This window comes from Trichosurus vulpecula, chromosome 1 (genome assembly GCF_011100635.1).
Source record: "Trichosurus vulpecula isolate mTriVul1 chromosome 1, mTriVul1.pri, whole genome shotgun sequence".
NCBI classification, from domain to species: domain Eukaryota; kingdom Metazoa; phylum Chordata; class Mammalia; order Diprotodontia; family Phalangeridae; genus Trichosurus; species Trichosurus vulpecula.
The window spans coordinates 254,135,568-254,279,746 of NC_050573.1; the positions used below are offsets into that span (position 1 = coordinate 254,135,568).

Sequence of the window (144,179 nt, forward strand, 5' to 3'; positions counted from 1 at the left end):
TTGCCGTTGATTAGTCATGTGATTTTGTTAATTTAAGAGTCAATCTGTTTTATCATCAGTTCCTTCATCTATAAAATGATGGTAATAATCCTTATATTAGTTACCTTCCAGGATTGCTGTGTGAGGTAATCACTTTTTAAATTATAAAATCCCACATTGCTATGAGTTATTATTATTTATTATTATCATATCTTATCACTTGAAGTATTAATCCTTCAGAAATTTCAATAATGGACTAATAAGGGAATTTATCTCATTTTATTAGACCAAAATAAACTAACTCGATTTTATTCAGTTTCATTCACAGTATTTGTTTGGACAGTTTCATTTTTCTCCAGGCTGCGCTCCAGATTTCTTCTACCAATCCCCTCACCTCCTTTTTCCAGTATGGGATCTCGAGGCATATCGTATCTCTCCCCCTCCAATTCAGTTTCCTTTTATGTGTTGTCCTCCCTCTGTCTTTGAGGACAGACGCTGACTTTCTTTCTACTTGGATTTTGTATTCCTAGTGCTTAGCACAATACTTGACACATAGTAAGCTCTTAAGAAATGTTGCTTGACTCAATGACTGTCACTCTGAAAAAGTGGTAGAAACTATTAAAAAGCCGAATCCTAGTTTTCTGAGGCTATAAAGTTATATAGCTACATCAATCAAACAATAGTAAATTTCACAGATCCTTCTAAAGGCAAATCAGTTGCACCTGAAGAAATATCACATCAGAGAAGATATGGCCAAAAAGTCCATTATAAAAGGTATCAAGTAGGAGTCCCTTCCCTCCCTTACATGTCAAATGGGCAATTTTCCCAATCTGTATCTATAATGATCAGCCAACAAGAATTTAAGTACTTTGTGCTAAGCACTGGGGATACAGAGAAAGGCAAAAGAAAGTTCCTGTCCTCAAGAAGTTCACATTCTAAGTGGGAAAGACTACATGTAAATAACTATATACAAAATTTATATAGGGTACATGATTAGTAATATAAGAGGGGAAGGCACTGGAGGTAAGGGAAGGAGACTGGGAAAAACCTCCTGAAGAAGGTGGGATATTTTTCTTTTTCAAATTCTTATTTTTTCTTTTATTTCTTATTTTTATTTTTAAAATTTTATTAATTTTATTCTCAACTTAAGAAATAAACAAGCATTTCCATAACATAGTAGAATAAGGGGAAAAGTTGATTTTGGACATGAAACTGTAAATCTATTATGTACATTGCTATTCCTTTAAAATATATAATAAAGTCATCATGTAACTTTTTTCCTTTTTTTCTTCCCTCTCCCCCACCCTAGAGATGGCTACTATTAGACACAAATGTGTGTGTGTGTGTAAAACTCCTCTTTACATGCTTCTATTTATCAGTTCTTTCTCTGGATGCAGATAGTGTCTTCCTTCATGTGTCCTTTGTAGTTAATTTGGGTACTTATAATAGTGAAAATGACTTAGTTGCTCAAAGTTGTTCTTAAAACAATATTGCCATATGCAACATTCTCTTGGTTCCGCTTATTTTGCTCTTCATTATTTTTTGCCAATCTCTCCATTGTTTCTCTAAAATCATCAAGCTTATCCCTTCTTATAACATGGTAGTATTCCATCATTATTATACACCACAAGTTGTTCAGCCATTCCCCAATAGATGGACACCCCCAATTTCCAATAATTTGCCACCATAAAGAGAGCTGCTATAAACATTTTAGAACATGTAGGTTCTTTTCCTTTTTCCCTGATCATTTTGGGAAACAGACCTAGTAATGTTATTGCTGGGTCAAAGAGTATAGGGGGTTTAATAACTTTTGGGGCAGGAAGGTGGGATTTAAACTGAAGAATACAGGGAAGCAGAGGGGGGGATAGGGAACATTCCAGGTATATGGGACCATGACCCATTAAGAACTAATTTTGTACATAATTGATTTCCCTGCTAGAAGTAAAGGTTAAAAGGCTTTGGAAATGGATCTATATTCTCTAGTTTATTGAAATAACGAAGTGTTCTTAGAAATAATATAAGAACACTTCAAGACAAAAACAGAGAAAAAGAACATGGAGAGGCAGGCTAGAATCCAATCCTATGGTGGAAGGTAGAGAGTAAAGGAAGATGACACAGAGAAGGAAGAGAAGAAAGAAAAAAAAGGACCACTGAGATTGTGTAAGAGGTTTGAGGACCTTTCGATAGAAAGCAGAAATGAGGAAGCAAATTCCCCATTGTTTGCCGAATGATCATGGGGATATTCTCCAGAAGAGTGAATGTTTGGTATAGGCCATAGGAAGAAGAGACAAATCCTGGAAATTGGTGGCTACCTGCTGAGTGGTTCCAACACAGCCATGTGACCTAGCATGAAAATTAAAAGGTATCTTATTTTCCTGGAGATGTCAAAATATAATAGAGGCAACCAAACTTTGTCAAACTTGTCAGGCCCTAACTAATTCTGAGAATTCATGTGGGGGAGATAGATGATACTGCTAGAAGAAATTTCAAAAATATTTCAAGGGATTATAATGGACATTTTCATCCCTGCTGCCAACTGAAAGTTATCTATCATGTTAAGAACTAGGTTAAAAAGACGGTGTTTTAAAACACAATTTGGATTTTCTAGACTACAGGTTAAAACAAAAAAATTTTGGATTATTGGTCAAGGAATAATTGTACAACAAATTAGGGCTGGTAAAAATGCATTTTCCAGGAATATTGCAAAACTACTCTAAACTGTTTGTAAGGCCAATCTGTAAGTGAAAGATCTTTCTGACCCCCTCAATAGACCTCAGGTGGGGCCAACAAAGGAGGCCTGATTAGAGGCAGGCCCATACCCTTTCACTAACTAGGTGTGAGGCCCCATGCCCCATACCTTTTTAGTAAGTAAGCTCCAATCCCTCAGGACCCTAAACAGGGTATAAGAGCTCTGAAGTTGCTGTTTTGCCTTTGGGGACACACTCATTGGAAGAGTGTTGGTGATTTGGTGAGATAAGACCCTAGATAGCTGTTGGAGCCTTTGAAAACCCAGATGTTGGTGCCTCTCTCTGTGGTAACTATGTAATTCCCTGGTCAGACAGATAGAGGCCTGTCTGTTGATTTCTGTGTGTGTTTGCTCTGTTTATGTAATGTATGCTTGTGATTTCTGTTTGTATTTGCTCTGAAGTTCAGGGTGCTGGCTTTTTCCCTTGAACTAAGTGAATGATATATATGTTCGATTAAATTGAGATTGTAAACCCCTTAAAGTTGCTTTCCTTAGAAAAGCAGATCAAAGAACATGTGCTAGCAGCCCTTCTGTGTGCTGGTGTTACTGGTCTTACACAGCCACAGTAGTAGCAAGCAGCATTGCTGTTACACAGCTTTAAATTTAAAATGGAGTTGGAGGCAGAGGGAACTGTTCATGTGCAAATACTAAGCTAGTGAGCAAAAGGTCTAACACAAGGAGAAGAAAAGCAGTGGAGACACCCAAAAATCCAAAGGAGATCTAGGACAAGGGGCAGCACTTATAGCCTTAGGTATCTATATACAAATGTGAGAAGTATTAGCACTAATGAAAATGAACTGGAGATGTTAATGCAGTAAATTTTATGTCCAGGATCACTGAGACTTAATGGTGTGTGACTCACAACTGAAATATAGGAATGCAAATGTCTATCTTATTCACTTTCTAGTCAGGAGCTGATTAGATGAAGTAGTGATAAAGTAGCATGGCTTATCAAGAAGATATGTTCCAGTGTGGAAATCCATAAACCAGAAAAGGAAGGAAAGGAAGTGAATATTGGAATGGGAACAGAGGGAAACCTAAGCAATACTGTAGAAGGAGTAGATTTCAGATTGCCTGGTAAGAAGGAAAAAGATGGATGATGACTTCTAGAAGCAGATGATAAAGCTTGAAATGACACAAGATAGAGTGAGTAGTGATGAGGGAATTTCACCAATAAGGACATCTGCTAGGTGGTTTTTTTCCTCTGCTAAAACAGTAACTAAGAAATTGTTATCTCGTCTTTCTGATAATTATATACTCCAGAAGGTGAAGGAAGAAATTAAGGGAACTGCTATTCTTGGTCTCATTCTAATCCACAAGGGGAAAATGGTTGCAATTGTAAAACTGACAAGAGTGTCAGGAGAAAGCAGCTGCAATTCAATTTGAGCAAAAGACTACAAATGTTTTTGCACATCTCCTACATGCAAGGGTCTAGCTTCTGGAGATACAAAGATGGAAAAAAAGATGAACAAATGACATAATTCTGGTCCATGTTGTCATTGAGTCGTTTCAGTCCTGTCCAACTTTTCATGACCTTATTTGGGATTTTCTTGGCAAAGACATTAGAGTACTTTGCCATTTCCTTCTCCAGCTCGTTTTATAAATGACAAACTGAGGCAAAAAGGATTAAGTGATTTGCCCAGACTCAAGTGACTTGCTCAGGGTCTTCCTTTCTACAGAAGGAGATAAATGTGCTTAGGCATCTTGACACTCATAACAACTCTCTGAGGTACATAATACAGTCCTTAAAATCTCCCTTTTTACTAATGAGGAAACTGAGAGTTACAGCAGTTTAAAATCTTGCTCTCATGGTCACCCAGCTAGTAAGTTTCTGAAAAGGGAACTGAAACCAGATCTTCCTGACTCCAAGCCTAACACTCTCCTTTCAACAACGCAGCCTCTGACTTTCTGTAAAATAGTCTCCTAGACTTTCAAAATATTTTTATCTCCTTTCTGAATACCTTTTACAGGGTGGGTTGGGTGGAGTTTCTTTATGGGTTAGGAGTCACAGAATTTAGAATCTTAAGGAATCTTAAATGTCATCTGGTCCAACTCCCTTATTGCACAAATGAATAAATTGAGAACCAAAGAAATTGAATGATTCATCCAAAATTACGTAGTATAGATACTAAGGGGCAGAAGGACATTTGAACCTAGGTCCTTCGACTCCAAATTCAAAACTCTTTCCAATGTCCCAAAATACTTCTTTTGCATTGCTTACTAATCTCCATAAATAATATTCTGTGTGCAAAATACCATACAGGCAGTCTTTTAAAGGATAATCAGACTTACAGAGTGTTTTTTATTAAACATTACTCAATTGCTTGATTTCTTAGGATTGAGTCCTAACACTACCTAGGAATAATACTTTAGAAAAATTAAGCCCTATTTAAATCTATTTTGCATTATTTTCTTCTTTTTTATGAAATAATGCCGCATTGTCTCCTGTTCTTACTTTTTCTCTAATTACATCCCTGTTTCCTGATTCATATTCAAAAGAATGGTGCTATAGCTTCCTTATCTCCTGGCTTTACATCCCCTTCCTGTCAGTATCTCATTAAATCCTTTAAGTTGCTCCTGAAAACATATATAAAGGTCACCCCCAAAAATCATTCTTTTACAATTTTCTTGCTTTTTATTCACCGTTCGGAATTCAGGAAGTAAGGAAGTAGGAATTGCTTTACATTGAAATGCTGCCAAGAAGAGATGGGGTGGATCTATGACCCTACATAATACTGAAAAAGTAGGAGTAAAAACTCGATTCCATGAGCATAGGTTATTGTGCTGTTCGAGGTTAATGGTGTTTGGATCCCATGCAGTTTATTAATCATTGAGATTAAGTCCATCATGAATATAATGTTCCCCAGTGAAATGTTTTATTACATTAGGTGGGGTGGCAGATGCTGTGGAAAGGATATAGAAAACTGAGCCATTCATTAGCATTTGAAATGTGTGCATCTAGAGGTAGAAATTAGTTGCCCGGTTACAGCATTATTAGCTGATTTCAGCACCTCTTAGCAGAATGGGGTAGGGAGACAGTGAATCGGAAAGAGTGTTGTTTTTAAATGTATCTAGTATTATATTTCTAAAACTTTCATCTGAGGCTGTCTAAGAATATCATGCGTCAGTTACACTCCACAAAACTGGATTGTTTTGTTACCTTGATACACCTAGTCATAATTGCCCCCTGAACTCCCACTTCATCAACTACCCCACCAGCCTTTCTTCTCTTGGTTATTCCATAAGCATCTCAAATTCAACATTTCAGACAACAGTCAACTAGAAGTTATTAAGCACCTACTATGTATCAAGAACTGTGCTAAACACGCCCACCCTTCAAAACTCCTCTTTTCTTTCTCTCACTCTCTCAAGTTTATAATCCTGGAGCCATTCTTAGCTCTTCCTTCTCCATTACTGCCCCCTCCCACCCCCAAGCCAATCAGCCACCAAATCATTTCTTTTACCTCTTCAACATCTCTTGTATCTGTTCTCTTCTTTCCACTGACATAATAAAATATAAATCTACATATTTAAACTCATCCTATTTAATTTCCAATTTTTACATTCTTATTTACAAAATGTTTATCTTAATTTCTGATTGGTCTATCACTGACTGTAGCTCCTAATGATAGCTCTACTACTATCTAATAATAGTTCTCTCTGTCAAATGATCTGTAAATAAAAACTTAAATGTAACTCCTATTTTAAGGATGTCTGATGAATACTTTTATAATGTAAATAATCACCTTCTAATTTATCTACTTAAGAAGGCTGGATTTTGATAAGTTGATTTTCTTTGAGCGAATACCATATGTACTCTGTAATGGTATCTCCAGTAATAACTTCTCTAACCTTCAGAGAGATAGTTTTTCACTAGCTCTCTGTTCATTTAAAAATTAACTCATTAAAATCACTTCGGCTAATTTATTGGTCATTAGCGATGTTCTCAGAAGCACTATGCAAGAGTCCGGACTGGAACCCAGACTGGAAGCTGTTCACTTCTAGAACCCTGATGCTTCAGCTTCTGGCTCCTTCTTGGGAAGAGGATGGCTCAAAAATGGGGGTCTTGCAGACAAAGCCTGCCCAGCTCCCCTCTCTCCTCAGCCATGGAACTCTCCCTTCTTCCTGGGTCCCTGGATCCCATCTTCTCTCCAGCTGTGGGCTCAGGAAGAAGCTGAGGGGCTGGTGGTGGGAGCCTCGAGTCTGTGGGCATCAAAGCCTCTAGACGGGAGTAAGAGGTCAGGTAGTTGGGGCCCCTGTGCTCCCAAACATAGGTTTGGTTCCCATGATTGCTAGGAAGGGTGATAGTGAAAAAAATGACTGATCTAGAGTCCAAAATTTGCCAACAAATAGAATACTATTTTGATGATTTAAACCTCCCACAAGATAAATTTTTTAAAGGAAGAGATCAAAATAGATGATCAAATTCAACAGATTAAGCAAACTGACAAAGATTGTGATAGGATAAGAAGTATTCTAAAGAAATCAAAGGCAGAACTCATGGAAGTTAGTAGAGATAAAACTAAAATCAGAAGATGGCCAAGCAAACTCCTCCCTGAAGTAACAGAAGAAGATAAAAATGAAGTAAAAAAAAAGACAGATTGATCGATGTTAAAGGTTTTCCAACAGATGCAACGCTTGATGATGTAAAAGAATGGTTAGAAGGTAAAGGTCATATACAAAATATTCAAATAAGGAGAACATTGCGTAAAACATTTGCTGTGTTTGATGGTGTTGAATCTGCCAAGAGGTTTATAGAAACCCCTGGAGAAAAATACAAAGATATGGAGTTGCTGATACTCTTTAAGAAACATAACTTTGCAAAAAAAGAAAAGGAAGGAAGCAAAAAAAAAAAAAGTAGAAGCTGAAGTAAATGCAAAACAAGAGCAAAAAGCAAAAGATATTGAATCGAAATCCCTGGATGAAAAGATTGGATGCTTACTAAAATTCTCTGGTGATGTAGATGATCAAACCTATAGAAAAGATTTTTACACACTTTTCTCTAATCATGGAGAACTAAAGTAAATAGACTTCATCAGAGGAGCAAAAGAAGGAACAATCCTATTTAAAGAAAAGCCAAAAGAAGCACTTGAGAAAGCTAATGCAGCAAATAATGGAAACAAAATTAAGAAATAAAGATGTAACATGGGAATTGTTAGAAGAAGAGACAAAGAAAGAAGCTTTGGGGAAAAAAGCATTGAGGATTCACAGGACTCCCTAAATAAGTTGAATCTAAAAGGTCAAAATTTTAAAGAAAAAGGAAGAAGTAATAAAATTGCCCAGGGTATGCCCAGTAAAGGAAAACTACAATTCATGGGCAGCTAAATGGCACAGTGGATAGAGCTCTAGGCCTGAAGTCAGGAAGACTCATCTTCCTGAGTTCAAATCTGGCCTCAGACACTTAGTAGCTGTGTGACCCTGGGCAAATCACTTAATTCTGTTTGCCTCAATTTCCTCATCCATAAAATGAGTCAGAGAAGGAAGCAGCAAACCACTTTAATATCTTTGCCAAGGAAACTCCAAATAGAGTCAGAAGGAACTGGACATGTCTGAAAATGACTAAACAACAACAAACAATTTGAGGGAAAGAAAACAAAATATGATACTGATGAAGAACAGGAAAATAGTGTTGCTGGAGGATCCCTTAAAAGGGCATGAGAAGAACCTGAAAAAGAAGAACCTGCACTAAAGCAGCTGAAAACAGAAAATGGAACTGGAAATCAGGTTCTTGACACAAAATTTTTTGCTCATTATAAATAAGTTTTAAGCTGTTTCAGATTGCAAGGTGGAGAAGGGGAGTGTCTTTAAAAAGAAAACCAAAATAAATCCACTTTAATGTATACCTGTAATAGCAGGGAAGACTATTTTTGTTTAACTTGCTTTTTTTGTCCAGGTAGCCTTACTCAATCTGGATGGTTCTTTTTATAAGTATACTTTTTTCAGGATATCAAATGTTGGCATTTCAGACATCAATTTTAACATCAACAGAAAGCTTCTTCCAGTGAAACATGACTCTTTTGGAAATATCGACAAATAAATAAATATGTTCTACGGAAATAAATAGAATGTGTTCTACATAAAAGGGAAGAAATAAAGTGCAATGCAATAGTACCTTGAAACTCATTTTACTGGTTCTCATTAAGAGGAGTATTCCTTTCAAAGCTGTGGCTCAGACCTCTTGCATACCTCCTCTGGGTTGATTCTTGTCACTGTGGGTTAAGACAATCAGTAAATGAGAAGATCCTTCCCACCCATTTGAATAAGCTTAAGGTGGGGCACCAGGTGGGGCCAAAGAAGGGAGGTCTGATCATATTGTGACTCCCAAGTAAGCCCAAAACCCTTACCTATTAGGTGCTAAGGCGATGTGGGCATGAAGCCCCCAGGGTCCTAAGGGGAGGTGCTAAGACCAGAGCCAACAGTAGCCACCTAAATTCTGGTCACTCAGATGATGCTCTAGTCAATTGGAAGATGGTCTAATGACTGTATAAAAAGAGAACACACCTTGGAGATTGAGACTTGGTGAAGGCAAGAGAAGGAGAAGCAGCAGAAGCAGCAGCAGCAGCAGAAGATGAAGCAGAAGCAGCAGATGTTGAAGCAGCAGGCACTACTGAGAGCAGGACTGACCTGCGTGCAGACTGGAGAGTGCTGAGCAAGGGTTTGAGACCAGTGGGTAACCTTCTTACTGGAGGGCCCTAGCATGGGGGAGAGGGAGGAGCACGAATATGATTTGGCTTACTGTCATAATGTTTTTCTGTAACCTCCTGGTTATTTTTGTGAGGCAGACTTATTGGGCCTGGAAGCTTTTGGCCAGGATATTGTTGTAACAATTCGGCTAGCAGCTGCCGTGGAGGTAAAAAACCAACAACAACCAGCTCACAGAACCCTGTAAGCCCAGATTCTTTTGATGTGCCTTACTAAGGAAAGCAACGTTAAGGGGTTAACAATCTTACTTTAATCCGGCATACAAATATCATTCACTTATAAGTGTTCAGGGGAAAAAGCCAGCACTCTGAACTTCAGAGCAGATACAAACCAATTACAAACATACATTTATAAACAGACCAGATACAATTCATAGTTACCTACATCTGAGTTCAGCCAGGAGCTCGACAAGGGCTGGCCTAGAGTCACTCAATACTCCTGCTGTGGGTCAGAGCTCCAAAAAATAGAAAGCCAACCTCTGATTTTATATCTTTTTCAGGGTCAAGGGTGAGTCACACATGCGACTCACCCACGTGACCTAAAATCATCACAAAAATGCGACTTAAACCCACGTGGTCTAAAAGCCTCTGATGTCACAAACATGTCACTCAAACTCATGTAAACTAGACTTTCCCTTGAGGCAAGGAGGTCATCAAGGACTCCTAATTTAATCAAGGAAATAAAGGCCAAACTCTTCAAGGGCACTTGGTTGAATTAAGTGCTAAGAGCCCATTTTGATTGCCAATACAGATATCAAATTGGGGACACTGGTCTGTGGGTCTGCTACTTTGGAGCTTGAATAAATGCTTTAATTCCTCTTCCTTCTACTTATAGAATTCCTTATATCCTACAGTTCTGAACCATTCAGGCATATTTATGATTTTCTTTGAAATCATGAATTCTGCCTTTATGTTATAGTGTGCTCCCATGAGTCCTTCATTATCCTGGGGTGTCCTGAATTTAAGAGGATGAGCTCAGAGGCTTGCTCAATCTTTCCTGTTCATTTCCTAACATTTAGCAGGTGATAATGCTCTTTAAACCAGTGGTTAGGTGGCAAGTGTTCCTACTTTACCATTAAAAAAAAAATGAAAGCAAGACCCAGTGCATCTCTTATCAATTCAAATGGAATTTGTTAAAGGACATAGCCCAGCCATCCATATCCCAAAATAATGGAGAAAGGTACTTTCTTGTTAGATCTCAAATTGAGGGAAAATAGATAAGCAGTGAACTTTCAGCAACCTTGATCTCTGGGAGGAGTTCATCTTCCAAAGAGTATGGCTTGAGGGTGACTTACTTTTGCTTATATGGAGAAAAATCCTTGCTTCAGACATTGCTTAGTAAATTCTCAACTAAATCTGGCCTTGAGGGTTTAGGGAGGGTCAATTGGCCAGGGTACACAGGGCTAAAATTTTGGACAGTCTTTTTGAATTCATGGTAAGACATTTGGAAAACTTGGCTTTGATATACTTTCAATACCTTCAGTGGCCTTAGACAAAAGTGACTGTTATTTGGATAGGAGGCATGTAATAGATATTCATAATTTCCATAAGGATGACACATATTGAATAACCTTGGATGGACAGCCTGCCCAATGAAGTTACTAACAATTACCTTAAGAATGACCTTGGAAGAAATTTCCATTTTCTTAGAGGGGGACAGGGGCCAAAATCCAGTAAAGTTGCTTGCAAATTTGCAAAGGGAATATCACAGTTCAAAGAAAATTGTTAACTTTTAATATACAGGTACAACAGATAATAATACACTATTTTTAAAATGGCTTTTTAGGAAAGGACTTAGGAAGGGATTCTCCAAAAATAGGGTTTACACTGATAGCTTCAATATGTAATAAGCAATAAATATATTCAATCTTACCTAAAGGCATGAGCTATCACTTAGCTTTACTTGTAGAGAAAAAAAAATTCATATATCGATGATAATTACAATTGCAAGGTAGGAAGCAGTCACATAAAGCAGTAATGAAGAAGATCAACCAGAACATAAGGAAACCTAGCACAACCAAGCAAAGAGTTAATCAGAATTTTAGGTCTTCACCATGGGTTACAACAGAGCATTGAGACTGTCCATCCCTCTATCTTGCTATATGACCATCCCATGCCCTTTATTTGGTCATATATCTCTTTGATGATGTCCTTTACATCATTCTGCCCATTTAATTAATATCTCACAGAAGTAGAAATCAAGGCCCACAGAAGGGGGCGACAGAATAAACAAGTGACTTAACCAAGTTGACACAGTTAATTAATAGAAAAAGCAGGAATCTTTGTTGGTAACATAGTCTATTCACATTCACTGGGCCTTTTCAGTAGCTGTCCCTCATGTCCTCCTCACTTCCACCTCCTGGTTTCCCCAGTTTCTTTAAGACTCAGCTCAAATTCCATTTATGTCCTCTATTCCCTCCCTCTGAGATTATATCTTCTATCACTGAATGGGCATTACCTCACTCTGAGCGAGTACGTGAAAAGGCCTTAGCCTCAAAGGGCCAGGGTCTCCCACTGCATCCTGGGCTATCTTTAGTCATTCTGATGAACATCCAGTCACTGAATCCAGATGGCTCTGGAGGAGAAAGTGAGGCTGGTGACCTTGCACAGCCCTCTCTCACTCAAATCAAAGTCAACCCCAAGTCACGTCATCATTTCCCTGATGGTGCTCTTCAAAAACAAAGGACAAACACAACAATACCTTCTATGTACAGCTATGTATTTGTTGTCTTCCCCCAATAGAATGTGAATTCTGTGAGGGCAGGGATTGTATTTTTTGGCTTCTTTCATATCCTTAGAAATTAGTAACACGTTCTATTCATTATACACATCATCGCTTGCTCCCTGGTCTGAGCTCTGCAAGTTCCTGATCTGGGTCTGCTTCTGAGCAATCAGATTCTGCCCTGGATCATACCACTTGGGGACCACTAAAAGCTTGCAGATCTCCAGCCAGAACTGTTTCTGAGATCCTAGAATAAACACAACACTCAATATCCTAAGAAAGCAATGAAAGGATTAGCCCAGACTTTCCCTCCAGATGAGGCACAGATCCCGGCCTTAACATCAGTTTCAGGGTCAGGAAGGAATCTAGAAGAATAAGGAAACACCAACAAGAAAAAAGAATTTCACCATACAAAACTACAATGTACAAAAATATTTATAGCTCTTTTTGAGGTGACAAAGAATGAGAATCTGAGGGGGTCCTATAAATTGAGGAAGGATTGAACAAACTATGGCACATGTATGTGATGGAATATTATTGTGCTATAAGACATGATGATGGGGAAAGCTTCAAAGGGAAACCTTATAATGAACTCCTGAAATATGATGTAAACAGAACAAGAACAATTTATATAGTGTAAGCAACATGGTAAAGATAAACAACTTTAATAAAAAAATTAAGGTCTCTGATCAGTATAATGACCATAGATGATTCCAGAGGACTAATGATGAAACATGATACCTTTGCCCTGATGAAAGGTGAAAGACTCAGTGTAAAATGAGGCAGATATCTTTTGGACAAGGCCAACGCGTCAATTTGTTTTGTTTGTATCTGGGGTTTTGTTTTTCTTTCATTATCACTTGGTAAGGAAAGAGCTGGGGTAGGAGGGAGAGAAGGCAAATTTTGGCTAATTTATAAAAATAAAATTTAAGGTTAAACAGAAAAAGATTCTCCCTGATCTGGCCTGGGAAAATGGGTACTCAATTAGCTGTGGTACAAGACCGTGGAGAAGAGAGCAGGAAGGAGAAGAGTGAAGTGAGGGGAGCAGGTCAAAGGGAGGAGGAAACACCATTTAATCCTTCCCCCACATATCCACTTTGAGGAGCAAGGAACAAAGAGTAATGGGCCAATCAGGGTCTGAGGTAGGATTCAAAATTTGGTCTTATTGAGTCCAAGTCCAAAATTGGAATCCTAACATAGTGTCTGGTACATTGTAGGCTCTTCATTAATGCTTGTTGAATTTGTTGTTGTTCAGTCATTCAGTCATGCCTGACTCTTCATGACCCCCATGTACCATAGTATATCAGGCCTTTCTATCCTACACTCATATTCATTGCTTCTATGGCAATATCTATCCATCTCATCCTCTGCTGTCCTCTTCTCCTTTTGCCTTCAATCTTTCCCAACATCAGAGTCTCTTCCAATGAGTCCTGTCTTCTCGTTATGTGGACAAAGTATTTAAGCTTCAGCATCAATATTTGTTCTTCCAATGAATGGTCTGGATTAAGTTCTTTAAGCATTGACTGATTTGATCTCCTTGCTGTCCAAGGGACTCTCAAAAGTTTTCTCCAGCACCGTAATTCAAAAGCATTGATTCTACAAAACTCAGCTTTTCTTACAATCCAACTCTCCCAGACATACATTGCTACTGGAAAAATGATATCTTTGACTTTTTGGACCTTGGTCAGCAAGGTGATATCTCTGCTTTTTAGTATGCTATCAAGATTTGTCATAACTTTCCTTCCAAAAAGCAAGCATCTTTTAATATCTCAGCTGCAGTCACTATCTGCCATGATCTTTGAGCCCAAGAATATTAAATCTGACACTGCTTCCATTTCTTTTCCCTTTATTTGCCAAGAAGTGATGGGACCAATGTTTTTTTTTATGTTAAGCTTCAAACCAATTTTTGTTGAACTACTTTCTCATCTATATAAAACTTTTATTAGACTAAGTTATTCATATATTGAAAACATTTTTAAAGATATTAAAGAACATAAGCAGACTTTTGCAAGTGATTTTAATAATAATAGTACCTACTATCTTCCAGGCTTTATTTCATTTGATCCTCACAAGAACCCTGAGAAGGAGGTGCTATTATTATCCTCATTTTATAGATAAGGAAACTTAGACAAAAGAGGTTAAGTGACTTGCCCAAAGTCACACAGCTAGTTCATGTCTGCAGCCAAGTTTGAATTCAGGCCTTCCAGATTCTAGGTCCAGTGTTTTACGCACTATGCCACCTACTTGCCTCAGATCATATGTTTGCTATCAATCACAGAATTGACTAAAAAATGTAGAGACTAAAACATCTTATTTTTACTCTTGTTCATAAAAGCACATTTGGTTTGGTAGGAAAAAAAATGCTCTATTGCAGAGGGCTTTAAGGATCTCCTAGGATAAGACGTCGCCCATGTATCTATAAAAATGATATAAGATTCCTTTAAAGATATGACAGAAACTGTATTTGATAATCCTCTGACTATTAATATCAGTAAGGAATAAAATAGGAAAACATATGCCCACCAAAGTTCACCACCTCCATGGAAGAGACTCAGTATAGAGTATGAGTTGGAGAAGGATTCCTTGTTGATGGTCAGGTCCTCCAGATGTTCCTGGGTAAAGAGGACTTTGGGGCTATTTGAATCTAACTCTAGAACACTTCAGAGTCATCTAAAGCAAGGGTACTTAATCTTTATTTGTGTGTCATGGATCCCTTTGTCAGTCTGGTGAAACCTATGGACTCCTCAGAATAATGTTTTTAAATGCATAAAATAAAATACAATGAACTACAGTGGAAACCAATTCTATTGAAATACAGCTAATACAATAATTTTAAAAACAAGTTCATGGACCTCAGGTTAAAAACTCCCAAAAAAGAAATCCATAGTCTTTTAGAGATTGGTTTAACTATTCACAAAGGAAAATCCAGGTAGATGAAGAGTGCCTATAATTCAGGCAATGATATTAAATTGGGGTCACTCTTTACAGCCGTGTTTTCTAGGTTGGTTGTTATATTGGTGGCAATGGCCTCTCCAAAAGAATTTTTATGTAGTGTGACTCAATATCTGCTCTAGGGGGAAAAAGCCTATTTACAAGACAATGTGTCCAAAAGAGATTTGGAAAGCAATTTGGAACTGTGCCCAAAAATTTACTAAAATGTGAATAATCTTTGACCCCTAGGCCTGTGCCTCAAAGAGAACAAAGAAAGAGGAAAAGGGCCCATGGATACAAAAATATTTATAATAACTGCTTTTGTAGTGGGAAAGAACTGAAATCAAGGGAATACCCATTAGCTGTAAAATGCTCAACTATTGGTATATGAATGTAATGGACTTTTATTGTGCTGTGAAATGAAGAAAGGGATAGTTTCAACGAAACCTGGGAAGACTTAAGAATTGTTGCAGCATGAAGTGTACAGAACCAACACTGTAAATTTGTTTTAGTTAACTGTGTATATTTGTTACGAAGGTTTTGTTTTTCTTTTTTTTTAATGGAAGTGGAAAGGAGGAGGGAGAGAAAATAGATTTTTAATTGAAATAAATTGGTTGGTTGGTTGGTTGTTGTCCTACATTCTTGAACATGACCAAAATGACATCATTACACTAAAGTCAAGTTTCAATGTGTCAGACTGTGGCTGATCAGACCAATATGAGCAAGGAATGCTCTACCACAGGTCGGGCACAAATACTCCATGTGAATATTTGAGGTGGATATTCTAAATTTGTGCATCCTGTGTTTCCTTTGAACTGTTTCAATTCTGCTTTGCTCATAGAGCACAGCACCTTCTTTGATGTGGGCATGCCATGCTGAGTGGTCCCGTGCCAATGTCTCCCATGTCACATAATCAATTCCAAAATTCTCGAGAGAGACCTTGAGAGTGTCCTTGTATCACTTCTTCTGACCACCATGTGAACGCTTGTCCTTTGTGAGTTCTCCATAAAATAATCTTTTTGGCAAGCATATGTTTTGCATTCGAACAACATGGCCAGTCCACTGGAGTTGCACTCTCTGAAGCAAAGTTTGAATGCTTGGCAGTTTAGTTTGAGTAAGAACCTCAGGTTCTAGTACCTCATCCTGCTAGGTGATCCTCAGAATCTTCCTAAGACAATTCAAATGGAAGTGATTCAGTTTTCTGGCATGGCACTGGTAGACTGTCCAAGTTTCACAATGAGGTCACCACAACAGCATGGTAGACCTTCAGTTTGGTAATCCGTCTAATACCTCTTCTCTCCCATACTGTCCTTTGGAGCCTCCCAAACACTGAGTTAGCTCTGGCAATGCATGTATCAACCTCATTATCAATGTGTACATCCCTGGAAAATAAACTACCAAGGTAAGTGAACTTATCCCCCTAAAAATTGTCTGCTTTCCCAACCCTGGCCTGATTACTGTGGCAGGTGGGAAATCCTGCTCTGCAGTTGAAACACAAAAAAAGGTACAAAAACATCTGCAAAGATGATTCCACTCACCATTGGCACATGGAATGTGTTCACACTTATAGACAACACGAAATCCAGTAGACCTGAAAGATGAACAGCTCTTGTTGCAAGAGAATTCACTAGATGTCGCATCCAAAAAGCAACCCTGAGTGAAACAAGGCTGGCAAATGAAGGCCAGCTTACTGAAGTCTGAGCTGGATACACCTTTCTCTGGAGTGGCTGCAGTGAAGGGGAGGTTGTGAAGCTGGGGTAGGTATTGCAATCAAAACTAATCTAGTCAACAAGCTTGTATGCCTGCCAAAAGGAGTGAACTACTGACTCATGAGAATATGATTGCCACTTGCAGGAAAATGTCACGCCACCATCATCAGTGCCTATGCTCCCACCATGACGAACCTTGATGAGGTCAAAAAAATTTTTTTGTGATGACCTGGAGACCCTTATCATCAATGTGGCAAAAGAGGACAAGTTTATAACTCTGGGTGACTTTAATGTTAGAGTAGGATCAGACTACCAGACTTGGCAGGGAATTGAAATAAATTAAATTAAAACTAAATAAATAGCCTGATCAAGGACCAAAAGATGATCTATGCACAAACTACAGTAATGATGTTACCTAAAGCAAGGGTCACAGGTCTCTGATGGAAGTGCTAATAATTTTTTTTCCTTTGTATTCTACAGATGAATGATAGCCCAGATTCTGTAAGGGGAGGAGAGGATAAACCTCTAATGTTCAAAGATCTTAACAATGGGGGAAAGGTATTAGTTATTAATTTAGCTAGGTATAAATGTGTCCATTCTTGAGTATATTATCTACCAATTAATATAATTTCATTTCTATTCTCCAGAGGAAAGATGGAACTTTCAGTTATACATTTCTAAAAAGCAAATACATTATAGAAAATCATAAACCAGGTATTATAAAATGAATTGCAGCAGCCATAGTTTAATGTACCCTACTATAGATTTGTAGTTGGAAAGACATTGGATTGGCCACATCCATCAGAATACACACATACAGAAAGATATATACGTGTACTTGAATATGTATATATCTTTGCCAGACACTGCAAATGAATAAGCTGGGCCCAGGACTGAACAAGAGAAGAGGAAACTGAATCAACTTTGGGAAACTGCAAAGATTTTTTAATAATCCCAAGCATCTCCTTTGAAAAAAAGTTCCATCTTTTAAACACCACTATTCTTCCAGTGATATTCCAGAGTTGTGAGTCATGGAATATTAGAACTTCTAAAGAATTCCATTTGAGTATCACCCAAAAAGATAATGGGGAGGTGTGTGGTGGGTGTGAGCAAGCTGCAACACATTACTACCAAAGGATTTGAAGGACAAGCAACATTAAATATGTCAACAGAGAAATGTAGGATTCTTTTTTTAATATTTTGAAAAATGTTCAAATTGAGTTGAAGACTGAAAAAGATGGTCTAGCCATATGTTGAAAGTGGGGCACAACCAACTGAGGACCACAGGCTCCAGTATTATCCTTGATATGTCAAGGGACCTGAAGGATGGCTCCTAGCAAGTTAGACTGACCCCTTGTGGTGAATTTATGGAAGGAAATGTACAAAAGTCATAGTCTGGATGGCAAGAATGGAGGGAGTGTAATCTGCTATACTGGAGGGGAATATTCATACTAGTGAGATCACATAATTCATTTGGGTATTTTATTTAAGATCTCAAGCAGGCTTATTAGCATAGTTTATACATAGGCCCCCCCAAGGCTACAGGCATTATTACCAGCTCTCTTCTTGGAGGATGGATAGTCTATGTGGTATCTCCACCTCTGTGGTCCTGGAGCTCTACCTTTTCTCTCTCTCAGTGACTTCATCGATTCCCATGGTTTTCATTAACATCTCTATGCATATGACTTACAGATTTATACATCCTATACCAGTCTTTCTCCGAGTTCCAGTCCCATATCACTAACTTCCTCCTGAACATTTCAAACTGGATATGCCAAAGACATCTCAGCCTCAAATGTCCCAAACTGAAATCATTATCTTCCCACCTACCCTAAACTTACCCTTCTACCATTCTTCCCTATTTCTGTTGAGGGAACCACCCTCCTTCTAGTGTCCCAAGTTCATGACTTCAGCGTTATCATCTGTGTCTCACTCCCCTTCCTTCTCAAGTAAATAATCAATGGCCAACTCTTAGCATTTCTACCTCTACAACACCTATTGTATCCATCCTCTCCTCCTTGCTCACTCTGTCACCACCTTAGTTCCAGTCCTCATCATCTCTGGACTCCTAATTGGTTTCTTTGGCTTAAATCTCTCTACAATCTTCAGTTTGCTGCCAAGCTAAGTCACTCACTCACTCAATCAATAAGCATTGATTAAGGTTTTACTAGGCAAGAGGCACTGTACTAAGTAAAGGGGACATGAAGAAAAGCAGAGACAGGAAGAACAACCAGAAGTAGAAAAACTGAACTGGTTGAGGAGTGAGGTGACGAAGGCCTGCAGCAGGGTGGTGGTAGAGTCAGAGGAGGTAGAGAAGGGGTTGTATTCCAGATACTGCAAAGGCAGAATTGACAAAACTTGGCAACAAATTAAATATGGAAAGAATGAAAGAGTGAGAAGTTGACACCTATGGTTCCTGGAAGGAAGATGGTGCTGTTGACAGTAATAGAGAACTTTGGACAAGGAGAAAGTTTGGGGGGAGACATGAGTCCAGTTTTGGACATATTGAATCTAAGACATCTGTGGAACATTCAGTTCAAGACATCCAAGAGTGAGCTGGATACTCCTCTAGCGGCTCCCTATTGCCTCTAGGGTAAAATATGAACTTCTCTGTTTTGCCTGTAAAGTCCTTCAGAACCTGGTCCAAACCGAACTTTCAGGCTTCATTATACATTGCTCCACTTCCCACTCTCTACTCTAGCCAAACTGGCCTTCTTGCATTTCATTTTGTCTCCATGTCTTTGCACTGGTCATCCCCTTTGCCTGGAAAGCACTCCCTTCTTCCTGTCACTTCAATGAAACCCTCACTTCCTTCAAGACTAAGCATTTTACAGGTTCCTCCTCCAATTACAAGCACCCTCCATACCTCACTAGCTTGTACTTAACTACCTTGCATTTATTTTTGTATGTATGGGCTACAAAATTTTTTATCCTGCATATACCTGTACATATACATATATATAATGTGTGTATACATATATATTATATAAATGTTGTTTCATCTAAGTTCCTTGAGGCCAAGAATTGTTAAATATATCTATAAATACACACACACATATACGTCAATATACATATATACACACATACACAGACACATGTACACATATATTTGCACGTCTATGTCTTTGTATCCCTAGTATCTAACACAATGCCTGCCACATAGTAGGTGCTTAACAAATGCTCATTGTTGGGTTTGGCAGATGTACATGGATAGTTTTATTTCATCTCATTCTCAGTTTAAAGCCTAGCTAACTATATTCAATGGCCTCAAGGCAATTTTTTTTCTCATTGGCTGCCATTATGCATTCTTCACCTATGCCCAAGAGCCCATCGTTCCTATATTCTAAACCATGGCACAGAAATCCGAAGTTTATTCTCAGATGCCATTTTTTTTGTACTTGGTTGATCACATCTCCAATTCAACCTTCACCTCTGAGGTCCCTTCCTTTCGATCAGAAGCAATGATGAAAACACCACCTTGCAACTAAGAGCTCTTGTTTCTTAGCCAGGCATTCATAATTCCAAGCAATATTTCTAGAAGATTTCTTCTTTAGATCGTAGCACTTGTATTCACGAGTCATCAGGGAAGGGGTTGTTAGGTTTGATAATCATTGGGAAGCTGGAAACTGGAGAATCTCTTGGGATTCTCAAGACTGGAAATTCCCAAGATTGGGAATTAATCTTGGGAAACTTTTGCAATGTAGTGTGGTAGCAGGTACACTGGATCTGGAATCAGAAGATCTAGATTTGTGATACGTATTAGCTGGGTGATCTTGGCCAAGTTAAATTCTTTAGGCCTCTAAAAAAAACCAAATGCAGAATTTAGACTAGGTCAGAGGTATCAAATAACCTGGGCTGCTTGGTACCAGCAACACTCCCTAGTGCCTCCTGAACCAGATTAAAATGTAATTAGGAAATATAAAAATACAAAAGAACATGGATAAATGTTAATATGTGATTTTCTAAGTCAATATGCAGTGTCAGAGATTCCTTATGTAAGGTTAGTGGCCTAGATAACTACAAAGGCTCTTTTCCCATTCTAAATCCTAAGGTAAGAACTAGATTCATACCCTAGAAAAACATTGCTCCCCTATGCCTTAAGTCAGGTTGACTTTTGACGGTCTTTCTTGCCCTTATGGCAACATTACCATCCACCATTATCTCATTCTCTGACTAGTAGAAGATGCCCTCTTTCCTGTTGGCATCTGTGAATCCACATATTCATTCCTGGAAGTCCAATAATAATTTAGGGTTATGTTAAAACACCATCCCCCAAATATCATAAAAAATTCACTCTACCAACGTAACCTTAAAGCTCTACCAAAACAGATTATGATTATGAGTAGCAAAACTATATATGTATACATACGCATATACATGTGTCTTCGTGTACATAGACACACACGCATACATATATATCCTACAAGATAATCTGGATATATAAAAGTGATGATATTTGAGAATGGGGACGACAGTGGTTTGGGAGAAGATAACAGTATACTGGAGAGTCTTAGGTCCAGTGGAAATATATTTGAGGAAGACATAGCTCTGTGAGTGTGAACAAGCCATTTGACTTCTCTAAATATTAATTTCTTCACTTATAAAATGGGGATAATAATACTGGCACTCCCCATGTCATGGGGTACTATGTAAACATTAAATGCTATAAAATGTAATAATTATTATCTAGTACATAAATCATTTATGTCTCTAGACATTACAAGGACTGTCACATAGTTCAGACTCAAAGCTTGTCACAAATTACCAATGAAAAAAAATACAATGAAGGGTTCTTGGTGTTTAAATGATCCCTTAAATATTTATACTGCTTTTCATGTGAAAGCCAAGAAGTAAATCTAAGACAATTTGATTTACCAAAGTTTACAAGAAGATAAAGACACATTAGGACTGAACACGTGGGCAAGACACAACCTCTCAATAGCCCCTAGACAATTCTCTTAAGATTGTTAAATTGTAGAGCAGGTAGCGGCCTGCCCTAGTGCAGAAAGTTTTCACTGGGATTTATCTATACCAATGAAATCAGGAGGGGAGGGGAAGGGAAGGAGGAAAAGGGAGGGGAAGGAAGGGGAGGGGAAGGAAGGAAGGCACCAGACAGAACTAAGAACAATGGAGCAGAAGTTGAAGGAAGACAGATTTAGGCTTTAGATAAAGAAAAACTTCCTAAGAATCAGAGCTATACTAATGTGGACTAGCCTGCTTCAGAAGGTAGATAGTTCCCCTCAAGACTGACAAGCAAAGGCTGGATGACCACTTTTAAGGAGTGTCATAGAAGCGGTTGTTTTCCACATGCAAGTTTGACTAGTTGACCTCTGAGGTCCCTTCCAACTGTGAGATTTGTGATCATATGTCTCTTTAGAGATATATAATCAAGATGAGCTCTTTCCACTTATCTAATTAAAACTACAGGAGCAAAGAGCTATATAGCCCACATTTGTTTTTGTTAATATTTTATGTCAATCAGACCATGCACAGAAAAGTTCATCTGGAGCTTTAAATATGAGAATAAATCATACTGATAACCCAACACAAAGCATCTGTGAGAAAAAAATTAAATCACACAAAATCTTTAGAACATTATATTTCATAAAAGACAATGATAAAAAAGTACAAACATTTTCATGAAGAGCAAAATAAAAATCAGAACATGATAGTACACAGTAAGTTCCCAGCATTTCAGTGCATTTTTGTAAAAGCCTTTCACGCCTTTATAAATAAAAGTCTTAAGTACACTTTCTCTTGATATATACCATTGCATCCTTTTTATTTTTCATCACTAGCACACTCATGATTCCACTGCAACAAGACTAGTAGTCTATCCCTTAGTTGAGAAAGAGAAAAATGAAATATAATGCAGACCAGTAAAGGTCAAATAAAATGAGAAACATTTTGCATTCACTTGTTCAGAATATCCTCCTCCCCAAAAAGGGAGGAAGCTCTATTGATTTTTTTTTCCATTTTGGCTTAAAATGGAAACGAACGATTTGACTAGGAGAGCAGTAAAGACGGTCTTTCAATAAGCAATCACTTTTCCATGCAAACTGAGTGGATAAGGTACAATCATTAATCCCCCCACCCTGCCAAATATAAGAAAGAACTTGAAAACTAGATTTTTCAAGTTCATTATATCCTATATTTGGCATGGGTTTATTTTCCTATTTCTGTCAAGTGTAGAAGCCAGAAAAGATGGAATTTTATACTTAAATTGTGAATTAGAAAGAACTTCAGCAGCAGACAGACCACGTGTACAAAACTTTGCTCACAAGTATGCACACCAGTCCTTCCACTTCCTTTCTGTAAAAGGCACTATGTTTACTCCTGCTATAGTGCAGTGGGTACTAAGGACAATTTAAAATCATACCCTCAAGGTAGTCTTTTTAAAAAATCCTGGATTGGTATTTAGAGTGTAAGTTATTGAACAATATCCTTTATATTCTTTTAATAAGACAAACATAACTTAAGCCTAAGCAAAACTGACTCAACTGATTTAAAAACATGTTGTTGTACATGAGTACATTTATATACTATTTTAATTTCTCTGGAGTAAATTAGGGTATATTTAACTATAATTAAGCAACTGGGCAAAGTTTGATCCACTAATACTGAACCACATCCATGTTCACTGTTTTAACTATAAAACTGATTATCTAGACTTTTTACAAAAAGGTACATACAATTTCCAACTACATGTACACCTGAATGTTTCCAAACATCCAATTTCAAAACTGAAAAAAATGAATCATGTCAAAAAATATACATAGGCCAAATGAACATGGTAGGCACCTTATAGTATTATATTCTCCTTAATACTGCTGCAGATGCATTTAAATCAAAAGACCAAAATGTGGGCAACTCTCAATTTTAAATGTTTAAAATAAAAACCTATAAGATTTGTACCTGCTTAAAACATTCTAAGAAAAAAAATGTTTTTTAATGAGAAATAGGAGCCTGTATTAATTCTTCTTTCCATCTGCAACCTCATCCCACAATTGTTAGTGTAATATTTACTAATTAGGCTTACTTTGTTCCCAAAAAACAAAAACAAAAGACTTAGCACATTGTAGGTCTTGATAAATGCTATTTTTCTATCACAGCTTCTTTCATTTTATAGAAGAAAAATGGTCAGAGAATTAAATTCTCAAAACACTTCAACCAACCATTTAAAAAGTTTGGCTGACACTTATTTATGCCACAGAAGGAAGTGAAAAAGAAATATATTAAAAATAAAAAACATTTCCAAGCAAATAAATTTATCTCATCTCCTAACTTTATGCCAAACAACTTTTTGTTTTCTCAAAGTTACAGGCAACCTAATGATTTTTAAGATTTGGGTTATGATGCTTTGTGCTGTCAAGGTTGCCAGAGCAAAAATTATTTTAAAATTACACTCACAACCTGAGACGACCCAATGATAGATCTTTTCAGAGGAATCCATGAAGCAAATATTCAGGTGTAAATAAGGTTGCATGTTTTCTAATTCTGCAACTACCTATTTTGTTTGACATTCATCATAACATTTAGGGATTAAAAAAAAATCTTTGGTTCAAGAAACACTAAATGACTATGATTGATAGCTGTCAAAAAAGGTAGCATGTTGGTATAATTTGCTTCAACATTAAAAAGTTCACTTAAAATTTAAACTAAATATATCATGTTTCTAAATAAAGTGAAACCTTTTTATTACCCTAGTGTTAGAGATTTGACTAACACCTACTTATGAACTGTTTTATATCAGGCATTTTCTAAATGTAGCTATGGGGGAAGGGGGAATGACATAATTTGACTCATCTCTAGATCAATTTCATAACAAGCTCTTTTGTAACAGGGTTCTGTACATGAATGCTTTTTGTTGGCAAACGTAATCAGCAATAACACATGAGTGATCCTTAAAGTGAATAATACGGAAGAGGCAGTATGGTACGGTGACACGAGGACTGGACCAACAGGAGACCAGGATTCTGATCTTGATTCTGCCCCTAGCTATATGATCTTGGGCAAGTCAATTTATCTCCACCTCAGTGTCCTCATCTGTAAGATGAGGATGTTGGATTAGATGATCTCTTAGGTCCCTTTCCAGCTATAATTTTCTGAGTATATAAAATGTAGACTGAATCAAACTTTAAAAATATGATAGTTCCTTCTAATATTTATCTCCACAAAATAGAAAGTTTAATTCTTTATTTAAACCCCCAAATTGATCAGCATAACACAAGCACTGCAAGGTTTCCCATAATTCATTCTTTAGAAACAGCAACAACAACAAAACTATAGTGAGTGGTGGTTTTTCTTTGAAATGAAGACTTTTTTGGCTCTTTTGATTTGGGAGTAAAAGTGCTGTTCACTAGTAATAATAAAAAAAATACTACAGTGTACAAACACCCAGGAACTTGAGAACATTGTTTTAGGCACAGAATCCCTGACACTAACACTAGTGGCACATGTGAAGACGCTTAAAATAAGAGGTCCTTTATATAACCATATATAAGAACTTGTAAGATTTTCTTGGTATTACACATGCAATATGCATAAACAATATGGTTGTGATTCAGCAAAACTAGATGAGAAAGTGAACAAGGAAATCAGATAACCCTAGCAGGAAGGGAACTACTTAATTTCTTTCCCTTTACCATTAACATCTGATGAAAGCTATGAATCTGTCCGATAAAAAAGGCTGGAGGCCTAAAGCTCAAAACTAGTATAACAGTTTACTATCATAGCTGGCCATCAATTATTGACAGTTCCTTCATTTCACACAAGGGTTAACCTCTGTTTGGTTACAAATGTACATCGATTCTTCCATGCAAATTAAAAAAAATTCCTACAAAAAAACAAATAAGGGCATGCAGAATTTCAACACATTATTCTATTTAAAAGTTATTTGACCACATAAATTTACATCACATATATTTACAAAACATTTTTAAAAGGAAATAAAGCATTCACTTAAATTAAAATCATAGTTTTTAGTATAAAATTTTTTCTGGTAGAAGAAAGCTCTCGCTCCTAAGCAATGGTATCTGTTTTCTGCAGTGCTATCCATGTATATAACTGAGTGGTTTCTTAACACAGAGAATACAATGAAAGAAGGCTTGACTGTTAATAGTTCCATGCTGTAAACATTGAGTATTGGCTGCTGGCATTTCTTCTTTTCAGCATACAGTGCACTATTATACATTTTACTTATTTTCACACATCTCTCAATAGCCAAAAAGCTCCTATAAATATTTCCCACCAGTGCACACCAAGCTTCTAGTCCAGTAGTCCAGTTAGTCTTGCAATATGATCCATTTCTTTCAATAGTCTTGAACAGGAGCTAAATCTGGAGTGAGGTTTACAGTGATGTTTTTATACAGCCTACTGATCAGTATTTTAGGAGTATATATTAAATTGTTCAACCCGTCAACGTATTGACGCTCTCTTGAATACCGTAGCAACTTATATCTGCAGAATGAGAAAGTACAAAAAATATGGTGAGATACTTAGAAAGAAATACAACAAAGAGTATCTTTGGATCCATTTTATATCGAAAATTTGATGAGATGTCTTTGACATATTTAAAAATAATTAAAAATTCATAAATACTTCTTCTAAGCCCAAATCTTGCCTTTATAACTACAAACATGTTGCATTTTCAAAAGTTAAAAAAACACAACCAAAAAAGTTGCCCTTTTGCAATGTACTAACCCTAGGTAATTAAATGACTACCATTCTAACTCATGCCATTAATTTTATCAGATTTACACAGAACCTATAAAGGAAAATAAGTTTTATGTTTACACCTTTGCCTTTGATTGAGATTCATGTGTTCCTTAACATTCAATACCAGATTGTCTTTTTATTTAGAAACTGTGTTAGTGTCACACAGACCTAAAACCAAAGGAACAGAAATTGGGAGCTTTCTCCAATCCTGATTTACAATCTAGTCTATTGAATGACGTATAATTTACTTCACACATTCTTAAAAAATGAGGATACAAGATCAAGTGTAGAAAGAAAATAAAAACCGATGAAGCACTGTGAATTTTTCTAGATATGTTGAGGAATCATCATTTTTACTACAAGTAAATTGAAGTCTTTAATAACTATGTAGGTTTTTTTGTTATAATGGGATGTCATTTTTCATTGTATAAAGAACGGTCATCTTAAAATATTTAAGCAAAATCTTTTTTGAGGATTTTATCACCATACAAATAACTCTTTTAAAATGCTTCATATAGAGTTATGACCAACTGGTTGGGAACATTTCATATTTAGATTTCTAAATGTGAACTTACCGTCCTAAAAACTGGACTTCCCCTCGATGATGATGAGGAATGGACTTGTATTTTCCTAAGTCTCCCTCAGGTCTTGTTACATTATATCCAGCATAATGAACTCTACAGTTCAATACATGTGAAGAGAGGAAAACATAAGGAAGGCAAACTTTACACATGAAAATCAGTACTGTGTTTTCAATTTAAATACGCAAAGCAATTCTGAGGAATCTACTTGTATTCCTGTGAGTTACACTAGACTACACCAGACTAGAGTTATACTGTATTATGGTCCCCTCTCCTTTTTTTAAAGGCCCAGGAGGCAGAAAGAGAAAGGCAATTATAGAATAAGAGTTAGGAATCATTTCATGGCAAAACATTTCTGAACAACAGCCACCCATAGAACAGATTCAGAAATACTGGAAGTCTGTCCAACAGATATTAGGAGACAAAAGGTATAACAGTCTATTGCATTCAATTCAACAAATATTTTTATCAGAACACTGTAATGTTATGAACAATTTGGTCCATTCTAGCAATGGTCTAATCTGGCTTACTTTTACATCTCTTTTGTGCTTTCTGTAGGCCATGGACAAGTCTGAAGAGAACAGAAATTCACCACTTGTCTTTCTACCACCTAAAGAATGATTACAGTAAATCTCTGCTTAATACAAATTCCCTTTATGGAGCCTAGACCTATGACTTTATAGGCATAGGAAACTCCTGGTAAGGAAGTTTCATCTACCAATGTAGGTGAACATTTTTCCCTGCAATGAATAGTCTTAGAGAGTTACCTAGAGAACTCTAAGAGTTTAAAGTGACTTTCCTTTCACCCTTTCCCTCCTCAAAAGTGTTTGTTTCTTCCCCTAATCTGCCCTCCCTTCTATCACCAATCTCCGCCCCCCCCCCACTTTCCTGTAGGGTAAGACAGATTTCCATACCCAATTGAGTGTGTATGTTATTCCCTCCTTAAGCCAATTCCGATGAGAATAAGGTTCACTTATCTCACATCCCCCCTCTTCCCCTAAATTGTAAAAGCTTTTTCTTGTCTCTTTTACGTGAGATAATTATCCCCATCCTACCTCTCCCTTTCTCCTTCTCCCAGTACATTCTTCTTTCACCCCTTAATTTTATTTTTAGATATCATCCCTTCATATTTAACTCACCCTGTGCCCTCTGACTATATATTTGCTCCAACGGTACAACTCAGCTGTGTTGCTGAGAATAGCTAAGTCATTCACAGCTGATCATCCTACAATATGGCTGTTACTTTGTACCCATTACATTTCACTTTGCATCAACCTATATAAGTCTTTCTAGGTTTTTCTGAGAGCATCTTGCTCATCATTTCTTATAGTACAATAGTATTCCATCACAATTACATACCACAACTTATTCAGCCATTCCCCAATTGATATGCATCCCCTCAATTTCCAATTCTTTGCCTCCAGAAAAGAGCTGCTATAAATATTTTTTGTACATACAGGTCCTTTTCCTTTTTTGTTTTTTTTTTTAATCTCTTTTGGGATACAGACCTAGCAGTTGTACTGCTATGTCAAAGGGTATGCATGGTTTTATAGCTTTTTGGGCATAGTTCCAAATTGCTCTATAGAATGGTTTAATCAATTCACAACTCCGACTACAGTACATTAATATCTCATTTTTCCCCACATCCCCTCCAACATTTGTCATTTACCTTTTGTATTCTATTATCTAATAGGTATGAGGTAGTACCTCAGATCTGTTTTAACTTGCATTTTTCCAATCAATAGTGCATTAAAATATTTTTTCACATAGCTATAGATAGCTTTAGTTACTTCCTCTGAAAACTGATTATTTCTTTTAATCATTTATCAATTGAGGAATGGCTCTTATTTTTATAAATTTGACACGGTTCTCTATATGTTAGAGAAATGAGGCCTTTATCAGAGAAGCTTGCTTCAAAAATTTGTTTTTTCACAATTACTATTGCTAACTATTTCCCTCCATCCTATTTCTGCTACCCCTGTTTATTCTATTCTCTCTCTTCTTTCGCCCTGTACCTCTTCAAAAATGTTTCACTTCTGGTTACCCCTTCCCCCATTCTGCCCTCTCTTCTATCATCCCCCCCCCCACTTCCCTTATCCCCTTCTCTATTTTCCTATTGGGTTAGATAGATTTCTATACCCCATTGCCTGTGTATCTTATTCAGTTACATGTAAAAACAATTTTTAACATCTGTTTTTATAACTTTGAGTTCCAAATTCTCACCCTTCCTCCCTCCCTACCCACCCTCATTGAGAAGGCAAGCAATTCAATATAGATTATACATGTGTAGTCATGCAAAACACTTCCATAATAGACACATTTGCTTTCACCCTGCCCCTCCTCAAAAGTGTTTGTTTCTGATTACCCCCTCCCCTAATCTGCCCTCCCTTCTATCATCAACCCCACCCCCCATCCCCTTTCCCACTACGTTCCTGTAGGGTAAGATAGATTTCCACACCCAATTAAGTGTGTATGTTATTCCCTCCTTAAGCCAATTCTGATGAGAATAAGGTTCACTTACTTTCACATCCCCCTCTTCCCCTCCACTGTAAAAGCTTTTTCTTGCCTCTTTTATGTGAGATAACTTACCCCATTCTACCTCTCCCTTTCTCCTCCCAGCACATTCCTCTCTCACCCCTTAATTTTATTTTTTAGATATCATCCCTTTATATTTAACTCACCCTGTGCCTTCTGTCTATATATTTGCTCCAACCACCCTAATAATGAGAAAGGTCTCATGAGTTACAAATCTCTTTCCATGTAGGAATGTAAATAGTTCAAGTTCAATGATTTCTCTTTCCTGTTTACCTTTTCATGATTCTCTTGAGTCTTGTATTTGAAAGTCAAATTTTCTATTTAGCTCTATTTTTCTCAAGAATGCATTAAATTCCTCTACATGACTGAATATCAAATTTTTCCCTCCATTGATTACACTCAGTTTTGCTAGGTAGGTGATTCTTGGTTTTAATCCTAGCTGCTCTGACCTCCAGGAATATCAAATTCAAAGCCCTCCAATCCCTTAATGTAGAAGCTGCTAAATCTTGTGTTATCCTGAGTGTGGTTCCACAATACTTGACTTATGTCTTTCTGGCTGCTTTCTCCTTCACCTGAGAACTCTGGAATTTGGCTATGCTAGTCCTTGGAGTTTTCCTTTCGGGATCTCTTTCAGGAGGTGATTAGTGGATTCCTTTAATTTCTATTTTACCCTCTGGTTCTAGAACATCAGGGCGGTTATCCTTGATAATTTCTTGATAGAAGATGTCTAGGTTCTTTTTTATTCATCATGGTCTTCAGGTAGTCTAATAATTTTTAAATTATGTCTCCTGGATCTATTTTCCAGGTCAGTTTTTTTTCTGATGAAATATTTCACAGTCTTCTTTTTTTTCATTCTTTTGGTTCTGTTTTATAATTTCTTGGTTTCTCATAGAGTTAATAGCTTCCATTTGCTCCATTCGGATTTTTAAGTAATTGTTTTCTTCAGTGGTCTTTTGGACCTCCTTTTCCATTTAGCCAATTCTGCTTTTCAAGGCATTCTTCTCCTCACTGGCTTTTTGGACCTTTTTTTCCATCTGGGTTAGTCTATTTTTTAGGCGTTATTTTCTTCAGTATTTTGGGGGGTGTCTCCTTTACCAAGCTGTTGACTTGTTTTTCATGATTTTCTTGAGTCACTCTCATTTCTCTTCACAATTTTTCCTCTACTTCTCTTACTTTATTTTCAGACTCCTTTTTGAGCTCTCACGGCCTGAGACAAATTCATATTTTTCTTGGAGGCTTTGGATGTAGGATTTTTGACCTTGTTGTCTTCCTGCCTGTCACCAAAGTAAGATCCAAAGTCTGGGTTTTTTTTTCTGTTGTTTGCTCATTTTCCCGGCCTATTCCTTGACTTTTTAACTCTTTGTTAAGGCAGGGCTCTGCTTTTAGTATGGAGGGTGTACTGTCCCAAGATTCAGGGATTTTGTGCAACTATTTTCAGAGACTTTTAGGGACCATCTGTGGGCTGAGAGTTCTGGAAACAGTTGCTGCTGCCAGCACTGCCACCATCGATTCAGTCACTCCCCAGGCCTGCTCCTGGTTTGATGGGGCCAGGACTGTGTTGGAGCCAGGGCTAGACAGTATTCCTCTCTCACTCAGGTCCAACAGCCCTTTCCTATTGACCTTCTATATTGTTTTTGGCATTTATAGGTTGAGAAGTCTAGAAACTGCCACAGCTGCCAGTGATTCAGTCCCCTGAGGCCTGCTACACGTTTGCTGGGGCTCAGTTTTTGCTGGCACAGCCTGCTCTGGACTGCACTCCTCTCTCAGCCTGGTGCAACAGGCCTTTCCTGTCAACCTTTCAGGTTGTCTTGGGCTGGAGATTTGTTTCACTCTGTCTTTTTGTAGGTTCTACTGCTCTAGAATTTTTTTAGAGTCACTTTTACAGGTATTTTGAGGGGTTTGGGTGACAGCTCTGATTTTACTCAGCCATCTTGGCTCAGTCCCCTCCTCCTCATAACTTTCCAAATCAAAATGTCTCTCCCTGGACACCTTTTTCCTATGTGTTGTCTCTCCCATATTTTTGCTCCTAAAATATTTAAAGCAGTTCTTTTTGTAGTGGCAAAGAACTAGAAGCTAAAGAGGTGCCATCATTTGGGGAATGGCTAAAAAATTATGGTATATGAATGCAATGGAAAGCTATTGTGCCATAAGAAAGAACAAAAGGGACAGTTTCATGGAAACCTTAGGAAGAGTCATACGAACTCAGGCAGAATTATGTGAACAGAACCAGGAGAACAAGCTATACAACTTTGAAAGACTTAAAAACTCTGATTGATGCAATGACCAACATTGGTATTGCTGATAAACTATTCTACTCACCTCCTTAAAAAGAGGTGATGGATTTAAGATATAAAAAATGAAACATATATTCATGGTGGGAGGGGAATAATTAGAGAGATATGTTTATTTCACTATGCATATTTGTTACAAGGATTTTGTTTTTCTTTTTTTTCTTCTAAATGGGGAATGGTTAGAGGGAAAGAAAATAAGCGCTCGTTAACTGACTAATAAAATGAAATTTTAAGAAAAGTTATATTCCTTGATGGCAGAGACTAGTTTCACTTTTACATTTGCATTCTCAGCACTTAGCAAAGTGCTCAACACAGTAAATGCTTAAAACTGCTTTTCCCCCCATTCATTCAGATCATTCTCCCTGACTTCTCTGTAGTCTTTGTACTGCCATCTTATTTCATATGAAAATGCCATAAAGAATTGTACAATTGTTACTAAGAGATACCAAAAAGAAAGGCTGGTAAATGCAAGAGATTGGAAAAAAGAAATTCCATCTTTTTTACTCTCTCTTTACCTCTTCCCTTTCCTTAAATACAGAAAAGAGGCAAGAAAATTATTACCTTGAAATAAAAGTAAGATGTGTTGAAGTGGTTTGAAGTTGATGAAAATTTAGCCAATTTACTAAAACTTTTGGGACTACTCCCTCCATGGTGGAAATGGTAAACTGGGTAGCATAAAGTAGACAATCATAATGCCAGTTTAAAAAAATAGCATTTGCTGATGGGTTTTGAATACAACATGGTATCATTATTAAGGCTGATTATCTCCTGTTTTGATAGTTCATCCCTCCTTCCTGCCATCTTTAAATATAACTTTGAGAATCTGGGCTCTACTAACTTTATCTCTAGGTCTTGAGTTTTTTCGTATGTAAAATAAGAGAATTGGACAAATTTTCACCTTTGGAGTATGTTCCAGTTGTATCTATGATTCTAACATTTTTTTAAAGATGTTAGTTTATGATATTTAGGAGGCCAATATTTTTCAAAGAATGGCGATTCAACTTTATAAAAGACAATTTACATAACCTAAAATTCCCTTTCTAGAAAATTTTATTGAACCATTTATATTTCATTAAACAAGGAATTGCTATTGACGTGGATACAAACAGTGCCCTAAGGGTTAAAAATAATATTAAGGTTGCTTTTCCAGTACTTTGTGAAGCCTCTAGTTTATTCTGTAACCTGAAGGTGCCCTAAAGTCCTCTTCCCCCTTATCTTGAACCTGTACCAAAAGAACTGCTTTTGTCTTCCTTATGCTGTGTTCCCCAGGTCCTTTAATTTTTAATCTGTATCTTCCTGCTCTGTCCTTAAATCCTTAAACCATAAAACTTCCCCCTTATCTTGGACCACAAAATTCCTTGTCTCCTTCATCCTGGGTCATAAATTTTCCTGTCTCCCTTATTCTGTCCTAATGAAAACAAGCTCCTGTCCCTCTGTAAATGGCTAATCCTTCTTCCAGGGCTAGCCCGTTGCTTTTGCCTCAATAAAGCTCTCAAAAGCTACAGAGAAGGTCTAAGTGAGTTCTTTCACACCTGAACCAGCTCTAACAACTCTAAACTTCATCGCTATAAGAATCACAAAGATAATCCTTCCTTTTTCTTTCATTTCCCCATTAGTTTGATAGTGAAAAGAAATTTGGACCCTTGCATGAAATGAAGAACTTATACAGTCAAACAACATACCTATTCCAGAGATCATCATCTTCTCCTCCCCATCCCCAGAAGGCATTAGGAAATCCATTGATCTTTTTAAACTGTTCCACTGTCAGTCCACTCACACCACCAAAAAATTCATTATATGGAAGACTGAAAAAGAAAGAAGATAAAATTTCTTCTAAGCAATAAAATTTACTGTAAGGGCAAGCAAAGTGGGACTTTTTGCTGTTTTTTCTTTTGGAGTGCTTCTCAGCACTAAGGTAATTAAGTGCCTTTTACTGAGTTTTGCCTTTGTTTGAATCAAGAGTCTTTGATTGAATCAAGAGTCTCTGATGACCTGCTTAAGTCATAAGAAGGCCTAAGTCACCTGAGTTTGAGTCACATGGTTGTGATGCCCTCTGAAGAAGTTCATATATACTCTGAGGTTAGCATTTTGCTTCGGGCTCACTCATTAGAAGAGCGTTCATGTGATTTGGCCAGACAAGACTCTGGGTAGCCATTAAGGAGCTCTCCCGCCCTGGCTTAGAAAATCAGATGTTAGTGCTTTTCTCTTTCTCTCTCTCTCTCAACTATGTATGTATTGCTATGGTCAGACAGTTGGAAGCCCACGTTACTTTCTCTGTTTGTAATTTCTATTTGTATTTGCTCTGAAGTTCAGGATGCTTTTTCCCCTGAACTAAGTGAATGATATATGTATGTTTAATTAAAGTGAGATTTCAAATCCCTTAAAAGCAGATCAAAACCTGTGCTAGCAGCCCTCCTGTGTGCTGGTGTTATTGGTCTTACACCTCCACAGCAGCTGCTAGTAACATTATTGTTACATTTACCTGGCAATTTTACATACAAATCAGAGTTTTTAGTTTATAAGTGTGGAAGTATAAGTGGAGGGGAGAGAGGAATAACTTTATTTTCATGATGAAAGAAAATATCAATCTTCATGATATTTACTCTAGAATAAAAGAGTTTTAAAAATGCTCAGAAGACCTGTTATTATTTTTCCAACCTACAAAAGCTTTGGCATTAAAAATATATAAACCTATAACTAAAAATTATCAATAAACAGAATATTTTTGTGCTACAGTGAGAGAAGAAAAATGCCCTTCAGATTGTAATCATAATTTTAAAATTGTAATTGTATTTATGTAATTTTATTTTTAATTTATGTAATAAAGCATTTCTATAACATAGTATAATAAAAAAGATAATTGCACATGAAACTGCAGACCTATTATGTACAACTTGATATTCCTTTTAAATATATAATAAAGTTATCCTGTAAATTTCTTTTTTACCTTTTTTCCCTCCCCATTTCCCTAGACACAAATAGGTGTATGTATATAAAATCATTCTATGCATACTTCTATATTTATCAGTTCTTTCTCTGGATGCAGATAGCATCTTCCTTCATAAGTCCTTTGTAGTTAATTTGGGCATTTATAATAGTCAAAATTACTTATTCATTCAAAGTTGTTCTTAAAACAATATGGCTGCTACTGCATATAACATTCTTTTGGTTCTGTTCATTTTGCTCTTCATTATTTCATGTAAGTCCATCCATGTTTTTCTAAGATCACTGAGCTCATCCTTTCTTATAGCACAACAGTATTCAAGTAATTGTAATATTGTTATTTTTCCAGACTTGAATACTCATAGTGTTCAAAGTATCTACTTGGTTTTTTAATGCTAAAATTAAATGGTTATCAAGTCTATCAACAATTATGTCTAAGTTTCTAAACACCTGTTAATATCACAGTTCTGTTAAAAGGTATACTTTCTGAGAACAGGAATTGTTTAGTTTTTGTCTTTATATCCTCAGCTTAAAGCACAGTACCTGACGCACAGCAGGTGTTTAATAAATGTTTATTTGATCAGTTAGTTGATTACATTGATAAAATATAGAAACATTATTTAATTGAAAATCTAATTTGCTGCCTAGAATGTGAAAAATCAAAATGAAGATGAATAACTATAGATTTATTTAGCCCAGCTGCTTATTCCTATACTACTCCTGAAAATAGGTCATAAATCAAATATTTTACTGGTGCTGAAATGGGAACTATTCCAAGAGCACAGATAAATGGTCACAGACATTTTGAGGTGTAGCCTCTTTGAAAAATACAGCATGACCTAGAGAAAGCTTCCAGAAATGTAGAAGCCATTGCATGGGAGCAGGAGGAAGAAGGATGGATTTTTCCTTCCAAATAATAATATTAGGAGTTGATATATAATTATTTATATACCATATCTCATTTGATTCTCACAAGCATGGAGGTGACACTCATGTCCCCATTTAATAGATAAAGAAACTGAAATTTAGAAAGGTTAAGTGGCTCTTTCCCAACTACTAATCAATCAGCATTTATTAAGTTCTTACTACATGCTAGGCATTGTGCTAAGGGTCTGAGACAGGATCTAACCTATGTTTGGAGTCTTCCTGACTCTAAGTCCAGCACTTTTCCCATTATGCCATTTTGTCTCTACACAAACTTTAGTTGGTTCTTATTTATTTTGAAAAAGGAATTTAGGAAACAATGGCAGTGTATATTTTTAGTGCACTTTACAGCCTCCAGGAAAGTTCTTCCCTGATTCCTCATTATGGCATAAAGGGGTTCTTCAATTCAACAAATATTTATCAAAGGCCTACTATGTACAAGACACTAAGGATACAGACACCCCACCCCCACCTCAAAAAGGTCCCTGCCCTCAGGAAGCAGACATTCTACTAGGCAGTGCCTAGATGGGAACAAACACTAACAGATTCTACCAAAATGAAAAAGCAACAGACCAGCAACAAAAGGCATGGATATATTTTTTAAACTAAGGCTTTTTCCTGTTTTTTATTCCCCTCTGATGAGGAATTACAGTAGGACTTTAGTGGAGATTCTGTGTGCAGAGTAAATGTTTGTGAAATTAAAATTCCTGGCCTTACTTTTCTAAGTTTTTCTTTCCCCAGTAGAAACAATTTGTTATATATTCTATCCAGCTGCTATGCACATAAGTCTTTTACCTCACTTTTCATCATTTTTTTTTTATCTTCTTTTATTCCTCCAGGTAAATCAATGAAGGGCTCTGGGGTACTACATATTTGTTATACCTGGGAATTACAGTGACAAGGCTGAAGTCAGAGTTATTTGAATTATCAGGCCAGGCACTTGACTCCTTTTAAATCATCCACCATCTTCGCAGAGGGAGTAAATGGAAACCACTTCATGAAGTGAATAGCCTATTTTGTTTACACAATAATCGTGCATGGTATATTAAGTTTAAAAGCATGGCTTATTGAAGCAGTAATTCCAGTGACTAAACAAATTTACCTTTGAATATTTTTGTTGCTTTCAGACGTTTTTCAGTTTTGTCCAACTCTTTGTGACCCCATTTGAGGTTCTCTTGGCAAACGGTGGAGCAGTTTGCTATTTCCTTCTCCAGCTCATTTTACAGATGAGGAAACTAAGGCAAACAGGGTTAAGTGACTTGCCCAGGGTTACACAGTAAGTGTCTAAGGTCACATTTGAACTCAGGTCCTCCTGACTCTAGGGCTGGCACTCTATCCACTGTGCCACCTAGCTGCCCTTTGAATGTTTAATTTTTGTTATGTTGTACCAGAAACAAGCAAGACACACCACAGAGTATAAGTTTTAAGTAGAGAATTTATTAGCCGGCGGCCATCAGGGTACGGCACCACAAATCAATGGCAAATGTGTTGGGGTGATGGCTTGGCTTATATAGGATATGGGGGTACAGAGTGGGGGAAGAAACAGGAACAAAGGTCCTGGATGATCAAAAGATTCAGTCAGGTTATCGTACTAATGGGATAATCTCATTTACATTCCTTGGTGGAGTCACGGAGTCCCAGGGATATCTCCCAGGAAGGGTCTGTCAAGTTATCTCTCAGTGGGATGGTCCTATCTATTGACATTCCTTGGAGCAGCCACAGAGTCCCAGGGGGTTTGCTAAATACCAAAGATATCTGAGTCCATTCTTTCTGGGGGTGCTTGTCAGTAGCTAGGGGTTTCTCAGGGGTTCCTAATTTTCCTTGTATTACAGTTAGAAAGGGAGCTACTCACTGTTCAACTTCAATAATAGGAATAGGTCACATTTGTATACAGCTTTAAGGTTTCACAAAGTACTTTCCTCAAAAGAACACCATGAAGTAGGTAAAGAATCATTATCTCCATTTTATTGGGAAGAAAACTGAGGTTCACAGAGGCTATTAAGTAGCAGAGCTGGAACTTGAACAGGTTTCTTGGCTCTGAGGTCAGCACTCTTTTCACTACATACCAACTTGCAATGTTAAAACTTATAAACCTTACTGAGACCCTCATATATCTGTATTAAGATCACCAAAAACTGCAAGGGACCTTAGATACTCTTCCAATCCAACTCCCTCATTTTATAGAACTGAGACCCAGAAAGATTGAGTGATTTGTCCAATCTCATACAAGTATCTAGGGCAGGATTTGAATTCAAGTCCTTTAATGCAGAACCAGTGCTCTTCCATCTCCCATCGAGTGACCATGTAACAAGATAGAGAACTGTGCCCTACTAAAGTATTTTTGGTTCAGTCGAAAAATGTCTGCTCTGTACCGGCTACCTTGAGAAGCCCTAGATCTAGAATGTTAGGTACAACAAAGACCCAACTCTCAAGGAGTTTACAACCTAATGGGGAGCCTATATGTATGTGTGTGTGTGTGTGTGTGTGTGTGTGTGTGTGTACATATACACACACACACACATATATACGTGTATATATATATATGTATACACACACACACACACACACACACACACACAAAGAACTACACTAAAAGGAAAAATACAATTATGCGCAAAGTAGTAGTCCAGGCAAAATTCAATGAGACATTTACATAGGGAGGGAGTTTTCACTTCCAGCTTCAGAGATAGGGCCCATGGTCACACACAGGACTTAAACCCAATTCTGCCTCCAAATCACTGCTCTTTCCAGTTGCCTACTTCATTTACTTGGTTAGTAGCTGAGCATGTTACTTATTGGTTTTTTATAAATAGGAATAACAAGACCCATGACCTCCATACTCAATACTATATTTTATGCTGGTCAGACTTGATTACATTAGTACTTATATCCCAAATAATTGGGAGTTCACAATTTTAAAAGAATAAGACAACCTTGGACAGAATACAGAAAACCCTCAGGGAGGAAATGATCAGAATCTATAAAGAAATAGTAAAGAAGCTGGGACTCTTTAACCCCAAAATAATGAAGTTAAATGAATAGATGATGTGTGGCTGATAGGTAACCAGCTCTTCTTCAAAAAAGAGAAACAAGCGGGGAATGTTTAAAAGTACAGAAAAAAGATCTAAATTAGATATGAGGAAGAACCTTCTTCCTCAGAAGGAGATTTGCAGGGCCACTAAAAGAGGCTCAATTTAATTCAACCTTTATTGAGCTGCTAATGTGTGCTATTCAAAAGGCAAAAGAAAATTGTCCCTGCCCTGAAGGACACTGCATTCTACTAGAGGGAAACAACAGAAAAAGTTACCAAGCTACACAAAGTCATTCACATGGGAGCAAGATTGTGCACTTGCAAAGGGATTGGAGAGAGAGATCAGGATAGGTTTTCTCTAAGAAGCGGCACTTGAACTGAGCTTTGAATTCTAGGATGTAGCAGGAGGGCATTCCAGGCATGGGGGAGAGCTTATGCAAGGGCTCAAAGATGGGGGATGAAATGTCATGTACAGATAGCAGCAAGCAGTTGGTTTGCTGGAGCGTAGAAGAGAAGAAGAATAGGGTACAGGAAACCTAGAAATGTAGACTGGAAGCAGACTATGAAAGAGTATAAATCCCAAGCAGAAGAGCTTATATTTTAGACTGGAGGCAACTGGAGTTTATTGAGTAAGGAGGATGATGTGATACTTTAGGAATATCAATTTGGCAGATCGACAGAGGAGCAATGATGAGGAGAGACAAAAATAATAACAGCTAGCATTTACACGGTGCTTTAAGGTTCACAGAGTATGTCACAATTGTGGACTCATTTATAGCTAGGTGACACTTCGAGTGCTGGACTCCTATCTCAGAAACTTACTAGTGGTCTGACTTTGGACAAATCAGACTTTATGTACTTCAGTTTCCTCATCGGTATAAGGATAGTAATAGCACCTACCCTCACAAAGTTGTTGCAGTATGTGACACTGCTGATCACCTTAAACTCTGAGTAAGCTTTTCCTCTTTGGGTTTTTATAACATAGCTCTTTCTTCCTTTCCCTCCAATCTGTCTGGCAGCTTCTTTGATGGATCATGCATGTCACATCCATATAACATCCACATAATGAATGTGTAATAAAATATAATGCATGCATAACAAATAACACATTGTACATGTGTGATACATTATCTAATATGTTCTGGTTTTCTAACTCATTAGATTGTCCAGTCCAATCACTAATGTTCAATGCCCTTATCAAGGTTTACACCAAATATATCATATTGGGGAAGGGGGAAGTGTGTGCAGAGGAGAGCACACTTATTTTTTCAGTAAGCATGGAAAGAACCCAAAACATTATCACACTTATTCTTCCTACTATATTACAGAGTTCAGGAGGATGGGATCATGTATTACTCGTCTTTTTATTTCCTCCAGTGTGTAACACAGTATACTGCATGTAATAAATTTTTAATATTTACTGAATTGAATGCTCCCCGGAGAATAGCGGTGCTCTTTAGGGCAGATAATATTTTTAAGAAGAGTAACTCTGGATCTTTTTACCGAGAAGGTACTACCTATTCACCTCTTGGAATCCCTGGTTTCCCTCAAGAATTCTTGTATTACCTTCAAATTGTGACTTTTTCTCTTAATTGATGATAAAGGGAATTTAGAATTTCTGGTGTACTTTTGTTTTGGGGATTCCATTCTGCATTATTATTTGTTACCTTTAATCAAGTTTTATGGCATTCAGGTTTTCCATTATCTCTACCAGCTACAGATATTGATATCATCTTCCAACACTTGTCCACAGAACTTTAATAGCTTTCTCAATTCAACATGGCTGCCAAAGTGGTATGTTTCTACAACAGTGGTCTGATGATGTCACTCCCCTGCTAAAGAAGCTCTTGTGGCTCTCTATTGCCTTTAGGATAAAACTCTTCTGTCTTTCTTTAAAGCCCTTTACCATCCGGACCTGGGGCTTCTAGATGTCACAGTGATTAGAGCAGGGCCTGGAGTCAGGAGGACCTGAGTTCAAATCTGACCTCAGATACTTACTAACTATATGACATTGGGGCAAGTCACTTAACCCTGTTTGCCTCAGTTTCCTCATCTGTAAAATGAACTGGAGAAGGAAATGGCAAACTACTCTAGTATCTTTGCCAAGAAAACCCCAAATGGGTTCATGAAGAGTCAGACAAGACTGAAATGACTCAATAACCATTTTGATCTAACCTACCTTTCTAGGCTTAATATCTATTACTCTTGTTCACTCACATATACTATATTCCAGTCAAATTAGCCTGTTTGCTGCCCCATTGCCCAATTTCTCACACATTATATACCTTGTACTTAATTTGTGTGTGCATCTATATACATATATATGGATATAAACAGTATATACACACATACACAAATACATACAATCCACACTATGTTACACGTATATATGCATAATATACAGTACGTACACAAGCACACACAAAAACATGCTCGTATACAAATACATACAATCCACCATACTATGCTATAGTATGTAGGCATATACACAGTAAACACACGCACACACAGAGACACTCTCAGACACAAATATATACAATCCACCTCACTGTTATATCCACACACACACTCCTACACAAATACATACAATCTGTCACACTATGTTATACATATATATGCATAATATACAGTACGTACACATACACACACAAAAACATGCTCATATACAAATACATATAATCCACCATACTATGCTATAGTATATAGGCATATATACAGTAAACACACACACACACACACTCTCAGACACAAATATATACAATCCACCTCACTGTTATATGTACATATGCACATATACAGCACATACACACACAAACACACTCCTACACAAATACACACAATCTGCCACATTATGCCATCAGGTAGATTCCTGTTCTGAGAGAGGGGGCTGGTGTAGATAAGCTCTAAGGTCCTCTCCAATTCTAAGATGCACTGTCTCTCCTCCATGCCTGAACTACTATCCCTCCTCACTGAAGCCTCTTAGAATCCGGGGCTTCTTCAAAATTCAGCTCTAGCCCAACTTTCTTGGGGAGGCCTTTCTTATCCCCCACCCTCGGCTGCTACCTGTATGAATTTCGTAGGTACCTATTTACTGTCTACTCCCCTCAGAATGTAAGCTTCCTGAGGGCGGGAATCAGATTGCCTTTTTTCTACATTCTCGGCACTTAGCACACAGTAAGCATTTAATAAATGCTTGTTTATTTATTTATTAGAGACTTAGCTCAAGCATCACCTTCTGCATGAGGTACATACCTCTTCTACTGCAGCTGCTAGTGCCTTTCCCCCAAAGGCTTCTGCTTTGTATATGTGTTGTATACACCCACATCTCTAGAGTGTCCCAAAAATCTTAGTATAATTTAAAGCTTTACTAGGTTAATGAATTTCTGAAGATATAATTGTAGGGCCTGGAATTCTAGTCCCTAGTAGTTGCCTGCTGATTCATCTCATAGATTCAAGGCTCCTGCATATGCAAAGTGCTGAATAAAAGTCCTGGGTGAATGCTAAGTTTTAATGTCAGACACCTTATATATGTGAATGTTGTCTCTCCCATTAGAATATATGCTCCTTGAGGGCAACACTTGTTTCACCTCTGTATTCATAACACTTAATACTCAGCACAGTTTCTCCTAGCACATTATAGGCACTTAATAAATCCTTGTTTAATGTTTGTTAAGAGATGGGGATGCTATGGAACTGATAGTCAGAGGGGTATATGGATGCTACAAATCTGAAGTATGGCAGTTCGGTTTCTCATAGAGATCATACTGCTGGAAGAACAGCTAACAATGAATTGGTTGATTTCAGGAACGACTGCTTCTCTGTGAGTGTTTGGTAGAGTTTGAAACTAGCCATTATTTGGGATGAAGGATGTTCAGTGAGGAGTGTGTTACTGGGCATGGAAAGAACAGTTTGTGTGAGTTGGGGAAGAGATGACAGCTGGGAATTATAGGGCAGCTGTGATATTACCCATAATGTTGGTCTTTGGTATCCTTCTTTATGTCATCATTATTAATGGGGGGAAGAGAGGAACTCCCAGAGGGAGGAGTCTCAGGTGTTAGCAATAGTCTGGTGGTATCTTGTGATACTACTGAGCAGTCTCCAGTAGCACAGACTGTAACAACAACGAGGCTAGCAGCTACTGTGGCTGTATAAGACCAATAACACCAGCACACAGACGGGCTGCCAGCACAGATTCTTTGATCTGCTTATCCAAGGAAAGCAACTTTAAGGGGTTAACAATCTCACTTTAATCAAACATACATATATCATTCACTTAGGTCAGGGGAAAAGCCAGCACCCTGAACTTCAGAGCAAATACAAACAGAAATTACAAACAGAGACAATATAAAGAGATCAACATTTCTGTTTAACCAAATCACAACATACATAGTTACCAGAGAAGCACCAATATCTGGGGTTTCCAAAGCCGGGGGGCTCTTAACAACGGCTGCCCAGAGTCTCATCTAGTCAAATCGCACAACACTCTTCCAGTGAGCAAGAGCCCCAAACAAAACCTAACCTCTGAGTTTATATACCCTTCTTAGGGTGCCCCCCCAAGGCTTCATATCTAATCAGCAAAAGGGTGTGGGCCTGGGGCTTTGCACCTAGTAAGACTTAATGAAAGGCACTTGATTACTTTAGCATTCTAAAAGAGAAAACAGTAAAAAAAGTCCCACTGTAATTAATATTACACAGACCAGTGTCAAGTACAAGACCTTCTGAAGCTATGATTTCAGTAGTCTAATATTGCCTTTCCAAATTTTATCAGTGAAGCCTGTTGCAGTTCTCATTCCTAGAAAAATGTACTGACAATACTAATTGATTTACATAACTTATCTGTCAATTTTTTAGATCCCAGGAGTTCATATCTATGAATAAAGAGCTTCCTGGAAAAACCAAAAGGGCCCATTCAGTTTGTTCATGGCCTGAATTTCTGGCTTAACTTTTCTGAGCCAGTCTTTACCCTTTAAAGCAGGGGCTTTTAACCTGGGTTCCATGGAATCAAGGGGTCTACAAATTTAAATGGGAAAATAATTGCATCTTTATTTCAATATGATTGATTTCCTTTGTGGTCCTATGGTTCTATAATGTGGTAAAGAATTTTATATGACAGAGAAGAAAGCTAAGAACCAGTCTGGCAAAGGGTTCAGAAGAAGATAGGGTAGGAGGAACTCATGCCCTAAAATCCTACAGGACTAAGCAAACCAAGGAAGGATAGAAGTTACCAAGTATGAACTTCTGAAGGCACAACTGTACAGTCTAATCTAGTCCACAGTAGATGCCTTCTGATTCATCCCATAGAAGCAAGACTTGTCAATGTGTAAAGTGCAGAACAAAAGTCCTTCATGAATGTTAAGTTCTTTATGCTTATACCTACAGACTGCTTTTTAAAGCAAGTGTTCTTAACTTTTTTGGGATTGTGGACCTATTTGGCAGTATGGTGAATCTTATGGACTACTCAGAAAAAGAATTTTATATGCATAAAATAAAATCCATAGAACCACAAAGGAAACCGATTATATTAAAATAAAGATGTAATTATTTCCCATCCAAATTCACAGATCCCTGGATGAACTGACCATAGTTCACTTCTAGGAACACTGACTAGAAGTCACATTAGATGAGAATCAGCTGAAGGAACTGGAGATGTTTAGTCTGAAGAAAAGAAGGCTCACAGGGAACATGATAGTGGTTTTTCAAGTCTGAAAGGCTACCGTGAGAAAGAGAGATGGGTTTCATTTGGTTTAGTCCCAGAAGAAAAAACTAAGAGCAATGAAAAGAAGTTGCAAAGACACAAAATTAAGGTTAATGTAAAGAAAAATTTCCTAACATTAAGAGCTATATAAAAATGGAATAGGCTGCTTTAGAGGGTTTTCTCCTCACTGGAGATCTTTGAGGAAGGGTTAAATGACCATTTTGTCACAGAAGTAAGTTGTCACATAAGGGGAAATTCTCTCCTTTGTTAGCTAGGTGGGACAGAGGATAGAGTGTTGGACTAGAAGTCAGAAAGTCCTGGGTTCAAAACCTCTTTCAGATAATTCTAGTTGTGTGACCCTGGGCAAGGCACTTACTTATCCTCTCTCAGCCTCAGTTTCTTAATCTGTAAAATGGGGATAATAATAGCACCTATTTCACTGAGTTGTCATGAGGACCAAATGAGATAATATATGTAAAGCTTTTAAAAATTTTTAAAGAGCATTATAAATGCCAGCTTCCTTTTTTTTCATGTAACAATTGGACTACATGCCCACTAATTATTTTCCAACTCTGAAATTCTTCGACTGTGATTTGAGCCATATGATGCTATTCAGTTATTATTGCTATTTTAAAAATACATTTTCCCAAGGAAATTATACATTACTCACATGTACATGTATTTGTCCAGCTTTGCTGCAAAATGACGGGGCATTTCTCCACATCCATAATAGTTTCGGTCATTTTCTGGTAAATGATCCACATCATGAAAAATTATACAATCCCACATCATATCTTTCATAGCTTCTTTAAATCCCACATTAAAGAGCATTGCACGATTAAAAGGTTGGGTGCCAGTCTTCAAGGAGAGAAACCAAACAGAAGTCAAATTTTAAGAACAAGAAAAATAGACAAGTCTTATCATACTACAGAGGAAACAAATTTATTACAAAACTTCAAGTCCAAAATGTTTGTTATACTCATTTCTTTGTAAAACTCATCAGTGAAATGATACTAAAAGGCAAAAAATTAAAATAGATACCACCATGTGATTGAGTGGTGTATAAAAATAACGAACACTTCTGAGTATCAACATTCAAGTACTAGTCAAAATTAACCTATACGATACTTGGGTACGTTGATAACACCAAATGAAACTGAATAAAAGTATTTCTGCTGTGTCTGAACAATTAGCTGATACTAAGTATTTCTTAATTAAGTTACCACTTGGTTCTAATAAATCAAAATAGAGGACTTTATTTTCCCACCAAATTTTCCAAACTATCTATTCAACAACAGAAACCTTTATTTTTGACTTGAAAATGTAGCTAGAAATTAAAAGTAGAACCCTTTTATATTAAAGGCACAGAGATTTTACATTTATTATTTGCTATCAATGATAATAAAAGCCAAGAGTACTACTTTCTATAATTATAATGATATATGTTATATAATATATTTATTATATATTATATATAATTATTTTATATAAATATAATATATATAAAAATTATAAACTATATTATAAAGATATTTTAAAGTCAGTTGATGAGCATTTATTAAGTGTCTACTATATTAAAGGTGCTATGTTAAGCACTAGGGATACAAAGAAAGGCAAAAAAACAGGCCCTGCTGTTAAGGAGCAAACATTCTCATTTACAACATGTAAATATCTAAGTCCATGTAAGATATAAACAAAACATATGAAAGTAACTTGAAAGAAGTCTCAAGCAAAAGCTAAGATTTATGTTGATCTTGAAGGAATCATAGGAAATTAAGAGGCAATGGTAACAGGCCAAATAATTCCAGGGATGAGGGACAGATGAAAAAAAAGGCATAGAAATAGGAGATGGAGGGACATGTTTGAGGAGCTATAAGTAGGCCAATATAGTTAGAATGTAGGGTCCATGAGGGAAGGCCAGAATGTAGGAAGGAGCCAGGAAAAGAAGAGTTTTAAATGCCAAATGGATTTTTTTATTTGATCATTGGAGTAACAGGGAGTCATTAGAGTTCACTGAACAAAAGTTGACAGGCCTGTGCTTTAGAAAAGGCAACTTGGCAGTGAGTGGGAGATGGACTAGAGTAGAGAGAGACTTGAGGCAGAAAAACCAATTGGAAGAGTACTGCTGTAGTCCAGGCAAGAAATGCTAAGAGCCTGACCTAGGGCCATGGTTATGTTAGTGGAGAGAAGGGGAAATATGATGCAAAGGAAGAAATTATAAGATTTGGCAATAAATTGGATATATGGAGTAAGAGTAAGGAGTCAAGGACTGTAATAAATCTGTGAGCCTGGACTACTGGGAAAATAGTGTTATCCTTCACAATGATAGAAAAGGTGTTTTCTTGTTTTTTTCAATTTAATTTTAATTAAAATATAAACAGGGTGTCCGCAAAGTCACAGTGCAGCTTTAAAGTGTACTAAGATTTTTGGGACATCCTGTATATTGAGTGATAATTGACATTAATATAGTGCTTTAAGGTTTGTTGTAAATTTGACAAGCATTTGGTAATTGCAAAGGACTGTGCAAATACATTTATGCAGAATTACTATGCAACATCTGCCCTCAAGGAAATAACATCATTCTAAAACATTTCCTGATGAAAAATGGAAGAAGTTACAAATGAAATAGAAAATGTGGTCAACACTGAAATCACCGGACCAAATGCTAAGATGCTCACATAAGTTCATCTTGGCTCCTATCACAAACCTGTGGTGACTAGAAATCACACAACTTTTGTAGGCCTCTTTCTTCTTCAACAAAATGGTAATATGGACAAATGAGTCATACATGAAATCTTTGTCCACTGTCTAATTATTCTGACAACTCATACATGATGAAGATCATGGATAGAATAAGGCTACACACTACCAGCTAGACGGTGTTGACAATTAACATACACCTTAGACTCTATGCCCAAACAGAAGATCACAGCGCAACTCAAATTATTTCCCAATGTGTCTGAATCAATCACAATGATCACTGAGTCTCAAGAAAATCTGCCTGTATAAATGTAAAAGCTGCTGCCTTCCCTAGTTCTAAGGTGTCAATAGAATACATTACCCTGAAATTTCACCTCACATCCAGCAAACTGGCAAAAATGACCAAAAAAAAATGGAAACAGTCAATGTTAGAGGGATTGTAGAATGATAGGAACACTCCTATATTGTTGGTGGAGCTGTGAAACGATTCAACCATTTTGAAAAGCAATTTGGAATTATAAAAATAAAGTGATTAAAATGTCCATACCCTTTGAACTAGTGACTCCATAGTGGGCTACCAAGGAAGCCATAAGAAGAATGTCCTCAAATATGTTAAAATATTTAAAGCAGCACTTTTTGCAACAAGCAAAGACTTGGAAGCAAAGCAGATGTCCATCAATTGGGGAATAGCTAAACGAAATGCAGTATGTGAATGTAACGAAATATTAATATGCTCTTAAGAAATGTGTGATGAATAAAGAGAAGCATGGAAAGATCTACATGAACTTATGAAGAGTGAAGTAAGCAAAGTCAAGAAAATATACATAGTAACTATAACAATGCAAACAGAAAGTACTACACACCAAAAACTCAAATGTAAATGCGACAAAATTGTAAAAATCAAAGGGGATTTCAATGAAGAGATAAGAGAGAACACCCCCAACCCACCCCTTTGTGGAGGTGGAACGTCCACAGGCATTAGACATAGTACATGTTTCAGGTCTTTTTTCAATGCATTGATTTTTTTTTCCTTTGTAAAAAAAAAATTGTTTCCATATATAAAATGGTTCTTTGGGAGGGGGGGAGGGAGAGATACTTTGCATAACTATGATGATCAATAAAAACATTTTTAAAAATGCAATAGTATAGGGAGTTGGATTTTCAAGAGAAGCAAATAACAGAAACTGATGGATGTGACACAGTGTACTGACAACTGTGGCTACTTCAATAGTAGGGAAAGAAGGAATTGGTTTCCTTCCTGAGAAGGAAACAGACTATATGTAACTAGATGATGATGATGATGATGATGACGACAGTGGTGGCAGTAGTGGTGGTGAAAATCAATGTTACAATAAGCTGGCTATGTTATAATTAGAAAGATGCACATTTCATGAGAATGGGGAGCAAGATTTAAGAAAGAAAAGGAAGAAATATGTGTACAAAAAAAGAAGTCCCTCAGTTTTTCTAGAATGAGAGGTAAAGTTGAAAGAAGAAGAAAAGAAAGAATAGAGAAGAAACTTGTCAAGAAGTAGTAGATCCTAACGAGCTTTGTAGATGAGAGGAAGTTTACTGATAAAGCCTAAAACTCCAGTAATCTTCGAGCAAGACCGGATGACCATTTGTCATGGGTGATGTAGAGAGATGCTCCACCCTTCAAATGAAAGTTGGACTAGACGAGCTCTGTGAGCTCTCTTCTAGCTCTGAAGTTTTATGATTCTAACTTCGATAATCAGATTTCATATAAGAAATAAAAAGATGATAAAAGTAAGAAGCTGTTGAAAAATCAGAACCAAAAATACTCAGAACACAAAAAGCATTCATATTTGAGATGGAAAAGCATCATTTTAGAAAGGCTCTGACAAATTTTAGCAATTGGCATAATGGTTGGAGGGAGAAAAAAGAAAAATAAAAGTGATATCTTAAGCCACATAATGGTAAAAATGACAGACGGAGAAAAAAATGTGTACTATCTGCTATATTCAGATTCAAGATGTTGAGCTTAAACTGCATCTAAAAGGATAATGAGCCATGATTCTGGAAAGAAATTAAGAGGTTTAAAAGCAACTGCCAAGGAGTAAGGTAAACAATGGGAGAGAAATGTGATTGCTCCAGGAGGTAAAAACATAGATGTTGAAAAGAAAGGGATAAAAGATAAAAGAGCTAAAGCACAGAAGTGGTGACAGCATCATTATCATAATAACAGTGAAAGAGTTCATCTGAATAGAGACTGTTGGTGAGAGTTAAAGTTAAATGATATGTCAAAGATAAAGCAGAATACTAAGGGAGATGTAATTCTGGAAGTATGGGCAAATTGATTACATGAGGAATCAGAATGAGGAATTTCAAAGCAGAATGAAAATAAGGAAATGAAATAAATGAAGAGAGTGGAGAAATGATTAAATAAGAAATCAGAACTAAGGCCAGAAAAAAGATGACCAAAAAACAAAAGGGTAACAAATAAAAGTCAACAAGTCCTGGAGAAAAAGAACTCGTATTTTTATTTATTTAAAGGCTATAATTATGAAGTGATACAAGATGTAACTATAGGATATCGAGAATAATTTTTATGGGGCTTATACGGTAATCAGTCCCACTGCTTTGTAATGCATTGTATTACTTGGTTAAATTTCTGAAATAGCACCACTTTCAAAAACTTCAGAGAGACTACATAAAATCAATTATGGTCTTAAAAAAAAGAACACCTGTTCCCTAAAAACAAACAAAAAATGTACATAGTCATTAAAAACATCAAGGCCAATTCAACTACTACCCATTTTTATAGTTCAAGCTACATTTGCAACAGCTTTGTAAACAGTGTTCAAAAATAATTAGACCTTCAAATTGTATATGGACTCCCACCTATATTTATCTGTTCAACTGTCTTCTAATCCTAAATACTGATCCCTGTAATTAATAGGGTAGGAAAATACAAACATCTGCCTACACTATATAAAACCAGAATTCTGTTGAACATCCACAGGATTCCCAGTAAAATCAAACAAGATGAAAATCAAAAGAATGGAAAAAGTACATTAATTTACATTTAAGTTGCCTATTGTCTCATTTTAAATTGACCAATCTTGAACTAGAAAATCTGGTATAGTACTTATTTTTATGGACGGTCTATGTACTCTAAAAAGATACTGCATTTTTATAAATTACATATTGTCAAAAATATCTTTAGATAATTTATTCTTTCTTTATACACAGATGTATGTGTGGGGGAGAAATATACATAGTTAAACATACATAGAATTGTAATAGTCTCCCAATGATGCTATACGGCCAAGAGTCATGGAACACCACAATCTCTGAATAATCAAAACTGTGCTGGACCTTAGGTTCAACATAAAGGAACAACATAAAGACTTATGGTGGGAGGCTGTAGCACATACCAAAAATGGCTTGCTTTACAGTAGCATTAAAAAAAAACCATTAAGGTCATGTAATATCCAAAAAGACGTAACAAGAACATGGGTAACAGCCCAAATATGGAACCCCTATCCATGAAATAGTAGAGACAAAGAAGGGCTCCAACATGCAAGGTAGATCCACTATGGAGGAGCTCTGGAAAGAGATGGATAAGTATTGTATAGGATAAGAAGACATACGAGTTGCAATTTGAACATGAAAAGGTCATACTAGCTCCAATAAGATCCTGGGCTCATTAAAGTATGTATATTTTATATTTATTTAAAATATTTATGAAAGGCAATGTGGTATAGAGAAAAGAGAATTAGAATAAAAAAAACCTGAGTATGTATTCTGATGCTTAATCCTTACAAGCTATACTTACAAGCTATAGATACATTGCAACTTCTTTAAGCCTCATCTGTAAAATGGGGATAGCTGTGGTATTTATTGTCAGGGTTGTTAAAAAAGCAAATGAGATAATGTATGTAAAGTGCTTTATATACTTTCAGGTACTGTATAAATCAGTTATGAGTTTAAAGGGACTCTGTGTATTTTGCTATTTAAACTCACATACCATGAACCAAAATACTCTTTTCTTAACTTTTTTTGGCCACTTTCCCCTTTATTGATGTGTTTTGTTTTATATTATATACATTGACAATTTATTCCCACTTTCCTGCTGTTTTAACAAAATAAAACAATTAAGTAAAACTAATAATACAGTGATATCATCTGAAATTGCATGAAACATTTCAAATTTATCGTATTGCCCCCACATCCCTAGTTTTTTAAATTAATTAAAATCTATTTTCTCTCCCTCCTAATCCCTGCCCCATTAAAAAAAGGAAAAGAAAAAAACAAATTTCTTATAGCAAATATGCATAGTCTAGCAAAAAAAACTCCCCCAATAGATGTACACAAAAAATATGTATCTCATTCTGCATCCAAAATTCATCACTTCTCTTTAAGCAAGCAGGTTTTCATCATTGGTATTCTGGAATCATGAATAGTCATTGTATTGATGATAGCTGTTACAGTTATGAAGGTTTTTTGTTTTTTATAATATTTTTATGATTGTATAAAAAACTGTTCTCCTTGTTCTACTCATTTCATTTTTCATCAGTTTATAAGGTTCTCAAAAATGTTCATTTTCACAATATTGATGTTATGGCATAAACTGTTCTAGTTCTGTTCACTTCGTTCTGCATTAGTTCACATAAGTCTTTCCATGTCTTTATGGAACCATCTATTTCTTATAACCCAATAGTATGCCATCACATTTATATATCACAATTTATTCAACCATTCCTCAACTGCTGGAAATCCTCTTAGTTTCCAGTTCTTTATCAGCACAAAAGGAACTTTTGCAAATTTTTTTGTACATAAGGAGCTTTACCTCTTTCTTTGATCTCTTTTGGATATAAACTTATCAGGATTATAGCTGAATTGAAGGGCACACATTGTTTAGTAAATTTTTGTGTATAATTCCAAATTGCTTTCCAGAATGGTTGTATCCATTCACAGGCTTATCAACAGTGCATCAATATGCTTGTCGTCCCACAACCCATTGAATATTTACCATTATCTTTTTTTTGCTATCTTCGCCATTCTGGGGTGTAAGGTGGAATCTCAGAATTACTTTAACTTGCATTTCTCTAATCAGTAATGATTTGGAGTATTTTTTCATATGGCTATAGATAGCCTACGTTTACTCCTTTGAGTATACCTTTTTTTTTTTTATCCTTAGACCATGCATCAGTTGGAAAACGGCTCTTTTTCTTATAAATTTGAGTCAGTTCCTTAAGTAGCTTGACAAGAGACCTTTACCGAAGAAACTTGCCACAAATATTTTTTTTTCTTGCTTGTTTCCCTTGTAGCTTATTAGATTTCTTCATGCAAAAAACTTTTTAATTTTATGTAATCAAAATTATGTTATCTTTTACGATCCTCTATTTCTCATTTGGTCATGAACTTTTCAATCATCAACAGATCTGATAGATAATTTTTTCTCATGCTTCCCTAATTTGTTTAATTACATGACTTTATATGTCTACCTCATGTATCCATTTGGAGCTTATTTTTGTAGAAGGTGCTGATCTAAATCTAACTTCTTCTATATTGCTGCTATCCAATTTTCCCAGCAGTTTTTGTCAAATAGTAAGTTCTTATCTCAGTAACTGGTATTTGATGCCTCTGCTTGTTATAAATCTAATCTGCTCCACTGACTGATCTTTCTAGTTTTTAACTGGTATCAATTGTTTTTAATAATAATCAGTTTTTAGCATAGTTTGAGATCTGCATTACTGGGTCCCTTTCATTCCCATGTCATTTTTTCTTTTAGGATTATGGAACTTTCTTCCATATGAATTTCATTATCTTTTTCTAATCCTATAAAATAATACTTAGGTAGTTTGATTGGCATGTCATTGTAAATTAATTTAGGTTATATTGTCACTTATTATGTTGGCTTATCCAATTACTCATTTTTTTCCAATTACTTATGTCTGTATTTCCAAAAACAATTGTTTGTAGTTATCTTAAAGGTAGGCTATCAGGTATATTATAAATTCTGTACACAATGAGAATAATTAAGAGAAGTAATTTTAGGATGATCCAGACCCCAGGTATTCATTTTATATAAAGTGAGCAAAAACACTTTAAATGTTTTAATTCTACTCAGAGTGGTTTGTCAGTAGATGTGGAAACACAACACAGGATTTTAAGGGATCTGGTTGATGGGGCAGAGGTTAGTAATTTTAGCACTACAAGTTAAGATTAGCTGTAACCTAACAAAGATTACAACTTTAAAACAGTATCTAATTAAAGAGCTGCTGACCAAATGTTTTAACAATCCGGCTAGCAGCTTCTGTGGGGGCATAAGATCCTCCCACAGCCAGCACCCAGGAGGCTGCCGGCATGCCAGGAAAGCACAGGTTCTTTTTATCTGCTTAAACAAGGAAAGCACGGTGAAGGGGTTGACCAGCTTACTTTAATCCAGCATTCAGTTAGTTCAGGGGAGCATACAGACAAGCATCAACAGAGAGACCAAATACAGACTACATTCAGTTAGTTCAGGGGAAAAACAGCCAGCACCCTGAACTTTAGGACATTCATTTAGTTCGGGGGAAAAACAACCAGCACCCTGAACTTCAGACCAAAATACAAACAAATTACAAATATCAACAGACAGACCCAATACAATTCATAGTTACCAACATCTAGGTTCAGCCCGAGAGCTCAGGCTGGCCCAGAGTCACGCTTACCACCACTGCCACGCCAACCGGAAAAAGGAAAAAGGGGTCTTCAAGCTGTCTTCTCCCCTCTTATAGAGTTTCTGTTATCATCAAGCACCACCTGAATGACCAGGGCTGATTGGTTCTTGAGTTGGCCCCTCCCCTCAGCCAGCCCCATGAATCATCACACAGGAAGTTCTCTGCTCCCAGGCATGGGTCTCTGGGCTTCCTGCCCCGGAAGAGAAGCAGCAGACCCATTGAGCAAGGCTCAATGAGATAAACTGAGTCACTCAAAGAAAACAAAGGCCACTCTGGCCACACCAAATAAAGGAATTTGTCAAGTTGGAATTTAAACTAGATCTGAAATACAATTTCATATCGAACACATGACCATTAGTCGGCCCTGATAAATAAAGTAAATCCTAATCCATTTAATGAACAAGAGCTCAGAACTCAACACATTTATTTATTATTAAATTATTAAATATTTATTATTAAAAAAAATCTCACCTGTTCAATGACATAAAAGGCAAATTCTAATCGCTGTTTCTGTAGCATTGGTATCAGGTGCAAGAAAAAAATTGGAAGATGCTCATGGCGATTACGAAAAGGAATGAGAACTGCCACCTTCAAAAATAAAAAATAGTGAAAATTTCATGTCAAATATAAAAAATTGGTATAAAGATAAAAACTGAAAATTTCCAAAGGATTTAATATTTAATTTTTGATACAAATGCTGCCATTAATGATGATTCTGAGACACTTTAGTAAAAAAGAACTTAGCTTAAAAGAAGGCCCACTTAAATCTATACCTCCATGAGACTTTTTTTGGTTTATGAAGTAGCCAAAACCTGAGCACCCTCAACATTTGCTCACATATACCACCCTCATGAGTTATCTTAAAACATGTTAAGTTAATTTGACATGTATGCTATTCTTTTACTATTTTTAGTAAAAAAAATTTTTTTTTCAAATTTTTTTGTTCTTACTGCAGTATTTCAAGGACCTATGATTTCATTGCTGTAACTATCAACAAAGATCACAATCTTTCTTAGTAATTGTCTTCAAAAATTGCTATGGCTAAAAAAATTTATCATACTATGGTCATCAGAGTAATCAGTTTCTTGGTATTTAGCTGATTCATTAGAAATCAAACGGACACTTGGTCAATACCAAAAGCCTTTCCAGGTAGAGCAGTGGACAGAACACTGAGCCTGGAATCAGGAAGACTTGAGTTCAAATCCAGCCTCAAACATTTCCTAGCTGTGTGACCCTGAATAAGTCACTTAACCCTGGTTTGCCTCAGTTTCCTCAACTGTAAAATAGCATTTACCTCCCAGACTTGTTGTGAGTCTCGAATGAGACAATAATTGCAAAGTCCTTGGCACGTAGTAAAAGCACTATATGAATATTAGAGGATGATGATAATAATTAATAATACTTGTTATATTATCACTTAACCTCTCTGAGCTTTAATTTACTCATCTGTAAAATGGGCATAACTATAGCACCTACCTACCTGGATTGCTGTGATACTCAAATGAGGTGATGTATGTAAAGAGCTCTTTTATGAACCTTAGTGTATTCTATTGAGTGCCAGATAGTCTGCTGTTTGGTAGCTTTTCAGTTATGTCTGATTCTCTGTGACCCCTTTTGGGGTTTTCATAGCAAAAATGCTGAAGTGCTTTGCCAATTCCTTCTCCAGTTCAGTTTACAGATGAGGAAACTGAGGCACAAAGGGTTCAGCGACTCGTCCAGGGTCACGCAGCTAGTGAACATCTGAGGCCAGATTTGAACTCAGGAAGAAGAGTCTCTTCCTGACTCCAGGCCCAGCAATCTATCCACTGCACCAGCTAGCTGCCTCACAGTTGGTCTACTATCTGACAGTTGCTCATCCAAAATAAATCTTGGGAAAGTTTGGGGACACAGTAGTGGGTAGAGCAATAACCGTTAATAGCAAACGTTTCTGTTCTGGCCTGAATCTCCGAGGGTCTTCCCCTCCCAGACTGACTCTTTCGTGAAGGTAAACCAGGTCCTCTTTTGCCTCAATTCCTACCTAGCCTTTAATCACTGAACGGGCATCGCCTCAGACAAACTGGGACCTGGGAAAGACCTTAGGTTTAAACAGCCAAGGTCTCTCACCGCATCCTCGGCCGCTGCCATTCGTCCTGATCTATGTCTTGCCAGTGAACTCTGATGACTCTGGAGGAGAAAGGGGGGCTGATGACTTTGCTCTGCCTCACTTACATCCAGTTCACTTGCCAGTCAAGACATCACCCCCGCCCCGCCCCATGTCACCAGTCCTCTTTGAGAATGAAGGACAACCACGATAGTTGTCTAAGATCCTCCAGAGCTTTCATTTTGCTGTTAGAGCCTTTGAGAACTCTTGGTAACCTCCACATCATGAGGCAAAATCAAAGTAGGACTTTAGTGCTGGATGTTTTTAAAGGACACATAAATAAAATGCGTGTTTATCTTTATGGATAAATTGATTATACTTGCATTTATATATGAAGAGGAGATACAGGTAGACAAAAATGCACAAAAAGACACCATCAAATTTTTAACCTATTAGTTTGTGTGTAGCCCTGCTGAAGTTTCAATAAGTACAACAAGGTTATTAGAACGGCAAATTGTGGTGGGAACAATGCTCTAACACTTTCCTGCCCCCCATGCAAATTAAGCTAGGATTGTGGTAGGGTTTGGGGGTATTGAAACCATTCTCCAGACTTTATTGGCTTAGAGTTGTTGACATGATTTCTTGGCCACCTGAGTCAAAAACCAGCCATCAGGTGCTCCACATGCTCCCTAGGGTTGGCTTGTGGAAAGGCATAGACAACTTGGGCAGAGGAGCTTTGCTCAGCTGAATTAACTCAAGGTGTCCTCAGTGCATAGCCCTGTTTAAAATCCTCCTGCTATGGCTAAATAAATATCCTTTTTTTAAACTGCTAAATGACATACAAATGTCTCATTTTGTCCTAATATCAAACATGAACAATTAGGGTCAGGCCTAGCCCAGAAAACAAATCAAAGTTACCACAAATAAGCACCTGCTGTTTCAAGTAATTCCATACAAGTGGAAGTCCTATCAGAGACTTGATCCTATATAATCTGAAATATGGAAAACACAACGTAAAGCCATTAAAGTGCTAGCTTAATAAATTCACCAAGACAAGATATAAAATATTCTATTTTTCAGAGCATGTTAATCTTCCTTATTTTCCAAAGCCTTAAAAAAAGCCAAAGTTCTACTAAACTTTCTAATTGTACCATAAAAGTGACCCTTGGTTTTCAAAGGCTATGGCAGCTAACAAAAGCTCTGGCAGGTTCTCCTGAGCTATAAAAGCTTCCAGTACAGGCCAGGTGACAGGCAATCTGCTTACCACGCTAGCTGAGTATGAAGAGGTTTAACCTGCAGGTGGCCCCTAGGCCACCTTTTCTTTGGCCAAGAAATAGTTAAAAAAAAACCGGAACTCCTTTTCCTGCCTAAAGTAATTCCCTAAACCAAAGTAGCTCTATAGATTAGAAATAACTATATGATACCCAGGCGGGAGGTGGGACTCACCAGGGAATAAAGTCTTCTTGTACCCAAACCCACGGATAGTTGAGTTTTTTCTGTAGTCTTTGTGGGTAATCAATTTGTTTTATTTTCCATAGGAAAAAAAAGAGAATTAACATCAATAGTAACAAATGAGGGTCAGTTCCTGGGACACAGCAGTCTCTTGGCCAGGAACATAGCACCATCTGCTTATCCTACTGTGAGTGGATGTGACTGAAATCAAGAAAGATTACAAAAGACAATCCAAGATGCTACCAGAATTCGTGGAAAACTTGGGCTCCCAGATGCCTCCTAGGACACAGTAACACAGCAGATAAGAGCTGTGCCAAAACTTCGAGAATTCAACCTTCATCCTTCTAATCATCAAACTAAACCAGAAGAACTCACGGATACTTTGAATAATTCATTCCCCAACTGTAAGCAAACTCTCACTCCCTCTTATACTTACTATTCCGATAATACCAACCAGCCAAAGAACAACTCTCTCCACCCAACTCCAGCTTGTTCTGCCTCCTCATTCCCATTCACCTCAACCCTAACCCCAAATTTTTTCACTCTAAAAGAGCCCATCCCTTCCACTGTGCCCTCTGGAATTCACGATCCAAAATTAGCAAACTTCCTCTCATCTGAGACCACTTTTTCTCTTGTTCCATCTTCTGGCACTTACTGAGATCTACCTGGCTCCCTGTGGATGAAACTGCATCCCTGGCCACCCTTTCTTCATTAGCATCTCACACTGTTGACTCTCTTCTCTTTGTGGATATGCTCTATATCTTGTCTATGCAAATGATTAACAGATCTACATCCAACCCCAGTATCTCTCCCAAGATCCAATTCCACATCAGCAACTTCTTAAACTTATCATGTCCATTATATTATATTTTCCCCCAAATCTACCTAACTGCCAAACTTCCTTCTTTTTTGAGGGGGGGAAGGCAGGGCAATTGGGGTTAAGTAACTTGCCTAAGGTCACACAGCTAGTGTGTCACGTGTCTGATGCCACATTTGAACTCAAGTCCTCCTGACTACAGGACCAGTGCCCTATTCACTGCACCACCTAGCTGCCCCCAAACTTCCTTGTTTCTGTTAAGTGCATCACTACCCTCCTAGTCACCTACACTCACAACCCCAGTGTGATGCTTGACTCCTCACTTTTGCTCACTCCATATATCTACTAAGTTTTCAAATTCTATAATTTCTTCCCTATCTCCTTCAAATGTCCCCTTCTCTCCACTCACACAGCCCCCACCCTAGTTCAAACCTTCATCACCTCTCACTCGGACTCCCTGCCTCAGGTCTCTCCCCTCTCCAATCCATCCTCTACATAGCTACCAAAGTAATTTTCCTAAAGTGTTAGTCTGATAAAGTGGAATATGAAGAGGAATGAAGAAGCCCCCTTGATAAGGTTGAAAGAGGAGAGTGTAAAAGCTCACTTGAAGCTTAACATGAAAAAACTAAGATCTTGGCACCTGGCTCCATCACTTCTGGCAAACAGAGGGAGAAAAAATGGAAGCAGTGTCAGATTTAATATTCTTGGGCTCAAAGATCACTGCAGACAGTGACTGCAACCATGAAATTAAAAGATGCTTATTTTGTGGAAGGAAAGCTATGGCAAATCTGGATAGCAGAATAAATAACAGAGACATCACCTTATTGACAAAGGTCTGAGCAGTCAAAGCTATGGTTTCTCCAGTAGCAATGTATGTCTGTAAGAGTTGGGCTATGAGCAAGGCTCAGCACCACAGAATCAATGCTTTCAAATTGTGGCACTGGAGAACACTTTTGAGAATCCCTTGGACAGCAAGGAGATCCAATCAGCCAACACTTAAAGAACTTAATTCAAATTATTCACTGGGAGGACAAATATTGAAGTTGAAGCTTAAATACGTTGTCCACATAATGAGAAGACAGGACTTAACGGAAAAGATCTTGATGTTGGGAAAGACTGAAGGCAAAAGGAGAAGAGGCCAGCATAAGATGAGATGGGTAGATAGTGTCATAGAAACAACAAACTTAAGTTTGGATAGACTTTGGGAGACAGTGGAAGATAGAAAGCCAGAATTAATCAGTAGGAGAACAGGAAACTTGAGGAAACTATAAAACTCCTTGAATATCTCCAAACGTCTCCCAGAAACAAATATTGGTCTTTTTAATAACTATACTCCACTGGTGGTGGTGTATGAATACAGATCATGAACTACTACAGCAGACAAAGAACTAAAAATGAGTTATGCCACAGAGGGCAACAGAGATGTGCAAGGTAGGTATTTACAGGCTTAAATACATACCAAATAACTAACTTTGAAAAATTGGAGTTAAAGATGTCACCAAGGAAACATGAGGGGGGAAAAAGATGTTTTGGTGACATGTCAAAAACAAAGGATCACAGGTAGAAAACACAAGTGCTTTATAAATGTTCATCTTTTTATCAGGAGCCAGTGAAGCCCCTGATTACATGGATTCAATAACAGACTTAGGGGTGAAACCAACAAGATTCACACAGAATGGTCAGGCATGAAAGGGTTGCAAACTGAACCACTGGGGAGAACATCTAAAGCAATAAGATTACAGAATTACTTGATAATTTAAGTATTTTGAATGTGCGGGGAGAAAGTCTTGTGGAGATACAACCTATGAGCAGCTGAAAATGCAGCACTGAACCAAGGTCCCTGACACTTTGGATTCAAATGGTCTAGCACCAGAAATGGAGATTGTTTTATCAATGAAAGTGACATTGTAAAAGATGCATGAGCCTATATGCTTAACTGCTGTAGCCTAAATACCACTAAGCCTTTCCAACTCAATTACAACTGGACTCTTCTACGTGTTGTCTCCCTCTATAAAAATGTGAGTCCCTTGAAAGCAGGGAATGTCCGGCCTTTCCATTTGAAGCATCAGCACTTAGCAGTGCTTTGAACATAGTGTTCAGTGCTTCTTCTTTGATTCATAGATCCATATGTCTAGGGATAGGGAGAGAATCTGTGATTTAATTGGTTGAAGAACTCCCCATTGAGGAGAACTCTCTCTATCAAGACAGGTTATCATTTTTTTCTACAAGTTTAGTCTTAGAGTTTCCTGGGGCACTAAGTGGTTAAAATATTTGCCCAGGGTCCCATAGCCAGGATATGTCAGAAGTTGGACTTGAATCCAAGTCTTTATGATTCCAAGGTCATAAAGCTAATAGGTGATAATAATAGTGATAACCAGTATTTATATAATGCTTTATGTGCTTTGCAAAGCACTCGACAATTATCTCATTTTGTCCTCATAACATCCCTAGGAAGCAGGTGCTGTTATTTTCCCCATTTTATAGATGAGCAAATTTGGGCAGACAGAGGTTAAGGCACTTGTCCCAGGACCACACACCTAGTATCTGGGGCCAAATTTAAATTCACATCTTCCTGACTTCAGGTGCAGTGCTCTATCCTCTGACAGCTAGCTGCCTCTAAGTGGCAGAGTCAAGATCTAAAACCAGGTTTTCTAACTCTAAATCCAAATTTCTTTCACTGTATCCAACTGTGATATGATCATCACCTCATCATACTAAAGGTTTTTATTAGGAAATTTATGAAAATGCATGCATAAAATTCGTAATTATGATGCTGTCACATTTCAGCTGCCAATATCCTTATACTATCACTTGAAGATAAAGGCTTCTCTTGATCAAAGGAATGAACATAAGTGTGATCAGTTCTATACTCTAACACACTTGCATACTCAAAACATAATAATATTGATAAAAAAAGAGTGTCTCTCACCTTCCATCGGGGTTTGCAGTCTTTGGGCCTCCAATGACCGCCTGGACCAATATCTAAATCCTTAGAGAATACCTGTTGAATTTCATCTAAACTGATTTCACTCATATTGACATTGATAAGGCCCCCTATATAAAAATAAACACAAGGAAAACATTTTAATGTCTTTTACAACAAGGATTCAGAAATATACTAAATATAAACGACTAAGTGAAAATAAGTTTCTTTACCTGAACTAAACATTCTTCTTTGGCACAATAGATTAATAAATTACATATGTTTGCAGCAAATCTTCTAATGATACTCAACAAATGTTAATCAAGTACCAAATATGTACAAAAGAGGTATCATGGTCTCAAAGTGAGGGAGACCTGGTCCAAGTTCCACTTCTGACACATCCTGACTATGTACATCACTTGTCTTTCTTTGATTCAGGCAATTCTCTAAGACTATAAGCTGCATAGTAGTCATGTTCCCTCACTGGCTGACGTAGCTTCCTCACCAGGAGATACTTGAACCAATGTAATTAAAAGTCTGGACCACCACTTCTTCTGCTGACAAAAAGGAAAACTTATGCAAGGGGAGATATAATAATTCACAGGACAAGGTCCCATGGAGCTTACTACAATCCAGGAGAGGTATACAACACATGCACAAATGAGTACAAGCACAAATGACAATAATAAATAATACTAATGATAACTAATGTTTGTATAGTGAAAGAAGAACCTGAACAAAAGGGAAAAAACATGAGAAAGAAAAACTAAAAAAGAGAGAGAAAAAAAATAGCATGCTTTGATCTGCATTCAGATTCTTTCCCTGTATGTGGATAACATTTTTCATCATGAGTCTTCTGTAACTGTTTTATGTCATTGCAGTGCTGAGAAGAGCTAAGTCAATCATAGTTGATCATCACACAATATTGCTGTGCTCACTTCACTCAGCATCAGTTCATGTGAATCTTTCCAGGTTTTTCTGAAGTCTGCCTGCTCATCATTTCTTATAGCACAATAGTATTTCATTACATTCACATACCACAACTTGTTCAGACATTCCCCAACTGATGGGCATCGCCTCAATTTCTAAATTCTAAAGCTGCCACAAAAAGAGCCACTAGAAATGTTTTTGTACATGTGGGTCCTTTTCCCTTTTCTATGATCTCTTTGGGATACCAACCTAGGCATTGGGCTAAAAGTTTTACAAATAGTATCTCATTTGTTCCTTACAACCTTGGGAGGTAGGTGCTTTTATCCCCATTTTTCAGATGTGGAAACTGAGATTAATTGACTTGCCCAGGGTCACATAGCCAGAAAATGTCTGAGGATAGATATTAACTCAGGCCTTCCCTATTCTAGACCTAGTGATCTATTTATTGTGACATTTAACTGACTAGAGAAGTCTAAACTGTTATGCTCATCTGAAGAAGGAAAGATCATTTCTGACTAGAAGATCAGAAAAAGCTTGAGAGTAGATTTGGCATTTGAGTAGGATCTTGAAGGACCTCAGTGGACTGAGGGCATTCCAGATACAGGAAAGTGTGAGCAATGTGAGCACAATGTGGGTAGTTGGGATTGGCTAGAGGGTGGCATGCATGGAGTGTAGTAATATGAGATAAGGCTAAAAAGTCAGTGTGATGCCACACTATGGAGGGCCAGCCATTTGAGGAGAGCTGAGGAGTTTGGATTTTATTCAGAAGGCATTAAAGTCATTGAAAAGTTTTGACTAGAGAAGTGATGTGATTGTATCAATTTTTCATAAATATTTGCCTGCCAGGGAATATGAAATACAAACTAGAGGGAGTAAAGACTGAAGGTAAAGCTCAATTAGGAAAGTAGTGCTATAGCCCATATTAGTGGTAATGAGGTATCCACAAAGCTTGCAGTGGTGGGAATGGAAAGGAAGAATAAGATGCAAGAGATATTGAAGAGACAGAATCAACCAGATTTAGCAACTGATTGGGAGTGGGAAGTCACAGAGAGGGATGAGTAAAAGATAATACCAAGATTATCAACATGGAGTGACTGTGAGTAATGGGGCAACTGACAGAAATAGGGAATTGAGAAAAAAAGAACAAGTGTGGAGGGAAAAATTCACTTTTAGACATGGTATATTTGAGACACCAGCAGGGCATATATATTTAGATATAAAGCAGACAGTTGAAAATGCCAATGAAGAGCTTATAGCTATAGAATCAGGAGTTATCTGCATAGAGGTGCTAGTTGAAGTTGAGAGAGATAACAAGATTGCTAAAAGAGTAATTTAGCACTTAGTATTTATAGACTTCTGGGTTGCATGAGCCACAAGACAGAGGACTAGACTTTTTCTCTAATCCCCACAACCTCTCAAACTTCTCCAAAATGGGAATTATGTGGAAGAGATAAAGAGATTTCAGCTATTTCCACCATCTAAGACACCATGAACCCCAATACACATAGCACAGCTTCTCTCACTATCCACCATACTCTGGCAGGACTGTAAGAGAATTCAATTCTACCCTGTCTACCCCCCAATGACTTGGAAAACTAAAAGGAAGAACATTTCTCTGGATGAGATTGCAATATTGCAAATCTGTGCTGCAATAGTACTCAGCTAAGAGAACTAAGGAAGAGAAGGAACTAGAACAGGATGCCAAAATGTTATGGATCCACCAGGCCTGTCCAAAAGGCCCCATGCCCAGATGCGACCAGTTCTTTTTCCTCCAGAACTGTCTTGAAGCAGAATCTAAGGTTGTTGAAATGTGAACTGTCTACTGTAGGAGGAGGCTTAGAAAGCTTTGAAATCTAGCCTCCAGGGAAACTGTCATCAAAGGGGAAAGAGTCAGAAAATGAGCAATAGGAGAATATAAGGAAAAAAGACTGAAATTACCAGAGACCTCAGAAGGAAGAAAATTCAGTTAAAGATCTTGAGCATAAGTAGATAAACCAATGGAAAGATACTGATAACAGAAAGAAATATGGTTTCCAGATCAAAAAGAGTCCTGGCATCTATGAATAAATATTATATGACAAAGGAAAATTAATAGGCAAATGATGAGACTGGCTTAAGACCCTGTGTATTTCCAAGAGAACATGGAACCACAGCAAGATATTCCTAAATGGTTTAAAAGACAAATGAGAATTACGAAAGCAGAATTTATTGACTTGTACAGCAGAAGTAATTGGCAAAAAAGAAAAACTGAATCCATGGTAGCAAGGATCACCAAAGAAAAAAAAAGAAAAACTGATTGAAAATGTAAATACAAAGAAGAAGAAGAGAAGCAAAAAGGAATAATGTTAAAAGAAAATATGGTCTTCATATAAGTGAAACACTGATCTCAAAGACAGGATAGAGGCAAGTTAAATATTATAGGCCTCCCAAAAGAAAACCCCAGCTCAAAACCTAGGTGTCATCCTCTCTATTCGTCATCCTCACTCTCACCCCTGCCCCTATATATATTCTGTTGCCAAGACCCGTCTATTTTACCTTCATAGCATCTACTGCATATGCTTCCTTCTCTCCTCTGACACAGGGACCACTCTGGTACAGGCTCTCATCACCTCATGCCTGGACTACTGCAATTGCCTTCTAGTTGGTCTCACTGACACAAGTCTCTCCCTATTCTAGGTCATCCTCCACTCATCTGTCAAAGTGATCTTCCAAAATCACAAGTATGACCATATAATTCCCGTACTCAATAAACTCTAATGGCTCCCTATCACCTCCAAAATCAAATATACAATTCTCTGTTTGGCATTCTAATCCCTTAACAACCTGCCCTCCCACTACTCCTGTCTTCTGACACCTTATATCACCCCTAACCCTGCAACATACTCTTTGATCTAGTCTGGTCTCCTCTCTGCTCCTTGAACAAGAGACTCTAGATCCCAAATCTAAGCATTTTCATTGGCTGTTTCCCATGTCTAGAATGTTGCCTCTTCTCATCTCTGCCTCCTACCTTTAGCCCCAGCTAAAATCCCATCCACTACAGAAAGCTTTTCCCAATCCCTTAATTCTAGTGCCTTCCCTGTGTAAATTATCACCACTTTATTCCATACACTTTGTTTGTATATAATTGCTTGCAACGTCTCCCCCATCAGACTGTGAGGTCCTTGAGAGTTTTGTGTCCCCAGCACTTAGCACAGTGCCTGGAACATACTACTTGCTCAATCAATGCTTAATGATTGACTGATGAACACAAGTCAAAAAGCCTGAATACCATAATGCAAAAATAATTAAATTTCATAGTGATACTGGGAAATATCTTTGAAGCAAGAAGCAAACAAATGTAAAAACTAGGTTCCCTTTTTCTCTCTAATCTAAACTAATTTTAGTCATTGCATTGGTTTCACTACCTCTAATGCAGGCATTTAAAGTCTGATTCTGGACATTTTGTCTTCTAAAGGCAGTAATCTCCTGATATAAGTAATCTTCTGATATAAGATTAAATTGCCAATATATTGTGCCTGTTAGCTTCCTGGAAATATCCCTTCAGCTATAATCTTTCTTTTCCTGGGTCAGAAACAGAAATGACAAAAATCAAACTGTGTCTCCACACAACTCTACTTAAGTCTATCTTCAGGAATCCCTGTTTCCTCCAAACAGTATATCGTTACCTGAGTTAAGTATGCTATTAATCATACAGATATCACCCTTTCAAGTTCAGTGCTGATACGCAAGCTACTTTGAATTAATACTAAACACTACATTTTAACTAATGTCTTCACAATTTGAGGACAGGCACTTATTAATTTTGTGGTTGAAAAAAGCTAGGAAAAAGGCTATTTTCTTAGCTGAAAGAATCAAATTCAAAATTATTTTGACAGGCTGAAATAAGGCAAAGCTAACAAGATGCAGCTTACTAGAGATAAAAATAAATCTTGAGTTTAAGTTCCAAAAATCAATTTTACAAGGATAGGTTAGGGAAAACTTGACTTTTGTCTTTAAAGCAATTCACATGAAAGAGATTTACCTAGAGATTTCAGTTGACTGAAAGTTCTATGAGAATCAGTATTGTGCATTTATTTTGGGACATCTATGTCAATCTTAAGTTGCATTAATAAAAATAAGAGTGTCCAGATAAAGGGAAATAATATTTCACTGTATTCTTTACTGATCAAACCACAACTGGGAGATCATCCATTTCTGAGAACCACAGTTTAATAAGGACATTAAAAAATTGAACCATGTCCAGAGAAGGGTAATCAGAATGGTAAAAAAAAAAAAAATAGAGATTACAGTTAAACTTATATAGCAGTTAAAGGTTTGCAAAGTACTTTACATACATAATCTCACTGATCTTCACAATAACCCTAGTGTTAAAATGTTGAGAAACTATTTCACCTACAGTTATAGAAAAGTTTAGCTTGAAAAATATAAGACTTACGGAGGCACAACAGAGGTCTTCAAATATATGTAGGATTATCACATGCAACAGGGATGAGGTTAATCTATATGGCTTCAAAAGACAGAACTAGTACTGATGGATAGAAGTTACAGGGAAGAAAATTTGGTTTCACTATATATGGAAGAACTTCAAGATCTGAACTGATAAGATACTGAGTTCCTGACTACCAGAAGTACTCAAGCAGAAGCTAGATGATCTTGTCTGCCCATTAGGGATTCAAGCATCAGGGGAAGGAGGAAAGGAGGTGAGACTGGATGAAGTGATCTCTAAAATTCCTTCCAATTCTAAGATTCCAAGATTCTCTATTGAGAGAAATTGTTTTAAAAAAACTGACTATGTATTTAAAAAAAAACATTTTAACATAATGGAATAATTTGCCTCATCTGAAAGAACCAATTGGCTTTCCACTCACATCTAGATTAATGAAGTTATAAAACTACAAAGGTCAAGTGTACTCATTCAGTTTCATTATTTTGGTTTGATTCTTCTACTCTTCATGTACACACACACACACACACACACACACACACACAATCTCTGCAGGCAAGTTTCCCGTGTGTGTGTGTGTGTGCGTGTGTGTGTGTACATATATATACATATATATATATATATATATATATATATAGCTCCCACGCTACTCCCTTCTCTTTTAGAGTGAACATGTGCTTAATGATCCTTACCGTCATTGTTTTCAGTTTTCTATAGCAAATTTATTATTGATAGACTGTTTCTCTTTTCCCTCTTTCCTAGTTTTGAGTTATTTAAACCCAGATTGGAAGCATAATGAAACTCCCCTGAGAAAGAACTCTGTTACTCATAGCTTTGCTGTATTACTGTTTGAGATTTTAGCCATCATCAAGGTTGCACACTAAAAAAGGGCACCGCCCAATATATGACCAAAAATAAGCATAAAAACAATTATAAATCAAAATGGAATTCACAGAAGGAAAAATATGGCCTTTCTTCCCCAAAATGGACTTTATTTGGGTAATTTAAGGGTTAAAATACTAAAGATAAATTAATAATTTTTAATGTTAATAAAAAACAAAACTGCTCCAGATAATTCTACACTTTTTTCACAACTACCAATAAAAATTTAGTTGTAAGGGCTGTTTAATTCTTACACCTAAGAAAAAGCAATTTTTCTACAAGATCTAGTTGGATAGAACTTAGAAATGTAGTGAAATCCAGTTCAGATTCGCTCCTGGAGTATCTATAAATATTAAAACTAACAATGAATTATTCATTCAAAGCCTTGATACTATTCCTGAAAAAGATTTAACCAAATATTTCATCTTAACTTGACCTTGAAGATCAAATTATATTTTGATGGAACTCTAGTGACTGTAGTCTCTGCTACTCCAAGAAAAATTTTAAAGACCATCATATACTCCAGTTTTTTCTCTATTGTGGATTATGCTGAATTGAAAACTAACCCGAGTAATCCTATTCTCAACAATTTTTATCTCATATATATACATATATATAGTATAATAATCTTCAGAAATTTAACAGTCAATTATTTTTGTCTGGTTGTTAATAAGACTTTATATGTAGATATTTTATTATACTGTTCTCAGGCAACACTATAAAAAATCTACTAAACTCTACATTTTTAGAAATTTTAGCCAACCATAAAACTTTTTATGATAATTTCAACTCTATTTCTCATTCACTAGAACATTATTGGGGGCAGCTAGGTGGGCCTAGAGTTAAGAAGACCTGAGTTCATATCTGGCCCCAGATGCCTACTAGCCATGTGACCCTGGCAAGTCACTTAAACCTAACTGGACGTAACTGAAAAAAAAAAAAGACCGAACAGCAAAAACAACAACAGAACATTATCAGAACTAATTTCAGTATTGAAACAGATATGCAACTCGGGTGGACTGACCAGACCTTTGTCCCAACGAACTAAAACTCAAAGAATGCTAAAAAAAAAAAAACAAACCAAAAAAAAAACCTCTTGTACTGTTGTGGTATCAGCAAAGTTCAGCAAAGTTTGTAAGATTAATTAAAATAAGAAAACACTCCCATATTATACTGGGGTCTCTCTCTCTCCCCCAATAGCAGGTTTCTCCCCTTCAAGGGCCAGTGTCTCAAGGTCTCCTCCTTATAAGACAATTCCTACTGACTGTCCCAAGTGCCAACACTATTGAGTGTGACCCAAACCAGATAAAAATATAACTGGGAAATATTTAACAAAATAAATAAAAATACAATAAAACATAGATCAGCTTAATTTGTTGGTCTTTGCAGTATGCAGCCCATAGGGATCCTTATGTACAGTTTAGTGGCCCCCATTTCTATTTAAATTTGACATATCTTGCTCTACAACCTTTCTGAGAACGTAGCTTTCAATTCTTCCCTGAAGAATTCCATTAGGGGCAACTAGGTGGCATAGTGGATAGAGCACCAGTCCTGGAGTCAGAAGGACTTGAGTTCAAATCCAGCCTTGGACACTTGACACTTACTAGCTGTGTGACCCTAGCCAAATCACTTAAGCCCGATTGCCTTGCAAAAAAAAAAAAATTCCAGTAATGGAATCCCATGGTAGCCCATTCCACTTCAAGGCAGATCTCTTAGAAAAGTTTTCTTTATTTATAGATCAAATATGACTCTTGACAAGTTCTAATTCTGACTTCTGGGACCACATAGAACAAGCCTAATCCCTCATCCATATGACTGCCCTTCTAATACTCAAAAACACTCACTAAGTCTCCTCTCTTCTAGGCTGAATATTCCCAAATCCTTTAACTGATAGGACTGGAGCATGTTTCATGAAGCACTGTGGAAATGGGCTTCCCAGAGCCATCTTACAAAATACAAATGGAGCTGAGCTGAGTCCCCTTGGCTGCTTTGAGAGACATATCTGCTCAGCACTGCAGGATTTTAAGTTGACACAGCAAGCCTTTACTCCTTGTGATGGCAGCAGGGGGAAGGGGTTGTATCAAAGAGGACTGACCACAGAGTGAATAGGAGCCCATTTAGATAACCTTAAAAGGAACTACTCTGGGCTCTCTCCTGCCATCTGTAGTGTATGTGGAGATTCTGCAAGACTCTGGAGATTCCCATGAGGAGAGAGAGGAGAACTCTTCTCCCTCCCACCTCTCGCAGCTACAGCAGCTGCTCATGTGTGGAAGTGAGCACAGGTGCTTCCTAGGATAATCCAAAGCAGGCCCTCGGTTCTCTGGCTGACTCCTCTGCTTGTGCATCTTTCCCTGAACACAGGTGATCAAACGGTAATCCTGGGAGAACGTCTTTTTTCAGGAATAGCCACTAGAAGAGCTCCACTAAGCTTCATGAAATGTACTGTACCCCCATATACAACCTGAGTCAGTCTCCAATCTCCTTGTGATGCTGATCACATTTATGGAAACATTAGTTTGCCAAAGTCCTTTCTCAAATACGATGCTCAGAACTGAACACATTACCCCAGATAGCTTGCTGTGGGGTAAAATATGATGCATAGAAATTAGTACAATACCACATCTGCCTTGCTCTATACCATGTGGAAAGCTCTACTGGATTAGAATGACAGGACTACAGGCTCCCCTTTGGGATTCCTACCTTAGTTATTCTGCTGTAAACTAGGATAGACGCTCGAACTAAGACCTCACTCTGAGGTCTGAGCCATACAGGTGTTGCTTGCTTCTCCCTCCCTGGGGACACCTAAGGGCACCTCAGGGCACATATCCCCTTCTCAGCACATCCTGGATCTCTGGCCTATAACTGGGTAGTGAGTAACAAAATTGCCACTTAGTACCCATCCCCATAGCGGTGCCTGCTATGGCTCTGGTAAGGTCCTGGTGGGACCTCTTCTTGCCTAGGTTCACATCATCTCCCCAGGTGCTGAAGCAGGTTCCTGACTTGACTCCATCTCCATTGTCTGCAGACCTCTCTGTCTCCCATGCCAACATGGGCTGGATGAATGACTCATTGTGACTTTTTCTGGATTTTGCCATCAGGATTTTCTAGATCTATTTGGAGGAGTTTGGGGTTTTTTTACTTTTTGTTGGGGGGAAATGGGGACTCATTGTACTGCTTCCTGCTACTCCACCATCTTGATTCTACCTCCCCTCTATAGCATTTGACAGTGTGAATCACCCTCTTCTCCTGGATACGGTCTCATCCAAGGGTTTTTATGACACTGCTCTCTCTTGGTTCTCTTCCCACAAGTGTGACCTCCTTTCTGCCTTCTTTGCTGGATCATCATCCATATCATGCTTCTAGCTATGGGTCTCCCCCAAAACTCTGTTCTAGGCCTATTTCGCTTCTCTTTGCAGACTACCTTGCCAACTCTTATGGGTTTAATTATGCAACACAACAAACAAATATTAATGGATCTCCTTTAAGATCATTTCCATGAACCCCAAACGGCTATAAAACCATGCATACCCTTTGACCTAGCAATACAATTACTAGGTCTGTATCCCAATTCCAGTCTCTTATCATGAACTGACTACCAAACATTTTAAATTGGATATATTCTATAAACATTTCAAACACAACATGTCCAAAATAGAGTTCATTATGTTTTCTCCCAAACTCACTCTTCTTAATTTCCTTATTTCTGTCAAGGTCATCACCATCTTTCTAGTCTTCCAGTTTTAGAAACTCAGGCATTCTTCACTCCTCATTCTCTCTCAACCCACATATCCCATAAAACACCAAATCTTCACAATCCCATCTCCATAACATTTTTCACCTCCCCTCTTCTACCCATTCACATAGCCACCATACAAGTTTAAGCCCTCATAACTTGTAACCTGGACAACTACAGTAGTCTCCTAATTGAGCTCATCTCTCATTCTAATTCAACCACTGCACACATGTCAAAGTGATTTTTATAAAAATAAGGTCTAGTCATGCCACTACTATACTCAATAAGACTCCAGTAGCTCCCTAGTACCTCTAGGGTTAAATACAAACTCCACCATCTGGCTCATTTAAAGCCTTTCATAACTTAGCTCCAACTTACCTTTCTGGGATTATTACCCTTTATTTCCCTTTTTTACATTGTATGGTCCAGCCTGTAATAACAATTTAGATTTGAAGATCTTTCTCACCCATTAATAGGCCATGTGACCTGCTTATGTCACAGGAAGCCTAAGTCACATGTGCTAGGAGGAGTTTGCTGAGAGGAAAAGGAAAATGTGTCACAGGAAATGCTGAGAGAACAGTTGGAACTGAGGGAGAGAGCAGATGTGGTGGCTGTGCTGTGAGTATATTTGTGGGAAGGCCCCAGCAGTGGGGCAGAAGGCTAATGGGATGGCAAGGCTCTGTGCTGTGATATTGTGTTTTAAGTTCCATCCTGTTAAGATAAAGTGGGCTTACTGGTTTTGGGAGTTGGTCGCTGCTTGGATGGGTTGGACTTATTGGTTATGGGATTTGGTCCTCTAGTGTCTGAATAAATGTTTTACTTCCTCTACCTTCTATATGGAGAATTTCTCATATTTTGTGATACAGAACTACATAGGCATATTCACAATTATCACTGATGTTGTGTTTATTGCCTTGCTAATACACAACCTACCTGACTTTTTTATGTTCCTCATTATGACACTCCATCTCCCATTTCTGTGTCTCTGTACATGCTGTCCCCTATGCCTGTAATATAGCCCCTTCTTACATCTGCATGTAAAGACCTCAACCTGGAACATTCTTCTAACATGGTGCCTCCATTTTAGGGATGGGCTAAAGCCAGCCATGATTTATTCCTCTCTCAGATGTGCATTGAATTCTCTGAGCTTTGTCTCACATTTTTTTAGCTCCCTTTTTTTGGTTGTCTTCCTCCATTAGAATGTAAATACTTTGAGTGTTTGTACTATCTTTTTGCTTGCATTTGTATCCCTAGCACCCAGCATAGTATCTGACATATATTAAATGTTTAATAAATGCTTTTTTTTCCCTGCTTGTCTCCTTGAATACAGGTATCATTACTGTAGCCATCTATCCCAAATCATACACCACCCACCTTCCCCTCTCTTTCAGCAATACAGTAAGATACAAACTGAACCTTCCTTTATAATAAACCCACTTTAGAGAAACTCCACTCTGGCAAGACTATCTTCTAAATATGGCATCATCATCATGATTCACATGTGATCTCAACATGAGGCCACTGGTCCAGAGTCTGTAATTTAAAATGACACAGGGAAAAAGGAAAAGTACCTATATGTTCTAAAATATTTATAACAGCTATCTTCTTAATGCAAGGAACTGGAAACTGTGGGGATACCTGTCAATTGGGGAATAAGTTGTGGCATATATCATGGTGGAATACTACTGTGCTGTAAAAATTGATGAACTCAGTGATCTTAGAAAAACATGGATAGACCTGCATGAAATAATGAAGAGCAAAACAAGCAGAACCAAGAGATAATTGCATATAAGAACAACAATATTGTTTTAAGAACTTTGAGTAACTAAGTCATTTTGGCTATTATAAATACTCAAATTAACTGCAAAGGACCTATGAAGGAAGATGCTATCTATATCCAGAGAAAGAACTGATAAATAGAAGTATGTATAGAATTATTTTACATACATACATATATACACACATATACATCTCTAGGATGGGGGAAGGAAAAAATGGAAAAAAGAAATTTACATGATAAATTTATCACATGTATAAAAGGAATAGCAAATTGTACATAATAGATTTGCAGTCTCATGTGCAATCATCTTTTTTATCATTTTACTATGCTATGGAAATGCTTGTTTTATTTTATAAATTAAAAATAATTTTTTTAAAGATTTGAGAGCCTAATTCCTCATTTCCAATGCAACCCTCTCAATATTTTGTTAACAAGATTTCTGGCTATGATGATCTAATAATCAATATAGCCAAAAGCAGGAAAAAAGAGGCATTCCATGGGGCCATGGATAAGACCCAAAGCAGATTTTTATAATTGGCATGCCAGCAAAAATATTACTCAACAGTTTCATTACTGCACAGATGATACTTTCAGATTTTGGAAAAGAATATACAAGCTCACATTCATAGTGGCTTACAATTTATAAAATTTGAGTTTTAAATCTCAGTTCTACTAATTAGGACATATGTGATTTTGAATAAATAGTTTCACCTCTATGGGCCTTGATTTCCTTATTTGTAAAATGCAAAGGGTAGAGTAGAGCATAGATTGACCTTTTCTTGTGCTACGACCCCTTTGGCAGTCCGGCAAAGCCTATGGACCTCTTCTCAGAATAACAGCTTTAAACCATAACCATAAAACAAGTAGGATAATTAAGGAAACTTATTATATTGAAATACAGTGTATATGTGTGTGTATTATAAATTTATGTCTGTGTATATATATATGTATACATATATATGTGTGTGTATATATATTTTTAATAATAAACCCTAGGTTAAGAACCCCTTGGGATTAGAGGATCTCTAAAGTCCATTCCCACTTTTAAGGACCTATGAACCTACGCCTTTATTTCAATATTCCCAGGGAGAAAGAAGTACACATATTATTTTGTCCATTTTGTAGGGAATAAACTCAGAGAGGTCCCGTTGCCACATAGCTGGTAAGTGGTGGAGCCAGGACCTCTTGGAATCAGTTGCCTGCCTCCAAGCTTTAGTGTTCTTTGCACTGGAATATCCTGCGTCTCAGTGACTAAGAGAAGCATAGATAAAAAACAAAAGTCTTCAAGCTACTTTCTCTATCAAAAGCCATGGAGGAGACCAATAATCTAACCTAGGTTAAGAGGCCTATCTGTATTTTTATAACAAGTATTTAAGAAGCAGCATCTATACGTATCTTGATACAGCACTACAGATGAAAAATGAGCAGGACTAAAACTGAATAGAAGAAAAAGAGTGGGGTCAACTGCACTTAGGAAAACAAATAGTGTTTTAACAATTCGAAACTCGTCCTTTGCATAAAAATTCATCTTTTAACAATAATATTCTCCTGGCAATACTATAGAGTTGAGAATCTGAGATCATAATCTGGGTGATGAGGTAAATGGAGCACTGGACTTGGAAGGCAGGAAGACCTGAATTCAAATCCCACCTCAGGTATTACTTAGCTCTGTGACCACTGGGCAAGTCCTTTAACATTTCTCAGCCTCGGTTTCTTCATCTGTAAATACGTATGCAAAAACAGCCCTACCTTACAGAGTTGTGTGTAAAGGGATCTGTGAATCTTAAAGCACCATAGTAAAGCTAGCTATCATCATCATCATCGTCGTCATCATCTTAGTAACGAAAGTTGTAGGTTGGTGGGCCCAAAAGGCAATGAAGAGATGCATGATAGGCACAAATAATTTGCCGTGTATTTTCAATAATGACCTATGTTTAAGAAGTAGCGTAAGGGACATGACTGAGGAAATAGAGGAACAAAAAAGAAGGATGGCCTTAATGCTATACTGGAGCCCATGAAATGGCAAAAAAAGAAGAAAAACCCAGAAGGCCTCAATGCAATATAATAGAAAGAGCACAGGATTTGGAGTAGTAGGATCTGGGTTTGAATTCCAGTTCTTCCACTTACTACCCATGAGACCTTAGTCAAGTTGCTTAACCTGACTTTGTCTCAGTTTCCTACTCTATAAAATTAAAGAATCTCTACCAGTCTCCTCTACATCTTTTTTTGCAGGGGGGAAGGCAGGGAAATTGGGGTTAAGTGACTTGCCCAAGGTCACACAGCTAGTAAATGTGTCAAGTGTCTGAGACCAGATTTGAGCTCAGGTCCTCCTGACTCCAGGGCCAGTGCTCTACTCACTGCACCACCTAGCTGCCCCTACCAGGTCCCTTCTAGAGCCTTTGTGAAGAATCTATGGAAGAACATGGACAAGAATTACAGAGAATGAGAAGGCATGAATGGGTTGCAATTTTCACTGATGGAGGAAATTCCCACATCAGTGAGATGATGGCTCCATTGTGGTATGAATTGTAGCACAAATAAACATTCATTGAGTTAATATTAGGTTTCACTTACTCATATAAGGCAGCTTTTCTGGGCATGGATGGTAAGGAGAATATGTGAAGTTTTCTGGAAGATACATTGTTGTTTGAGCAAGATAATCACTTGAATTATTGCCTTCAGGGTAATCTTTGAGGGAAAAAAAAGAAAAATTAGAGTTTTCTATCTCCAGCAAATTACTTGATGCTTTTATTCTCAGTTTTTCAGCATATATATTATTACCGATGTGGGAAAAACTACAATACACCGAATTAGCAGTAGCAATCCCAGTAATTATGTACAAAGCTAGAGATAAGGAAATGTAGCCATGGCTAGTCTCCTTAAGATCACAGATTTACTGCATAAAGGGAACTTAAAAACCATTCCAACCCCCTCATTTTACTGATAAGGAAACTGATCCTGAAAAAGGCTGAGTGACTTGCCTCAAGTGTCTGAATCAGGATTTGAACTCAGTTCTTCTTTAATGCAAGCCATATGTTCAATACCTGATATCTGACTGACTTTACAAAGGGTACTGAAAAGGAATTCTAGACATAAGTTTAGAAAGGAACATATTAATTTTCATAAGAACATTTTTTACCTGTCTTATAAACCTAAATTTTAGTTTTAGGTATTCTAAACTATGACCAACTAGGGACCTTTAGTTCCCATACTTACTTTGGAAGGATACAAGCAACTCTTCAAATGGTTTGGAGATATAGCAGGGGTTGTCAAGCTACCTATTGCCCCACACAGGTACAATGGAATATTTCCATACTCACAACAAGGCTTCATCCATACAATCCATAGAGTCACCCAAGGTTCCTTAATGTGAAAATGAGAACCACATTATCTGAGTGGCCTCACATGGTACAGGGTCTTGAGGATTAAAATTAATATCACTATCACTATTAAGTTCTCCATTACTGTCACCAACTCAAGTTTTTTAATATATCATTCTAAAGCATCACATTAATCAATACAATCCTGAATTGTCTGAGCTTCCTGACCAGTTGTCGCTCAAAATGTTCCAATAAAATTCACTCCATGCTGTACTCCCTTTTCTCTTTCCTCTTCCCTTCCTTATCCTCTTTCTTCCTGCTCAATGGGAAGCTATTTATTTGTTTAATCATGCTGTTTTTTGTGACTTCTCAGAGGAAATTTTGAAAATGTTCCATATACCTATCCTTACCTATTTACACCAATTTCTTCTCTATCTCCATTCATAATTCCAAATCTGGAACCCCTAACCCTCACACTTTAACAAGGTTCCCCTTCTATGCAAGAGTGACTAATTTCCCGCAGTCTTGCACCAACGTATCTGTGATCTGATTATTTCAATCAAAACAAAAGATCTTCTTAAGAAGATCAAATGAGAGGCCTCTATAAAGAACAGAGAACTGATGTTGGAATCAAAACCTGGGTTCAAGTCCTGCTCTAAAACACTTTGGCTGTGGGAAGAGGGAATTCCTGGGCAAGACACCTAATCTCTCATTTAACCAGGCAATTCTAAGACTATAAATTTTAAATCAGGTGCCAATTAGCATTGATAGAGGGTGTTTCCTTACAGGAATTTTCCTATACCAATTAACTCCAAATCCAGTAAACAAATCATATACATGTATGTGTTTAACATATATGTACTCATATACATATATATTTTATATATAAACAGACAAAAAGATAGAAAGATAAATAAATCTGTGTGCATAACTATAAAATTAGATTTCAGGAAGAAATTATATCAGAGATGTTACTTATTCTCTTTCTACTACATCACATTTCCCATTCTAGTTTCTTTAAAATCTTTCAAATTGCCAACATATAAAATAGTAAAATTAACTATTATATTCTTAGTACTTCTTATATCTGTATTAAAAGTTATATCATGTATCTGACACTTTTGTAGATGACATATTAAGAATCTTTTCATAACCCTTTTTCTACTAGTTAACACGTAAAGAATGTACTTACACAAAGAAACATTACTTTGAACCAGATTTATTTATTCCTTGTACTTTCTTAGCCCTGTGTATGTACATACCATTAATATGTATACCAATCCCAAGGCTCTTTAACTACAATAACACCTGTTATCACATGCCTATTTTATAAAATTGCAACTCAACCAACTTTCTATCACCATAAACTTATAGTCTTAAGGGAATTAACTTGAACAGGTTAAATTAAAAACTATCATGGGGGGAAAAATCAGAATTTACACATGAATGAGTCTTTAAAGTTCATCTACTCCAATCGCTAATTGGGGAATATAAGTATGAATCCTCCCCTTTCATCTCTACTGACAAGTTACAATCATTCAAAGTGGGTTGTAGGAGTATTTTCTTATACATTTCACATGAAAATTTAGGTAGATATTTAAGAATGAAAGCCTTTATATTCGCAGAAAAGTATGACTAGGGAATATTTTATAAATTTATAAATGAAAATATAAATGCTAATTAAGAGACTATTCTAAATACTGTATAAGCAGTCTGAAAATGAAATCACAGAATCATATAACTTCAAAGTTGACCATTTCATCCAAACCATATTTGAAAAAAGAACTCTCACTATAACATACTTAATAAGTGGTCATCCAGCTTTTACCTAAAACCCTCCAGTAAGAAGGACCCACCACCTCACTGAGGCAGCCCATTGCTTTTGGGATAGCTCTAAGTTTTAGGAAGTTTATCCTTACTTTAAGCTTAACTTGGTGTCTTTTTCATCCATGGTTCCTAATTCTGCCTTCTTGAGCCAACATGATCCAGGTGGGTGTCATCCTTATATGAAAGCAGATATTTGATATTTTCTAACCATGCATGTTATACAACATAGCTGTTTACAGAGGTGTAAGGAAAGTAGGGAATTTGTTCAGATTCAACAACAATTCAGAAGTATCCAATGGAGTACATACATTAAAATCTACATTAATACATAAGTTCTCAATAGGGACAGGGAATTATATTCAGTATTATACTTAAAAGTAGTTCTGAATATAGTTTTTCCAATTTTAGGAAGACATGGAAATAGCTAAATTATTATAGCATTACATTTAAATGGCTCCAAAATCCCTTAGATTCCCCTTTCTTGAGGTAAATTGATGAGGTTCACCGTACTGTGGCTATCTATTTAGCTGGAAAGTTTTTGGATTTCTGGAGCAATTGTTCCATCATAACTTTTGTTAGTTAATAAGCAAAATCAGATTCTGTCCAAATTTCCATTCATTTCTATTCAACAAGTATTAAGCATCTTCTGAGGCATTAGACATGGGTGTGTGGGGTGAGGCCACCCACCAGCAATTAATTAAAAAAGTCAGAGGTCTCTCAAATTTAGAAACAGAAAACTTCTTTATTACAATCTCGGGAGAAAGGGTGGTCTCCGAACCGACAGACAATTGGTAGGGAGAGGTGGCGTCCAGAGGGCAGAGCTTAGCTTTATACCATAATGCAAACAACCCCCACCCCACCACCACTGACCTTTTACTCTCATTGGTGAAGTCCAGGCTCACAATCTCAGGAGAAATCTAACCCAGGTACAAGGGACAAGCTAATTGAGCCAATAACAATTCTTAAGAACACTTTTATCCTTATTTGGCAAGGACACAGTTCAGGTGATTTTAGTAACTCAAAACTTGGGCCTCGCTGTCAATCAGAAGCCCTGAGCCATGCCAAAAGGTCCCCACCCCCACTCATCCCACTTAACTCACAGAAAGGCTGAGTACAGATTCCATCAGAGGGCTTCACCATCCCACTCATGGGGGCCATCTCCAGTCATCCTGATCTGTATCTTGACACTGAACCCAGATAGCTCCAGAGAAAAAAAAGTGAGGCTGGTGACTTTGCACAGCCCTCCCTCACTGAAATCCAATTCACTTGCAAGTCATGGCATCACCTTCCTGATGTCATGGTCCTCTTCAAGAAAAAAGGACCCGTGAGTAGTATGAGCTGCCCCACTGGGGACCCAACTGGCCAATTCCAGTTGGGTAGCTCCTCCTCTCTTCTCCTCTCCTCTCCTCTCCTCCATCCACAAAGGGTATAATACCCTTACCTGCAGGTGCTCTGCCCAAAGGAATGTAAATTTTTGCTTGCTGAAACCTCACAAGATACCTTGGGGTTCATGAGCTAGATTTCTTTCTTAGGGTCCATGCTTTAAACACAAATCACTCTGGCTCTCATTGACTGGCTAACAACAGGTCCTAGCCCAAGCCCCATCTGGTCATTGTTTGGGCCTTGATGGCTCACAGTAAAATAGCAACTGTTTCTGTTTCAGCCAGAAACCCTGAGGGTCTTCCCCTCCCAGAATGATTTTTTTTACTAGGTAGATCTCATTCTTTGCCTTATTTCTTACCTAGCCTTAATCACCAAATAGGTGTTGCCTCAGTCAAACTGAGACCTGGGAAAGACATTAACTTAAAAAGGCCAGGGTTTCCACGCCATCTAGAGCAATCTCCAGTTGTCCTGACTGATATCTTGCCACCGGGCCCAGATGGCTCTGGAAGAGAAAGTGAGGCTGGTGACTTTGCACAGCCCTGCCTCATTGAAATCTAATTCACTTGCAATTCACGGCATCACCTCCCTCTTTGAGAATGAAGGACAAACAACAACAGGCATGGGACATAACAGACAAAGTTAGATAAAATGTAATCCCTGCCTCAAGGAGATTACCATCTAGAAGTGGGGTGTGTGGCACATACAATAACAATAATACAAAATAATATATGCACCTAAAAAGGTACAAAGTAAGGACTGGGGGAAGGGAAGAATAGGAAATCATTAAGGACTGAGGGAATCAGGGAGGCTATCTGGAAGTGGCATTCAAACATTAAAGGACACATAGAAATTCAACCTGTTAGGAGATAAAAGGCAAAGGACATTCTAGGCATGTGGAACATGATAAAAAATGGCATGCAGAAAGAAACAAAACATGTAAGCAGGATGGTGAAGAGCCTAGTTTAGCTACAGCAAACAGTACGAGGAGGATGTTACAAGAGATAAAGATGCAAAGGTAGAGTAATGTTAGATTATAGAGTGTTTTGAAATCCAGAAGCTATGTGAAAGATGAACTAGCAGAAGGAAGGCAGTGAAGGTGGGCAGATCCACGTTACATGGTTTGGAGCTATAAGAGATCATCTGGTTCAACAGCCTCATTTTACAGGTGAGGAACTGCAATCCAAAGAGGTTCAGTGGTTTGACCAAAGTCATTCAGTTGGTTAGAGCTTGGATCTGAACCTCTATCGTCCAATGACAAATCCAGTGTTTTGTATATTCCTGCTAGGAAGCCGTTATGGTTATCTAGTCAGGGGATCATAAGGCACTGAAAATAGAAATATGCAAATTTAATTGAAAGCTACCTCAGAAGCATAATTCACAAGACATATTAAGTGACTGGCTATGGGAAGTGAGGAGAAAATAAGAATCAAAAATAATATCAAAGTTTCTAATGTAAAAGTTGAGGTACGGGTAGTAGACTGATAGAAATAGTAGGGTTCAAAAGAGCATAAGAGAAAGATGGCTTGTTTTTTTTTTATCATGTTGAATTTGAGTTGCTAACAGAACATCCAGGTGGAGATATTGTATAAGCCATAAGAAATATAGATCGGCAAATTATCTGCATAGAGGTGTTGGTTAGAACTAAGCCAGTAAATGAAAATAACAAAGGGCAGAGTATAGAGAAAGAAGAGGCCCAAGACAGAATGCTAGAGAAACGCTCCCCTTAAAGATTGGAGTCAGAGTAGGAAGAATCAGAAAAGAATACTGAGGGATTGGTTAGAGAAGCAGGAAGGAGAACCTCAGGAGAAATCATTATGTCTCTGAGGAAAATGAAGGAGATAGTATCCAAAAGAGGGGGCTGATCAACTATACCAAATACTGCTGAAGAGTCAAGGAGGATGGGAATTTTAAGAATATTAGATTTAACAATTAGGTTGTCACAAGTGACCTTGGAGGGTTCTGTTTCAGATCTGAACATAAAAAAGAACTATTAAAATGAAAGACAATGGAATAATCAGCCAACAAACATTTATTAAAAACCTACATTGGTTCCAGCATCATGTATAAAAAGACAAAAATGCTAGGTGGGAGACAGGGAGGACAGGGGCTAGGGACAGTTTATCACAATCTACTAGGGAGAGAACAGGTTCACATTTAATATGTGCAAATAAATAAGGTAGTTTGTGCAGGAAGTCCTTAGCAGCTGGAAGGAAGAAGGAAAGACCTCATGGAGAAGGTAATAACTTGAGCTGAGCTTTGGAAGTATACTAGGGATTCTAAGAGGTAGAAAGGAGGAAGATTTAAATTCCAGTCATGGGGGATATAAGCTGTGCAAAGACAGAAAGACAGAAGATGAAATGTCATTATGTGAGGAACAACATGAAAACCAGTGTGCATGAAAGCAGCAATGAGTGAAAAGTTTAACAGGGTGGTTTGGGGGAAGGCTGTGAAGAGATTGAAATGCCAAACAGGAGTTATAGATTCTAGAAGTAATAAGGAGTAGCTGGTTTTTATTGAGGGGAGGGAAAGATAGGTTGACAGTCAGAACTATACTTTAGGAAAGTCACTTTGGAAGCTATATGGTGGGACAGACAAGACTGGGAGCTCAATTACAAGTCTGTTGCAATACTTCAGGCCAGAAGTCATGAGGGTCTTAACTAAGGCAGTAGCATGAGATGCTATTGTTAATACAGATTCAATAAAATTTGGCAACTGAGTGGTCATGGGGAGTAAATGAGAGTATCTATAAAGTATAGCGTAGTCATCTCAATTTTTCAGGGAAATTTACTTTTTCTCTTTAAACAAACACTACATAAGGAATTATTAGGTACAATATAGGTATGCTCATTAAATCAAAATAAAATTTCTATGCAAAAATACATAATCAAAAGAAAAATAAGCACTTTGAAATATTTATGGCATCTATGACAGTTACAAACTTGATATCCAATTAAAATAAAAAGGAACTGGTAAAAATTTTTAAAGGAAACCCTTACTCCCCAATGGATAAATGATCACAAGATAATTTACAAAAGAAGAAACACAAATTTATAACAATCACCTGAAAAAATGTTCAACTTCACTAATAATCAAAGAAGTATAAATTAAAACATACACATCAAATTGGAAAAAAACAATAATTAAAAACCTAAGTGCTGCTAGAGTAACTGTGCAATTTTTCACCACCTAAATTGCCAAGAAATTCTGGAAGTGAACACTGACACTTCACTGCATACTATATCCTCAACAGAGATGTATAAGCAACTAATTTCACATTATTTTTTATAAACTGAAATGTGCATTTTAAAGTTAGTCTCAGATGTAAGAAAGGACTCAGCGATGTAAAAATTTTGTTTTTCAACTTGGCTGTTAAGTTTCATAAATGAGCAGCCATAATATGAATGATTAAAAAAACTACTGTCCATTTTACAACCAGATATTTTTTTCCTATAAGGAATATTTATTAAACAAATGCAGGATTTCCAACCCAAAAGAACACATTTTAGATATTCTACTTTGTATCCTAGTTATTTCTCTTCTAGTCTATGTCTTATTAGCCCTATTAAATTACAAACAACTTGAGGGAAAGGCCAGTATTATATTTAGGTTGGTAACCCCATGCTTGGCATAATGTTTTTCACAACACAGGTGCTGAATGAATGAATGTTTAATGTTTCTTGTATATAGGTGTAACCCAAGTCTCTAGCTCAGCCTGCAGCATTTCGCATTAAGTTCTATTAACTGGTGGACAGAATATTGATGTGATGCTCTCACGAGAGGAGGAGTTGAGAGAGCTTTGGAGAGGAGTGACGTTCTTTTGTCAGGAAAAGTTCCTGACATTCTTTTTAAGGCCTTTCTCCTCCCCTGCCTGAATCATGCAGTGTTTCCTCATCCTTCTCTCTGCCAATTAGGAGAGTCCATGCAAAATGATCCAGGCTTGGCTAGAAATTCAGGTTACTATCTGAACAGCAAAGCTTATTTTAGTGTAAACTGGTTAAGTTGCCACACTTGAAAAATTTCAAAACTTTTTTAAAAATCTAAATACCATGTTGTGTCTGGCATATAATAGGGGCCTATAAATGTTTGTTGACTCATTGACTAATTTGTAGCAACCCATCAGCCTCTACTCTAGGAACTCTGTCAAAAGAGGAAATGAGCTTAGTCTAACATAACCTATTCTTGATAATAACCATCATGGATTCCTTTTCTAAACCATCCAATTGTTAATATATTCTAGGATTTTTCCAGGAATCAAAGTTAAGTCTATTGCCTATAGCCTACAGCCTCTACTCTCTTTAACTTTCTTGAAAATTGGATCTGTCCATAAATAAGCTTTTACTAAACACCTAGTATGTGCCAGGCACTGTGCTAAACCATGTGGATACAAAGAAAGGCAAAAGGCAGTCCCTGCCCTCAAGAAACTCACAATCTAAGGGGGCAGACAATATGCAATCAATTAGGTACAAACACTTTACAGGAGAAACTAGAGATAAAAAACAGGGAGAAGTTACTGGCATCAAGATGGACTGGAAGATACTTCTTGGAGAAGAGATTTTCACTGGGAATTGAAGGAAGCCAGGAGGCGGAGACGAGAAAGGAGAACACTTGTGCTTCTCCAATCCTGCAGCACTTCTCCCATTTTCCATCTCTAGCAGAGAATCAATCACATCCACCAGATCTTTTAATATCTTAAGATACAGTTCATCTAAGCCTGGTAACATTAATAAGAGCTAAGTTCTCTCTTATTTTCTCCCTACTCATCATAATCATTAGTTCCCTATTATCCATTTTTGGAGTCTGTTTTCCAATCTGAAACTTATTCTCCTCAGAATAGAAAACTAAAGCAAATTAAGAGCTGGGCAGCTTTGTCTTCTCTCCACTGTGCATTATCAACATCCTCTCTGCCCTGACCAAGCAGGGGCTCTCTCCTTTCTCAGTCCTCCTCTTTTCCACAATATTACTTTTTTAAAATAACTTTTTGTCATCCTTAGTTTCCTCCAGCAGTCTCAGCTCATTCTAAGTTTTAGTTCTGACAAATGTTTTTATAAGTCCATGGCAAATGTGTGTTACTTGTTACTGTCGTTCTTCCCCATCCCATCATTTCTACTTCACCAACTATTCTGTCTCAATACTTACTGGCTATGCATACAGTGGTGCAGTTGATAGGAAGCTGGACTTGGAGTCAGGAGGTGTTGAATCCTACCTCAGACATTTACTAACTGTGCGACCCTGAGCAAGTCACTTAAGTGCTCTGTGCCTCAGTTTCCTCATCTGTAAAACTCGAATAATAATAAAACCTACTTCACAAGGGTGTTGTGAGAATTAAATGAGATAATATATGGAAAGCACTCTACAAACCTTAGAGCACTATATAAACGCTAGTGATGATGATGATGATGATGATGACACTATCTATGAACCTCAAGGCCATCTCTCAAGAGAGATTATAATCAGCATCTGTGGAGGGAGTACCCACCAATGAAACTACATGTCCTTGAAGTTGAATTAAATAGAGTAGGAGTGTTTAGACTTATTCATTAATTCATTTTTCCTTTTGAGTACCAGCATCCACTGGCAATAAGATAAAAATAATATGGGAAATTCACTAGGCTCAGAACCTGGTATAGTACAAAGAGCATTGGTCTAGGGGTCAAAAGACTTGGGTTTGAATCTTGGTTCAGCCATTAACTTGTCCTGTGACCTTGGGTAGAGTCACTTTAAAACCCTAGGGTTTTCCTCACTGTAAAATAAAGGGGAAAAGAGAGGTGAATTAGACCCCTTCCAACTCTAATATTGCATGGTTACACATAGGCCATAATCAAAAACAAGATGTCACTGCCTTCGAGTCCTATGAGTAACCCATGACATTTTTAAAAGCACAGAAGCATATAGTGGTGCACAGAGAACTGTCCTCCTTATTCTCAGTTGCCCTTGAGTGGCCCAAGGTGTCTCATTCTATGAATATCTAAATATGAATATATCAAAATGATTCTGAGAACCTAAGATACACAGGAGAGTATTAAACCAGCACAGTATTTTACTTTTAATTAATTTTTTTATTAATCCCAACACCTCTTGCAAATTACGCCATTCTATGATTCTATAAATCTACAGAACATCCAAGGGCTGAACTACAAAAACTATTACAAGATTTAAATGATTCTAGCTCCTTATAATAACCCCCCCATTCCAGAGGAAACAGAAAAGATGCTATGCTGTGTGTTGTTTACAAGAGATCCCTTCCCCCACCATTTATCTACATATTCTCCCTAAAAGACTACTTAGTAAACTCTCCATCATTTAACTGCCAACCAGCCCATCAATGAGTAAGAGAAAGGCAATTAACTGCCTAAGCTTCTGGAGAGACACCACCATAATAAATTCATAAAACCACTACTGTCTCAAGAGAGTAAAGAAAGTGGTGTGGTAAGTAAGGGTATATCTATCAGAATCACCACCATCATAGCAGGTGATGTTTTTAAAAAGTTATATACAATGGGTTATTTGAGACTGATCCAAACAATCAATAAACATTTATTAAGTGCCTTCTATGTGCCAGGCACTGTGCTAAGAGCTGTGAATACAAAAAGAGTTTATAAAAGGCAGTCCCTGTCCTCAATGATCTTACAATCTAGTTGATGAAATAACAAAAACAATCAATTGACATTGTAAAACACCTCAAGCTCTATGTACTATGCTGGAGACACAAAAAGTGGCAAAAGACAGTCCTTGCCCTCAAAGATCTAACAATCTAATGGAGAAGACACCATGTGAACAAATACAAACATAGCAAGTTATACACAGCAACAGCTGGAAATGAAGACATGATTTCACTCAATAAGGAAATTAAAACAATAACCTATTATTCCTCCTCTCTTGGTAGCTATAATGACCAAGAATAAAAATAATTTTACAGACATTCTATTCTACTGTCCTCCATACATTATCACCTAATAGAGAAAGAAGATGAGAAAAGAGAAGATTTCTCAATTTGTTTTTGGTTTCCTTTTTCCCCTGAAGAAAATTAGTACATCATAGTAGAAAGAACTTGGAGACCATTCACTGAGATCCAGCAACTACCAGTCTCTAGTTGTGTAACTTTAAACAGTTCCTGCTGCAGAAACTGTCCCTTAACAAATACAATTTTCATGATTCAATAGGCACTGAGAATCTTTGTCTTACAGCTCTGGATATCTAACTTTGGTCAGCAAAATCTAAGTTTCTTGGACGCAAGGACTTTTTAGTATTGTTATTTATATTACCAAATGCTTAGCAGAGTACCTAGCACATAGTAGGAGCTTAACAAATGCTTGTTGAATTTAATTGGTTATAGTACAAATGATAAATACTTCAGAAATATTAAATTTTCCAGCAAAAATAAAGTCATTGTTTAATTGCTAGGGAGATCATTTTCCCTTGACATCAGAAGTCCAGTAGTTAAGAATTGGGAAATAATCTTAATTTCAAATATGCTTATACGTATGTGCACATATAAACTATATTCTATATCCTATTTTCCATGGAAACGAATGTTTTTCCAATAGACAGAAACAGGCTTTCCCAAACTAGCTCCCTATAAGCCATTTCCTCTCAGGAAGGGTTTAAATGTCATGCTAAACTTTTTTCAGTCTAATTAAAGATGGATATTTATTGCTTGGAATTTTATCTTTTTGCTATTACGCATTTGTCTTTGATTACTTGTTGGGGTAATATTTTTTAAAGGAGTTCAGAGGGGAGAGAAGTAGTGAGAAAAACTGGTTAGGAAGACTGACAATTGATTCCTTGACTCTAAATATAGGATTAAAAAACCTAAGCTTGCCAGATTGAACACAGATTTGAGTTTTGTTTTTTTCAAATAAAATTTTAAATAAAAAATTATGTATGCCAAAAATAAAAAGAACTCCACAGTATATTTTCTCAGTATCAAATATAAGAACAAAATTGTGTAGGAAAAATTCAGGTTTGTTTCTCTGAGCTAAAGCTGAAGCCATGTATATCTATTCCTCACTCACTAATTGTCAATTTACAACAGACCTTTTCCATTCTAGACAAAAAGTGATTTCCACCTTCCCCCCAACCAGACCACAAAATAAGGGATCATTTTATTCTTGAATTTTATTGTGGGAGAAGGTTTCTCCTGTAATTTTCTAATTTTCTCTAAGCTTTATTAAATTACCTGAAGAAGAAGACAAAAAGCACTTTTCTAAAGTGGTATTAAATCTAAGCCTACATTTGTCAAATAAACCTAGAAGGGCAGAAAAGAAAAACCACTGAGAATATATTTACCTAAACAAACACCCTCTACCAAAATTTACTAAAAACACTTCCCCTCCTACCAGCAGTCCTTTGCTGCAGGCACCTAAATAGAAAAAAAGAATCAAAATTCTACCCCCCCCCTTCCCAATAAAGGAACAAAATAACAGCAAACACTAAAATAGCAAGCTTGTTTTTAATAAAACTTCAAATATCTCAACAAATTTCACAAAGGCAAGTCAATAATCCATAGTCATTTACTGATTCATAAATTCATTCAACAAATATTTACTGGGCCTGATCAGTAACACTGACAAAGTAAAATGAATTACAGGACACACGGATGATTACTTCCCATTTAGACAAAGCTCTTTTGTTCTTTTACCAATAAGCCCTTCTCTTCAGTGGGCCCTGACTTACACAACAGATTTAGATTCTCTAAATAGTGTTCATTTATATAAATATGATAATAACCCAAATGTGTTTAATGGATGTTTTCCTCCCAATTATGTGGATTCTTTCCTCCCAAGAACAGCTGGGAATTTTAAGCTCTTCTATTTGTTGAATAGCAATGAACACAATATATAAAGTACTTACAAGCTTAACAACTAGCCTTCAGTAGGCATTAAAGAACCTTTAATAGGCGTTATAGAGAATTCTGAACTCATCATTTCTTTAAAAATAAAAAAAATAACACTTTAGGTGCTACTGAGAAAAATGATCTGGTCACAGAAATTTAAACCGCAGTCAATTAATGTAATTTTTCTCTATACTATTACAAAAGGTAAGAAATATCTGGAAATTTAAAGTGTTGCTAATCAGAAAGGTGTAAAGGGGAAAAAAACGCCTTTTTTTGATTTGTGGCATCACAAACTAAATTGTAAAAATCATATTGATGATAAAAAAATTTAATTAACGTATCACATATCACCTATACACACGTTAAGAAGGACAAGGAAGGTTTTCATATCTTTAATTTTCTCAGTGTAGGGTACTCCTGGTATGGAGAACTCCCTCCCTCGTGTAAATTACCAACTTATATGGAACTCAGAGTCTCAGAGTCACCTAAGGCATGTTAAGGTTTAGTGACTTACTTATGGTCACAAAGCAAATATATTACAGAAGCAAGATTTAAACACACTTCTTCTTGCCTTGTCATACTGTCCCCCATGAAAATTATAATGATATATAAACATATATGTATCTCTATGTGTCTATGTGTTTATCTGTGTGTGACCTTGCATTAAGATTCAATTGGTTATAGTTTTACATTTTGGGGGAAATGGTATTAAATAAAATTTAAAGTCCCAAAAAGCAATATGAATTTTCACCCCACAATCATCAAGTCTATATACAACAAACTCTCCATCTAATTAACACACTACACAACTTTTAATCTCAGTATATATTTTCAATAGAAATTCCACTTCTTAGTTTTATAGATTATAATGATTGAGGGGAGTTACTGGCTTCCAATTTATACGAAAAATCCTTTCATAGAATAAGCACGAGGGAAGCCCAGCAGCCCTTTGAAAATTGTAAACAGAATTATCTTTATGTGGCTAATCCCTCCTTAAAACAATGGCTAAACTCCAAAAATTTACCTATATGATGCTTTCATTTTATTTTTGTCATAAGAACTAATATTTTTTATGCTTAACATCATCACTTTACTAAGGCATGCCTTCATCTATTCTAAAATGCATATGACACACAATACTTAGCTTATAAAGGTATGTTAGAGAAAGAAGCCAACGAAAGAGAAGCCAATGGTGAATTTAGAAAAAGAAGCCGATGGTGAATTTACAAGAGGACATCTTTGTCTTTAAAAAGTATTCATATAGGTGAAAAGCTAGTGCTTAATAATTTCAACTACTGCCTAGTCTGAAAGTAGAAATCATATGTAAAGCAAAGCATTTTAAACAGGAAATATTCTTACCTGTACCATTGAGAGTAGCATTTTTATTTGTGTATAGTCTGATCATCTGTCCTATTGTTTTCACATTTTCTTTCAACATTATACCTCGGGCTTGTACCATAAAGAGATAGGTGTTGACTATGAAGAAAAGAAAAACAAAGTAACATACCATAAACATTTTGCTTAATATAACAATTTCTCTGTTAGGCACAACAGCCTAAACTGACTTATCTAGTTTGATAAACAAAAAACAAAGAAAAATAAAACATTTGAGAATTGCTCACCATATTACTCAAATTACCTACTCACTGTTGTCTAAACACAGTAGCAACAGGTAGTGTCAGGCAGACAAGTGAGTTGATTCAATCACTGAAGGATGGAAAAAGTCTATTCTCAATCAACTTCAAGACAGCCCAATCCATACCATTCTTTCTAAGCACACGTTCCCCCTCTAACACTTTTTTATTAGATTAAAGCATGAAAAATATTTTCCAACACAATGTAGCACAATTAACATTTTAAAATTCTTGACTATTCCTTCAAGTCCTTTAAAAATCCTTTACAATTTATATAGTACTTTAAAATTAAACCAATTACTTAACCCACAGTTTTCAGGTCACTATCTCCATTTTACAGACAAGAAAATTAAAAGGCAGGGAAGTTGAAGTGATTTGCACAAGATTCACAGAAGCTAAATAATTTAAAACAGCTGATATAGGCAGCCATTGAGAGAATTAGAATTAAAACCCATCTTCTGGCTGCTCTGGCTACCTTCAAAGGTGAGTTGAAGTAACACCTACTAAATGAGTCTTTTCTGGCTCCCCAAAGTACTAACGCCCCTAACCTTTAAAATATTTTGCATATAATGTTTATATGTGCATATTGTTTCCCTGATATAGACTCCTTGAGGGTGGGGACTGCTTCATTTTTGTCTTTGTATCCCCAGCATCCAGAACAATTCCTGGCACATAGCAGCTGCTTAATAAATGCTTTATTTTTGATTGAAATTATAGGCAGAATAATGATAAAATAGCTACCTAATGAGAGTTAGCATTTACATATATAAATATATATATATATACACACATACATATTCCATTAAGTTTGCAAAGCACTTCATATGTTATTTTATTTGATTCTTACAACAATCTTGTGAAGCAGGTGTTATTCATTATTCCCTTTTTACAGATGAGGAATCTGAGGCTGAGAAAGGTTAAGTGACCTGCCCAGGGTCACCCTGCTAGTAAATGACTAAGGCAGGATTCACTTAGGCCTTCCCGATTCAAAGTCCACTGCTCTATCCACTACTTCAATGAGCTGCAAAAATAATAATTTGCCCACAACCTGCTTATGTCATTCCCTTTTCTATGTATTAAACTGAATTTCTCAAAATCCAGGTGGGAAAGAGAGTGCAACTACGTACAATCTTCTTAAACACAAATGGGCAGCAATGAAAGATGATTAGTAAAGAAACAAAGTTGTATTTTTCATTTGCCTTCCAGTCTTTCAAAACGGAAATAGAGGATCTGGCTTAAATCCAGTTTTACTTTAGGCATGTCCACAACCTTTCTAGAAACCAGAACAGTAATTACATTTTATTTATTCATGCAGTATTTCCTGGCCATTCCAGCTTACAGACAGCAAGTTTTTCTTCTAGCTCTGGTTTTCGATTTTTTTAAGCCATAGACTAAAGAAAAGGAACAATCACAAAGAAAGCTAGAAGATTCTTCAGTGAAACTAAAAATAATTTCTGCTGAAACAAGTGACTTACGTAATACCACACCTAATACATTCAACTTATAGAATATGGGAGAACTGCATTCCTAAAATAAACCAGAAGTGTTTCTATTCTGTTTTCAAAGATCTGTATGGCATTTCAATTAATTGTTTGCTGAAATCAAGCATTAGCTTCTTTTTTTTTATTAATTCACTTCACTTTGCATCTGTTGCCCTGCCTGGTTTCAACTCTCTGTAACTAGATATTCCTTCCAGGATAAGCTCATTACTTTTCAACTCACCACTAGGCTGCTAACTCAAGCTTTGATTGACACCACCTTCCTCAGCTGCTTCTCCCCTCTGGAGGGTGGCATACCAAACTCCTCCCAATGCCTTCTTCTATAGAGGACGGTAACTGGATGCTCAGCTCACTCTCTTCTTTGTATCTCCTCCTCTGCCTCATTTCAACTCCAGGGAACAAGATGTCTCCATACCAGATAACTCTGGCATCTCCCTTTTCCTTCCTCTTTTTTGTATGTTGTCTACCCCCAAAAGATTGTCATCTGGCATCTCCCTTTTCCTTCCTCTTTTTTGTATGTTGTCTACCCCCAATAGATTGTCATCTGGCATCTCCCTTTTCCTTCCTCTTTTTTGTATGTTGTCTACCCCCAATAGATTGTCATCTCCTTGAGGGCAAGGGTTGTCTGTTTATTGATCACATCCTCAGTGCTCAACACAGTGCCTACTACATAACAGGTACTTAATAAGTGTTTATTGAACTGGATAATGAAACTTCCATGGTGACAGTTTTGAGTTTGTTGAATATGTGACTGACTCTAACCCTTCTAAATTTCAAAGAAAGGAGAAGCGTATGAATGTGAACACACCCACATGCATGCATATATACATACATACACATGCACACACAAACACACCCCTTCAAAAATTAAATCATATGATAAAATGTTAAGATTGCTGAGGTTTCACCACACACCCAAACTCCTAAAAATGACAAAAGTTGAAAATATTAATGTTGACATACTAATATGCTGTTGGTAAAACTGTGAATTGGTCCAACCATTATATTTTTAATTGTAATTATACTTTTAATAAGTGACTGAAAAATAACTCTGAGGTACCACTTCATACCTATCAGATTGGCTAATATTACAGAAAAGGAAAATAACAAATGTTGGACACAATGTAGGAAAATTGGGACACTAATGCACTGTTGGTAGAGTTGTGAACTGATCCAGTATTCTGGAGAGAAATCTGGAATTATGCCCAAAGGGCTATTGAACTGTATATATCTTTGATCTAACAGTAGCACTACTACTAAGTCTGTATCACAAGAGATTTAAAAAGGGTGGGGGGAGGACCTAATTGTACAAAAATATTTATAACAACTCCTTTCATAGTGACAAAGAATTGGAAATTGAGGGGATGCCCATCAATTGGGGAATGGCTAAACAAGTTGTGGTATATGACTGTAACCGAATATTACTGTGCTTTAAAAAATGATGAGCAGGAAGATTTCAGAAAAACCTGGAAAGACTTAAATATGAAAGTGAAGTGAGCAGAACCAGGAGAACACTGTACATAGTAACAGCAATACTATGCAATGATCAACTGTGAATGACTTATTCTCAGCAATACAGTGATCAAAGACAATTCCAAAGGACTCACGATGAAAAGTGCTATCCACCTTCAGACAAAGAACTCATGCAGCCTGAGTTCAGATCGAAACACACTATTTTTCACTTTCTGTATTTTTTTTCAAGGATTTTTTTTCCTTTGGGTTCTGTCTTCTTTCACAACATAACTAATATAGTAATATGTTTTGCATGATTGAACATATATAACCTACATCAAATTGCTAACTGTCTCAGGGAAGGGGGAGGTGAGGGAGGGAGAGAAAAATGTGATATAGCAATAAAAAATAATAAATAACTTCCAAAAGAAAAGACAGAACTAGCTGGGGCTTTAAAAATCACTTATTCCAACCCTATCATTTTACAGGAGACAAATATTTGGAGATAATGAGGTGAAGAAATTCCTTTTTATGTTACTAAACCAGCTCAAGGTGATGGAGAGATTGTGGCCTAGACACTGAAATTGATGCATTAAGTGGGATAAAGGAATTCCAATTCACTGAATCAAGCACAAGAGGGACACCTAAGAGATAACTTCTATCAATTGGGACATAAAACAGGGAGACATATATGCCCAAAAGTGCTTAACAATTGTCACAGAGGAGATTCAATTCAGAATCCAAATGGAAGAGGGATTCTTTACAGAACAATATTCAAATGTTCCCATTTGAGGATGATATTGTGATGACTGCATCAAGCCCTCAAATAAGTTTGGCCTAACAATCTACGCAAATGAATGAATGTCTATTATTCAGATGATGTTATATAGTTGAGTAGTTAGCCCATTAGTACATAACTCTTGGAGAGACTCTATAGGGAGACAATGAACTCTATAGGGAGACAATGTTGCCAGCAACTGCCATGGCGGTGTAAGACCAATAACACCATCACGCAGAAGGGCTGCCAGCACAGATTCTTTGATCAGCTTTTCCAAGGAAAGCAACTTTAAGGGGTTAACACATATATGTGTGTGTGTGTGTGTGTGTGTGTGTTTATATATATATATACATACATACATACATATATATACACCATTCACTTAGTTCAGGGGGAAAAGCCAGCACCCTGAACTTCAGAGCAAATACAAACAAAAATTACAAACAGAGACAATATAAACAGATCAACATTTCTGTCTAACCAAATTGGGATACATAGTTACCAGAGAAGCATCAACATCTGGGTTTTCAAAGCAGGGAAGGGGAGCGCTGCTTCAATGGCTTACCCAGAGTCTCATCACCCACACTCTTTCAATGAGTGTGCCCCCAAAAGTCAAATGCTAACCTCCTAGTACATATGCTGTTCAGGACCCAGAGGGCTCCAGGCTCACGACCCAGGGTGTGGGAAAGTTCCTCAATTTCTAGCACTACATCATATACAAATCAATGACTCCTGATTGCCTTAGTGCTGAGAAACACTTCAAGACAAAAAGGAGTCCACTTTACCCACCCCATTCAAACAAAGGCAAGACTCATTAAAGGCACTTGGTTGCCTTAGCATCCCAAAAGAGAAGAACAGCAAAAAAAAAAGTCCTGCCCAGATTACCATTACAGAATTGAACAGAAAGAAGAAGGTGGGTTGGGTTACATTTGATAAATCACACAGAAATTTCAATGAAGAAAATTGTACCCTGAAATAAAATCCCATCTATTTCACACAAATATTCTTCCAACAATACTATATTAGCTACAACATCCAAGAAACCAAAACTGTAAGTCACTCAAGGGGCTTATTAACAATAACAAATGGCACCCTAGAGGTACTATAAAGCAATCTATCAGCAGAAAAGGAGGCAGGAAAAGGATGAAAGGATAATAGGTAACTGATGCATTGATACCTAGGTAATGTCAGGAGATCTAGAGGAAGGCTCCCAGTACACAAGATGGACTCGCTGGTGTGTATTTACAGGAGGATATGTACAAGGATTGCAAAAGACGGATGGGTTACAATCAGCACTTTTGGACATAGTATCCATGTTTTAAGCTTCTAATCCAATGAAATACAGAAGAGAAAATATGGAAGGTTTATATTAAAGTCAGAGAAGCTGGTATGAAGACAGTCAATAAAGAGCAACAACAAAAAAAATACATACAAAAAATTTTTTTTATAAGGAGGGAAATTTTAGGATCTCCCCTAGGTTAAGAATGGAGAGTCCCAATTAGAAAATGAAAACAGAATGAGCCATATTCTGCTAAGTCTAGATTTCCAATAATTAAAAAAATCCTTTAAAATCCAGAAAACCCTTTTATAAGGTACTCCTGGCAACATGATAAAACACTCAAATTGTTCTATCCTTTTCCTGCCTTCCATAAAAGCTGCATCTAGAAGCAATTCTGATAAAGTGGTCAACACCCTGATGTTAACCACCTTGGGAAAGTAATTTTAATTCAATTCAAATGTTTATTATACTAATAAATGATATAGGTAACCTGATATTGGGGTTAGAAGGCCTTTCTTGGGGTCAAGTCAACTTGTATTAAAATCCTGGCTCTGCAGCTTTGGACAAAAATACTTAACCTATCAGTGTCCCAAGAAACTCAAAATTTTAAGTGACAGAACAGTTGAAGATCTGCATTGGTAAAGGGAGTTTCCTCTCTTAGGAGTTTACTACACTGAAAAAAATCACAGATCTAACCAACCTGCCCACCCTCCCCACCTCCACTTTGCCCATACGCATACAAATCTCTCCAGGATTCAGTTTCCTCATCTGTAAAATGAGGCTGTTTCCAGCTCTAAATCAATGGTCCTAGAATCCTAAATGATGAGGAGACTTAATAGATTAAGTCCCCAATAGAGGAATTCAAAATGATAACCAATTGCCTTCACCAAGTCTATAACATGAACTTCTGAAAATCTTACCCTTTCTAAATTAAGTACCTTGTTTACTTGCATTTTCATAGGATCATTAAGAGAGACCTTAGAGATCAAGTTTACCATTTTACAAATAAAGAAAACTGAGGCCCTGCAAGATTAAGTGGCCTGCTGACGGTCACAGAATATTGAGTTGCAAGGGACCTTCTAGTTTAGACTGCACAGAAATCTTCTCTACAACATAACTGACAAATGGCCATTGAGCCTTTGACTGAAGACCTCCAAGGAAGGGGAACCGTACTAACACCTGAGGCAGCGCAGTCCACTTTCAGATTCTTCTGATGGTTACAAAGTTTTTCCTTACATCAAGCCTAGACTCGATTCTTTGCAACTTCCAATCATAGCTCCTAAATCCTTCCCCCATGAGACAGTTTTTTAAATACTTAAAGAGAGTTATCATGTTCTTGGTAAATCCTGCCCCCACCAGACAAGACATCACCATTTCTTTCAAATGTGAGACTACTATGGCACAAAAGTAACAAGTCATAGACCCTATCTGAACTCTTCTGACTTGAAGGATCAGCTAGGTGACACAGCGGAGAGAGTGCCAGCCCTGAAGTCAGAAAGACTTAGCTTCCCAAGTTCAAATCTGCCCTCTGACATTTACTAGCTGTGTAACCTGTAGCCTCAGCTCTTTATCTGTAAAATGAGGTGGAGAAGACAATGGCAAATTATTCCAGTATCTTTGCCAAGAAAACCCCAAATGGGCCACAGAGAGTCAGACATGAATAAACAACAATCCAACTCAAAATCTTTCCACAACCACAGTGCCTCCTTCACACCAGATGAAGCCTTTAATATGTTTAGTACCTTCAAACCACAAGAAAGGAAGCTTGCCCTTGATTATCAGGCTCATACAGGTGTGTCTTTCAGAATACTATCATTTGTGTTGCATTTTAAAATTTACAAACTGCTTTCTTTGCAACAATACTGCAAGACAGACATGGCTGTCATCTCTATTTTGTAAAGGAAAAAACTAAAGCATAGAGCAGTTAATTGACTTCCCAAGGCTTCTCAAGTTAGTAAGCATCAAACTAAGGTCTTTTAGTCCAAGACCAGAACTGTTTTCAATTCAACATGCTGGGAAATGAAGAAAACAGATAACTGTTAAGAAACTGGGCTCTGAGCATTGTAGATTTTACCAAGATTACATCATCTAAACATAGCAGAAAAACTGCTTAATGTCTTGAAACCAGATGATAACGGAAATTTCGAATTAGATATCAAAATCATGCTTTTTATGCCTCAAGATATCATAATCAAAAACTGCTGAGAACATGTGATCTTGAAATCACCTGTAACAGTGTTTCACAATAGTTCTCAACATTATAATTTTTAGAATGCATGGTGAGATGGTGAATGAATAAAGAAAATCTGCCACGTTATGCCCTTAGAAACCAATGTAAAATCAATTAGCTAAGTTAAAATAATTTCCGGTTAATTACACAGCCTTCTTTAAATTATTATCCTGAGAGGTCTAATCCCCAAAGGCCAAAAGCCATTAGAAAACAAAGTGTTGTTTCAAAAGACAGATTTCTCAGTAAGAAAGTGTCTAGTAAATACACCACAAAAATATCTAAGGAAAACAACTGACTTATCATTGTTTAAAAGTGTTTCTATGACTTATAATTATAACTTAAAATCACAAATCTTGGTTAACCCAACTTTGAGTAACTGGAACTCATAATTAACAGATTCCAGGATAGAGGTAGAGGCAGGGCAGAAAAGTGAGTATCTGAAATTCTTACAAAAACATGAGATAGCCAGAGTCACGAGTTAGATCAAACAACTACTGATCATTTATTAACCACATACAATGTGTCAGGCACTGTGCTAGGTCCTCAGGACACATACAAAAAAGAAACACTACCTGCCTTCAAGGAGTTCAGTGAGGAGACAACACGTATTTACATAACTTTATATAATATAAATACAAGGTAATTGGGTGAGGGATGCTAGCAGCTAAGGGGAATCAGGAAAAGTTTCAGGTGAAAAAGTGGTGCCTGAGCTGGGTTTAGAAGGAAACAAGATTCTAAGAGGTAGAAGTAAGGAAGGAATGCATTAGAAGCAATGGAAACAGCCTGGATAAAGGCACAAAGACATGACTAAGTTGCCTTCAAATAATCTTTTTTTTAAAAACTCCCAATCATTACAGAAAGTTTTACACGTGTTCATTAAAATGGTCAAATATAATACAGCATAGAATTTCATATTTCATCAGAGAATACTAAAGCAGAGCTTTATTCAATTTTCATTCTCACAGAAAATGAATTCCAAACTAACAGGAAATATTCTTCCTCCTGGCTCTTTATGTGACGAAGTCTGAAAAATCCCTTACTACTGCAAACTCTACAGCTCCCAGGGGCCAGAATGCACTTGACTTTTTAAAATTCCTTCATAACTTGGCCCATTCCTACCTTTGCAGTCAATTTAACTTAAACAGGGTATTTTACCAAATAGTTAATATATATAAAACTACTGCTCTAACACATGAAAATGTATATCATATCATATCATTTAACTAAAATAAACTACCATAAAACCAAGAGCAAGTATTATCTATAATGGGGATAAAATAGAAGCCTTCCTAACAAGATCACAGGTAAAGCAAGGCTCTCCATTATCATCATTATTAAATACTGTATTAGAAATGCTAGCTCTAGCAATAAAACAAGAAAAAGAAACTGAAGGAATAAAAATTGACAATGAGGAAACAAAACTATTGTTCCGCAAATGACATTACGGTATACTCAGAAAACTCTAGAAAATCAACTGAAAACCAGTTAAATAATTAACAACTTTAGCAAAGTTGCAGGCTATAAAATAAATCCACATAAATTATCAATATTTCTATATATTACCAATAAAACCCAGCAGCAAGAGATAGAAAGAGGAACTACATTTAAAATAACTGCATACTTGGGAGTCTACCTGCCAAGACACACAAACAGAACAATATGGATGCAATTAGAAAACACTTTTCATAAACAAAGGCAGATCTAAACAAATGGAGAAATATCAATTACTCACGGGCAGGCCGAGCCAATATAAATAAAAATGACAATTCAATCTAAATTAACTTATTTATTCAGTACCACACCAAACTACCAAAGAATTATGTTATAGAGTTAGAAAAAAATTATGTGGAAGAACAAAAAATCAAGAATATCAAGAGAATCAAAGGGAAAAAAAGGGAAAAAAAGTAAAGACAGGCATCCTAGAAGTACCAGATTTCAGAGTAGTACTACAAATCAGTAATCATCAAAACAATCTGGTACTAGATAAGAAATAGAGTGGCTGATCAGTGAAACAGATTAGGTGCACAATATACAGAAGTAAATAACCATCATATTGTAGTGTTTGAGAAACTCAAAGACTCAAGCTTTGAGGGCAAGACAAAAATCCCTAGGAAAGACCAACATATTTCACCATATCCTAAGATAAGGGTCTCATTTCTCAAATATATATGGAACTGAGTCAACTTTATAAAAATAAAAGCTATTCCCCAATTGATAAACAAAGAACATGAATAGACAAATTTTCAAAGGTAAAAATCAAAGCTATCAATAGCTACATGAAAATAATGCTCTAAATCACCACAGATCAGAGAAATGCAAATTAAAACAACTCTGAGGTACCACCTCACACCTATCAGATTGACTAATATGACAAAATAAAATGATAAATATTGGAGAAGATGCAGGAAAATTGGAATACTAATGCATTGTTGGTGGAATTGTTAACTGATTCAAACATTCTAGAGAGCATTTTGGAACTGTGAACAAAGGGCTATAAAATTGTGCATACCCTTTGATCCAGCAATACCACTACTAGGCCTGTACCCCAAAACAAGATTAAAGAAAAAAGGACCCAAATATGTAAAAAAATACCTACAGCAGCTCTTTTGGTGGTGGTAAAGAATCAGAAATGGAAGGGATGCCTATCAAATGAGGAATGACTGAACAAGTTGTGGTATATGATCGTAACAGAATGCTATTATTCTGCTCTAAGAAATGACAAGCAGGATAGTTTCAGAAAAACCTGGAAAAACTTATATGAACTCATGCAAAGTGAAGTGAGCAAAAACAGGAGAACAATCTACACAGTAAAAGCAATATTGTAACAATAATCAACTGTGAAAGACTTAGCTACACTGATAAATTAAATGCAAATTTCTGAAGAACTCACGAATAATGCTATCCACCTCCAGAGAGAGAACTGATGATCTATAAATGCAAAACGAAGCATATTTTTTCACTTTATTTTTCTTGGGTTTTTTTTAGCAACATTGCTAATATGTAAATGTGTTTTACTTGACTTCGCATGTATAATGGGTATCATATTGCTTGCTTTCTCAATGGATAGGGTAGGGGCTGGAGAGAGGGAGAAAATCTGAAAATGAAAATTTAAAAATGAATGAATGATAAACAAATACATTAATTAATTTTTTTAAAAAATAGACTACTATGTAGAACACCAGTGGCCTTAAAAGAAATTCAATGCCAAAAGTTAAAAGCAACTCTGCCTGATTTTCAAATTGGATTAAACAAGCCAGGAGGAGATGGGGGTGGTGGGGAAGGAAAGGCTGATTAATGACAAGATTAAATATAATTAGTTAAGAAACTCACAATAAGATTTCCCATTTAAAAAAAAATCAAACCCTGAATGAACATGTAAAGAAGATTCTAAAAAGCTTTGAATATGAATGAGTTCAGAGTTCATAAGGTGAAAACAGAAAGGCACTGAATCCACTTACTCATGAATTCTGCCTTGAATATATTGAGGAAAATGAAAAGAGCTCATAGCATGGAATACAACAACACACTAAAAATACATATAATTTGTTTTTATTTTCCTTACTAAAGGATTCTATCTAAATTTCAACATACTATTAATAGCATGTCTTTACCAGAGAAAGGCGACATTTGTCTATAAGAAATGAACCCTTCAGATTTAAATGAGTAAACAAACCATTTAAAATTGTCTTTTTTTACTTTCCTGATTTATATGAGAATCAATTCACATTTCTCTGCCTTTAAGTCACTCTGAAAACTGGACTATACTTATAGTTCTGAACAGGTAGAATCAGATACAAATTCCTTTTAGTATTACAGTTGTTTACAAATTGACCCCTTGCCACCTTTTCAGTCTTCTCACACATTACTCCTCCCATCTCCTGCACTCTATGGTCTAATGCACTATGCTGGACACATCTAAACTTTTACTAAACGCTTACTAATGAACTGATCACTAGAAAAGTGCCTATGGCAATGACATGAGCTGAACCCTAAGCTAGAGTAGATCTACTCAAGGAACCCAGCCTACTTCTCCTCTCCCCAGGGAAGGAACCAGAGAAGAAATGAGTACTTTGTCAGAAACAGCATGTTGGAAAGCCCCATAAATTAAGTGTTAAATCAAATTAACCACTACTGGAAATCTAGTAAAGGCTCTTCCAGGTCTCCTATGGCCAGATAATGATCCCTAAGTTCCAGAATCTCTTCAGAAAAAGAAAAGGAGAGTGATCATGATAGCATGATTTCTATACACTTCCTTACCTTGAATTTCAGTACCTCCTGTAGCTACTTGAATGGCTACATCAACAGAAGTCCAAGGGAAGAGAAGACAACATCTTTGGCATTGGGAACTTTTCTCTCTAGCCCTTGCCTCTTCTTAGGGTGAAAAGGGTAACACTGGTCCTAGTGTCCTTAAATATCCTGAACCCCTATACTTTCAAGCCTATTCCTATCAAGAGGGAAAAAGTAGCATGTCTAATGTAGTCAGTGGAGCTACGAATTGGTACAGCCAGTCTAGAAAGCAACTTGGAAAAGTACCCCAACATTTGTGCATACTGTGACCCACATATACTACTACTAGGCACATACCCCCCCCAAAAAAAGTAAAGAGGAAAAGGCCTCATACATATAAAAATGTTTATAGCAGCTCTTTTTAGTGGTAGTAAGTAACTGGAAACTAATGGATTGCCCATCAATTGGGGATATAAATGTAGTGGAATATGATTGTGCTGAAAGAAATGATGAAGAGAACAGTTTCAGAAAAACCTGCAAAGACTTGTATGAACTGACGCAGAGTGAAGTGAGCAGAACAAGGAGAACAATTTAAACAACATTGTAAAGTCAAACAACCGAATGAGTTCAGAATTCTATCAATGCAATAATTAATGATGATTCCAGAGGATCAATGATGAAGAATTATAACCATCTCCTAACAGAGAGGTAATTGACCAAATATGCAGAATGAGACACACATTTTTGGACATGGCCAACACAGGCATTTGTTTTGCTTGACTACACATGTTAATAAACAAGGGTATTATTTTTCTTTTTTCAATCGGTTGGGGGAGAGGGGAGGAAGTTGGGAAAGAAAATACTTGTTAACCTGAGATTAAATTTAATTTTTAAAAATACAACAAAAGCCATAAAATTCTAGAGATCTAGAAATTTAACAATCTAATCAAATTCCTTCATTTGACTAGGACATAAGTCTCGTCTCTACTAATTCAGTGTTCTTTCCAATGTACTATGCTTCCTAACTGGCACCATGAGTCAAACTAGCCTAGTCCACCCAGTGAAACTTCTCGGCTGGTGACATGTGGCTAAGACAGGAATAATGGAGGATACTGTTTTTTCCAGGAGCAACCACCACAACCATCACCACACTTTTTTTCATATTTTATTATTTAATATTTTAGTTTTGGACATTGATTTCCACAAGATTTTAAGTTACAAATTTTCTTCCCATTTCTACCCTCCCCCCCCCCGACTCCAAGATGGCATATATTCTGATTGCTCCATTCCCCAGTTAGCCCTCCCTTCTGTCACCCCACTCCACCCCATCCCTTTTCCCTTTACTTTCTTGTAGGGCAGGATAGATTTCTATGCCCCATTCCCTGTATATCTTATTTCCCAGTTGCATGCAAAAACAACTTTTTTTGAGCATCTGCTTTTAAAACTTTTGAGTTCCAAATTCTCTCCCCTGTTGCCTTCCCATCCACCCTCCCCAAGAAGGTAAGCAATTTAACATAGGCCACACATGTATCATTATGTAAAATGTCTCCACAATAATCAAGTACCATTGCCCTCCATCCTATCCTGTCCCCCTTTATTCAGTTTTCTCCCTTAATGCCATCCCTTTCCGAAAGTGTTAGTTTTTGATTACCTCCTCCCCCGATCTGCCCTCCCTTCTATCATCCCCACTTTTTTATCCCCTTCCCCCTACTTTCCTGTGGGGTAAGATACCCAATTGAGTGTGTGTTATTCCCTCCTCAAGTCAAATCCAATGAGAGCAAGATTCACTCATTCCCCCTCAACTGCCCCCTCTTCCCTTCCAACAGAACTGCTTTTTCTTGCCACTCTTATGTGAGATAATTTACCCCATTCTCTCTCTCCCTTTATCCCTCTCTCAATATATTTCTCTCTCATCTCTTAATTTTATTTTTTAGATATCATCCCTTCATATTCAACTCACCCTGTGCCCTCTATGTATATATATGTATATTCCCTTCAAGTACTCTAATACTCAGAAAAGTCTCATGAATTGCATACATCACCTTTCCATGTAGAAATGTAAACAAAACAGTTCAACTTTAGTAAGTCCCTTGTGATTTCTCTTTCTTGTTTACCTTTTCATGCTTCTCTTGATTCTGTTTGAAAGTCAAATTTTCTATTCAGCTCTGGTCTTTTCATTGAGAAAGCTTGAAAGTCCTCTATTTTATTGAAAGTGTATATTTTGCCTTGGAGCATCATACTCAGTTTTGCTGGGTAGGTGATTCTTGGTTTTAATCCTAGCTCCTTTGACCTCCAGAATATCATATTCCAAGCCCTTTGATCCCTTAATGTAGAAGCTGCTAGATCTTGTGTTATTCTGATTGTGTTTCCACAATACTCAAATTGTTTCTTTCTGGCTGCTTGCATCATTTTCTCCTTGACCTGGGAGCTCTGGAATTTGGCGACAATATTCCTAGGAGTTTTCTTTTTGGCATCATTTTCAAGAGGCAATCAGTAGATTCTTTCAATTTCTATTTTACCCTCTGGTTCTAGAACATCAGGGAAGTTTTCCTTGGTAATTTCTTGAAAGACAATGTCTAGGCTCTTTTTTTGATCGTGGCTTTCAGGTAGTCCAATAATTTTTAAATTATCTCTCCTGGATCTATTTTCCAGGTCAGTGGTTTTTTCCAATGAGATATTTCACATTGTGTTCCACTTTTTATAATATCTTGATTTCTCATCACATCACTAGCTTTCACTTGCTCTAATCTAATTTTTACAGTACTATTTTCTTCAGTGGTCTTTTGGACCTCCTTTTCCATTTGGCTAATTCTGCCTTTCGAGGCATTCTTCTCCTCATTGGCTTTTTGGAGCTCTTTTGCCATTTGGGTTAGTCTATTTTTAAGGTGATATTTCCTTCAGTATTTTCAGGGTCTTCTTTAGCAAATGATTGACTTGCTTTTCATGGTTTTCTTGCATCACTCTCATTTCTGTTCCCAACCTTTTCTCTACTGCTCTTACTTGCTTTTCCAAATCCTTTTTGAGCTCTTCCATGGCCTGAGACCAATTCACATTTTTCTTGGAGGTTTTTGATGTAGGCTCTTTGACTTGGTTGACTTCTTCTGGCTGTATGTTTTGATCTTCTTTGTCACCAAAAAAAGATTCTAGAGTCTGAGTCCTTTTTTGCTGCCTGTTTACATTACCAGCCAACTACTTGACCTTTGAGCTTTTTGTCAGGGTATGACTACTTGTAGAGAGTACTTTGTCCCAAGCTTTGGGGGCTGCACTGCTGTTTTCAGAGCTACTTCTACTCCACCATCACCCCAAGCTCTGCCACAGCAGTGCTTCTCCTCCCCCAAGAACCACCAACCAGGACCGCAACCCAGATCCAAGCAGGGCACAGCAAGAGAACCTGCTTCTGCACCAGCAAAGCACTCCTTGCACTCCCACTGTGATCCACCGCTTGATTCCTCCCATAGTGTGAGCCAGGGACTCTGGAAGCAGCTGCAAGAGCTTCCTGCTGCTGCCACCATATCACTCTCACCCCTATCCAGCAGTTTTCCCACTAACCTGCTCAGTGGTCTTTGGTCTTTCTAGGTTGAGAAGTCTGGTAACTGCCACATCTCAATGATTCAGGGCCCTCAGGCCTGCTCTGCCCAACTCCCGGTCTGGTTGGTCCTGGCACAGCCCATGCTGGGCTATGCTCTGCTCCCAACACCATGAGATAGACCCTTCCCAGTGACCATCCAGGCTGTCCTGGACTGAAGGCCTGCTTCCCTCTGCTATTTCATGGGTTCCACAGCTCTAGAATTTGTTCAGAGCCATTTTTACAGATGTTTGGAGGGATTTGGGGGAGAGCTTAAGCAAGTCCCTGCTTTCCAGCTGCCTTCTTGGCTCCGCCCCTCCCCCATCACCACACATTTGTCAAACATGTAAGCTCTAAGGATACAAAGAAAAAATGCAAAAGACAGTCTTCACTTTCAAGGAACTCATAATGGGGGAGTCAACATGCAAACAACTACGTACAAACAAGCTACATATAGGACAAACTGGAGATAAACACTAGAATTAAGAGGGTCAAAAAAAAAGCTTCCTGTAGAAGGTAGGATTTTAGCTGGGATTTCAAGGAAGCCAAGAAGTAGAGATAAGGAAAGAGAACATTGCAAAGCAGAAGGTACAGTGAAAATGCGGCACTGAAAGATGGAATGTGCCTTGTTCAAGAAACAGCAAGGGGACCAGTGTCACTGATTCACAGAATACATGGGGATAGGAGGAAGAAGGAAGGTATATGAAGACTGGAAAGATTAAAGGGGCAAATTATGAGGGTCTTTGAATGCCAAAGGGTTTCTGATTTCCATAAACTCATACCTCCCTCCTCTGCCAGACACACCAGGTGCTTGGGGTATCCCCAGCACTTAGCATGGTGCCTGGCCAAAATGCTTGTAGATTAACTGTCAGTAATATCATATTACACTCACATACCACAATTGTATAGCTATTCCCCAGTTCTGGGTATGGATTTTCTTTCCAGTTCTTTGCTACTAGTAGAAGCTCTACTACAAATATTTTGGTGAATATGGGACCTGTCTCATGGGAATTATGCCTAACAGTGGGATCTAGACATAGTATTCCATACAACAGTACAAAGAAAAACAACTTCAAAAGACTTAAGAACTCCAATGAATGCAATTACCAGCTCCTGAGAATTGAGGATGAAACCTGCTTCCCACCTACAGAATAAGACATATTTTCGGACATACCAATATATTCATTTGTCTTGCTTGATTCTAATTATCCCTAACAAAAAGAGGGTTTCTAAAAAGGGTGGAGGGAGAGGATAGTAATAGTGATGCCCCAAAGGAAAAAATAGTTTCAATTAAGTTGTTTTTTGGGTTGGTTTTTTCCTTTTTTGGAGGGGGTGGTGGAAGTTATGCACAGAAGAGAACTGAAGGAATTTCCAAGAGAAACAGACCACAAACAAGCAGGGTGCCTCTGGCAGTAATGTACTGAATTTATGATATGTTCAAAAACAAGCTGTCTATAACAGATTCATGGCTTCATAAGTAGTCCTCTTTTTCTGTCCTTTATATGTGAAAATGTTAATGTTTCTTATATTTGTAAAAAATAACAAAAAATGTAAAAACAAAAAATGGCCCAAATTTCTCATTAGGTCATATTTCTAGATCAATTTACACCAAATAGCAATAAAACTTTTACACACACACACACACACACATATATATATATATATGTGTGTATATATGTATATATATGTGTGTGTAAATATGTATATATAATACATATATGTATAAATACATACACACATAAATACATAGACATATATATGAGTGAGAGAGAGGCAGACAGAGGCGGGGAGGGGGCAGTATTGCAATGCTCATGATTAAAAATCTCACTTCATCTACTGCCTTCACTAAGGATTCTTTTGCCACCCCAGAAGTGACTATACTATCTAAACTACATGCTACCTAGATGGAAGAGGGCCCAGTTTAGTTTTCCAGCGGACAACTGATTGGAGTTCCTGTATCCAAGATAGAACCAAAACCAAATCATTGATTCCCTACTCTGAGATAATATTCACAACACTAAAATATCTGATTAGGTAAATGTTTATGTCTATTTGTTTCTGTGTGATTGTCATCTTATTTTTCTACACAGCAGGAAAATTATGGCAGTCATTTCTGGTACAATGTGATATACGGAATGAAAGGGAAACTGCTCCAAGCTCATCATGCCACCAGTCCAGGGGTTCCTCGTCTGGGGTCCACAGATTCCTTAGGGATCCCTGGGCAGATTTTAAGAAATCTGTGATTTGGGGTTGGAAAAAAAAATTACATCTTTATTTTCACTAACCTTTAACTGAAATTCAGCATTTACTTTGATATGAATTTGGGCAACAACTATTCTGAGAAGGGGCCAATAGGCTTCATCAGACTGCCAAAGGGATCTGCCTATCTGTCCGTCCGTGTCACACACACACACACATGCAGTTGAAACCCCCGCTTGAGTCTCAGTTACAAGAAAAAAAGCATCTGTAACCCTGCCAGCATTAGTGGTAGAAGACATAAGTTGCAACTGCTGCTACTTATATCAATACTGCATGTAGGTGTTGTAAGTACAGGAAACTTTCCATAGCCACAACCAGCTCTCAACACAACTAGTGCAACATCCAGTTTTTTAAACGTGAGATCATGGACCACTCAGTGGTAGTATGTGTCTTCATGTTACCCTGCCAACTAATTTCTTATAGTATTTAAGTTTATAAACAAGAAAATGCCTACACTTCTTTTGCTAGTCTGAATTGATAATTTAGGGGAAATATTTTACAAATTACTTGCATAGGATATATGAGCTATAAGTGTGAAAGCATATTGACATCCTTTTCCTCCCCTCTTTAGGCTATATATTAAAAAATAGTATTAGGATTTTAGACCTCAGTTCTTTCCATACTTATCAGAATGAAGAAAACCTTGTTATTCAGTTCATAAGCATTTATTAAGTGTCTACCATGTTCCAGATACTGTGTTATGCTCTGGGGATGGAGAAAAAAATGTAAAATATAGTCCCTAATCTCAAGAAGCTCACAGTCTAATATTGGAGAAAAGCAAATAACATTGTACAAACAATACATACACACACACACACACACACACACACACCACACACATATACACAGGATAAATTGAAAATAATCAACAGAGGGAAAGTACTAGAATTAAGGAAGGGTGGGAAGAAGTTTTCTGTAAAAGGTACGATTTTAGCACAGTGCTGAAGGAGGCATGATGAGGAGGTAAGGCATTCTGGAAAGGATGCTGGGTTATGAAGGGCTTTTAATGCCCAACAGAGGATTCAGTTCTTTGAGGGCAGCGACTATCTTTTGCCTCTTTTTGTATTCCTAGCATTCAGCACAGTGCCTGCTACATAGCACTTAATAAATGTTTATTGACTGATTCTATGTTTTATCTTGAAAGCAATAGGGAGCCACTGGAGTTTGGGTAGGATGGTGATATGCACATACCTGTGCTTTAAGAGTATCGCTTTGGCAGCTGAATAGAGGATGTACTGGAATGGGACAAGACTAGAGGTAGGCAACCCACCAGCAAGCTATTTCAATAGTCCAGGCATGAGGTGATGAAAGCCTGTACCAGAGTGATAGCAGTATCAGAGGAGAGGAGGCATATATGAGAGATGTTGCAGAGATACTGACAGGTCTTTGGCAACAGATTAGATAAGGGAAAGGGGGGAATGTCAGAGCTACTAAGGAGTCGAGGATGACACCTAGGTTGTGAGTCCAGATGACCAGGAGGGTAGTATTGCCCTCTACAGTAATGGAAAGGTTTGGAAGCGGGGAGGGTTTGGTTGAAAAGATAATCAGTTTGGGGCATATTGGGTTTAAGATGCAAAGTAGAAATCCAGGTAGTTGGAGATTCAATTCTGTGGCCAATTGTGACTTCCTTAGACAGACAACAAGAGAGGTGGTGGCCTACATATAGGTAGAGAATGAAGCAAACATGTTTAGTGTTGATATATTTTAACTGTATTTTTTTATTACAAGAGAGATCTGGGGGGTAGGGTAGTCACTGAAAAATGACAGTGATATATAAAGTATCAATACAACATTTAGATTAAAAAAAAGACATGAACCATAGATGTGACTAGAAAGGCAGTACATTATTTGGACAAGCCTGTCATTACCACCAACTGCTAAGTTTGGTTTCACCTCCATTATCACCTTCATTACACCTCACTTAGGATAAACTCATCACCAGGAAATTCATTACCATGGAAACTGCTTGAGCTTTACTACTCACACATCATCAATAACCTCAGTGGCTTCTGCCTCTCTGACTGGAGGACAGAACAAAAAAAAAAACTCCCCCCATACTCTCCCTTCATAAAGGGTTCAAAATTTCGGCTTTCTCTTCATTTGCCACCAGCAGTTCTTGGTTTCAACTCCATGATCTTCATCATGCCCCCATGCCTCATACCCTCTGACATCCCCACCTCACCTTAAGCTTTCTTTTGTGTACTACCTTCTCTTATTAGATTTTTAAGTTCCTTGAGCTTCTCCTTGAGAATTTTCTTTTCCTGATTTGCATTTCCAGCACTTAGGACAGAGCCTGGCATATGAAAAGTGTTTAGTAAACACTTTAATAAAAAACAATAAACATTAATAAATATTTACTGTATAAGCCCAAGAAAAATTTGCCCCAACAAAAACAGTCTCAGTTTGAGTGTCATCTCTTCTACCGAAAAGGCGAAAAAAAAAAGTTCTTTAAAGTAGTTTAATTGAGAAGCACATTCTGACACCCTTTCCTCATAAAATAACATACATCCATCGCTCACAATACCTATAGGGTCATTAGCAGAGAGGCGGCGTTTCAATTTGAGGCAGCTAGGTGACACAACGGATAGAACACTGGGCCTGACGTCAGGAAAAACTGAGTACAAATCTGCCCTCAGACGCCTACCTGTGAAACCTTGGACAAGTCACTTCCCCCAGTTCCTCATCTGTAAAATGAGGATAACAGCAACTACCTCTCAGGGTTTGTTATGAGGATCAACTTAGCACAGTGCCTGGCACATAATAAGCACTTTATAAATGTTAGCTATTAGCTACTACTATCATGCTGTATAGCAAATAGGGAGCTGGCTAGTAAGCCAGGAAGAACTGGGTTTAAGTGTCACTTTTGATACATACTAGCTGTGTGACTCAGGGCAAGGAACTGAACCTCCCAGTGCTCTAGGTAATTCTTTGACCAAATGTTGCAGAAAAGGTGCTGCAGAACAGGCTTACCATGCCATGGTAAAAGAGCAATGAAATCACAGTCCAGTCCTCATCCCTGTAGTATCACTGCTCGGACACCAACTGAAGCAAATAAATAGTAAGTTCCTTTGGGGCTTTTCAGAAATGTTGAAGGCCATCATTAATTATACTATATTATTTATTACAAACAATGCAAGTCATATCCTATAAGTAGAATATCAGAATGATCTTTTACTACTGAAAAGACAGATCACTAAATAGGAGTGTAGTCTAAAAACCTGGTTATAAATATAAATAATTGTCATGCTAATTGCCATTAATGAACAGGGAGATTATTTTGACTTTACAGTACTGCATCTTGTTAAATGATTCAGAGGAACAAAACAATATCAATTTACAAGTTAGCATTTTACTTTTCTTGACTGATTTTAAATAACCCACAGAAAAACAGATTATGCTTTAGATATCTAATGAAGTCTAATGGTCATACTATACAAGAAGTCCAATTCCAGACTTTGAACAAATATCACATTCTAATAATAGTAAGCCTAAGTCATTTCAACCTGGCTGCTATAATTACTTCTACTAAAGATTTTATTGAAGTGAATAAATTGATCTTCTATTGTACAGTTACATGCATATAACGTACGCTTGGATAAGGATGGCATATTAGTGTCCTGCCTGAGTCTTTTACTAACATTGGTTTTCATACCAATTAAATTTTGAGATCATATACATAATATTTTAGTGTATTTGGAAAGTCCTTCAAAACTACTAATTCAAAGGAAAAGACAGGTGAATATAAATGGTCATCAGAATAAAGTACTAGGTTCAATCCACTAATTTTTTGTATGACTTGTAAAGAACTTAAATTACTCTCAATAAGGCTGATTATTGCAAATTGCAATTAAATGAATAATACTGTAGTTTATAAATCAAGTAATTTTTCTCTGAGGTTTCAAAGAATTAGGTATATCAAAAAAGAGCCTACTCTAAAGAAACAACAATCTTTAAGGAATCAGATCACAAAGCACAGATCATCATAGATTTTGAAAAATTGATTTTAAGACCCCCAAAATGACAGTCCTCTAATAAAATAAAGCTTAACATGGTTTTTGCCTTATAAATTGGCTAATTAATTCTACTGAGCTTTCTTAACTGCTGGTGAAGTCAGCGCCGTGGGCTTTTTCCTGTGATGGAAATATTTCAGCTGGGCCTGGAGTCAGGTGCAGTGGATGAGGCACTGGGTCTGGCTAGAGTCAGGAAGACTTGAGTTCAAATCTAACCTCAGTCACTTCATAGTTGTGTGACCCTGAGCAAGTTATTTTACCTCCCTCTACCTCAGTTTGCATAGTAATAATACCTCCCCAAGATAAAGTGAAAATAAAATGAGGTTATCTGTAAAGCACTTGGGCACATAGTAGGATCTTAATGTTTTACTTCATTTTAGGGAAACAATTACAGTACTCATGCTATATCAAAAATTTTTTAAAGATATACCAGATTTCAGCAAAATTTAAGGTTCCTCAGACATCAGATCTTAATATTATTTCTATCCAGAAAATCTAAACATCAAAGGACCAAAGAAAAATTCTATTTTCAACAACACTAGTGCAGAAAATAATCTCTCCCTGCTTTCCATGACACTGCAATCACTCAAACCATTATTCAAGACACCTGGAGTCAGGTAAACCTGAGTTCAAATTTTGCCTCAGCTATTTAGGAGGTGTGTGACCCTGAGCAAGTCACTTAACTTCTCTCAGACTCAGTTTCCTCATATGAAAAAATAGAGATAACAGGACTTACCTCCCAGGCTTGTTGTAGCCATCAAATAAGAAAACATATGTAAAGTGCTTTGAAAAATCTTTAAATCACTATATAAATGCAAGCTATGGTTTTTTTAAATTGCCCTCAGATATACATAACTAGAAACCTAAAATGTTTAAGACTCAGCAATATGTAAATTTGGAAGTTTTCCAAATGTGTATGTCAAGTTACACAGTCAATGGTTTTTAACAGATGATGAATAAAACAGAAAACATTTAAATGAGAAATAAAATCAGCATTTGGAGAAATACTGCAAAACTACTTAAAATACATTATGTATGAATTCTCATAAACATTAAATACTCCCAGGTCCTAGCCATAATGCCACAATGAAAGAGCCCTTAAACAATATGGTAGCCTGTCAACCAGCCAAGCTAGTGGAGGAAAAAACCCTAGGGAAATGATCATTTAAAACATTGAGTAGACCATTAGTTCTGTATATTAGATTCAATGGCAAAGAAGCATGAGTCAGATCCAGTCTGTGACATGAATTTCAATATATCTGTGGTTTAAGAATATAACCTTCACTCTAATATTTAACATTGTTCTATTTCTGAAAACACTCAAATAGGTAGCAGGAGGGGTGGGTGAGGAAATCTTTCACTTGAAATGCAACCATATTTACTATCTCCACAGGGAATAACTGTGTTAACTGGTCAAGACAGATTATGGGTACTTCCCTGAAGTCCATAAAGTAGAGGAATTACTGTCATTTGATTTCATTTTGGAAATTCAATAAATACATTCCAAAACTCTCAGCTACCCAAAAAGCCAATTCCTTGTGGTTGGTTCCTCTTTTCAATCTATCATACTCCACAACTAATTAACTTGAAGTCTTTTAAGATTACTAGGATTATGCACGGAGCTGGGGTGCCGGGGCAAACTTAGTACAATATAATACTGTCATGAATACATGAAAAATGAACAGGGGCATTAACAGTGAAGTTGTGTCTTTTTGATGACCCTCAATTTACTTACCTGAAATTGTTTTAGTCAGTTTCAAATCAACAGACCTGTGAAATATACTATATCCAACGGTATAAAGTTTCAAGTAAACTACTTCCTAAAGACCCTTACCCCAGTATTAATTTAAGCCAAACTGTCTTCTCTAATGAAAATAATTTCCCGGATTTTGCTAGGTGCGAGTGTGTGGAGATTTGACTCCTGGTCTAAGGAAGGGAATGCCTTAGTGCTTACCGATCCCTGGGGCCACATAGATGAAGTATAGACAAGACGACGAGAGGGAGAAGAAGAAGATGAAGGCGAGCAAAGAGCGATTGGAGACCCGCAGCAACCACTTAAGCAGAGACATCTTCCTCCTCCTAACTAGCGGAGCTGGATGCTCACCGATCCCAAGCACTAGGGTACTGTCCAGGCCTTACACTCCCATGAACTGTTTAAACCACCCCGCAAATTGCAGGGGGGAAGCCGAAACCGGGAGAAGGTGGAAGGAGAGATTGGAGAAAAAGAAGTGGGGAGGTCGGGGTGAGGGGCAGATACAGAATGAATGAATGGACTTGGAGGGGGGAGGGGTAGTAGGCGGACAGGATGAAAGCTAGAGTGGATGGGGTAAGGAGGGTAACCGGGATTTTAAAAAGCGAAGGTGGAAAAGGTGAAAATGCACAGAAGAACAAGAGAGGGAGAAGGATGAGAAGGTGGAGGGTGCTTCTATCAATCAGAAAGTATGGGGCGGGAGCGCAGGTGGGAAAAGGCAGCAGCGGGAGGCCGGTGCGGGGTCAAGCGCGGGTTGTGAGCCCCGGCTTAGCCCTCCCTGCGGAGAAGGGACACCAAATTGCAGCACGACCCTGCGTAGCGGCGGTAGCGAAGGCGCCACCGTCTCAGACGCTCCAGCTTCGCACCCTCATCTCGGAATCCGGGGCAAGGCGTCCAGTTCCTGGGAACGGGAATCTCCAGGTCGGACAGTCGCCCTCACCCCGCGCTCTCCCGGCTTCCAGCAGCAGCAGCCTCTGCAGCCGCCGCAACCTCTCCTTCTTCCGCTGGTTTTTCTCTTATCACCGAGACTAAAGCAGGAGCCCTGGCCGCCTCCGGCGTGCGCGATGCTCTGTGGCCGGGGGCGTCCCTAGGGGCCCGGGAGGTCTCGGCTGGCCGGTGCTGCGTCTCCTCATGCCTGGCGAGGCCCCGGCGCTCAGCGGCAGCAGCAAGAGCCGAGCGACAGCGGGAAAAGCCCGGAAAGCAGCGAGGCTGCGGGGAGAATCCCTCCCGGGACTGGCGCACGAGCTCGTGGTCCTGCAGCCGCCGCTACCGCTGCCGCCTCCACCTCTTCCAGGTGCTGTCCCGGCCCCAGGGGCAGCAGCAGCAGCAGCATCCCCACTTCCCAGCCCCGGGGTAAGTCAGCAGGGCCCCGGCGCCGCCCCCACACCGCGCGCTGGCAAGTAGGGAGAGAGACGGGGGCTGCGGGAAGCCGAGCTCCTGCTCGCAGGAGGGAAGGAGGGCGGGGTGGGAGGTGACTGGGCGGCGCCTGAGCCCCGCCTCTGCGGGAGGGAGGCAAGCGGCCGGGGCGGGGGAGGGGTACGGGGAAAGGGGGAAGACTAGCGGACGCTCGCGGCTCCCAGCGGGACTTCCCACGTGCCCCCTCCCCTCCGCGACTCTGCAGTGCATTTGCTGCGGAGCCTGAGCTGGGGGTCGGGGCCGAGCGCACCACTCAGTAGAAAAGGGAGGGGGGAGAAGGAGAGGACTTGCTCTTCATTGGTAACTGCGGAAAACCAAAGGTCTGGCATCAACACTGTGGTCAGTGTCATTTCGTACCTCTGTCCAGCAAAAAAAAAAAATGCCCTTTGATTAGCCAGACCCACCAGCCCTTTCTTCAGCCCTCCCCCTACCTCTCAACCTCCGCCCCCAATCCGTGTTTCTGGTCTGTTCCGCGGGAGGGAGGGGGGCCGAGGGGAGGAACCCGCGTCCACCTCGTGCGTCACCGCCCAGCTGCCTCTGCCACCGCCCCGCTCTGCCCTTGGGGTCGGTCAGTTCTTTTGGGGCCTGTGGGTGGAGTTGCCCCCGCCTTGCCTCCTGTTCGTTCAGAAGCTAGGCATAGGGTCTTGAGTATATCAAAGTGTTATGGTACAGATAGGTTTGAGGTCACAGGTGATGCCTTGGAAGTGCACAGTTTGCTGCAGGAGCTACTGGGCAACCTGGCTCAAACTAAACCTGGCTTCCATTCTCCACGTACACACCTTAGATTAACACTAGACTTGGTAGGGATGCAGACGTTCGGTCCACGGGTCGATCTGAAGATGATGTTACAGTTTAGTGGTCAGTAGCAGAGTGTATTCGTCACTAGAGAGATCCATGTGCATCAGCAGGCCTTTCTGTGCTGCACTCCAATTTGCAAAGCCTCCAGTTGTTTCTAAGCCACCTAAAGATCTGTCAGCTTTTTGTTTAAAAGCCACCCTTTCCTGATAGTTGCAGGGGGGAGGGGTAGTCTCGAGTCTAGAACCCTGAATATCACATTGTTTCAAGCTACGCTTCATTGTTTTGTTGGGTTGTTTCAATGGGATTTTTTTTGAGAGGTGCAGAGGTTGGGAAGGTACTAAAGTTGTTCTTGGGATCATAAATTTAGAGGTAGAAAGGGACCCCGAATCCTTAGCCCAACGCCCTCATTTTACAGATGAGGAAGCTTCGATCCAGAAAGGGTCTGACTTGTCTTCTTCACACAAAATAACAGAATCCAAATTGAACCTAGTTTTTCTGATTCCCAGTCCAGTACTCCTGTACTATCATTCACTCCCTGGTCTCTTCAGGAGCTATTTGGACAGGGCTGCCATTTTTCTTCTGCCAGTGCCTTAACCCCAAGTCTGTATCACTTCCGTGCCATCAGTCTGCTTACTTTGTCACCAAAGGACCAAATTTTATCAGTTGTCTCTTGAGTAGATCGCTAAACAGACTCACTGAAGTCCGTATTTAGGTTCGTTTTGTACCCCGGTGGAATGAAGGTCTAACTTCTCTGGGTGGTGCCATCATTATTTAAAGGCATGTTGTGAAAATAGATGAGATATTTTGTAATAGGATTTGAGATTTTTTTTCGCTATAAGGATATTTTAAATATGAACTGTATCAACTTATTAAACTAAAGAGGAGATAAGGACTAGACCTGTGATTTATTAAATAGAAGACCCATACAAATGTGGCTAGATTTCACTTAAATTACCATTTTATAGTTTTTAAATGATTCTAGGTAGATGTCTGAGCTCCAATTATAAATAGTATGTGTATTATTGCTGCCTCCTTTGAACAGTAGAATATAATCTCTTTGAAAGCAATAACTGTTTCATTGTTATATTTGTATCAACTCAGCAAGTACCTTAATAAGTGATTAATAAATATCCAATTGAAAAGACAACTTTATAGGGAAGCTATTAGGTATTTTTTAAATGTCCGTAAGTAAATTTTTAAAAATGCAGACATTAAATAATGAAATCAGAACATCCTGGTGAAATTTACTATAAATTTCTTAAATGAGGTCTTCCTTTTGATTTGTTATAAACATAATTATGTTGTTAGCTGGGGAAAAAAATGTTGTTCTCTAAATTAAAACCACTGTAAAGAAAGCACATAAGGGATAGGCAGAGAGTGAACCTTGATTTCAGTGATATAGAAAACTCTCAGGTGAGGAAATTTTCTACCAATGCAGGTCAACACTTTCTCTGAAACCCAGCCTCTTAGAGAGTTGTCTAGTGGTGTCAAATTCAAAAAGAAATGGGGCCACTAAACTTCTCATAAGGATCTCTGCAGGCAGCATATTAAATTATTAATATAATCTATGTTTCGTTATATTATTTTGTTAAATATTTTGTTAAATATTTCAAAATATTTTAAATATTTTGTTAAATATTTTATAAAATAAACATTTTAATCTGGTTTGAGCTGCACTCCAGATTTGCTGTGGGCCACTTGTTCAACACCTCTGGTCTAGAGTGCTGAGAAGTTAAGTGACTTATCCAAGGTCACACAGCCAGTATGTGTCAGGCTTTCATGACTTTTGAGGCTGCCTTTCTGCTAGAGCACGCAACCTTTGAGTGAAATCATGAGAATACCAGTGGAGTCTTCAAGGTTTCCACTTGCTTGTCATTTTCTGTGTAATTGGTCAAGTCAAACACTTTTGAGTGATTACAGATCTCTTCCAGGGGTCTCTACAGAATTCTGGTATTCGGTGTCACCAGTGCAACATCATCCACAAACAGAAACATCAGGGATACCTTGTCAGCTTGCACTCTGCTGGCTTTTTTTCCCATCACCTGATGAATATATTTTGGCAAGCATACATCTCCCTGTTTTATGCCTCACTTGATATTTATGATAGAACAAGGTTATATCTCTGTGGTTAGATCTTTCAAGGAATCTTTAATGATTTTAATGTATTGATGGGAGACCCTCCATTGGAAGAGAGCTGTTAAGGTGGCAAGCTCTACTGAGCCAAACTCATTTTTTGTCCTCAACAAACAATAAACGCAAAAGCACAGTGTGGATAGTGACTAGGGAGCTAACCTCAGAGTCAGGAATATCTGGATTCAAATACTGCTTCTGTTACATTCTGGCCACATGACCAAGGATAAGTCACATAATTTTTCGCCCCAGACAACTCTTTTAGACAAAATTGCAGAGCAGATAATGATCAAAGGCTATGAAATGAGTTTTCTCACTACAAGTTCCCTTACACCGAAGAAATCATAGGCAATATAATAAAGCAAAAATAAATTAGCACAGTGGGGTATGCATCTTTCAATCAATTATATGTTGGTAAAAATGTGGTCTACTATAGAATATCATTTGCAAAGGCTTATGTGTTACTACAGTGGCTCCCTATTATCTATTAAGATAAAATATAAAGTCTTTTGGCCCATCCTCAAGGATATACTCAGTGTTTGTGAATACGATTCACAGAAACATTATATAAAATATGTAAAAGGCATATAAATCAGTAGTTGTTAATGTTCTCTTAGTTACAACTTTTTTGATATTAAGATCTAAGATTTTTTTTCCCTACAACTCTGTATTATTCCCTCCTTCAGATACCTTGTGAATAATACCTTAGCTTCCTTACATTTGTGCTACCTCCAGAACAGATCTCTTCTTAGGCTAGTATACTTAATCTAATCCAGCTTCTTCTTACTTCTTTGTCCTCTTTAGTGCTATTTTCATATCTTTTTAAAGACATCCAAGACTATGATGTTACAGCATGGAGCATGGGGGCTTTCTATCCTTGGTGGCAAAAAGTTTGTTATTTAAAAAAAATTTGTGGATCTTTTCCATTTTTCTTCTGTTTATTGTCCTTCCATTTTGATCCTTAAATGCCCTCTGGATGGCATTGCTTAGTTAGGTATCTGATAAAGCTTTCTTTAAATTGTTTTTATCCCACACTGCCCAAGCTCGTTTTTAAGTGACTTTCTTATACTCTTCATCCCTTTAATAGCCCCTGGCTACTGAAGAACAGATCTCTTTCTCTAATCTCAACTCTCCACTCCTTCAGCCACATTCCTCTCAACCTTACCTCTCCCTGCCACTCCAGCTTTACCTGTACTTGGCACCCTCTGGAAGGATTACCCCATAATTTAACAAACTTGTTTTTATCTCAACCCTCTTCCTCTATCACCCCTTCCATCTTTTGCTACTCCCTGTATCTGTTTCCCTCCATATAACACTGCTTGCTTCCCTTGCCACCCTGTCCAGTACTGGTTTCAACTTAATGTCCCTAAATCAATGGTTATGGTGGTAGAGATAAAATACTCCTTGCTCCCCATTCCCACTTCTAAACACTCCCCTTACTATCCTTTGCTAAACAACTTCTCCTTCTTTGAGTTTCATTCAAACCAAATTTATTTGCCAATATAGGTTCTAATAGCGGTCAGTCACCAATATACAAGGATGTTCTCCCTCTTCTTCAAATACCCTAATTTCCCAGTTCCTTAATTAACTCCCATGACCTATTCCTTTACCATACCTCACCTATACACAAGGATGATCATACCCTTAATCTTGCAATAGCCCACAAATATTTTGCTTCCATTTCCAAGAATTTTCATTTTCCTTTATCTGATCATAATCTTTTATCGTTCCATCTTTTCCTATGTTTTATTCCTTCTAAACCTATCGTTTGTCCTTATCATTACCTCCCACCCCTTAGTACTATCCCAGATCATCACCTTTGATCAATTCTATGTTATCCTCTACTCTTGAATCTCTTTTTCCCCTGTCCTAACTCTGATCATGACTTGTCAAATCCCAACCCTGGATGACTCCCACTATCTGTCTCTTTTGTTCCTATTCACATGCAGCTGAACAGAGCTGGAGGAAATCCTGAAAGCTTCATTATTGGGTCCACTATATATTCATGTTACCTAACCTCAAGTGGGCCCTCACTACAGTGAGGCAATCCTCCTCCTCCTTCATTATTGATTCCCTATCCCACATTAGCTATCACAAACCATTTCTTCTCTCCTTAAGCCTCGCCCACTTCTCCATCCAACCTACCTCTCTGTTGAGGATCTTGCCTCATTCTTTATTGAAAACAAATGAGCCTATTAACTAAGAGTTCCCTCTCTCTCTTCCTCATATCACTCAGACACCTCAGCCCCCCTTTCCTCTATCTCCTCTTTCACTCTAGTTTTTTTATAATATGGTCCTTCTCCTTGCTAAGACCCTACCATGTACTTTTGACCCCATCCTCCAATCTCTTCTAGCCGATTGCTCACAATACCACCCCTATTACCTCTCTTTAATCTTCAATATCCCCCTATCAAATGTCTCCTTCACTGCTGTATAGAAACATACCCAAGGCTCTCTCATACGTGAAAACCTCTCATTAGATCCTACCATGATCACCAGCTTCCTCTATCTCTCTTCCTCTTCTCATCTAAACTTTAAAAAGTTATTTATAATCAGTGCCTCTATTTTTTTGTCTTCTCAGTTTCTTGTAAATCCTCTGCAGTCTAGCTTCTGACTTCATCATTCAACAGAAATTCCTCTCTCCAAATTCACCAATAATCTGTTAATTGATAAATATGATCTCTTCTTTATATGCATCCTTCTAGACTTCTAGGCAGCTTTGACACTGTTGACTACCTTCTCTCTTGAACACTCTCTCCTCTCTTGGTTTTTGTGACTCTGTTCTCTCTTGGTTCTCCTCCTACCCTTCTCAGTCTCTCTTGTTGGATCTTCAGCCATGTCATACCCAATAACAGTGGGTGTCTCCCGAGGTTCTGTCCTGGGTCCTTTTACCTTTTCTCTCCATAGTCTTTCATTTGGTGATATCATCAGCTCCCAGTGTTTCAATTACCATTTCTATACAGATGATTCCTAGGCCTATTTATCTAGTCCTAACCTCTCTTCTAGCTCCAGTCATGCATCTCCAAATGCCAATTAGACATTTAGAACTGAATGTCTAAAACTCAACATGCCCAAAGCAGAACTCATAGTTTTCCCCCCAAAATCCTCTGAACTTATCTATTACCATCAAGAATACCACCATCCTTCCAGTCACCCCAGCCTACAACTACAGGGTCATCCTCAACTCCTCAATCCTACCTATTGCCAAATCTAGTGATTTCTTCCTCTACAACATCTCAAATATACTTCCCCCTCTTTCTACCCACGTTGGCACCAGCCTAGTTCAAGACCTCATCACTCATGCTTAGACTACTGCAGTAACTTCTGGTTGATCTTCCTGCCTCAGGTTTTTTCCCCTTCCAATCCATCTTGCATTCAGATGCTAAAGTGATTTTCCTAGAATATAGGTCTGACTGCCTCACCACCACCATCACCACCACCCCACCACCCCAGTAAACTATAGTGGTTCCCTGTTGTCTATTAAGATAAAATATAGTCTTTTGGCCTTTAATGTTCTTCACAACCTACCTCTTCCTCCATTTCCAATCTTCTTATATTCTGCTCCCCTCTCTACCTCCTTTGGTCTGGCCATACTGGCCTACTTTATGTTCCTCACACACGATATTCCATTTCCCATCTCTATACTTTGCACTAATTATTTCCAATTCATAGAATGCTTTTCTTTCCAGCCTCTAACTCTTCCAATCTCTGCCTTTTTATAAGACTCAGTTCAAGGGCCACTTCCTCCAGGAATCCTTTCCTGGTTGTCTTATAAAATCAATAGTCAATAAATATTTATCATTGTGTGCCTGGCACTGTGTTAAGTCCTGGGAATACAACCACAAACAGAAAGTCCCTGCCCTCAAAAAGCCTTCCTCAGTAAGGTTTTTTATTGTTGTTTAGTCATTTTTCAGTCATGTCTGAGTCATCGTGACCCCATTTGGGGTTTTCTTAGCAGAGATGCTGGAGCAGTTTGTCATTTCCTTCTCCAGCTCATTTTACAGACAAGGAAACTGAGGCAATGACAGTTAAGTGGCTTGTGTAAGGTCACACAGCTAGTATATGTCTTGAGACTGGATTTGAACTCAGGAAAATGAGTCTTCCTGACTCCAGGCCTGGTGCTCTATCCACTGTGCCCCCTAGTTGCCCCTCAATAAGGTTACCTTCCATCTAATCTTTATTTATCTTATATGCTCTGACATATACACTGTGTTCCCCATCAAAATATAGGTTCCTTGAGGGCAAGGGCTGTTTTAGCTTTTTTCTTTTTTTGATTCCCAGCATTCAGCCCAGTATATCTATATTATGCATATAGTAAATGTGTAATAACTGTTTGGTGATTGATTGACTGGTTACAGTTTTATGCTGCTCATAATCTTTGGTCGTCCTTCTTCATAACAATTTACAAAGAAAGAACTTTTTAGGCTATTTTGCTCTTTCTGTTTTAACAGGTGATTTATACTGGTTAAACTCCTGAATTATCCCAAGCAATGTCAATGTTATTTCTACCATCCATTACCCATTTTTCACCGTGAACAAATGAAAAGCATTATGTGTTTACTTGGTGCCAGGCATTATGCTAAACACTGGGGATATAAGTGTTTTTCAAGGTATGGCCTCTGACATCAAAGAGCCTATGTTCTAATAAGGGAAGACCATACATATAAAACAGTGGTGGGTTTCCAGGGAAGGAGGTTTAGGGCCGGAGAATAAAAGAGATGATGAGCTGATGATTAGACCAACTTATTTAATTGGCCCATTCCAGCAGTGCTTGGTTATGGTATCCAGAGCAAAAGGTAGATGAGATAGTGGTAATTCAGAAGGCACTGAAAAATAGCAAAAAGGGCCTGAGTGTACAGCTTGCAAGTATATGAATGTGGAGCATGGTATGGGATCTATAGCTAACTAGACATCCTGAGCTAAGTGGATTAGTTGGCAATTAATCGCTCTCTCTGGCCCCAGGACGGAAGTTTCATCTATGAGTAATTCATTTCCCAGAGACTGGAGCTATGTATTCAGGAAGTTTAGGTCCCAGGTCCAGGTTCTTGGTCCAGGTGAGGAGAAGTAGAGCAGCAGGGCCAGGCCTAGGGCAAGGTCGACTCAGAGACAAAACTGGATATTTCAGTAGGTCAGGATTGAGCTATTTCAATTGCATGCTACAGCTTTTTTTTTTTTCTATTGTTACCCTTTCTTCTTGCTTTACACTAATTTTAATTGTTGCTCTTAAAAATCAGTCATCTGATTCAGGAATGACTCCCATATCAGTAATGAGGTAATTTTCCCCTCACTGTCGATTAAAATATAATCAGTTTCATATTTTAATGATGCTAGTTTATGTTTGCCATGGCCAACTTTTTCCAATTCTTTTCTCCAAAAAAGTATTCATGATATCTATCTCAGAAAAAGTCTGGTTGGTTTTATTGACTGCTTTATTACTCTTTCTTTTTTCAGTCTTTATTTCAAATAAATGTGAGTGTAGGTAGGGAAGGAGAAAAGGGGTATATGCAGAAACAAATGTGATATTAACATGTAGCAATGCATACGAAGCCCAGCAAACACAGAAAAGGTATTTTGGAACAGAGAATTCTGAAAGTTTCTTTGTGTAAATGATTGGCATTGTCCTAGGAAAAGAATAAAGGAGGAAAAAGCTATAATGCTAGGTGGAAAATCGACCCTCTTGGCATGAGATTTATACCTTTTCTAATATCCTTTTCAAAGTCTCTGAGAGAACTGACGGTAGCTACAACTCAGATGAAATGGAGCAAGAATAACTAGGACCAGTGAGCTCTGAATTTAGAGGACCAAAATTGGATGAGATGATCCCTGCTGTCCCTAAAGACAACTGCTTCCTTCTATGGCTCTGAGCTAGGAAAAGGGTAGTTGCACTTACTTAATAATAGCTAGCGTTATATAGCTGCTCTAAGGTTGACAAAGCATTTTACAAATATTCCGTTTTATTCTCACGACAATCCTAGGAGGTAGGTACTAGAATTGTCCCCATTTTATAGATGAGGACACTGAGTTTGCCTAGTTCAGTGAGTGGCGTCCAAGTCTTTTTATGACTTCACATCTTCTTGACCCTGGGTCCAGTGCTCTATCTTCAATACCACCTGGCTGCCTCTTCATTGCCCCATTCCTCCAGACTTCATGCTTCACTTCTTCTGTGTGAGAAGAAGGAGTTAATTCAGGAAAGCCCTTTTTCCTTAGTTCCAGGAATATAAGCCTCCCTGAGGTAATGATCTGGAGAAAAATGGTAAGATTGAATAAGACTTCTTTAAACTCATGGACAGGGCTCTTGATGTCATATTTAAGTTATTCTCAGCACTGAAAGCCTCTTACCCCCTGCTTGTTGAAATTCTTTGTTATTATTCAGTTATTTTTTAGTCATGTCAAACTTTTTGTGACCTCATTTGGGGTTTTCTTGGCAGGGATATTGAAGTGATTTGTTATTTCCTTCTCTAGCTCATTTTACAGATGAGGAAACTGAGACAAACAGGGTAAAGTGAAAGCTCTTTACAAATATTGTCTCATTTGATCCTCACAACAACTTTGGGATGTGGGTGGTATTATTATCCCCATTTTACAAGTGAGGGAACTGAGGCACAAAGAGGTTAAGTGACATGTCTAGAGTCACACAGCTAGTAAGTACCTGAGGCTAGATTTGAACTCAGGACTTCCTGACTCTGAGTTCAATGCTCTTGAAATCTAAATCTCATCTATTTACCTATCAGACTGTAAGGTTCACTTAAATTTCTTTATCCCTCTAACAATTAACACATAACCTGGAACATAGCTGGTATTCAATAAATGTTTGTTCAAGCTATTTGTTGAGAGACAACAGTCTTTGTCCTCAAAGAAATGCATTGCTTGCATTAAGTATAATGGGCCAGATACTAGCAAGGTATCAGTGATATTCCCAAGGTAAAGTTGGGCAGCTGCATAGCACACCAACTTCTCCAGAGTAATGGAAGATTACTATATGCAAAACTCGTTGTTCACATTCATCTAACATTCCCCAAAAGCCTGAAAGAGCCAGTACACCTCCAAAAGTATAATATGTCTCCAGTGCAGTGTGACATTCACTAGATGATAAAAATCTGACCTATTTATCAAAATTAAAAACGTCTTTAGCCCATTTGAGTACCTGTCAATATTTGTTGATTACTATTGAGGTTATGCTTGTTTTCTATAGTATTTACAATGGAAGGATGCTCAAGAATAATTAAATTCAATAACATTTGTATTTACAGCTGTTAAATTCAATAAAATTACATCTGCTAATTTCCCTGTTTTTGTGTTAGTTCTCATTGTCACTTTGAAACTACAAGCAAATATTTTAATCTTAAATTGGCTAAATGAAATGCAACTGAAATCATGGAATTTCAAAATAGAAAGACTTTGGAGGCTAAACAGCACAACTGATGTTTGACTGAGATTCCCCTCTACCAGAGTCCCCTTTGAACACAAAAGACAAACGATGAACAAAACAATAAATAAATGGGCATCCAAGTTTCCATTTTAGACTTCCACAGATAATAAGAATAACTGGCATTTACATGGCACTTTGAGGTTTGCAAAGCTTTTTACAGATATTATCTTATGTGATCCTCTCAACAACCATGGGAGGTGTTATTCAGCCTTTCTACTCAAAGAGAACCAATGACCTCACAATGTTGGAGTCAATGTACAATGTGTTCAACTGTAGCAAAACAGTCCAATGCGAGCTCAGAAGGCTCTTCCACAGGTCAAGCACAAACAGTCCATATGACCTTTTGGAGTGGAAATGGCTCTAAATTTGCTCATCTTGTATTTCATTTGCTCTACTGCAGTTCTGTTTTGCTTATAGAGCACAGCACCTTCCACTCCATTCTGGATGGTCCTGTACCAGGATCTTCTATGTCTCATAATCAATACTAAAGTTCTTCAGTGAGACCTTGAGTGTCCCTGTACTTCTTCTGACCTCCATGTGAGCACTTGCTTTGTGTGAATTCTCTATAAAATAGCCTTGGGTAAACATGTTTGGCACTCAGGCTATTTGGCCAGCCCATCAAGGTTGCACTCTCTGCAGTAGAATTTGAATGCTTGGCAGTTAAGCTCAAGAGAGGTCCTCAGTGTCCAGTCCCTTTATCTTGCCAGATAATCTTCAGAATCTTCCTAAGATAATTCAAATAGAAACAGTTCAGTCTTCTGGCATGGTGCTGGTAGACTGTCCAAGTTTCACAGTCATACAACAATGAAGTCAGCACAATAACTATGTAGACCTTCAATTTGATAGCCTAATTTCATTTCTCTCCTTTTTCTTTTGGAGCCTCCCAAATGCTGAGCTAGCTCTGGCAATGCATGCACCAATTTCATCATCCGGGTGAACATCCCTAGAAATTATACTGCCAAGATAAGTGAACTTACCCACAGCATTCAAAATTTCTCCATTTGCTGTAACCAATGGTTCCACCTATGAATGGTGTGGTGCTGGCTGGTGGAGAGCCACTGTTTTCTTGGTGTTGAATGTCAGTCCAAAATTAACCCAAGTGGCAGAGAATGGACCCATACTCTGTAAGTGCTATTGTACCCGTTCTATAGAGGAGAAAACAGGCAGAGAGAAGTTAAGGGCCTTGTATAGGATCACACAACTAGTGTGTGTCTGAAGCCAATTTTAACATAGGTGTTTTGGACTTCAAGTGCAATGCTCTAGCCTTCCTGCACCACCTTCCTGCCTCCATTATTCCCTAAGAAAGCACATTCAATTTCTTGTTAGCTCTAAATTTTAGGGGATTTTTTTTTCTTACATTAAGCCTAAATCTGTCTCTCTGAAATCTCCACTCTTTACTCCTTGATTCAGACCTCTGGGCCTAAACAAGACAAGTCTTATCTCTCTTCTCCATGACAGCTTATCAAATATTTAAAGTCTTTCTTTCTCTGGGCTAAACAACCCTAGTTCTTTCAATTGGTTCTTTCAACAAACTCATACATGAAATATTGTTTTAACCCTCTAAAACTTATATATTTTTCTTTCACAGTTACTTTGTTTTCTGTCTTTCAACTTCCAATAGTGGACAATTTTAGCTAGGTAAATTAAATAATCGTTAATAATTAGAGAGTGAATATAAAACAGCATTGTATATGTTTGTGAATTCAAAATTACCAATTTTAATGTGGTTGAAAGATGCCAAGATTTTAAGAGCAAAAAGTGGTTCAAGCTTTATTAAGCTTTAATGGTTTAAAACTACACTAAGACTTTTGAGACACCCTGTATTGTGAGTACATTGTAATATTGCTAATTGAATAATACTGACATTTATAATACTAATAATAGCTGACATCATATGGTGCTTTAAGGTCTATAAAGTGTCTTGCAAAGAGACACAAGGCTTATATTCTTAGATTAATTCCTGATCCTCATACTATTATGTTTCATCATCATTAATAATAATAGTAATGTTAATAACAAGAGTAACTGGGTCCTCACTGCAGCAAGGCAATCCTTTTACATGTCCCTAGTTGATTCATGTATCTCACTCACAACAATCCCTATTTTCAAACCATTTCATCTCTCCTTAAGCCTTCCATGACACCCACGCCCTCACCCTTGCCTCATACTTCACTGAAAAAAATTGAAGTCATTCTCTGAGCTCTTCCCTTCCCTTCCTTCATTTCACAACACTTAGATGCCTTTCCCCACTATCTTCTCCTTTACTTGTCTCATGTAACAAGATGGTGTTCTCCTTAAGGCAAACCTCTCTACTACACATACAAATGATCCCATTTCTGAGCAGATTGCTCTCTGTATCGTGACCACTCTCACAAATCTTCAGTTTCTCTCTATCATTTGGTTACCCTCCCTTCTACCTACAAACATGACCATCTCTCCCCAATCTTTAAAAAACCCTCACTAGATCCTGCCATCACTATTGTCCAAAATCCCTCCTCCATTTTGTATCCAGACTCCTTGAGAAACCTGTCTACAGTCTCCTCTCACTCTCTTCTAGATTCTGTGTGGTCCAGCTTCTGATCTCACCATTCAACTGATACTGTTCCCTCCAAAGTTACCAGTGATCTCTTAATTGCAAAATATAATGACCTTTTCTCAATCCTCATCTTTCTTGAGCTTTGCAACCTTTTTCTGGCAGAAGTGAATTTTTATTTTTTGATAGAAATTTCAAGTTAGTTGTATCAGTTTTTTCGGTATTGTTTAATTTTCAACTAACAAGCCTCTACTTTTTCATTTCCACACTCACACCCTCCATTGTCAGTCAACTAGCATTTAGTTGGGGAAAGGGAAAGAAAAAAAACCTCATAACAAGTATGCATATTTAAAGAAAACAAATTCTGGAACTGGACATGTCTTATATTATCTGTCTCTTTCTGCATCTTGAGTCTATCACCTCACTATCAGGAGGTGGTTAGTAGCATTTGGCTCAACTTTCTACTTTGCCTTACCACTGTAGACCTAACTTTTCTTTTTAAATTAAATTAAATTTTTGTTAGATTTTAAGTTCCAAACTGTCTCCCTACCTCCCCACCCCACACTAGAGAAAGCTACCATCTAATAGATATGTATATTATATATGTGTATATAAACATATATATATGCAAAACCATACTATTCATATGTTCTTTCTCTGGAGGTGGATAGCTTCTTCCTTTATAGGTCCTTTGTAGTTGATTTGAATATTGATAATATTTGGAATAGCTTAGTTGTTCACAGTTATTCTTCAAACAATATTGCTGTTACTATATACAGAATTCTCTAGGTTCTGCTCATTTCATTCTTCATTATTTCATGCAGATATTTCCATGTGTTTTTTTTTCTAAAATCAACCTGCTGATTATTTCTTACAGCACAATAGTATTCCATCACAGTCATATACCACAACTTGTTTAGCCATTCCCCAACCGATGAGCATCCCCTCCATTTCCGATTCTTTGCCACCATGAAGAGAGTTGCTAAAAATATGTTAAAACATACAGGTTCTTTTCCTTTTTCCCAATCATTTTGGGAAACAGACCTAATAGTGGTATGGCTGAGTCAAAGGGTATATACAATTTTATAACTCTTTGGGCATGATTCCAGATTGCTCTACAAAGTGGTTGGATCACAACCATTCTGGAGAGTGGTTTGGAACTTTGCCCAAAGGGCAACCAAACTGTGCATTACCCTTTGATCCAGCAATACCGCTATTAAATCTGGATCCCAAAGAGATCATAAAAACAGAGAAAGGACCTACATGTACAAAAATATTTATGGCATCCCTTTTTATGGTAGCCCATCAATTGGGGAATGGCTGAACAAGTTGTGGTATATGAATGTAATGGAATACTATTTGTACAACAAGAAACAATGAGCAGGTGGATTTCAGAAAAACCTTGAAAGATTTGTATGAACTGATACAAAGTGAACTGATCGCAACCAGGAAAACATTGTACACAATATCAGCAACATCGTATGATGATCAACTATGAATGACTTAACCCTTCTCAGCAACACAACAATCCAAGTACAAAGGACCCATGATGGAAAATGCTATCCACATCCGGAAAAAAACTGATGGCCTCTGAATGCAGATCGAAGCATACCTTTTTTCACTTTATTTTTTTATATTTTTTTTCTTTTCATCTGTTTCTTCTTTCACAACTGTGACTAATATGGAAAGATGTTTTACATAGTTGCACATATATAACCTATATCAAATTGCCTACCATTTTAGGATGAAGGGAGGGGAGAGAGGAAGGGAGAAAAATCTGGAACTCAAAATCTTGTAAAAGTGAATGCTAAAAATTGTTTTGACATACCATTGAGAAAAAATAAAATACTATTTTAAAAAAATTTTAAATGACTGGATCAGTTCACAGTTCTACCAACAGTGTATTAGCATCTCAATTTTTCCTCATCCCCTTTAACATTCATTTTCCCCTTGTACCATTTTAGCCAGTTTGATAGTTGTGAGATATCTCAGTTATTTTAATTGGCATTTCTCTAATCAATAATGATTTGGAGCATTTTTATATAATTATATGTAGCTTTGATTTCTTCATCCAGGAACTACCCTATTTATATCCTTTGACCATTTATCAATTTGGGAATGACTCGTAGTCTTATAAATTTGTTATATTTGAGATATGAGACCTTTATCTGAGAAACTATCTATTAAAGTTTTTCTAATTTCCTGTTTTCTTTCTAACCTTGATTGCATTGATTTTATTTGCACAAAGCTTTTTAAATTTAGCGTAATTAAAATTACCCATTTTACATCTTGCAATGCTCTCTATCTCTTGTTTATTCATATTCTTCTGCTATCCATAAGTGTGATAAGGTAATCTGTTCAAGCTTTGCAACTTTTGCCAGTATCAATCACCTTCTTCTTCTGGATATTCTTTTCTAGTTTGTCACAAACACTGCTCTCTCCTGGTCATACTTCGCCTGTCTGAATGTTCTCCGGCCTTACCTCTGCCTCCTGGTTTTCTTGGTTTCCTTCAAGACTCAGCTCCACTCACACCAGCTACAAGAGACCCTTTCAAGTTCCCCTCACTGCTAGTGCTTTGGCTCCTAGGTTACATTATGTTTACATTGTATATATCTTGCATGTACACAGTCATTTTCATGTTGTTTCTCCCATTACAATGTGAGCTCCTTGAAGGCAGAGATTGCTTTGGTCTTTTTTTTAATCCCCAGTGCAAAGCTTTTAGCATAGTGCCTGACACATAGGATCAAATGAGATAACATATGTGCAGATTTTATATTTGCAGATTTTAAAGCACTCTAAAATGCTAGGTATTTTTTCATAGTAAGTGCTTAATTGATGATGGTGGTGGTAGTGGTAGTGTATATAGTGCTTTGCAATTCTAAGGAGTTTTCACTTACATTGTCTTCTTTGATCCTCAAAGTGGTGCTATAAGGCGGACTTTGGAAGCGTTATATCCTCCATGTTATTGATAAGGAAGCCAGACCTCAGGGAAGGGAATTGACCAAATAACATAGCTAGTAAATGATTGAATCTGGGTCTTTTAACTCTCAAGTTTAGTACTTTTCTACTACTTTGGTATAAAACTATACAATGCAATTGTGTTCTATAGGAAAGTGACTTTTAAGTCAATGCAGCTACTTCTTATGGGGGAAAAAAGCACTTTGTACACATTTTAAGGCAGCCAGGTAGGTGGTGAAGTGGATAGAGTACTGGGCCTGAAGTCATGAAGATTTATCCTCCTGAGTTCCAGTCTGGCCTCAAACACTATCTGCGTGACCCTGGGCAAGTCACTTGAGCTCTGTCTCAGTTTCCTTATCTGTAAAATGAGGATAATAATAGCACCTATGTCCCAGGGTTGTTAAAATGGCATATGTATGAAGTGCTTCACAAACCTTAAAGTGCTATGTAAATGTTAGCTATTGCTATTCTGGAGGTGTTTATTGAGGCAATGCTAGAAGTTTGGGAGAAAGATTAGGATAGAATAAATAGATTTGGAAGTTACCTGGGGTGAGGTGATAATTAAACTTTGGGAACTTAGGAAGTCACCAAGGGAAAGAGTACTGAGAGAAGAGAAAAGAGACCAGGATAGAGCCTTGGAGGCTCTGAAGGTCGAATATGTCTAAAGAGCCGGCATAGGAAACTCAAAAGGAACAATACCTATATTAAAAAAAAAAACCAGGAGAAGAGTCATGTCAGGGAAGCCAAAGGAAGAAAGAGTATGCAAGAGGAGGGGGTGGTCAACAGTATCACATGGCCAGAAGAGTGTCATCCCAAACTGGTAAAGAGAGAAGAAGCTAGTAGATGGGATAATTCTACCAAATCAGCCAATTCATTCAGTGACCAAAGACTAAGTTTTGGCGCTGGTTACAACCAACAAGGAAAAGCTTCCTGTTACTCATAGTGACATTTTGTTTGGCCCATGTTATACAGGACATAGGTAAATCTCATACAAGTCCCACATTTAATGGAGGAAACTTCCAGCTTAGAATTGAAGAGAGGGAAAGAAAAAACAAGAGGAGCCATCTAAGAAAAGGAGAAAAGTTACAGGAAGAAAAATAGGGAGCCTTGAAAGATAAGATGTCAAGAATCTAAAGGAATGATGCAGATATCTCAGGAAAAGAAAAGAAATTATTGTTTAAATGTAATAAAGCTTTGACCTATACATTTTCTTTTTTTTTGCAGGGGGGAAGGCAGGGCAATTGGGGTTAAGTGACTTGCCCAAGGTCACACAGCTAGTAAGTGTGTCAAGTGTCTGAGGTCACATTTGTACTCAGGTCCTCCTGACTCCAGGGCTGGGTGCTGTACTCACTGCGCCACCTAACTGCCCCTACATTTTCTTTTTTTCAACATTTAACAATTTGTTTTTAAGCATCATAATATTTGTGGAGTCCAAAGACCTGGGTTCCATTTTTGGTTCTACTGATGTCTCTGTGACCTTAGAGTCAAGTTCCATGATCTCTCTAGGCCACATTTTTTCTCATCAGTAAATAAAAGGTTTGTATTTTAGATGATCTCTGAGTTCCCTTTTAGTTCTAATGTTCTGTATTTCAATAAGCAAGCATTTTGTGGTTAACTTCCTTTAGAAAGAGAATTTTTCCCCTAGTTCTTTTAAAAGTCAAATGCCTTTGGGGGAGGAAGATACCAATGTGCCCATAACCACTGTGCAGCTCTTAAAAATATATGCCCTAGTTAGATATTTCCCAACTATTCCGCAAGTATATATTAATCTTTAACATGGATGGCCTACAATAATGGCATTACTTCCATACTTCAAACAGAAATTAGTTCTGCAAAGCCTAACAGAGAATATAATGATAGCCCCAGGATATGACTACCTCACAAAAATGTTCTAGCTTCGTTCAAATTCAGTGACCATCCTAAACGGTTATTGACTGGGGGAAAACATTTAACAATATCAAGGAGGAGAAAATCTACCTCAAACATACTCCAGAAACCCTTCTTATTTCAGAGCTAAGGAAAACATGTAAATACCAATTTTGTCACTTAGAGTACCTGGTAGAGACCAAAAACAAATTCCATTATTCTAAAAGAAGGAAAGATTGACTAGGCACAAATAGCAAACCAAATGAAGGTGATTTGAATAGTAGTGACTCTGTCACAACATTCACACTTACAGCATGAGTGGTTGTGGAAAGAATGTAACCAATTTCCCATAAGTTAGGTCCCCTGGAAAGCTCAATGTGGTCAGCATAAGTGATACCTAGGGCAAGGACCAAGGGTAAAAGAACTCAATTCTGCTACAACCACAAGGAAAGCTAGGGAGGCACAGTCGGATGGTATTAAATCCAGAGTTCTCCATCAGGAGTTGCTTCAGATTTTCTTCCAACAACGATCTGCAGAATATTTATCTATTGTTTGACATCTAATTCATCACTCTTTCTATAAGAAAAGCTACCTAAATGAGCTCAAGTCGTCGGGCCTGGGGGGAAATACATTCTATTTCAAAATCCTGAAAGAACTTGTAGATAGGAGAGCTTCATCTGTGTGATTTTTTTCTGAGGAATTGTGTTGAGAGTGTTCCCACAGAATTGAAGCCAGGCAACTACTCCCGGTTTATCAGAAACCAAAAGAAAGTATTTTTTCAAGCTAATTCAACAGTGAGATTGACTTCAATTCCTGGTAAAATTTTTAGAACAAATTATTGAAGGAACTGTTTGTGTGACCAGTTAAAAGGGGAAGAGATTATCATTATAAACTAACATGGATTAATTAAGAAGTCATGCCAAACTAACCTCATTTCCTTTCTTGATAAGGTTATTAGATCAGGAGAATATCGTTGCCTGTACATCTAGATTTAAGAAGGCATTCAAAAAAGTCTCTCATTCAATATCCTTGTGAACACAATGGAGATATGGATTAGTTGATATGGAACTGGTTGAATGATTGAGACTGAAGAATAGTGATTAATGGGTGGGTATCAACCTGGAGAAAGGTTTCTATCAGAAGGCCACTGGGCTCAGACTTTAGTTCTGTTTTATAGCATACCACCATGGACATCACCAGATGTCTTTAAATTAATTACTTAGATGCCATATTAACCGAACTTATGAGTGACAAAAAGCTAGAAGCATCGCTCATATATCAGATAAAATAGTTGAAATTAAAAAAAAAAATTTAACTAGCTGAAACAATGGAGCTAAAGCTAGCAAGATGAAACTTAATAGGGTTAAATATAAGATCTTAAGTAGAGGATAGATGATGTGTAACTAGGAAACAATGAAAAGATTAAATATATCCTGTAGGATATAAAACTTAAAACTGCATTAAGACTCTTGGGACACCCTGGATATCTCACATTTATTTTTACCTCAAGTACTTTTATAGTCTCTTCTCATTTTATCCCAGCTTCTAGATACATTGGGGAGAGAGAGATGTACATAGCAATAAATAATTTCAGAGAAAGAAAACTACTTTGTCTCCTTTCATTTCTCTCCCACATTATGAAGAATCAGCATTGTACAGAGCATTGTGTTAGGCACTGGGGATGATACAAAGTTTCTTTTTTTAAATATATTTTTATTTATTTCACTAAGTATCCCCCAATTACATGTAAAAACAATTTAAAACAATTTTTTAAAGATTTAAGTTCCAAATTCTCTCCCTCCCTCCCCCCGTTTCCCCCTCCCTGAGAAGGCAAGCTATTGACATATAGCAAAGGAAGACACAGACAAAAAATAAAATGAAAAATAAAGAAAATGTTAAAAGTATTCTTCAATCTGTATTCAGAGTTAATCAGTTTTCTCTCTGGAGGTAGGTAATATTTTTCACCATTAAGTCTTTTGAAATTGTCTTGGATTTTTGATCAGAGTGGCTGTTTTTCATAGTTAATCATCCTTACGATACCGTTGTTATATGTACAATATTATGTATGATATAATACTGTTATATACAATATTCTCCTGGTTCTGCTCACTTCACTTTATATGAGTTCATATTACATCTTCCCAGGTTTTTCTCAAACCATCCTGTTCATCATTTCTTATAGCACAATGGTATTCCATCACAATCATACCACAACTTATTCAGCCATTCCCCAATTAATGGGCATCCCCTCAATTTCTAATTCTTTGCCACCACAAAAAGTTGCTATAAACATTTTTGCACAAATTGGTCATTCTCCCTTTTCTTTGATCCATTTGAGATACAGGCCTAGTAATGGTATTGCTGGATCAAAGGGTACATACAGTTTTATAGCTCTTTGGGTGTAATTCCAAATTGTCCTCCACAGTGGTTGGACTAGTTCACAACTCTAACAACACTGTGTTAGTGTCCCAATTTTTCCACATCCCTTCCAGCATTTTGCACTTTCATTTTCTCATGGTGTCCAATCTGATAGGTGTGATGTGGCACCTCAGAGCTGTTTTAATTTAAATTTCTCTAATAGGTAGTGATTTAGAACACTTTTTCATGTGATTATTGATAGCTTTGATTTCTTTTTTCTGAGAACTGTGAGTTCATATCCTTTAACCATTTATGAGTTTGGGAAATGGCTGTTTTTATAAATTTGGTTCAATTTACTCTATATTTGAGATTGAGGCCTTTAGTAGAGAATTTATTTTTAAAAATTGCCCAGTTTCCTGTTTTCCTTATAATTTTGGCTGCATTCATTTTGTTTGTGCAAAAACTAATTTTGTGTATTCAAAATTACCCATTTTACTTCCTGTGATCCTCTCTATCTCTTATTTGATCATAAATTGTTCTCTTATCCATATATCTGAGAGGTACATTTTCCCATTCTCTACCAATTTACTTACGATAACACTTTTTATGTCTAAATCATTTTTCCGCTTTGACCTTATGTTAGTATATGTTGGTCTATGCCTAGTTATGGCCAAATTGCTGTCCAGTTTTCCTAGCAATTTTTGCCAGATAGTGAGTTCTTGTCCCAAAAGTTTGGGTCTTTGCGTTTATCAAACACTAGATTACCTTGGTTATTTATCACTGTGTATTGTGTACCTAATCTATTCTATTGATCTACCAGGTTGTTTTCATGATTACAGCTCTGTAACATAGTTTGAAATCTGGTACCACTAGAATGCCTTCTTTCACATTTTTTCATTGATTCCCTTGATATTCTTGACTTTTTGTTCTTTCAGATGAATATTTGTTACTATTTTTTCTAGTTCTACAAAATAATTATTTGTTTCCTCGATTAGTATGGCACTCAATAAGCAAGTTAACCTAGATAGAATTTTCATTGTTATTATATTATCTTGATCTACACATGAGGAATGAATATTTCTCCAATTATTTAGATCTGTCCTTATCTGTGTGAAAAGTGTTTTATAATTGTGTTCATATAATCCCTGGGTTTGTCTTGACAGGTACACTCACAAGTATTTTATATTGCCTGCAGTTATTTTAAATGGAATTTCTCTTTCCATCCCGTCCTGCTGGGTTTAATTGATAATATATAGAAATGCTGGTGATCTATGCATGTTTATTTTATAACCTGAAACTTGCTAAAGTTGTTAATTGCTTCAAATAGTTTTCAGTTGATTCTGTAAGGTTTTCTAAGTATAACACCATATCATCTGCAATGAATGGTAGTTTTGTTTTTTCGTTGCCTATTTTTATTCTATTTCTTTTTCTTGTTTTATTGCTATGGTTAGCATTTCTAGTACAATATTGAATAATAGTGGCAATAATGGACATCCTTGCCTCAGTCCCAGTCTTACTATAAAGGTGTCAAGTTTATTCCCAATACAGATAATGCTTGCTCTTTATTTTAGAGAAACACTATTTATCATTTTAAGAAGGACTCAATCATCAATCTAGTACTGACTAAGAGATAGAATAGTGGATCAGTGGAATAGATTAGGCATACAGTACACAGTAGGTAAGGACCATTGCAATATAGTGTTTGATAAACACAATGATCCCAGCTTTTGGAATAAGAACTCACTATCTGATAAAAAGTGCTGGGAAAATTGGAAAGCAGTTTCACAGAAACTAGGTATAGATCAACATCTTATACCATATACCAAGATAAAGTCAAAATGGGTATAGGATTTAAACATAAAAGTTGATATCATATGCAAATTAGGGGAGCATGGAATAGTTTACGTGTCAGATTTATGGATAAGGAAAGAATTTATGACCAAGCAAAAAGTACAGGGCATTACAAAATGTAAAATGGATGATTTTGGTTATATCAAGCTTAAAAGTTTCTGCACAAACAAAATCAATGCAGCCAAAATTAGAAGGAAAGCAGAAAATTGGGGTGGGGGAGGAGTTTTACAGCAATTTTCTCTGACAAAGGCCTCATTTCTCAAATATAGAGAACAAAGTCAAATTTATAAGAATACAAGTCATTCCCCAATTGATAAATGGTCAAAGGGTATGAACAGGTAGTTTTCAGGCAAAGAAACCAAAGCTATCTGTAGTAATATGAAAAAATGCCCTAAATCATTATTGATTAGAGAAATGCAAATTAAAACAACTCTGAGGTACCACCTTATACTTATTAGAGTGACAAAAAAGGAAAATGATAAATGTTGGAGGGGATGTGGGAAAACTGGGACACTAATGCACTATTGGTGGAGTTGTGAACTGATCCAACCATTCTGGAGAGCAATTTGGAACTATGCCCAAAGGGTTGTAAAACTGTGCATACACTTTGATCCAACAATACCACTACTAGGTCTGTATGCCAAAGAAATTTTAAATGAAGGAAGAGGGAGATAAAGACCTACATGTACAAAAAATATTTATAGCAGCTCTTTTGTGGTGGCAAAGAATTGAGATTTGAGGGGTTGCTCATCAATTGGGGATGATTGCAATGCAATACTACTGTGCTGTAAGAAATGATGACCAATATGCTTTCAGAAAAACCTGGAAAGACTTACATGAACTGAAACAAAGTAAAGTGAGCAGAACCAGTAGAACATTGTATACAGTAACAGCAATATTGTATAATGATCAGTTGTGAATGACTTGGCTATTCTGAGCAATACAGTGATCCAAGACAACTCCAGAGGACTAACGATGAAAAATACTATCCACTTCTAGAGAAGAACTGATGGAGTCGAGATACAAATCAAAGCATACTATTTTTTACTTTATTTTTTTCATGGTTTTTTTTCTTTTTCTGTATGTGTTCTCTTTCACAATGTGACTAATATTGAAATATGTTTTACATGACTGAACATGTATAACCTAAGTCAAATTGCTTGTCATCTTAGGGAAGGGGGAGCAAATGGAGGGAGAGAGAGAATTTAAAACTCAAAATTTTTAAAAATGAATTTTAAAGTTGGTTTTACATGTAATTGGAAAAAATAAAATATTAAAATTTTAAAAGTCTCCATTAATTCCTATGCTTTCCAGCATTTTTAATAGGAATGGGTTTTGTATTTTGTCAAATGTTTTTTCTGTGCCTATTGATATAATCATATGATTTTTATTGGTTTTGTTATTGATATGGTCAATTATGCTGACAGTTTTCCCAATATGAAACCAGCCCTGCATTCTAGGTACAAATCCCACCTGGTCATACTGTATGATTTTTATGATATATTGCTATAATCTCCTTGCTAGTATTTTATTTAGATTTTTGCATTAATGTGCATTAAGAAAATTGGTCTATAGATTAACTTCTCTGTTTTTGCTTTCCCTGATTTAGGTATTATAGCAATATTTGTGTGATAATGAGATTTCGGTAGAAATCCTTTACCAATTTTTCACATAGTTTATATAATATTGGAATTAATTGTTTTGATAGAATTGTAGAATTCACTTGTAAGTCCATCTGGTCTTGGGGATTTTTTCTTAGAAAGATCATTTATGGCTTATTCAATTTCTTTTTTTTAAATAGGGTTATATAAGTATTCTATTTCCTTTTCTTTTAATCTGGGCAGTTTATATTTTTGAAAATATTCATTTCACTTAGATTGTCAATTTTACTGGCATATAATTAGGCAAAACAATTCCTAACAATTGCTTCAATTCCATCTTCATTGGCAGTGCATTCACCCTTTTCATTTTAAAACTTTTTATTTTTATGGTAATTTGGTTTTGTTATTTCTTTTTTTTCTCAGATTAACCAATTGTTTATCTATTTTATTGGATTTTTTTCATAAAGCCAGCTTCTAGTTTTCTTTATTAGTTCAATGGTTTTTTTACTTTCACTTTTATTAATCTCTCCTTTAATTTTCAGATTTCCATTTTTGTGTTTAATTTAGGATTTTAAATTTGTTCTCTTTCTAGTTTTTTTTAGTTACATGTCCAATTCATTGGTCTGCTATTTCTCTCTTTTATGGATGTATATATTTATAAATATAAATTTTTCCTAAGTACTACTTTGGCTGCATCCCACAAATTGCAGAATGTTGTCTCATTGTTGTCATTCTCCTTAATGAAATTATTGATTATTTCTATGATTTGTTCTTTTACCCACTCATTCGTTAAGATTATATTATTTAGTTTCCAATTAGTTTTTGATCAGTGCTTCCAATGCCCCTTATTGAATGTAGTTTTATTTCATTATGGTCCCAAAAGGGTACATGTAATGTTTCTATTCTCTGCATTTGGTTGTAAGGTTTTTATGTCCTAATATATGGTCAATTTTTGTATGTCATGTATATCTGAAAAAAAAAGGTATACTCCTTTCTATTACCATTTAATTTTCTCCAGAGGTCTAGCATATCTAACTTTTCTAAGATTCTATTCATTTCTTTGATTTCTTTCTTATTTATTTTATGGTTAGATTTATCTAGCTCTGAAGATGTATATGGTTTTACTTTCTATTTCCTCTTCTAATTCATTTAACTTTTCCTTTGAGACTTTGGATATTCTTCCATTTGGTGAACTTATGTTTTCTGTTGATATGACTTCAGTGTCTATGATATCTTTTGCAAGATGTAGTTTCCCAGCTTGTCCCTTTTAATTAGGTCTATTTTTGCTTTTGCTTTGTCTTTGTCTGAGATCATAGCACAGTGCATAGAGTGCCAGGCTGAAGTCCAGAAGACTTGTCTTTCTGAGTTCAAATCTGAGCTCAGATGTTTACTAGCAATGTGACCCTGAGCAAGTCACTTAAACCTGTTTGCTTCAGTTTCCTCATCAGTAATGTTGCCAAGCAAGGGATTAAGTGCAAACCAGCCCTTTTTACTTCTTCCTATTTAAAATGTAGTTATTTCCATCATAGGATGATAATTTTAGAGCTAGAAGGGACCTTAGAGCTAGAGAAGGAAATGGCAAACCTCTCTAATATCTTTGCCAAGAAAAGCCCAAATGGGGTCATGAAGAATCAGCAACAACCCTTCCCTTTTTTGCTTCAGCTGAAGCATAATAGATTTGACTCCAGCTCCTTATTTTAATTCTACATGTGTCTCTCTGTTTCTAAAGTGTTTCTTGTAAACAATGTATTCTTGGATTCTGATTTATAACCCATTCTGTCATCTGCTTCCATTTTGTTGGTGAGTTCATCCCATTCACAGTCACAGTTATGATTACTTACTGTGCATTTCACTCTATCCTATTTTCTTCTGTTTATCTTACTTTCTCTCTTCTTATCCTGTCCCTCTTTTACAGCTTGTTTTGGTTCTGACTACTGCCTCCTTTTATCTGCCCTCCCTTTTATCACCTCCTTTTTGCCTTACCCTTTCCCCTCCAACTTCCTTGTTGTCAGATAGATTTCTATTACCAATTGAGTGTGTATATGTATTTTCCCTCTTTGAACTAATTTAGATGTGAGTGAGGGTCAAGTGCTGCCCATCCCCTCCACACGGTTTTCTCCTCCACTGTAAAAACTCTTCTCTCTTTTTTGTGAGATGATTTTCCCATTCTTCCTCTCCCTTCCCCTTTCTCTCAGGGTATCCCTCTTTCTCACCTATTTTCTTTTTACATCACCACAACCTAATTGACTCACTCCCAACACACTCTTTCTATGTAGAATCCTTCCAACTGTCATAACAATGATAAGATTCTTAAAAGTTAAATGTCATATTCTTATATAAAAAGGTAAACAATTTAACTTTATTGAGTCCCTTATTACTTCTCTTTCATGTTTACCTTTTTCATGTTTTTCTCAAGTCTTGTATTTGAAAGTCAAATTTTCTGTTTAGCTCTGGTCTTCTCATCAGGAGTGCCTGGAAGTCCTCTATTTTGTTAAATATCCATTGTTTTTCCTTAAAGGATTATTCTCAGTTTTGCTGGGTAGGTTATTCTTGATTGTAATCCAGCTCTTTTGCCTTCTAGAATACCATGTTCCAAGCCCTCGTGTCCTTAACACTCAGCCGTTCATTCTTAATTTCTATGCCAAGAGAGATAATATAAGGATATCAAAAGCTATGACTGTGTCATTATTAGTTTTTGCTTTTATAAATATCCTTTTATTTCTGTCTTCTACCAACCTCTTCCCTTCCTGCTTCATTGTCCTGTATACTGGCTTTATAGCAGTCTGCTTTCACTTCTCTGATTTAATTTTTTTTTAAATTTTGGTGACCATCTATTGGAACCTTGGTGCCAGTATTTTTAATTGCTTTGTATTTGATTTTTAACTTCTTTTTCAGGTCCTTTCTTATCAAAATTCAGTAATGTTGCCAAGCAAGGGATTAAGTGCAAACCAGCCCTTTTTACTTCTTCCTATTTAAAATGTAGTTATTTCCATCATAGGATGATAATTTTAGAGCTAGAAGGGACCTTAAAGGCCCTCTAGTCTAAATCTCTCATTTTACAGATGAGGAAATGGGCTCAGAGAGGTTATGAAGCTTAGTATTACTATATAAGTACTAAGTGGAAGAGCGTGTATTTTTTTTCTGAAGTTCATAGATCAGAGCCACAGACACATGAAAAGAAGCTCCTGTCTCATTTGTGTAGAACTGGGAATTACTGGTGTCACTTAGAAGAAGACAGTTGGCCAACTGGTCCTGGGTACTTTCTGCTTTCTCTTTCCTGCTTTGATAGGAGCCCCAAGCCTTTCCAATCCCCTTTCAAGATTGGTGGTTTAGGGTATGGTCTTTTCTTGGACCTTCTCCTCCTACCCCTTTCCTCTGTGGATATTTAATCAGCCATACCCTCTTACAATAATTAGCTCTCCTGTTAGCCTTGTGGTCATATGATAGCCCTTGAGGTCCAAGTGGTCACTTTCTTTGATGTTCTACAGAGTTCAAATCAGGTAAAAAGTTAGTTATATAGTCACAACAACTCAGAACCCCAAATTAGGAAAATTCTTATATTCACACAAATACTTGGCTCTCTCTGCCCTAATTTAAATGTTTTTGTCTCTAGTGAGCTCCTAACCTCTTTAGGTTTGAGGGAAAAAGCAGAGTGCAGGAAACACAGGTAAAAGAAGGGGGCAAAGTATATTATACTACGCAGTAATAGTATATCTGTTATTGCGCAGGTACCTGGAGGGGAAGCTGGGGAAAGAACTGGCCTTTTGTTATAACTTCTCTTGGTTCTTGGAGAGGTGGGTATCATGGGTGGCTTCATTCAGGGTCTTCTGCTCTGAGATATCTGCTCTGAGAAATATGTAGGGAACTGATGGCCCTCCTCGATCTCTCTCTTTTCCACCAAAGCTTGGCCCTCTTTCAGTCACTCTTTCAGTCTTACTTCTTTCCTATTATAGTTCCTTCAATTCTTTCTGGTCCAGCTTATGAAGTTCCCACTCCTTCCTCTCAGTCTGTCTCCTACTTGTGTCTGTATCCCTTTAATAACTCCCAGGCCTAACTCAGTAGCAAGTCAGTCTAACCCAAAAGGCTGAGTAAAAGCTAGTAAATAATTCCTGGGGCAAAACCCACCGGAAACTGTCCACATTGGTGGTTAGGTTAGGGCCCAGAAAGAAAAAGATCTTACTGCTTCAGAGATTTAAGGGGATGAAGAAGACAGTTCAATTTATATCTGGGAAGTAGAACTATGGTAGAATGGCAAAAAAAATGGCATTCTTAAGGATCAAAATGAAGAGGGAAACAAGAAATGATAGTAGGGAATTCATGGAAGGAACTGTTCAATGCTTTGTGATTGACTGATGAGAAACTAAGTTCACCTCAACTATATTTAGTTTGTATACAAACGTTCTTGTGCATTTTAACTGGCTTTGTTTGTTGAACTCCAGTGAACAGGATTGGGTCACAGATTATTGCTAGAGAAGAGGAAGTAAGGAAAATGTATGAACCCAGGCACCATTCTAAAGGAGATGTTTCCCTACTTTTTTTTTTTTTTTGGCTCTGAGCACAGCAGAAAATCGATTGAGGTGAGTAGCACCAGGACCCACTGGGACTCTCTACTCTTTGGGGACTGTTCCATCGAATGGCACACATTACAGGGCCTTGTAGAATTAAGCAGCATTTCATTAATGTATCATTAGAATCAATTCAGTGCTGGAGAGCCCAGTCACTCTATATTCCCTTTCCCGTTAAAACAGAAGCAGGAATGTATTCCTGAATCCTGGCCCGTGACTGAAAAAAATGCAAATAAATTTATTTGTAAAGACATTTTATCTATTGAACATACAAATCACAGCCAAACTCAAACAAAAAGTTGCTTTTAATGTAATGTGCCCAGCATCATGGTATGATTCATTCATATAATAGCTGGATAAATAATCAATTTTTATCTCAAATATTAATCAGCTTTAGAGTTTGTTTTCAAGGGAATGTTATTAAAATGTGTAAATTTCAATATGTGTGTTATTAGATTGATAGATAACTCTTAGGATTGAGCTACACGCTAAGCTTACATAATCACCAAGTGATTATCACAGTAGATATTTAAATTCAGATCATCTAAATATAGATCAAATCCTAGAATAAATATTTAAAATAAATATACAGTGAAGGAAAGTCTTAAGCTATCCATACCCTTTTAACCAGCATGCTTTATGGTGGCAAAAACCTGGAAGCAAAGTGGGTGCAATAGCTGTCAAAATAGCTGAGCAAACTATGGTACGTGGATATTATGGAATCTTATTACCCCATAAGAAACTGTGAATGTGAAGAACCCAAGTAAACATAGAAAGACTCCTATGAACTCATAAAGAGGGAAGAGAACAAAACCACAAAAAATATACAGAGACTACCATAATGTAAATGAAAACCACACTAAAATGCAGTTGATTAATAGCATTGACCAATCTGCTTCTCAAAGAACAGATGAGGAAGCATATTTTCTTCTACAAACTAGAAGAGGGAAGGGGAAAGGATGACTATAAGTGGGGAGTGTTACATATGCTTTCAGATAAGATCATCATTGACAGTTTTGTTTAATTTATTCTTTGTTACAGTGCAGGATCCATTAGGAGGTAGCTAGCTGTATCGGAAAATAGGATGTTGTTGTTGTTGGTAGTATTTTATAATGTAAAAAAAAAAGATTTTTAATCAATATTTTTAATACAATAGTGGATTCCTTTATTAATCTCAAAGCACCTATAAGTTTTCCTAGCCTATTATACTGTGCAGAATACATTTTATTATTAACTGACATAATGCTTAGCTATGCAGAAGGCATAAGCATAGTTCAGCAGGTCCTTATAATAAGATTGGACACTCTAATTCCCTCACTTCACTTTTAGGTAGAATCTCTAAGAAGAATTATTCTATGACATTAGGGTACCACAATCTAGAGCAGGAATTCTTAACCTGAGGTCTATGAACTTGAGGGTTTTTTTACTTTGATAACTATGTTTAGTTATTAATTATTAACTATTTATAATTCTATGTATTTTATTTTATGCTTTTAAAAAACATTATTCTGAGAAGAGGTCCATAAGCTTCATCAGTCTTCCAAAGGAATCTGTAACACACACAGAGTTAAGAATTCCTGGCCTAGAGAATATATTTTCATTATCAACAAGCAGAATTCCATGGATGAAAGAGACAGTAATTCCATTTTGATCACAGAAACCTAAAAGGGAGAAACTATTTTCTCTAGGAATATTT

The 144,179-nt window shown here is 37.3% G+C and overlaps 1 protein-coding gene and 1 pseudogene across 2 annotated transcripts; one reads left to right on the forward strand and one right to left on the reverse strand.

The window, feature by feature from the left end:
- Nucleotides 1-7,010: 7,010 nt before the first annotated feature.
- LOC118836580 lies at nucleotides 7,011-8,485 on the forward strand (annotated as a pseudogene).
- Nucleotides 8,486-22,372: 13,887 nt separating this feature from the next.
- B4GALT6 (beta-1,4-galactosyltransferase 6) lies at nucleotides 22,373-114,381 on the reverse strand. Of its 2 annotated transcripts, none has more exons than XM_036741754.1 (9): nucleotides 113,183-114,381; nucleotides 89,655-89,771; nucleotides 75,507-75,620; nucleotides 61,170-61,294; nucleotides 54,363-54,479; nucleotides 45,176-45,363; nucleotides 33,595-33,717; nucleotides 27,081-27,182; nucleotides 22,373-26,247 (listed from the first exon to the last, which is right to left on the reverse strand). In XM_036741754.1, the coding sequence occupies exons 1-9, from the start codon at nucleotides 113,295-113,297 to the stop codon at nucleotides 26,100-26,102; spliced, it is 1,149 nt and encodes a 382-aa protein (XP_036597649.1). In that variant the 5' UTR covers nucleotides 113,298-114,381; the 3' UTR covers nucleotides 22,373-26,099. The 2 variants fall into 2 exon arrangements, with proteins under 2 accessions (XP_036597649.1, XP_036597650.1); XM_036741755.1 differs by lacking the exon at nucleotides 113,183-114,381 and adding an exon at nucleotides 76,253-76,295 and having other exon boundaries at nucleotides 25,098-26,247; nucleotides 89,655-89,682.
- Nucleotides 114,382-144,179: the final 29,798 nt, after the last annotated feature.

Coding starts and splice junctions, on each gene's coding strand:
- B4GALT6 (XM_036741754.1), bottom strand. CDS start 113,297: ATGTCTCTGCTTAAGTGGTTGCTGCGGGTCTCCAATCGCTCTTTGCTC. Junction 89,772..113,182: donor CTATGTGGCCCCAGGGATCG/GTAAGCACTAAG, acceptor TTTTCTTCATAG/TCAACACCTATCTCTTTATG. Junction 33,718..45,175: donor CTGGACAAATACATGTACAT/GTGAGTAATGTA, acceptor TTTCTTTTTCAG/TCTTCCATATAATGAATTTT.